Consider the following 129,401-nt stretch of genomic DNA (forward strand, 5'->3'; position numbering starts at 1 on the left):
AAGCTGTTAATGAGCGAGGGAGGGGAAAGGAGGACCAGGGGATGTGTTCCGTGCTCGTTAGAGCATTGCGACAGCTCCTGTACCCACCCTTCCACTCCAGTCTCGCCTGGACGGACTGACTGACAGCTATCTTGGCCATGATGACCATGACCACTGACTGTAATTAGTTATTAGGGGGCTTCAGAGAGGACCCTATAGAGGGCTGTATTACTGTTCCTTAGGTCTGTTATACAGTGCATTTGGAAAGTATTCAGATCCCTTCACATGTTCCTCATTTTGTTACAATACAGCCTTATTCTTATTTTTAAAAGTCCCTCATCAATCTCCACAAAATACCCCACAATGACAAATCAAAAACAGGTTTTTAGAAATTTGGGAAAATGTATTAAATTAAAACAAACTGCAATATCACATTTAGATAAGTATTCAGACCCTTTAGTACTTTTTTGAAGCACCTTTGGCAGTGATTACAGCCTTAAGCCTTCTTGGATACACCTGTATTTGTGGGAGTTTCCCCATTCTTCTTTGCAGATCCTCTCAAGCTCTGCCAGGTTGGATGGGGAGCGTCGCTGCACAGCTATTTTCAGGTCTCTCCAGAGATGTTCAAACGAGTTCAAGTCCGGGCTCTGGCTGGGCCACTCAAGGACATTCAGATACTTGTCCTGAAGCCACTCCTGCGTTCTCTTGGCTTTGTGTTTATGGTCGTTGTCCTGTTGGAAGGTAAACCTTTGCCCAGTCTGAGGTCCTGGGGGCTCTGGAGCAGGTTTTCATCAAGCATCTACCTGTACTTTGCACCGTTTATCTTTCCCTCGATTCGGAATAATCTCTCAGTCCCTACCGCTGAAAAACATCCCCACAGCATGTTGCTGCCACCACCATACTTCACTGTAGGGATGGCATTGGCCAGGTGATGAGTGGTGCCTGGTTTCCTCCAGGCATGGCGCTTGGCATTCAGGTCAAAGAGTTCAATCTTGGTTTCATCAGACCAGAGAATCTTGTTTCTCATGGTCTGAGAGTCCTTTAGGTGCCTTTTGGCAAACTCCAAGCGGACTGTCATTCCCCTTTTTACTTTGGACTGGCTTCCATCTGGCCACTCTACCATAAAGGCCTGATTTGTGGAGTACTGCAGAGATGGTTGTCTTTCTGGAAGGTTCTCCCATCTCCACAGAGGAACTCTGGAGCTCTGTCAGAGTGACCATCAGGTTCTTGGTCACCTCCCTGACCAAGGCCCTTCTTCCCCGATTGCTCAGTTTGGCCGGGCGGCCAGCTCTTGGGAAGAGTCTTGGTGGTTCCAAACTTCTTCCATTTAAGAATGGTGGAGGCCACTGTGTTCTTGGAGACCTTCAGACCAGGCATTTTATGGTACCCTTCCCCAGATCTGTGCCTTGATACAATCCTGTCTCGGGAACTTTACAGATAATTCCTTTGACCTCATGGCTTGGTTTTTGCTCTGGCATGCACTGTCAACTGTGGGACCGATATAGACAGGTGTGTGCCTTTCCAAATCATGTCCAATCAATTGAATTTACCACAGGTGGAATCGAATTAAGTTGTAGAAACATCTCAAGGATGATCTATGGAAACAGGATGCACCTGAGCTCAATTTCGAATCTCATAGCAAAGGGTCTTATCTAAATAACGTATTTCTGTTTTTCTATTTTATACATTTGCAAACATTTCTGAAACCTGTTTTCACTTTGTCATTATGGGGTATTGTGTGTAGATTGATGAGACTTTTTTTTTTTAAATACATTTTAGAATAAGGCTGTAACGTAACAAAATGTGGTAAAAGTGAAGGGGTCTGAATACTTTCCGAATGCACTGTATGATTAAATGTTGTAGAACTGTAGCGCTGTATACTTTCATATAGGAATATGTGTATCTATTTAAAATCTAGAAGTATGAAGTGAAAGAAGTAGTATGTACAGTTTATCACTCTACTTTTCACTCCTTTGGTATGGCAATTCACACAGCCTCCAAAGAGTTGATATAACAGACTTTGATCTCTCCTTCTCTGTCTCTCTTTCTCTCTCCTATTTTCCCCAATGGACCTCTGTATCATCAACCGACCCCCATCCACCCGGAAAAGGCGGAACAGAGATGCATGAAATGAGCTGCCAAATACTCGACTCTTCTCCCGACGGAGTGAAAGCAAGACTTGAACACAGGGGAAAGAAGGGATAAAGTTGAGAGGGAGAGAGGGGAAAAACAGGCCAAGCCATCGGCTGTAATGAATAGCTTGCGACTCCAGTTCACCGCTGATGTGCGAATCTTACAAAAGTCAAATCTGGTCAGCCGTACATAGTTGGACGGCACCAAGCACGACTTAAGCCCCCAAATTACACCCTGGAGGGACTTTACCCTTTACAAGTAAGATGAAAACTGCTCCAAAACAGCCGGCAAACAGCACCTGTGTTACAAATAGGCAGCGGAGGGTAGCTGGGGAGTTGAGCTGGAGATCAGCAATAGTGGGTTTTCCCAACCAGGCTGAATAGCTTGGGGACACAGGGACGGGGACAGGGGACGGAGGAAGGGGGACAGGGGGGTTCTCAGAGACCATCATGGCAATGCTGGGTTTCCTCATTCATTACCTCAGAGGCAGCAGTGTCATGGGAACTGGTACCAGTCACATGTAGTAGAGAACTGCAGAGAGTTACCTAAGCCAGCAGAGGGCAGCAATCCACCCTGCTCCTCCCAGGACTAAGGCCAGGTACAGTACAGTACATGGCCAAATGTATGTGGACACATGCTCGTCGAACATCTTATTCCAAAATCATGGCCATTAATATGGAGTTGGTCCCCCATTTGCTGCTATAACAGACCTCACTCTTCTGGGAAGGCTTTCCGCTAAATGTTGGAACATTGCTGGAACAATCTCAACAAACCATTACTGTATGGACCTCGCTTTGTGCACGGGGTATTCTGAAACTGAAAGGGCCTTTCCCAAACTGTTGCCACAAAGTTGGAAGCACAGAATCATCTAGAATGTCATTGTATGCTATAGTGTTAAGATTTCCCTTCACTGGAAAGGGGCCTAGCCCGAAACATTATTCTTCCTCCACCAAACTTTACATTTGGCACTGTGCGTTCGGGCAAGTAGTGCTCTCTCGCCCAGATTCACTTTTTAAACCCAGATGCGTCCGTCGGAGTGCCAGACGGTGAAGCGTGATTCATCAGTCAAGAGAATGTTTCCACTGCTCCAGACTCCAATGGTAGCGAGCATTACATCACTCCAGCCAACGCTTGACGTTGCACATGGTGATCTTAGGCTTGTGTGCGGCTTCTCGGCCATGAAAACCCATTTCTTAAGTCTCCAGACTAACAGTTATTTTGCTGACGTTGCTTCCAGAGGCAGTTTGGAACTTGGTAGTGAGTGACCTCGGTAGTGAGGACAGATGTTTTTTACACACTGCAGCACTCAGTGGTCCCGTTCTGTGAGCTTGTATGGCCTACTACTTCGTTGCTGAGACGTTGCTGCTCCTAAACGTTTCCACTTCACAATAACAGCCCTTACAGTTGACAATGGCAGCTCTAGCAGGGTAGAAATGTATAAATCTGACTTGTTGGAAAGATGGCATCCTATGATTGTGCCACGTTGAAAGTCATGAGCTCTTTAATACGGGCCATTCTACTGCCAATGTTTGTCTACGGAGATTGCATAGCTGTGTGCTTGATTTTATACACCAGACAGAAACAGGTGTGGCTGAAATAGCCCAATCCTCTAATTTGAAGGGGTGTCCACATACTTTTGGCTATGTAGTGTATGTCCCCATGGGCAATACGGAGAGAACAACATCTACAGTGAATTAGACCAACAGAGAGAAGGAGAGAACAAAATCTACAGTGAATTAGACCAACAGAGAGAAGGAGAGAACAAAATCTACAGTGAATTAGACCAACAGAGAGAAGGAGAGAACAAAATCTACAGTTAATTAGACCAACAGAGAGAAGGAGAGAACAAAATCTACAGTGAATTAGACCAACAGAGAGAAGGAGAGAACAAACTCTACAGTGAATTAGACCAACAGAGAGAAGGAGAGAACAAAATCTACAGTGAATTAGACCAACAGAGAGAAGGAGAGAACAAAATCTACAGTTAATTAGACCAACAGAGAGAAGGAGAGAACAAAATCTACAGTGAATTAGACCAACAGAGAGGAGAGAACAAAATCTACAGTGAATTAGACCAACAGAGAGAAGAGAACAAAATCTACAGTTAATTAGACCAACGGGAAGGAGAGAACAATATCTACAGTTAATTAGACCAACAGAGAGAAGGAGAGAACCAATTCTACAGTTAATTAGACCAACAGAGAGAAGGAGAGAACAAAATCTACAGTGAATTAGACCAACAGAGAGAAGGAGAGAACAAAATCTAGGGGGACCAACAGGGGAAGGGGAAAACTGATTTGAAACATAGAAAACCTGTGTTGTATTGATTTATACATGTAATGACATACGTTACATACTGCGATTTTTTTCTTGTAGGACTGAATAAGTTGGCCTACAAGTTGTTATTATTGTCATTAATATCAAACAGTTCTGTCCCTCCCTTACCATAAGGAAAGAGTTTTGTTGGAGAATGATAGCTTTGCTTAGGTAAACATGTGACTCATGTATGACATGGATAGACTTTGTTGGAAGAAACTTGACATATACTTCCCTCTCTGACTTTCCTTGCTTCAGCCTATTAGACAGTTTCAGCGTTTCTAAATGTTCAGTCAACGACATGAAGCTCTTAGTTCTCCAATCTAAGCTCTGCTGAACTCCAAAGAGAGTTATCTGTGTGCTTTAAGAACATAGATGAGTGTGGCAATGTTACATTTGTCAAAACCCTAATTGGCAACAAGCAAAAAAGACTATTTGTACTTCTTCTGATCATTTTCAAAAAACAACTACTGCAAGTAAAAGGGGTGACATGGTTGACTAAAGAGCTGCATGTGATGAACTGAATTCTCTATACACAGTATTCTGATTGTATTTACTGTTGTGTTATTCAAACTATGTTTGTAGAGATCAAAGTAAGATACATCAAATATAAATCTCAAAGGCATGAAGTCACTCAAACATTGAACTGTCTAATTAGCCAGTAATTCATGTTCTGTTAGATAATTAGGTTGCCCGGGCAACAGGGTTTGGTGGATTTGAATAGAGGCATGATAGGATCTCTGAATAACACAGTAATATGACTATCTCTATCTCTATCAATCAGCTAATGCGGTTTCCATGGAACAGACAAAGAGAATCACATGATAAGAGCAGCAGGAGAAGCTCTCAGCATGTCACACATCAGCTCTAACAAAGGCACCAGCAGCAATTAGATCATATTGAACAATCATCTCACTATGCTCATGTGTTTTTCTGGTGTCTGTGTCAGACAGAAGAAAACAACTAGGTTGAAGTGTAAACATATAGGTAGAAGCTCTGAGCACCGCATGGTGTGTCACCTTCAAACTGCTGGTGCTGGTAGGAGAACAGAGTATCCACAACACAGGACTGGTCAAAGCATCTTCCACTCTCCAGCCACAGTGCTCTCCTGTTGAGATGAGACATTGTAGTGTCCTAGACACACAGATCAGTTTTCCCCCTTTTTTCTTTCTTCATCAGAAGAAACATCAGATAATGGGAATTTTGTTACTGTAGCAAACAGTATGTTTACACTGATTCAATGTCCCAAAGTATTCATATGAACACAGGGTTCTCTAATGGACAATTAGTCGAAGGAAATCTAATTATGCGTAAGGACGTTAAAAAAAAGTAAGTGTATAAGTAATACAAAAGGAACATGTTGGCCATCGTTCTTGCTGTTAGCTTCGAAAGGGTTAGTAAAATATATTTTCAGAGTCTATCTTTAGCCAAATGTTCTGAGAACAGAAACATCATCAGGTTTGAGACAATGTGAACTTCATGCCACCTTGCGACATTTTGTGTTTGTATGTGTGTGTGGCCGTGCATGTGAGAAACAAAGAGAGAGAGAGAGAAAGAGAGAGAGAGAGAGAGAGAGAGAGAGAGAGAGCGAGAGAGTGACCAGAGACCAGAATAGAGAGAGAGCCCAAAGAGTGAAAGTAACACCTACAGTATGTCAGATGTTGTAATTCACTCAGCTATTCGTATGCAAATTCCTACCTGTCCCGAACATGTCCTGGTAGCCAATTGGGGAGGGATAAGGATAGGACAAGGAAGCTGACAGCATAAAATAACCACTGCTGGGGCAGCACCTTGGTGTGTGTGTGGGCTGGAACTTTTTTAAAGTTTTGGGAAGCAAAAGAGTACAGCTTCTAGCACTGAAAATAACACTCCACTCATTTGTGTAGAGAAACACAGCTAGCTACCTCACCTACCTGAAGTCAACTGAGAGGAGAGAGAGAGAGAGAGAGAGAGAGAGACGACACCTCCCATCCTGGTCGGAACCCAGTCCATAGCTCTGGTAGGAAACCATGCTGAGCATTGCTAGGCAACCAGCTTTGCTTCTATGTGTGTTAGTCGCTGTTATACTGACACAATAGCGCAATCAAAACAATGGTTGAAATGGCTAGGCTTAGAAGTGAATTGGTGTTTTGGCTATGCAGACAGTGGGTATTCGAACTGTAACAAAGCAATGTAGGCACAACTTTAGGTGTCTTTCAGACTAGAATGTGATGGTTTGATTCATTTGTCTAACTGTGTGTCAAGCTTTGATTGCCTGTAATGCTCATTGAGCATTAGAAAAAACTGTTACAGTGCCGTACATACAGCGTTAAAGAAGATGACTGAATATACATTAGGCTTTAAATAACTGTGTGGCTTGCATTTGAAGTCCTAAAATAAATGGCATACACTTTTGTTTACAAAGTAAATGTGATCATGGACAAATGTACTCCTCATGGGATCTGTTTTGTTTTGAGATACAAACTGCCCCTTTGAAAGAGAAGTAAAACAAATGTTGGTAAGCTCCTTTTATAATCAAATCCAATTGTAATGGTCACATATACATGGTTAGCAGATGTTATTGCGAATGTAGTGAAATGCTTGTATATCATAGTAATATGTGACAAGGTGCAGTACATCTACACACTAGTGTACTGTAATCACCTCACATGGGTTGTAACTTAAATCCGTTGAGATAAAACTCCACAGAGGGATTCTCCAGAAGCTTCAGTATAGGAAAGTGTGACCTGCCTGCACTTGTTTACTGCTTACCAAAAGTTACATTGGTCAGTGATCATTTGTTTGTCTGTTTACTTCCTTCATCTGTAAGCCTATCATCATGATTGTAGGTAATTATCTATACAATTCGTTTTTTATTTTTTGGGCTGATAAGATGCACAGGTAGTGAATATTGATCAGGGGCAAGTTTCCCAAAAGCTTTGTCTAGCTAACATGGAACTGTATTACTCACTACTGAATAGTTCACACATTGGATCATTAATAAGTTAATCTTGAACAGACCAGGAGATTGTAGTAAATAGAAACTGCTACCTGATGATAGGGACATGCCAAACTAAACGGTCAGGAAATACAATACCTGCAGTCTACGTCCATGAAGACAAGCAGTCTTCAGACTACTCAGACCAGACGGTAGGCAGACAAATAGTAGACAGCACTGAGAGTTAACACAAAGCATGCAGGTGGTGAGACTTGGCATCCTGAGCTGAACCAAAGCCATGGCCTAAACTGCCAAGTGCCACATACCTCTAGTGAAATCTCACTCGGGGATCTTGTTCTTGGGAAACTGCTTTTGTTTAGAATTGAGGAAGACTTGGTATAATTTATGTTTCTCATTCAGCTTGTCACTGTGCCCACATAGGTCATGTACTGTAAAACATGGTGTTGTACAGTTATTTGGTGTCATTGTTTTTATTGGCCATCATAATCCAGCCTTTTCCAGGTAGTGGTCAATAAAGAGAAGCTGAATATAGGTCACAGTATAAAGAGCTGAGTATATTGTTTGTCAAACTGAAGCTGCAGATGAGCACTATGACAACTTTTCCCAGACAGACCATATTTGTTTATAATACGCTCCTACAATATAATAAAGCAGATTACATTGTCACATTAAATATTCAATCCAAAATTAAGATGTTTTCAGATTTCAAAAGTGTGCTGATTTTGAGATGAGCTGTCCCTGGAAGCACCTATCACTGAACAATAATTGATCTCAAATTATACATTTACTATAGATGCTCCAAAAAGTTAGACTCCAGGTAGGCATTCTCTTCCACAAAGTCGAGATAAATGCACTACAGTCTAGACAACAGTAAAACATGTGACCAGGCCATTACAAGTACAGTGCTGCAACAACTCCACCTTGTCATTGGCCTCAGTGCCGACCTGCAATTCTAATGTACTGTATATTTACATATAACATGCAAATATAGTTGTGGTGAAGTATTTTCTCAACAACAGTTAAATGAATGTAGCCATGTTGTTGGCACACTATTAACATTTCACGGGCAGTCCTTTATGGTGGGGTTACGGAGAAGATACAGTGGTTCACCTGCTGTGCACTACAGACGTCTTCCCATAGATATTCAAATAACTAATGATTGATACTATTTATGTTGTATTTACTTTTACAATAACACTTCATTACCAATTCTTTAGAACTTTATTTGAACTTGTTTTTAAACTTTAAACGTGTCATTACAGTCAAAGTTGATCTGATCATGGCATTGGGAAGTGTTTTATTTCTTCATTTATTTCTCCAGTATACAGAACTATAACGGCTATTGTCTACCCTATTGAATAAGCATATTGCATATTGCATACTCGATGAAGCATTCCTTCATATGTATACTATTCATTAATTGGCATTAGCAACTATAATTACCTGAGTATCATTTTTTTACATTTACATTTTAGTCATTTAGCAGACGCTCTTATCCAGAGCGACTTACAGTAGTGAATGCATACATTTCATAATTTTTTTTTTTCTGTGCTGGTCCCCGTGGGAATCGAACCCACAACCCTGGTGTTGCAAACACCATGCTCTACCAACTGAGCTACAGGGAAGGTATCACAGCACTATTAATATGTGTTGACATCCTAAGGGGATGTAGTTCTGAAAAAAAAGGAACTGCACTGTAACCTAATATATTTAAAACATAGACATGTAATTTATAGGAAGAGCTTGTTGTATCTGGGTTGTCAATCATGCATGTCCTGCAGGCGTTTCTGCACTAAATTGTCGAGTTCTCCGGTATTAACACATCATTGTGTGACTGACTCATTTCATTCAACTATCAGAAGAACAAATAGGCCTTTATGTATGCAAAACAGACAGACATACAGATCCATCACTTTGCAAATACACGTTAAGGACGGCGAGCATGTCACCCAATCACTCCCATGCTGTCTTCACACTGACTCTCTTTGTCATCCTGTTTCACATCTGTCAATGTCGTCATATAGAAACATACCCTATCTCAACTCAGATACCCAGATTTGGGAAAGACACAGTTTGTTTGCACCGTGTGTGATTACAATGTAACCTACCAATCATCTTGTTCAGGGTTTTACTCCATACTGAATGTATGTGTCTTCTCCCCAGCTCTGGACCATGGTCCGTCATACCACCTGTATCATGAGCATCCCTTCCACTGCCAGCATTGAGAGCCAGCTGCCGACAACATGGAGCTCCTACCCCTGCTCAGACAGTGAGGACTAGTTTGGTTGCTCAATTCAGTGAATTGCTCTGCTGGTTTAATTATTTACAAATACCTGGGCTAGCCAGAGTTCAAATGTTTTTGTTACACCCCCAACACATTCAAAGTATGAAAAATAACACTTAATCTCTACCTTTACCCCTAACTCCAGTTTCCACAGTGATGCCTGGTTACACCAGTCGCCTGTGGTCCCAGGACTCCCAGCCTCAGTATTGGTCGAAGTATCAGGTGTGGGAGTGGCTGCAGCAGATGCTGGATATGCACCAGATCGACGCTGCCACCATCCCTTTCCAGAACTTTGATGTGGACGGACGTCAGCTGTGCAGCATGACCTACCAGGACTTCACCCGTGCTGCGGGCACCGTGGGGCCTATCCTCTACCACAGCCTCACCGAGCTCAAATGGAGCGGTGGGTTCACACACTGGGCTGTAATGTCCTCTGTTATTGTTATGTTTATCAGAATGAACGCCAGGTCAGGCCATGCATTGTTGAAACATACTGTGATAGATTAGGTCATCAAATGTTGAATGGTAGTATTTCATTTCAGTTAACACTTGAGGCGGTTAGAATACCACAAAAAACAGGAACAGCAAATTGTACCAGCGTAGGAGGATCAAGGATTTAGGAATTCAATATCAAGTTTGATTAACACTAAATAATGAAAGCCCATGTTGTTACTGTACGTGTAATGGTATTGCCCTTAAATGACCCCTTGTTTTTCCATGTCATCCCTACACAGGTCAGTATCCTGGTGTGGAGTTTTCACCGCTGGACGTTATCAAATCAGAGCCAGATGGTAAAAGCACCATAGACAAACACTGGCATGCATGAACACACAGAGTCATGTTCTTCAAGTCATCCCTAAGAAACTCCTCCAGTTATTACATATCTATGCATGTCTCAACTTGTTTGACACTAGTTAATTAATAAATGATGTAAGTTGAAACTAGTCTGTGATTAGACTAAACTCTTCAGATGGGCGGCAGGTAGTCTAAAGGTTAAGAGTGTTGGGCCAGTAACCAAAAGGTTGCTGGTTTGAATCTCCGAGCCTACTGGGTGAAAAATCTGACGATGTGCCCTTGAGCCATAGGCACGTAACTCTAGTTGCTCTGGATAAGAGTGTCTGCTAAAATGTTAAATGAATGTAATGCCTCTTAAGTGTACATGCAAGCTTAATGTGCTCTCCTGTTTTAGTAGATTTCCCTTGCCCATTCACAGAACCTAGCATCTATCCTGCAGGTAGGTACCACATTGGAATGGATAGAATTTTGGAGAAAGGTACAATTTTTAACTAACTTACAGACAGCATCATTTTTTACTTGTTGATATTTCTTTACTTTTTAGATATTTACGATCCCTCGTTTCAATCCCTTGCACCTGTGGCCTCACCCACTCCCTCCAGTCCAGGTAAGAAACAAGACCAAAGATGAGGACTGAAAACCTACAAAACATTATGTAAACACACTAATTGGAACGAGCAGCGATCCAAGGGATGACATCGACCTACAATAGCTTAGTCCCCAAAGAAAATATGACTTCATCGTGGTCCTTTGAAGTTCAATTGCTAGAGCATTGCGCTTGTAACGCCAGGATAGTGAGTTCATTTCCTGGGACCACCCATACGTAAAATGTATGCATGCATGACTGTAAGTCGCTTTGGATAAAAGCGTCTGCTAAATGGCATATATTATTATATTACTGAGCAAACAGAGTGGCAATACAAGGCTATTGAGTAAAGTCCATGAACGTTCAGTGATCATTTTGGGAAAGAGGCAGCTGAGTCTACTCCTTATCACCAAACTACATCACCACAACGTCACTGAGCAAACAATATATGACAATATAACTGAACAAACTCATCCTGTTTATGTTCCCCACACCCATGTAATTGTACAGTGTTGGGCTCCATGGAATTAATCTGAAATGCGTAAGACAGTGGTACAAAGGTTAGGCTAACATGTGTGGATTATTGATGGGGAAAAATCGATTCAATTACATATCGCAATATTATTTATTTGACTCCAAGTATTGATTTGTAAAAAAATAAAAACTATATCTACTGTAGGTAGCAATAGCTAGCGCTAATGGGCTGTACCTCCGCCGTATAGCCGGTATGTTTAATCCTATAACTTCCTCTTCAATGTAATGGCAAAATGTAGATTTCCGCCTAAATAGACACACTCAAAAGTAACTGCTATTCATGTTTAATTACATGATTACGACATGCAAAAACTTGCCATATTTGGAAAGAAGACATCTGGGAGATTGTGAGGAAATGATCAGAAGATAGGTAGGAGTTACACAGTTCAGAATTCACAAGATCAAGCACACACTAAATAAATAAAAAATTAAGTAATCTTTCATTGACAAGCTATAATTGAATTACTGATACTCAGAGCTGGAAACACATCAGATGGCTTCCACAAATTGTGAACAATATCTGAAAAAAATGGGATCGGTAGATCTAACAACTAGAAATGGGCAGATGTTTAAGTAAGTGGTGTCAGGTGTGGTAACGGGACGTTTCCAAGTCTCGGAGCCAGCTAGCAATAGTTCATATTACGCATTAAAGGTTCTAGGCCTTGCTTTGTCCCACCCAGGTCAACTGCATATCCTGGAAAGCGTTTTGCATATCCCAACTCCCCCTGAGAGTGGGGTCACAGCCAGGGTCTGCTATTGTCAAGTGCTACTCTGGAGCACTTAGGGTTAAGTACCTTGCTCAAGGGCATATCGACAGATTATTTCACCTTGGGGATTCAAATTAGTGACCTTTTGGGTACTGGACCAATGCTCTAACCACTCGGCTACCTGCTGCTGTAGGTTAGTTGGTTGGACTACTATGATGCTAGACCAACTTGTGGGTTCGATTGCCACCTTTACCAAATGTATTAAATGTCTTAATTTTTATTTGTTTTAAGCATCTGCTAAATTACCATATCTGTGTATTAAATTTACTTTCAGACACAAATAGATCTCACAGTCGCCCTCATCAGGTCAAAAAACACAGTGAGTAGTATTTACATGAACATCTTCAATACAATCGAATCATATATTTTAATATAAATGCTCAACATTTCGCCAATGCTATAACTGATAGTAGATGGTTCTAATTTCCACCACCTCTGTGTTTTTCCTCAGACCCCCGGGGGACCCACCTGTGGGAGTTCATTAGGGACATTCTGCTGAACCCAGAGCGGAACCCAGGCCTGATCAAGTGGGAGGATCGGACAGAGGGCGTCTTCCGCTTCCTCAAGTCAGAGGCCGTGGCTCAGCTGTGGGGCAAGAAGAAGAACAATAGCAGCATGACCTACGAGAAGCTCAGCCGAGCTATGAGGTAGAGACTGAAAGGATTAGGGTGGTTTCATGTTTATTTCCTGGTTCACATGTTAAGAAGGAAGTCATTTTGCTGTTCCGTTAAGGTCCCTGTTTATATCATTCCAGATATTACTACAAACGGGAAATCCTGGAACGTGTAGATGGACGAAGGCTGGTCTACAAGTTTGGAAGGAATGCACGAGGATGGAGGGAGTCAGAGAAGTGAAAGAGGACACCTCTCCACCATTTTGTGCCTTTTTTTAACCACCATGTGAAGATGTCTATTTATGTTATTTTGTTGGATTTTAATGTGTCGCTGTGATGTTTTACTATATATGTTGTTTCTTTTACAAAGAGGAGCAGAAAGCCTCATTGCAACTCTTGACATTTTTGGGAGTTTCTGTACGATATATTTACATATGGTTAAGAAAGACCATATTTTACATTTGACTGCTTACATTTTCCTGTTCAAAGAGTGATAACTATTTGCACTGAAAGCTATTTTTGATTGAACAGCAAAAAGCATTGACATATGGGGCGGCAGGTAGCCTAGTGGTTAGAGCGTTGGGCCAGTAACCGAAAGGTTGCTAGATTGAATCCCTGAGCTGTCAAGGTACAAATCTGTCGTTCTGCCCCTGACAAGGCAGTAAATCCACTGTTCCTAGGCCGTCATTGTAAATAAGCATGTGTTCTTAACTGACTTGCCTGGTTAACTCAAAAAATTGTAAAACTATAGATGCGTTATTTTAAATATTTCCAGCTTGTTGTACACATTTAAACTGTATAATGTTCTTTCCGAAGTATGTTTGATTGATGTGTTACGCAAGACATCTCCTTTAGTAAATATGAAACTCTTGTCTTCTTTGCATTCATCCTCTTCAAATTTGTTTTAGTTATGAATATGTAACAGATCTCACAATAGAACCACAACTTCCCTATTCATGTCAAGGATAAACAGAGAACTGTTTGGCCCAAACACAATGGCAGCTCAGGATAGTACGATAGAGCACATTCAGATGCAACAATGGGACATGCTGAAATTAGAGGATGTTCTGTGTGTGTTCTTCAAGATCTGATGCTGAGAAATGTCTTCTCATTTTGCCATGTCAACTCGTCTTCACCCATTTACTACGCTATGCTGTAAAAAGAAATGTGTAAATATCATATATGTATTTTAAATAATAAAGGATTTGTGTTTTTGAAATAACAGACGAAAGCCTGCCTGTGTGTCATTATTTGTGTGAGCTAGATGAACATCCCACTGGGCAAAAACTGGTTGAATCAACGTTGATTCCACATCATAAAAACATTTCATAATTCGTATTTTTTTGTTAATTTCACGTTGGATTTACATTAGTTGACAACTCAACCAAATGTTAAAATGTTTCACTGTGAACTGACATCTGTGCCGAGTGGGATGATTATCACACAAATCAGTTGACTGACAACTCTTCCTGTTGAGCTCTTCATGTCAATCTGAACTTTATTGACTGCTATCATGCAAATGTAACAAGAATCCCAGCTGAGTTTTGCTATTTTCTTTTTTTTAATAATCAAGCAGTCTTATCTGACTCAAGTTTTCACTTTTAACTGCCAATTGCATTTTGGGCTGTTTCAATTTTAGCTAGATGGGATCAGTACCCATTTGTCAACAGAGAGCAGGGAACCAGGCCTTCATACAGAGGTGTTGGATGAGACTCAAATCTCTCTCTCTCTCTCGCTCTTTCTTTCTCTCTATGCCTGCCTATGAGAAGCCATACGTTTTAGAGATAGGACATGACATTGCTGTCTTATCCGGTGCATGTCATGGCCGTTCTGCTGACACCTCAGGGTGATGGACAGATGACTCGCCTCTGATGCCCGCTCAGATAAGAAAAGCGACACTCAATGCCCCCCTTTCTCACGCCCTGTGTTCGCAGTCAAATCTCTGTCCATGCCTCCACCCCTGCTCTGTGCAATTCATGTTTTTTAATCCTCCACCTTTACATAACACTGATTGCTGTGTCATTCTTTTGGTGTATTTTTGAAGTCCACAAAATGTACGCATCTTTGAAAATGTTATCAATGTTCACTCTCTCTGCTTTCACACCCACTGTTGTACTACTTTATATAACTGGAGTTTCAGTTTGACATTGGAGCGAGGACTGTATTTTTAAATGTTATGAAAAGGAAATGAAGTAAAGAGGGAAGCAAATGTCTTCATTTCAACATCAACAGCCGAACATCAGGGCTAGCATATCAAACTGGCCAAAACTTCAACATTTCTTCCGATATGATCTGGTCCCAGTTGACAGTTCAAGATATTTTTCATAAGACTTTTTGATAAATTGACATACTGAGATATTATGCAGACGGCTGTTAGTGTCAACGTTTGATTGGACCCCCATGAATAAGGACAATGTAAATTAAGTTTAACAATGCAAACCATTTTATATTAAACCATAACTTGCATCATATAGGTGGAATGTAAACTGAGTTGTTAAATGAACATCAAGTAGAGAAAGCACACCTTATTACTGATTCACCTTGCTCATCCATGAATTCTGAAGTGCTGCACAATGCATATCTGCATGCATACACTATCACATCCTGATAAGCCATCCTGAATGCATACAGTATCACAACTACAGTAGATAAAGAGGTGATATTGATGATTGTATCTGTTTAAATCAGCAACATTACTGGTCTGTGTGAACGGCTGGAATCCGGTCTGATTTTACTGTTGTGTTTGTTGATGTTGCTGCGAGTCTGATACATAGGGAAATGTGTGAATATGGGTCTCAGAGAGATTACTCAGCAGTTAGGCAAATGGTCTAGACTGACATAACCTCTGTTGTGCAAAGAAACTGGAGGCTGATTTCCCTAACCGACTACTGGCCAGTGAATGCAAAGGAGGGAAATAGACAAAGTACCCAGTATAGTTACAGAATATTGGGGTCTGGTAAAAAAGAATCTCCTGGTATGCAGATGTTTTGCTGAGTACGACATGTGCATATGTGCAAGTACTCTATACAGTGAGGGGAAAAAGTATTTGATCCCTTGCTGATTTTGTACATTTGCCCACTGACAAAGAAATTATTAGTCTATAATTTTAATGGTAGGTTTATTTGAACAGTGAGAGACAGAATAACAACAAAAAAATACAGAAAAAAACGCATGTCAAAAATGTTATAAATTGATTTGCATTTTAATGAGGGAAATAAGTATTTGACCACCTCTCAATCAGAAAGATTTCTGGCTCCCAGGGGTCTTTTATACAGGTAACGAGCTGAGATTAGGAGCACACTCTTTAAGGGAGTGCTCCTAATCTCAGTTTGTTACCTGTATAAAAGACACCTGTCCACAGAAGCAATCAATCAATCAGATTACAAACTCTCCACCCTGGCCAAGACCAAAGAGCTCTCCAAGGATGTCAGGGACAAGATTGTAGACCTACACAAGGCTGGAATGGGCTACAAGACCATCGCCAAGCAGCTTGGTGAGAAGGTGACAACAGTTGGTGCGATTATTTGCAAATGGAAGAAACACAAAATAACTGTCAATCTCCCTCGGCCTGGGGCTCCATGCAAGATCTCACCTCGTGGAGTTGCAATGATCATGAGAACGGTGAGGAATCAGCCCAGAACTACACGGGAGGATCTTGTCAATGATCTCAAGGCAGCTGGGACCATAGTCACCAAGAAAACAATTGGTAACACACTACGCCGTGAAGGACTGAAATCCTGCAGCGCCCTCAAGGTCCCCCTGCTCAAGGAAGCACATATACATGATACATGCCCGTCTGAAGTTTGCCAATGAACATCTGAATGATTCAGAGGACAACTGGGTGAAAGTGTTGTGATCAGATGAGACCAAAATGGAGCTCTTTGGCATCAACTCAACTCACTGTTTTTGGAGGAGGAGGAATGCTGCTTATGACCCCAAGAACACCATCCCCACCGTCAAACATTTACATTTTACATTTTAGTCATTTAGCAGACGCTCTTATCCAGAGCGACTTACAGTAGTGAACGCATACATTTCATTTCATGCATTTTTGGGGGGTACTGGCCCCCCGTGGGAATCGAACCCACAACCCTGGCGTTGCACACACCATGCTGGCGTTGCAAACACCATGCTCTACCAACTGAGCCACATAGGTGGAAATATGCTTTGGGGGTGTTTTTCTGCTAAGGGAACAGGATAACTTCACCACATCAAAGGGACAATGGACGGGGCCATGTACCGTCAAATCTTGGGTGAGAACCACCTTCCCTCAGCCAGGGCATTGAAAATGGGTCGTGGATGGGTATTCCAGTATGACAATGACCCAAAACACACGGCCAAGGCAACAAAGGAGTGGCTCAAGAAGAAGCACATTAAGGTCCTGGAGTGGCCTTGCCAGTCTCCAGACCTTAATCCCATAGAAAATCTGTGGAGGGAGCTGAAGGTTTGAGTTGCCAAACGTCAGCCTTGAAACCTTAATGACTTGGAGAAGATCTGCAAAGAGGAGTGGGACAAAATCCCTCCTGAGATGTGTGCAAACCTGGTGGCCAACTACAAGAAACATCTGACCTCTGTGATTGCCAACAAGGGTTTTGCCACCAAGTACTAAGTCATGTTTTGCAGAGGGGTCAAATACTTATTTCCCTCATTAAAATGCAAACCGTTTTATAACATTTTTGACATGCGTTTTTCTGGATTTTTGTTGTTGTTATTCTGTCTCTCACTGTTCAAATAAAACTACCATTAAAATTATAGACTGATCATTTCGTTGTCAGTGGGCAAACGTACAAAATCAGCAGGGGGATCAAATACTTTTTTCCTCACTGTATATTTATGTTTGTGTTCAAGCTACGGTCAAAAAAAAAGTGTATGAGGATCCTGAGTAAGAAAGTGTAGGACATAATGATAGTAAATCTAATGGATCAAGTGTGCAGTTAAAGACACATCTAGGTTTTGAGGTGGCAAAGTGAAAGAGGTTTGAGGAAAGTGTTGGTGAACCGGCCAAACAAGGTCTCCCACGCAAGGTTAAACTCTTGGCACATGGGCACCAACCAACGGCACCTGGCAGACAAACCTGACAAACCTGAACTGGTTGTAATGCATCCTCAAGAGATGCTTATACTCTCAAGAACAAAGGTGAGTGTGCACATACACACTCACATACACGTACATGCCTGTGCATTGTGCTGCATTCATAGGCACTGTAGTGATATTTTGTCCTCATGTCTCGCTCTGAAAGTGTCTGGTTTCAAACCAACATAAAAGCACAATATGACCTAGAAGAAGAACAGACTCAGTTGTCTTAGTCCATGTCACAAAGACATGGTGCAGTAGATGGACTAAGCCTAGGTGGAAATAGCTTGTAACAGATGGCTTTGGCCCAGACTTACTGTCTGGATCCATGTCTGTTTGAGAATCTTGCAATTGTACCCTAATGGGAAACTGAATTTAACAGATTATGGATAATGGAGAGAACAATGCATAATGGCTGTATGGCTGGCTTAGTCTGTCTGAGATATTGTATTTGTGCACTTCAAGTGATCAGTTTCACAGTGGAATGGTATGTTGAAACACCTTTGTGTTCAGGATCAGGAACAACATAGTTTAAAATGGAATGCCAACAAACACATTTTCAGTGATAAAACTGTCACAGGAATACTTTGTTTTAAATCAATGTGAATGCCTTATAAGAGCCTATATCTGGTTAGATTGACTGGATAACTTATCCACATTGTTTCATTGGAGGCTGGGAATCTCCCACAATGGTATAGTACAGTATGTATCAGCTATAACCCATGCAATCCCTGTTCTCTGGCTTTTCATATCTTGTCGCAGTGGAAAGATTATATCCCAATTTGAATGAGCCATGAGGGAGACATTTTATTATTTAAAAGAGAAGACATTAATGCTATCAGATAGATGGTGGATGAAGAACAAGGAAGTGATGAGTGATAACCACAGGCATAAAGACAAACCCAGCAGGCTCTCTGTCTCTGTCCCATTACCTGTTCACTGGAGGTATTGTATTCTCACAGCAGATACCCAATCACAGCTTATCAAAGCCTCTTATCACTCTCAGCCCACACCAACGGGGCCATCGAAGGCATACGGTCCAAGGCACAAGTCGGACATATTCCTTAGTGGACTGTGAATATATCTCACTATGCAAAACACACACTTAAAAAAACAGGTACCATATGACTTCATCTGGAAAGCAGCAATGTGTGTTTGGAAACACTGTTTGTCCTCTACCAGAAGATACACTTGAACTTTTTGTTTTTACCACAGGGTCCTTTGAGAGGGTCCTTTGCGTAGCCAGGGGGATAAAATATGGAAACAACTTTTAAACATGCCAGACTATCCACAACACACCATCCAGACAGGAAAAACTAAACAAAGAAGTATTTGTATTTTATTATGGATCCCCATTAGCTGTCGCCAAGGCAGCAGCTACTCTTCCTGGGGTCCAGCAATATAAAGGCAATTTACATAAAGTTAAAACATTACACGTCACAACACATTATTACACACTACTACAACATATATATAATACAAAATCCATATGCACGTGTGTAGAGTGCGTGTGTTAGCATGTGTGTGTGTATGCGTGTGTCTCTGCCTGTGTATGTGTGTCTCTTCACAGTCCCCGCTGTTCCATAAGGTGTAGTTGTATCTGTGCTTTTTTTTACTGATTTTACTGCTTGTATCTGTTACTTGATGTGGAATAGAGTTCCATGAAGTCATGGCTCTATGTAGTACTGTGCGTTTCTCAGGGTCTGTTTTGGACTTGGGGACTGTGAAGAGACCTCTGGTGGCATGTCTTGTGGGGTATGCATAGGTGTTTGAGCTGTGTGCTAGTCGTTTAAACAGACAGCTCGGTGCATACAACATGTCAATCCTCCTCACAAATACAAGTTGTGAAGATGTCAATCTCTCCTCCACTTTGGGGCAGGAGAGATTGACAGGCATATTTTTAATGTTAGCCCTCTGTGTATATTGAAGGGCCAGCCATACAGCTCCGTTCTTGGACCATTTTAAATTGCCTATGTCCCTCTTTGTGGCACTTGACCATATGACTGGTGTTGTTTGCTTTTCAGAAGTTTGACAGCCACCAACAAAATAATCCGGACAGCTTGTGCCTCCCTGTCCTCAATAGTATCCTGAACAGTATGGCAGGGTCCTAAGGACTGACGTCACCCTTTTTCTACAGGTTGTAAAGATCCGCAAAGAAAAAAATTATATTTGTTGCTCATAACACATCGTCTAACCAGCTCTGCTATGGCAAGTTTAATGGTCAGATTCAAGTATTCTCTCATTTGTGTCTAGCGCTCAAAAACCCTTATTTTCCGTATGTAGGGTTTTCAGCAGTTCAATTAGCCCACTGTTTGCTCCATGTAAACTACACTTCATACTGTGTTTTAACATTTATAAATGTCAATAATCATCACTTTCAAACTGGTTTTAAAAACCTATGCTGATATGCCCCTTCTCTTTCAAATCAGCAAGAATTAGTTTTCAAATAAAAAATATACACTTACTGTAGCAGTTTTGGATGTATCCACAAGCTGCGTGTGCATCCAGTTGACAAACTATACTTCCTCCCAGTTACGCTTACACCCAGGTGTTCAGAGCATGCTAGATAGCTAATTAGCATTATGTCTTCTGTAAACAATTACTTTTTTTCCACCTTTATTTAACCAGGTAGGCTAGTTGAGAACAAGTTCTCATTTACAACTGCGACCTGGCCAAGATAAAGCAAAGCAGTGCGACACAAGCAACAACACAGAGTTACACATGGAATAAACAAGCGTACAGTCAATAACACAATAGGAAAAACAAATCTGTATACAGTGTGTGCAAATGGCATGAGGAGGTAAGGCAATAAATAGGCCATAGTAGCAAGTAAATACAATTTAGCAAATTAGTGATAGAGTGATAGATGTGCAGATGATAATGTGCAAGAAGATATACTGGTGTGCAAAAGAGCAGAAAAGTAAATAAAAACAATATGGGGATGAGGTAGGTAGATTGGGTGGGCTATTTAAAGATGGGCTATGTACAGCTGAAGCGATCGGTTAGCTGCTCGGATAGCTGATGTTTAAAGTTAGTGAGGGAAATATAAGTTTCCAGCTTCAGTGATTTTTGCAATTCATTCCAGTCATTGGCAGCAGAGAACTGGAAGGAAAGGCAGCCAAAGTAGGTGTTGGCTTTGGGGATGACCAGTGAGATATACCAGCTGGAACGTGTGCTACGGGTGGGTGTTGTTATCGTGACCAGCGAGCTGAGATAAGGCGGAGCTTTACCTAGCAAAGACATATAGATTACCTGGGGCCAGAGGGTCTGGCGAGGAATATGTAGCGTGGGCCAGCCGACTAGAGCGTACAGGTCGCAGTAGTGGGTGGTATATGGGGCTTTGGTGACAAAACGGATGGCACTGTGATAGACTGGATCCAATTTTTTGAGTAGAGTGTTGGAGGCTATTTTGTAAATCGCCGAAGTCGAGGATTAGTAGGATAGTCAGTTTTACGAGGGTATGTTTGGCGGCGTGAGTGAAGGAGACTTTGTTGCAAAACAGAAAGCCGATTCTAGATTTCATTTTGGATTGGAGATGTTTAATATAAGTCTGGAAGGAGAGCTTACAGTCTAGCCAGACACCTAGGTATTTGCAGTTGTCCACATATTCTAAGTCAGAACCGTCCAGAGTAGTGATGATAGTCAGGCGGGCGGGTGTGGGCAGTGAACAGTTGAAAAACATATATTTCGTTTTACAAGCGTTTAAGAGCAGTTGGAGGTCACGGAAGGAGTGTTGCATGGCATTGAAGCTCGTGTGGAAGTTTGTTAACACAGTGTCCAAAGAAGTGCCAGATGTATACAGAATGGTGTCATCTGCATAGAGGTGGATCAGGGAATCACCCGCAACAAGAGCGACATCGTTGATATATACAGAGAAAAGAGTCGGCCCGAGAATTGAACCCTGTGGTACCCCCAAAGAAACTGCCAGAGGTCCGGACAACAGGCCCTCCGATTTGACACTGAACTCTGTCTGAAAAGTAGTTGGTGAACCAGGCGAGGCAGTTATTTGAGAAACAAGGCTGTTCAGTCTGCCGATAAGAATACGATGATTGACAGAGTCGAAAGCCTTGCCCAGGTCAATGAAGACGGCTGCACATTACTGTCTTTTATCTATGACGGTTATGATATCGTTTAGTACCTTGAGCGTGCCTGAGGTGCACCCGTGACCAGCTCGGAAACCGGATTGCACAGCGGAGAAGGTACGGTGGGATTCGAAATGGTCAGTGATCTGTTTATTAACTTGGCTTTCGAAGACTTTAGAAAGTCAGGGCAGGATGGATATAGGCCTGTAACAGTTGGGTCTAGAGTGTCACCCCAGATTGTTTAGCCCAGCTGATTTGTATGTGTCCAGGTTTTGCAGCTCTTTCAGACATCTGCTATTTGGATTTGGGTGAAGGAGAAGCTGCGGAGGCTTGGGCCAGTAGTTGCGGTGGGTGCGGAGCTGTTGGCCGGGGTTGGGGTAGCCAGGAGGAAAGCATGGCCAGCCGTAGAGAAATGCTTTTTGAAATTCTTGATTATCGTGGATTTATCGGTTTTGACAGTGTTTCCTAGCCTCAGTGCAGTGGGCAGCTGGGAGGAGGTGCTCTTATTCTCCATGGACTTTACAGTGTCCCAGAACTTTTTTGAGTTTGTGCTACAGGATGCAAATTTCTGTTTGAAAAAGCTAGCCTTTGCTTTCGTAACTGCTTGTGTATATTGGTTCCTGACTTCCCTGAACAGTTGCATATTGCAGGGACTATTCGATGCTATTGCAGTCCGCCACAGGATGTTTTTTGTGCCGGTCGAGGGCAGTCAGTTCTGGAGTGAACCAAGGGCTATATCTGTTCTTAGTTCTACATTTTTTGAAAGGGGCATGCTTATTTAAGATGGTGAGGAAATTACTTTTAAAGAACGACCAGGCATCCTCGACTGACGGGATGAGGTCAATATCCTTCCAGGATACACGGGCCAGGGAGATGCCCGGGCCAGGGCCAGAGAGATGTAACATGGAGATTTGGCCGTGTGGGAACATGAACCCTAAACCTATAAAGGTGTGTAGTAATTTTATATTTTTTATGTTATTATTATTTCTTGCTGATATGAAAGATATATTCCTTATGTTTCCAAAACGTACTGCAAGCAATGTGTGTTAATGTTTAGACTAGCATTGGGGCACCTAACAAAATTTCCCCAGTCAGAACATACTATCTTCAATAGGCGCTAAAGTAGTTCACGTCTCTGAATTGTGTAGCAAGCTAACCAAATTTAGCCAGTCTTTCTGGAAATGGTTGGTCAGAGTTGAAGTGTTGTTCTGCGATCTGTTTCTGACAATACATTCAGAAACCAAATATCAGAAAACAGATATCAAGATTTGCCATTCAGGGTCCACAGACATAGCAAGAAATAGGAATATCTAGCTACTGTATCTACCTCCTCATTCTAGCAACAATGCTAACTAGCTTTAGATTAGCTTAGTCATCTAGCTAGCTATGTAAAAAGGTTTGGTGTAATCACCAAGTAACCACCAAGTCTCAAATAATATATTTAGGCCAACCAAAATAACATGTTCTCAAACAGTGTTCTACTTCTTGGTTTCTAAGTTGACACAGTTCCTGAGTCCTCCATTGCACAACCTCTAGTGCCAAAACCAAAATGACTTTTGGAACTTGGAAGCCCCACCAGTTCAGTTAGAAGTCATTGCTACTTTGCTAGCTAGAGATATATTGGTGATTTCGCTAAATTGGGGTAATTATAATATTTTAAGACATTTTGTAGGATGTAATTAGCAAAAACTCAGAATTCACAATTGTATGTTTGACAAAAACCTAGTTGTCAAGGTGTGCACTACTGGTGGAGAAGTCAGGTGCAGGAGAGCAGAGAGTTGTGAACAGGCGCACACTTTATTAAGGCAGAGGCAAATAAAACAGACAGAGGCCACTGCGTCAACATCTCCAGCCAACGGAAAAGTGCAATGCGCGAAACAGTCACAAAAAAATGAGCAAATGTTGTACAATAAACATCCCTCGTAAAAAGCCACGGACTAACGGGGAAAAACCAGCCTGGTGCGTACACACGAACACATAACAAAAACAATTTCACACAAAGACATGGGGGGGAACAAAGGAATAAATACATGCAGTGTGACTAGGGAATGTAAACCAGGTGTGCAGGGAACAAGACAAAACACATGGAACAATGGAAAAATGGAGCAGCAATGGCTAGAAAGCCGGTGACGTCGACCGCCGAATGCCGCCCGAACAAGGAGAGGAGCCGACTTCGGCGGAAGTCGTGACAGTAGTTGCATTTTGAGTTTCAAAAACGTGTGTTCAATAATCAAAACTGCTCTGGCCAGGTCTGCACTTCCTGTAAAGCTGACGCACATGAAGTATGGCAATTTATATTTAAAGTTTAACATTTTAAAATGTTAAGGTAAATCTGTTTTTATAATGCTAAGCTCTGTTATTGTTTTCCTTTTATATACTGTATATAATAAAGCAAGTAAATATTACATTGAATTTTCTGTTAAAAATACATAGTTACAGTGTACACTGTAGATCCAAGGTGAATAGTAGTTTTTTGGCTATGGAAAGAAATTGAGGCCTTTATCTGTATTACACTGGTTAAGTAGCACCTATAGATTTCGGCACATGGGACTGTATCATCCTTATCACCAGTTGAGGAATCCTTAGTGCTCACTCAGTAGTATAACCCAGATTCCAATGACTACAACAATCAGAATGTCAGAGGATAATCTGAAAATTATTAAGTGCCAGTATTCCAGTCTATATTTCCTGCTCATCACACTAACCACATAGCAGAGAGGGATTTCCCCTGTCTGTTTACCTTGATGCACGTTTTTTTTAATCACATCCTTGTTCACACTGACTTAAGGAAAATGAAAAAAAGTGTTAATTATCTAAATCAACAGAGGCTATTTCCCTCACTTGTGAAACATGCCCAAATCAAATCAAATCAAATGTTATTTGTCACAAGCGCCGAATACCGGTACCGCCGGGTACCGGTACAGTCAATGTGCAGAGGCACCGGTGTCGAGGTAATTGAGGTAATATGTACATGTAGGTAGAGTTATTAAAGTGACTATGCATAGATATTAACAGAGAGTAGCAGCAGCATTCCAGAGGGGGGAGGGGGGACAATGCAAATAGTCTGGGTAGCCATTTGATTAGCTGTTCGGGAGTCTTATGGCTTGGGGGTAGACGCTATTTAGGAGCCTCTTGGACCTAGACTTGGCGCTCCAGTACCGCTTGCCGTGCGGTAGCAGCAGTGGCAGATTTAGGTATAGGAGACATGGGCAGCCGCCCAGGGCGATCGGTTTTCTATAGCTCATTTGCACTTCACGCCAATGATATCATGTCACCGTGTGGGACTGTGGGTCAATTAACCTTGTCGCGGAGTGGGCGCCCTGATTCTAGTTTGTGAGCTAGGCAGGCTACTGCCTGGGAAGGTCTCCCACTCAGAAGTACGAGATGGGGGCACGGGTAGGTTGACCTCAGTGGAAGCCCGAGGTAGGGGGAGCGGGGGAATCAATCAAATAGCGCACCTCTAACTTTGTACAATACTAATGAAATTAGTAAAATCAGTCACACTACAAAATGCTACCAAATAAACCACAATTAATTCATGATACTGTGAATATATAGTTCTACAGACATATTGCTGCATTTTTTTCTGGTTTGTGTGAAATCGTTAAGAATAATATAAAACCAGTCTGCACACCTCCAATGTGTTTTGGTTTAGTCTTGACTCTTGGTTGACAGCGTTGGGGGATGGGTAATGTATTGATGCTCGAGTGCCAAATCAACACAAATTTGTTCCTATTTGTCTGTTACTTTTTTTTGGTCTTATTTTAGTATATATTTTTATATTCATATCGTTTTAAAATGTTATTATTATTTATTTGTGTTGTTCCAAATGTCTGAATAAAAATTACTGTTGGTGCAGAATGGTGCTTTTTTTGGGGGGGGGGCTGAAGGTTATCCCAGGGAGCCATACAAGCTAGAACCGCCGCTGGGTAGCAGAGAACAGTCTGTGATTAGGGTGCCTGGAGTTTTTGACAATTTTTAGGGCCTTCCTCTGACATGGCAGGAAGCTTGGCCCGGGTGATGTACTGGGCCGTACGCATACCCTCTATAGTGCCTTGCGGTTGGAGGCTGAGCAGTGATGCAACCCGTCAGGATGCTCTCAATAGTACTGCTGTAAAACCTTTTGAGGATCTGAAGACCCATGTCAAATGTTTTCAGTCTCCTGAGGGGGAATAGGTTTGTCGTGCCCTCTTCACAACTGTCTTGCTGTGCTTGGACCATGTTAGTTTGTTGGTGATGTGGACGCCAAGGAACTTGAAGCACTCAACCTGCTTGTTGTTGTCCTTGCACCACATGGTCAGGTCTATGACCTCCTCCCTCTAGGCTGTCTCAACGTCGTCGTGTTGTGTTGTGTCATCAGAAAACTTAATGATGGTGTTGGAGTCGTGCCTGGCCTTGCAGTCATGAGTGAACAGGAGGGGACTGAGCACGCACCGCTGAGGGGCCCCCGTATTGAGGATCAGCGTGGCAGATGTGTTGTTACCTACCCTTACCTCCGGGCGGCACGTCAGGAAGTCCAGGATCCAGTTGCAGAGGGAGGTGCTTAGTCCCAGGGTCCTTAGCTTAGTGATGAGCTTTGAGGGCACTATGGTGTTGAACGCTGAGCTGAAGTCAATGAATAGCATCCTTGTGAATGTTGATCTGTTTAAAGTTCTTACTCACATCTCCTGTGGAGAGCGTGATCACACAGTCATCCGAGCAGCTGATGCTCTCATGCATGTTTCAGTGTTGCTTGCCTCGAAGCGAGCACAGAAGTAATTTATCTCGTCTGGTAGGCTCGTATAACTGGGCAGCTCTCGGCTGTGCTTCCCTTGGTAGTCAGTAATAGTTTGCAGGACCTGCCACATCCGACGAGTGTCGGAGCCGGTGTAGTACGATTCGATCTTAGTCCTGTATCGAGGCTTTACCTGTTTGATGGTTAGTCGGAGGGCATAGCGGGATTTCTTAAAAGCTTCCTGGTTAGAGTCCCGCTCCTTGAATGCGGCAGATCTACCCTTTAGCTCAGTGCTAATGTTGCCTGTCATCCATGGCTTCTGGTTGAGGTATGTACGTACAGTCACTGTGGGGATGACGTCCTCAATGCACTTATTGATAAAGCCAGTGACTGATGTGGTGTACTCCTCAATGCCATCAGAAGAATCCCGGAACATATTCCAGTCTGTGCTAGCAAAACAGTCCTGTAGTTTAGCATCTGCTTCATATGATCACTTTTTTATAGACCGAGTCACTGGTGCTTACTGCTTTAATCTTTGCTTGTAAGCATGAATCAGAAGGATATAATTATGTCACTACAGAGTCCCTTGACATGAAGTGTTTGAATTATTCCACCATTAGCATAGTTTAACACCTTTCATTGAATTATAGTTAGATGTACTCCAAATAGTCTTACACCTGAGAATGTGTTTTCCCTTGATGATGATTTGGCTATGTAAGCCTGGGTTTAAACTACTTTCTTTTGGTGTTGGGCCAAATATGTAAATAGGGTTGAATTGTTTTTCACCAAGTCATGCTGTTTTTTAGATTGTACTCTTGTTTGGCACATATGTTCACTTGTTGGGACAACCTGTTCTAAGAGCATTTTATATTATTATGTATGTAAATCCGTACACTCCATTTAGTATGATAGGTTATGTTTACTACTGTTACATACAACAAATGGTTACTTAAGGCAAAAACATAATTAGCGTGGATGGTTTGGTGACTCAAATGTCTAGCAACCCAAAGATTGCCTGTTCTAATCTCATCACGGACAACTTTAGCTAATTAGCAACTTTTCAACGACATTACTTTTTAGCTACTTTGCAAATACTTAGCTAACACTTCCCTTAACCTTAACCCTTCACCTAACTCTAACCTTAACCCTTTAGCTAACCTTTCCCCTAACCTTAACCCTTTAAACTAATTCCTAAACTTAACCCTAACCCTTTAGCTAACCTTTCCCCTATCCTTAACCCTTTAACCTAACTCCTAAACTTAACCCTAAACTTAACCCTAATCCGTAACCCTAACCCCTAGCCCAGCTAACATTAGCAAGCTAGCTAACATTAGCCACCTAGCTAGAATTTGTATAGTTGAGTATCATATGTTTCGCAAATTCGTAACATATTGTCACGTCCTGACCAGTAAAGGGGTTGTTTGTTATTATAGTTTGGTCAGGACGTGGTAGGGGGTGTTTGTTTCATATGGTTTGGGCTATGTTTTTAGGTAGAGGGGTGTTTGGTTTATGTGGTTCGGGGTTTGTTAGTCTATGTTCTATGTTAGTATTTTTCTATGTTCTATCTAGTCTATTGTATTTCTATGTTTAGTTAATTGGGGTTGGACCTTCAATTGGAGGCGGCTGGTTATTGTTGCCTCTGATTTAGGGTCCTATAATTAGGAGTTTGTTTTTCATGGGTTTTTGTGGGAGATTGTGCTGTGTATAGCTTTGTGCCTTACTGGCCTGTTATTCGTCGTTGTGCTTTCGTATACGTGATTGATTTGTGTTTTCCTTCTTCACCAATAAAAAGAAGATGAGTATATATTTTCCCGCTGCATCTTGGTCTTTACCCTACGACAACTATGACACATATTGTACGTTTTTGCACATTCGTAAAATATAATTTGATTTGTAATTCGAAACATATCATACGAAATGGGTAATGGACATCCACAAATTAATACAGTCTCAGATTTACATACAGAATAATGCAAAACGCTCTGAGACCAGGCTGGGTGGGAAGGCAACTGTCTAGTGGAGAAATAATGACATCATAATATAACCACTATATGAAAATATATTGATCCTAAAAATAATATACATTATAGGATATAGCAGGTTTAGAAAAGTAAACCAAAATAATGAAAAAAATTCTGCTGTGGTGGACCTTTTTTCTGTGAAAAATAATTAATTGACATAACATCCTCAGCAGGTTACAGCCAATGATGTATATAAACCCAATGGGCAGGCAGGTAGCCTAGTGGTTGCAGCGCTGGGCCAGTAACCGAAAGGTTGTTAGATCGAATCACTGAGCTCACAATGTAAAAATCTGTTGTTCTGCTCCTGAAAAGACCCACTGTTCCTAGGCTGTCATTGTAAATAAGAATTTGTTCTTAACTGACTTGCCTAGTTAAATTTAAAATATATATAAAAAATTATTGGCTACAAATTCACTACAAAAGAAGACTTGTCCCTTGGAGAAGGACCTCTCCAAGGGAGAACTTTGGCCTTTTTGTTATAAAGAGAGAATTACAACTAAAATATAGAATTATTGATAAGTGTATCTGTCTTGGCACCTGGCTTAATTGATACTCTATAAACAAGTCCATGTAATGGCTTTGTGCTATACATTTAATCTATTTACAATCATGTCAGGTATGAGTTTCTCACCGACGGAGGACGAAAACATGGCGGCCTCCTTACGCCTGGGTCACTATTTGGCCTAATATTTGCAAAGTTTGCTGGACTTCGCATTCGTTTCAGGACAATGTCCAGAACTTCTTTCAATCTCCATATTTATTTGGTAAGCGTTGACACTTCATTTATTTTGCTAGTTGTGGATGACAGCTCAGCACTGCTAGCCAACATTAGCAATGGTAGCTTAACCTCTATTTTATTTTACTTCATCACCCCCAGTTCTTAAAAATATGTTTCAGTCGGAGGTCACTGCATCTATGAGATTATTTATTGAAGTAGCTAATATGGGTTTTATGTTTCATTGGCTTTTCTGAACATTATCAGACACGCTATCGGTTTCCTCCCCCATCTTAGACATACTGTACATTACAGCTGAGCTGTCATGGTTGCGCTTATGTTAGTCATAACAAACAAATCGTTTTTTATTAGCTTTGCTAGCTACAAGTATCCAGCTATATTTAGCGTTTGGGGGTATAGCTAGATAGCAACGCTTAAAGTTAGACTAAATAGTTTCTCTTACTTAGCTAGGGGTTGGAGGTCGACCTGATTGACCAACCTGAAAATCAAGTTGTTTTTTCTGTATACCACTCCGGTCAATCCAGGCAACATTAGCCCACTCTGTTTCTTGAAATTCACATGTCAGTGATACATTGACTTAAGGTTGATCTGGTCTCTCTATTCAAACCACTCATTCCACCTAGATCTTGTTAGATCAGAGGAGTCATGAGGCCAGCTTTTCAGAATGTTTAGCCCCCAACCTCCTAATCCAGATAAAAAGTATCCTGTGTTGTGTTGTATTCTGCTTTTGGGGAAAAAAAGAAACAGAACTGAACAAAATATGTTAATTATGATCCAATGTCAATTGGGAGACATGCTAAGTGCACAGGAACAACATTTAATGGGGTAACATCATTTTAAAAATGAAATTGGGACCTTGGTGATGCAGTACAAGAACGTTTGGATCACTGTCATCATTGCTCACACAGAAAGTGCCCCATGCTCCAATGATTTGGCTATTCACAGAAGTATCCAGCAGAAGGCAGCATCATACCATACCGGAGACTGAGTCAAGGAAATCAAGTCTGTTTTGAATAACATTGGAAAGATCTCAATTGCATACTCCTTGCGTCCTCTCTCCTCATCTCCTTCTCAAAACCCATTGGAGGAGATATCAGAGGGGAGGGACCTCTGGCTTTCTCATTCAATGTGTTTTGAGAAGGAGATGAGGAGAGAGGACACGAGAAGTATGCATTTGAGATCTTCCTTAGGTCTTTCTCATTTGGTCTTTGCTAGAATCCTTGTGTCTTCGACAAACCAGAAGTTTAGCTTTCTGTCCTCGCACTTTTCATCTTTCTTTGAGTCCTTGTGTCTTCTCACTTCCTTTTCAAATCGCATTGGATGAGAAGATCCATGTTATCCAAAGCACTTTGAGCAAGAGGAAGCGAGGAATCCAGGAAAGTTGTTGAGAAAGACACACTGTTGCTGGATGATTTGACATGCTAAAACGGATTCATTGTAGTCATACTTGGGAGTCACAATTGGTCAAACTGTCCAAACAGATGGTTTGTTTCCTGGGGCAAAAAGGTCACTGATACAGTGCCCTCTGTTCTTCAATCTCTATGTTATGAATAGTTCAGTGATGTATGTCTATGATAGGGCATATTTCATGGCATTTTGAAAATAATATAGACCTGAATTCACATAGCCCACTGGATGGCCTACAGGTGTGGAGGTAATGGTGAGCATGATGGGGCCTTTCGCTTCAGTCGTGCATGTTGCCCTGGAAATGCCTAATGTAAAAAAGGAGCTATAGCTATACTCCTTAGGTCATTGAAACTATAAACTAGGGTCTGAAAATGTGGAGAGGATTACCAAAAATGTGCTTGGTAAGATGCTGAAATTAGGATAATCTCACCTCTGATTGAATGCCTGAGCAAAATTACACCCAAAAAGAAAAAAACATAGGCCTAACCAAATTTTGCTACATTTTTTTAAAAATTATTTTTTATTTTACCTTTATTTAACCAGGTAGGCCAGTTGAGAACAAGTTCTCATTTACAACTGCAACCTGGCCAAGATAAAGCAAAGCAGTGCGACAAAAACAATGACACAGAGTTACACATGGGATAAACAAACATACAGTCAATAACACAATAGAAAAAAATCTGTATACAGTGTGTGCAAATGAAGTAAGGAGGTAAGGCAATAAATAGGCCAATAGTGGCGAAGTAATTACAATTTAGCAATTTACACTGGTGTGATATATGGGCAGATGAGGATGTGCAAGTACAAATTCTGGTGTGCAAAAGAGCAGAAAAACAAAAACAAACACAGCGATGAGGTAGGTAGTTGGTTGGATGGTCTATTTACAGATGGGCTGTGTACAGCTGCAGTGATCGGTAAGCTGCTCTGACAGCTGATGCTTAAAGTTAGTGAGGGAGACTTAAGTCTCCAGCTTCAGTGATTTTTGCAATTCGTTCCAGTTATTGGCAGCAGAGAACTGGAACGAAAGGTGGCCAAAAGAGGTGTTGGGTTTGGGGATGACCAGTGAAATATACCTGCTGGAGCGCGTGCTACGGGTGGGTATTGCCATGGTGACCAGTGAGCTGAGATAAGGAGGAGCTATACCTAGCAAAGTCTTACAGATTACCTGGAGCCAGTGGGTTTGGCAACAAATATGTAGCGAGAACCAGCCAACGAGAGTATACAGGTCACAGTGGTAGGTAGTATATGGGGCTTTGGTGACAAAACGGATGGCACTGTGATAGACTGCTTCCAATTTTCTGCGTAGAGTGTTGGAGGCTAATTTGTAAATGACATCGCCAATGTCAAGAATCGGTAGGATAGTCCGTTTTCTCGAGGGTAAGTTTGGCCGCATGAGTGAAGGTGGCTTTGTTGAGAAATAGGAAGCCCAATCTAGATTTAACTTTGGATTGGAGATGCTTAATGTGAGTCTGGAAGGAGAGTTTACAGTCTAGCCAGACACCTAGGTATTTGTAGTTGTCCACATATTCTAAGTCAGAACCGTCCAGAGTAGTGATGCTAGTCGGGGGGCGGATGCGGGCAGCGAACGGTTGAAGAGCATGCATTTCGTTTTACTAGCATTCGTTTTACTGGTGACCAGCTCGGAAACTGGATTGCATAGAGGCAAAGGTACGGTGGGATTCAAAACGGTCGGTGATCTGTTTGTTCACTTGGCTTTCGAAGACTTTAGAAAGGCAGGGCAGGATGGATATAGGTCTGTAACAGTTTTGGTCTAAAGTGTCTGTCCCTTTGATGAGAGAGATGACCGCAGACACTTTCCAATCTTTAGGAACCTCAGACAATACGAAAGAGAGGTTGAACAGACAAGTAATTGGGGTTGCAACAATGGCGGTGGATCATTTTAGGAAGAGAGGGTTCAGATTGTCTAGCCCAGCTGATTTGTAGGGATCCAGATTTTGCAGCTCTTTCAGAACATCAGCTGTCTGGATTTGGGTGTAGGAGAAACGGAGGGGGGGGCTTGGGCCAGTTGCTGCGTGGGGAGCAGAGCTGTTGGCCGGGGTTGGGGTAGCCAGGTGGAAAGCATGGCCAGACGTAGAGAAATGCTTATTGAAATTCTCAATTATCGTGGATTCATCAGTGGTGACAGTGGGAGGAGGTACTCTTATTCTCCATGGACTTTGCAGTGTCCCTAAAGTTTTTGGCATTATTGCTGCAGGATGCAAATTTCTGTTTGAAAAAGCTGAATGTTGAAATTAAAACAGAAAACAAAATTAAAACAGAAACCAGACAAATTCTAATTAAAGTTCATTTGAACTAGTGACCTTTCTGCTGTTTGTCTTTACAATCAATGACTAAAAATCTGTGGATCTGATTATGGTAATAGGGCTTTTATAAGGCTGGAGGAAAAAATATAATCTATGAAAATAATTTCAGTCAATGATGGGGTGGGGGAGGGCAATGTCTTACAGACAGGCCTCGGGTTGAAAGATCCTGACATAGCAGGCTCTCTCGTTCTCGTTCGCTCACACTAACCCCCCTCAACATTGAACACACACATGCACAGCACACACTCAATTGCACATTGGGTTCCACTGCCTGTTCAGATTAAGTGAGCCAGGCTTATGAATGGGGGTTTCAGCAGGCATGCTTTCAGGGCATTGCTGTGCAGTGATGTGCTCATCCAGACCTGAGGTCCTTACACATGACATGCAGAGCAGGAGACCGTCGTACATGAACGGAAAAATAAACACATGGACAACCACACGAGTGACAGAACATATGACACGAGGTTCCCTCTTTTCTCCCACAGCTTTGGCCCACCTCCTTGTATCATTTGGGTCTTGCAGGACATTTCAAATAGACTAGTGCTATCTTCAGGTCTGAATTCCAGTGAGCATAACATTTTAATACTTAAAACTGTAAACTCCTAGGCTTACAGGGGCAAGGAGGTGACTTAGTTGGGAATTATTTTTCTTTGTGCATTTCTCCTCTAACATTTTGTTCCTATTTTTTTCTCCATAGACCATCTGAATACACTGAGGGTACAACACATTAAGAACACCTGCTCTTTCCATGACGTACTGACCAGGTGAATCCACTTGAAAGCTGTGATCCCTTATTGAGGTCACTTGTTAAATCCACTTCAATCAGTGTAGATGAAGGGGCGGAGACAGGTTAAATAATGATTTTCAAGCCTTGAGACATGGATTGTGTGTACGTGCACCATTCAGAGGGTGAATGGGCAAGTCAAAAGATTTGAGTGCTTTTGAACAGGGTATGGTAGTAGGTAGTTTTGTAGCTTGACTAGAGGAAATAATTTCCCGTTTGGCTCTAGTGAAGATCAGTCTGAGTATTATTGCTGCCTGTGGTCTGACCGGTGTTGGTGTGATGTTGTTCTCCTTCTGTCCTCTAGGGGCTGGCCCACTCAAAGTGGAGATGCCTGCTCTCTCTCCCACCATGGAGGAAGGAAACATCGTCAAATGACTGAAGAAAGAAGGTAAGAGAGAGAAAGCCCGCCTGCCTTAATTTGACAGCATTCATAATATACCCCGTTTCTGTATTGCATGTGGACTATAGCACTACATAATATAATCTAGCCTACTATACAAACCCAAAATTGTTGATTTTATATAATCTCCATCCATATACCTTCATCAAGACAGTCATCACCCTGAATGCTTTCTACATTTGAAATGTGAATGTCTGAGTACTTCCATGTCATTTCAGCAAGCAATTTTATTTATTTGACTAGGCAAGTCAGTTAAGAACAAATTCTTATTTACAATTACGGCCTACCCCTGCCAAACCCTAACCGACACTGGGCCAATTTGGCGCCACCCTACGGGACTCCCAATCATGGCCGGTTGTGATACAGCCTGGAATTGAACCGGGGTCTGTAGTGACACCTCTTGCACTGAGACGCAGTGCCTTAGACGGCTACGTCATTCGGGAACTGGTCTTTTCTGTTTTTACTGGTCTTTTCTGTTTTACCATTGAAGACTATTAGAGACCATAACATTTGAAACCATTAGAATTGCTGTAGCCTAATGGTTTGGTTGTTCACCAGGAATGGTCTAACTAATCCAGACCTTTTATGAAGGGAATAAACCACACACAGATGTGTCCTGTATCTGTTTCTTGGACACAGATTAAGCCTAAGAGAATGATGAACAACATAGATTTAATTACATTTTTTAAATTTATTTCAGCTTTATTTAACCAGGTAGGCTTGTTCTCATTTACAACTGCCACCTGGCCAAGATAAAGCAAAGCAGTGCGACACAAACAACAACACAGAGTTACACATGGAATAAACAAACATACAGTCAATAATACAATAGAGAAAGTCTATATAGAGTGTGTGCAAATGAGGTAGGATAAGGGGGGTGAGGCAATAAATAGGCCATAGTGGTGAAATTATTACAGTATGGCAAATTAAACACTGGGGTGATAGATGTGCAGAAGATGAGTGTGGAAGTAGCCGTACTGGGGTGCAAAGGAGCAAAATAAATAACAATATGGTGATGAAGTAGTTGGATGGGCTATTTACAGATTGGCTGTGTACAGGTGCAGTGATCTGTGAGCTGCTCTGACAGCTGGTGCTTAAAGCTAGCGAGGGAGATATGAGTCTATAAGTCTTTTTGCAGTTCGGTCCAGTCATTGGCAGCAGAGAACTGGAAGGAAAGGCGGCCGAAGGAGGAATTGGCTTTGGGGGTGACCAGTGAAATATACCTGCTGGAGCGCGTGCTGCGGGTGGGTGCTGCTATGGTGACCAGTGAGCTGAGATAAGGCAAGGCTTTACCTAGCAATGACTTATAGATGACCTGGAGCCAGTGGGTTTGGTAACGGATATGAAGCGAGGGCCAGGCAACGAGAGCATACAGGTCGCAGTGGTGGGTAGTATATGGGCCTTTGGTGACAAAACAGATGGCACTTACATTTATAAATGACATTTATTTTGATACTTAAGTATATATAAAATCAAATACTTTTAGACTTTTACTCAAGTAGTATTTTACTGGGTGACTTTCACTTGAGTCATTTTCCATTAACTGATTAGGAACCCTACTCGGTCCAAAACAAAGAAATACAAAAACATAGAAAAAGGAACATAGAACTCCCACCCAATGTAACACCCTGGCCTAACCAAAATAAAGAACAAAAAAACCCTCTCTATGGCCAGGGCGTTACACAGATGCTGGCTTGTGGAAATAAAAGGTGTTCCCAGATGGAATGACCTTGTAGAGCACAGCAATTGGTTTTTCATTGCTGTGTGACGTGAGTGTAGGAGCATGTTTATTTCAAGTGGAGTAGGAACCCTTTTCTGCAGCCCTGTGATTTACGGCTGCAACTCTAATCAAGGCCACCTGTCAATAACAGTGAGGAATTAGTTAGAAACCTAAACAGAAACCCTATCCCATCCCCTTGTATTGTAAGTGTCCAATTTGTGTCACCATTTAGCCTAAGCCTATTGCTATTCCAGTCGGGGAGAGGTTAAAGAGGTTGACTGTTTAAACTTTAATATTGCACATCACCGGCTAACCCCTTGGGTCACCTGGTGTTCAATACACACACACAAATCTAATTTCGTTCTCCCGGCTCTCTTTAGCTTCTGAGGTCAACACTCACTCCCACCCCTGCCCACTGCTTCTCTCCTTTCCTCTTCCCTTCACTTCCTCTCTCCCATCCTCCCACTAACCTCTCTCTCTCACTCCCACCATTTTCACTTACTCTCTTCCTAAATGTTGAGGTGATCTTTTACTAAGCAGGCCTTTTGGGCTGAGGTTGGTGTGTCCCTGTATGGATGTGCACCTTCTCTCTCCCTGTGTTATTGTCCTGCCCTGAGGTGACCTTTAATACCCTAGGATCGCCTGTTGAAAATAGAGACTGACTCAATGTGTCCCCTGCCCCATAGGCCCCAACCTCATCTGCCTTCTCTGACCTTTCGTCACTTCACTTTTTTAATTAAAGGGCAATTCCATTCTGAGACTGATTTTTCACTTTAGAATGTTTGCCATGTTTATCAAGCCAATGCTTGATAAGTTAAACAAACCATACAACTATATGCACAAAGGTGACTTTTTACAATTTCCACAGATAATTCTACAAAAAATGTTTTACTTCAACAACAGTGAAGATGCGAAGTTTAGTAACAAAATGACAGTTTGTGCTGTTTTTTCTGTGGAAATTGTTATGTCATTGCAATGTAATCATTATTATACTTTTTTTTACCTGAGCAAGTCAGTTAAGAACAAAATCTTATTTACATTGATGGCCAATTGTGCACCGCCCAATCACGTCCGGTTGTGATATAGCTGGCTTCGAACTAGGGTGTCTGTGGTGACGCGTCTAGCACTGAGATGCAGTGCCTTAGACCGCTGCGCCACTCTGGAGCACTCTTTGGTTTTAGTTTGACATACATTTTAAAATGGAAAATCGGAGTCTCTGCTGCATTCTGTTACCATGGAATTGCCCAAAAGATATTGAATCATCCCTTTCAGGTTGTGGATTTGATTCACCTGCCCTGTAGGAGACATGAGGTGATATTGGGGAAAACATCCACCAGATCCCAACTTCCCTTCTCTTCCTGTACACCCAGTACTGCTGCTGTCCCCCACTCTTTCTCCTGTGTGTCTGTAGGTGTGATGTGCATAATATGGATGTGGTGTAGGGAAGCAGAGCTTCCTAATTGCAGTCTTTTTTCATTGCTAAGCAGATGTTAATGCCTTCTAGAGATGTAGCCTGCTATCAAACATTCCAGGGATCTCGCCTGGTCTTTTCCATTAAATATTGAGCGTGCTGTTCTTTCGATATTTTCCCGAAACATCTGGTTTTTTTAACACCACAAAGTCTGACTAGTTGCTATGGTGCACATTCTGCAGTATGATAGAAACTGACTTATTTAGCATATAGCATAAAGGCATGTGCATTTTGATCATATTGTTAGTCTATATTAGGAAGCAGAGGCAGTGCTTCCTTTCTAACCATAGTTTATTTTTCAATATATATATATATATATATACACTACTCAAAAAAATAAAGGGAACACTTAAACAACACAATGTAACTCCAAGTCAATCACACTTTTGTGAAATCAAACTGTCCACTTAGGAAGCAACACTGATTGACAATACATTTCAAATGCTGTTGTGCAAATGGAATAGACAACAGGTGGAAATTATAGGCAATTAGCAAGACACCCCCAATAAATGAGTGGTTCTGCAGGTGGGGACCAAAGACCACTTCTCAGTTCCTATGCTTCCTGGCTGATGTTTTGGTCACTTTTGAATGCTGGCGGTGCTTTCACTCTAGTGGTAGCATGAGACGGAGTCTACAACCCACACAAGTGGCTCAGGTAGTGCAGCTCATCCAGGATGGCACATCAATGCGAGCTGTGGCAAGAAGGTTTGCTGTGTCTGTCAGCGTAGTGTCCAGAGCATGGAGGCGCTACCAGGAGACAGGCCAGTACATCAGGAGACGTGGAGGAGGCTGTAGGAGGGCAACAACCCAGCAGCAGGACCGTTACCTCCGCCTTTGTGCAAGGAGGAGCAGGAGGAGCACTGCCAGAGCCCTGCAAAATGACCTCCAGCAGGCCACAAATGTGCATGTGTCTAGTCAAACGGTCAGAAACAGACTCCATGAGGGTGGTATGAGGGCCCGACGTCCACAGGTCGGGGTTGTGCTTACAGCCCAACACCGTGCAGGACGTTTGGTATTTGCCAGAGAACACCAAGATTGGCAAATTCGCCACTGGCGCCCTGTGCTCTTCACAGATGAAAGCAGGTTCACACTGAGCACGTGACAGACATGACAGAGTCTGGAGACGCCGTGGAGAACGTTCTGCTGCCTGCAACATCCTCCAGCATGACCGGTTTGGCGGTGGGTCAGTCATGGTGTGGGGTGGCATTTCTTTGGGGGCCGCACAGCCCTCCATGTGCTCGCCAGAGGTAGCCTGACTGCCATTAGGTACCGAGATGAGATCCTCAGACCCCTTGTGAGACCATATGCTGGTGCGGTTGGCCATGGGTTCCTCCTAATGCAAGACAATGCTAGACCTCATGTGGCTGGAGTGTGTCAGCAGTTCCTGCAAGAGGAAGGCATTGATGCTATGGACTGGCCCGCTCGTTCCCCAGACCTGAATCCAATTGAGCACATCTGGGACATCATGTCTCGCTCCATCCACCAACGCCACGTTGCACCACAGACTGTCCAGGAGTTGGCGGATGCTTTAGTCCAGGTCTGGGAGGAGATCCCTCAGGAGACCATCCGCCACCTCATCAGGAGCATGCCCAGACGTTGTAGGGGAGGTCATACAGGCACGTGGAGGCCACACACACTACTGAGCTTCATTTTGACTTGTTTTAAGGACATTACATCAAAGTTGGATCAGCCTGTAGTGTGGTTTTCCACTTTAATTTTGAGTGTGACTCCAAATCCAGACCTCCATGGGTTGATAAATTGGATTTCCATTGATTATTTTTGTGTGATTGTGTTGTCAGCACATTCAACTATGTAAAGAAAAAACTATTTAATAAGATTATTTCTTTCATTCAGATCTAGGATGTGTTGTTTATTTTTTCCATTTATTTTTTTGAGCAGTATATATATATATATATATATATATATGATGTAGCCAGAAATGACCTAATGATCAGGCTGTTACAGCATTCCTTAGAAATTGACTTTCTATACTACGGTCTCTTGCCTATTTTTCATTTATCTTAAATTTCGTATCCCAGTTATTAGCTTAAGTCTTTGATGACAAGTGGTCTGACTGTTGCATGTGTCCTGCAGGTAAGGTGGTGGCAGCTGGCTCTCTGTGAGATCGAGACAGACAAGGCTGTGGTTGCCCTGGAGTCCAACGATGATGGTGTCCTGGCCAAAATACTGGTGAGTGAACAGTGTGGGTGCGTGTGGCAGCTCTTTGGGCTTCCCGCCTCTATAATTGGCAGAACATCACTGATTTACATTTACATTTACATTTACATTTACATTTAAGTCATTTAGCAGACGCTCTTATCCAGAGCGACTTACAAATTGGTGCATTCACCTTATAATATCCAGTGGAACAACCACTTTACAATAGTGCATCTAAATCTTTTAAGGGGGGGTTAGAAGGATTACTTTATCCTATCCCAGGTATTCCTTAAAGAGGTGGGGTTTCAGGTGTCTCCGGAAGGTGGTGATTGACTCCGCTGTCCTGGCGTCGTGAGGGAGCTTGTTCCACCATTGGGGTGCCAGAGCAGTGAACAGTTTTGACTGGGCTGAGCGGGAACTGTGCTTCCTCAGAGGTAGGGAGGTGAGCAGGCCAGAGGTGGATGAACGCAGTGCCCTTGTTTGGGTGTAGGGCCTGATCAGAGCCTGAAGGTACGGAGGTGCCGTTCCCCTCACAGCTCCGTAGGCAAGCACCATGGTCTTGTAGCGGATGCGAGCTTCGACTGGAAGCCAGTGGAGAGAGTGGAGGAGCGGGGTGATGTGGAGAGAACTTGGGAAGGTTGAACACCAGACGGGCTGCGGCGTTCTGGATGAGTTGTAGGGGTTTAATGGCACAGGCAGGGGAGCCCAGCCTACAACGAGTTGCAGTAATCCAGACGGGAGATGACAAGTGCCTGGATTAGGACCTGCGCCGCTTCCTGTGTGAGGCAGGGTCGTACTCTGCGAATGTTGTAGAGCATGAACCTACAGGATCGGGTCACCGCCTTGATGTTAGTGGAGAACGACAGGGTGTTGTATAGGGTCACGCCGAGGCTCTTAGCACTCTGGGAGGAGGACACAAGGGAGTTGTCAACCGTGATGGCGAGATCATGGAACGGGCAGTCCTTCCCGGGAGGAAGAGCAGCTCCGTCTTGCCGAGGTTCAGCTTGAGGTGGTGATCCGTCATCCACACTGATATGTCTGCCAGACATGCAGAGATGCAATTCGCCACCTGGTTGTCAGAAGGGGGAAAGGAGAAGATTAATTGTGTGTCATCTGCATAGCAATGATATGAGAGACCATGTGAGGATATGACAGAGCCAAGTGACTTGGTGTATAGCGAGAATAGGAGTGGTCCTAGAACAGAGCCCTGGGGGACACCAGTGGTGAGAGCACGTGGTGCGGAGACAGATTCTCGCCACGCCACCTGGTAGGAGCGACCTGTCAGGTAGGACGCAATCCAAGCGTGGGCCGCGCCGGAGATGCCCAGCTCGGAGAGGAGGATCTGATGGTTCACAGTATCAAAGGCAGCAGATAGGTCTAGAAGGATGAGAGCAGAGGAGAGAGAGTTAGCTTTAGCAGTGCGGAGAGCCTCCGTGACACAGAGAAGAGCAGTCTCAGTTGAATGCCCAGTCTTGAAACCTGACTGATTAGGATCAAGAAGGTCATTCTGAGAGAGATAGCAAGAGAGCTGGCCAAGGACGGCACGTTCAAGAGTTTTGGAGAGAAAGGAAAGAAGGGATACTGGTCTGTAGTTGTTGACATCGGAGGGATCGAGTGTAGGTTTTTTTCAGAAGGGGTGCAACTCTCGCTCTCTTGAAGACGGAAGGGACGTAGCCAGCGGTCAAGGATGAGTTGATGAGCGAGGTGAGGTAGGGGAGAAGGTCTCCGGAAACGGTCTGGAGAAGAGAGGAGGGGATAGGGTCAAGTGGGCAGGTTGTTGGGCGGCCGGCCGTCACAAGACGCAAAATTTCATCTGGAGAGAGAGGGGAGAAAGAGGTCAAAGCACAGGGTAGGGCAGTGTGAGCAGGACCAGCGGTGTCGTTTGACTTAGCAAACGAGGATCGGATGTCGTCAACCATCCGCAGAGAGGGAGGAGGGGGGAGGGGGAGGAGGATTCAGGAGGGAGGAGAAGGTAGCAAAGAGCTTCCTAGGGTTAGAGGCAGATGCTTGGAGTTTAGAGTGGTAGAAAGTGGCTTTAGCAGCAGAGACAGAAGAGGAAAATGTAGAGAGGAGGGAGTGAAAGGATGCCAGGTCCGCAGGGAGACGAGTTTTCCTCCATTTCCGCTCGGCTGCCCGGAGCCCTGTTCTGTGAGCTCGCAGTGAGTCGTCGAGCCACGGAGCAGGAGGGGAGGACCGAGCCGGCCTGGAGGGTAGGGGACAGAGGAAATCAAAGGATGCAGAGAGGGAGGAGAGGAGGGTTGAGGAGGCAGAGTCAGGAGATAGGTTGGAGAAGGTTTGAGCAGATAGAAGAGATGATAGGATGGAAGAGGAGAGAGTAGCGGGAGAGAGAGAGCGAAGGTTGGGACGGCGCAGTACCATCCGAGTAGGGGCAGAGTGAGAAGTGTTGGATGAGAGCGAGAGGGAAAAGGATACAAGGTAGTGGTCGGAGACTTGGAGGGGAGTTGCAATGAGATTAGTGGAAGAACAGCATCTAGTAAAGATGAGGTCAAGCGTATTGCCTGCCTTGTGAGTAGGGGGGGAAGGTGAGAGGGTGAGGTCAAAAGAGGAGAGGAGTGGAAAGAAGGAGGCAGAGAGGAATGAGTCAAAGGTAGACGTGGGGAGGTTAAAGTCACCCAGAACTGTGAGAGGTGAGCCATCCTCAGGAAAGGAACTTATCAAGGCGTCAAGCTCATTGATGAACTCTCCAAGGGAACCTGGAGGGCGATAAATGATAAGGATGTTAAGCTTGAAAGGGCTGGTAACTGTGACGATGGGTCAGGGGAGAAAGAGAGAATGTCCACTTGGGAGAGATGAGGATTCCAGTGCCACCACCCCGCTGGCTCGATGCTCTAGGGGTATGCGAGAACACGTAGGCAGACGAGGAGAGAGCAGTAGGAGTAGCAGTGTTATCTGTGGTAATCCATGTTTCCGTCAGCGCCAGGAAGTCTAGGGACTGGAGGGTAGCATAGGCTGAGATGAACTCAGCCTTGTTGGCCGCAGACCGGCAGTTCCAGAGGCTGCCGGAGACTTGATGAGGTGTGCTTCATGACAACTCTCTCTCTCTCTCTTACTGTTTCTCTCCCTCTGTTAAAAGCGGAAATATTAATGGTTTTAACAAAAACTGACAGATCAACTGTCTCTCATTAACACTGTGCCACATGTTCGTCCCTCCAAACAGTGTGATGAAAGTCGTTTATCATCTGCTGTCAGATCGATCTGGCAGAGATGGAAAGCACCTTCTATTACATCCTAACAAGAGAGAGGATGTTGATGGGAACTCAGTGTGGTACTGCTATGGCTGGAATACGCTCCCTCCTTTCCTCCATCCTCTTCATTATCAGAGCTAAATGATCCAGCAGCCATAATAACTTATTTGTTGCCCTTTTAAGTGGAACCCAGCATTCATCAACTAGTTAGGTGACCCTGATTATACACACGCACACACCCATGCCTGTCTTAAAGCTGATGTCATTGTCCCCCCCAGTCAGTCATCCGACCAGTGAGTGTCACATCATTCAGAGCAGTATCCTACTGGCAATTAGCAGTGTAAACCAGGCCGCTTAGCACAGCGCAGCATGCCCATATTGTTTTAGCGGTTCAGGTGTTGTCTATGAGTGTACCCTAAATAAAGAGCGGATATGGAGCTGGTCTACTCTACCACATGTATATTGGAATTACTTAGATCTTCCAATAGGATGGACTAGACCAAGTTATCACTAACAGCAGGGGAAGTGATCTCTCTCATGTATGTACTTTCAATTATTATAATTTGTCTCTCCCTCGGTCATGGCTATAAGGGATCAAGCTTTTGTCAATTTAACGCAGATTTGACATTTCGTAGCAGGTTAGAAGAACTTAAGCAGCAGGTTTTTTATTTATTTTTATTTCACTTTTATTTAACCAGGTAGGCCAGTTTTGAACAAGTTCTCATTTACAACTGCGACCTGGCCAAGATAAAGCAAAGTACTGGGACAAAAACAACACAGAGTTACACATGGGAAACAAAAGTACAGTCAACAACACAATAGAAAAGGTCTATGTATAGTGTGCGCAAATGTAGTAAGATTAGGGAGGTAAGGCAATTAATAGGCTATAGTTGTGAAATAATTACAATTTAGCATTAACACTGGAGTGATAGATGTGCAGATGACGATGTGCAACAAGAGATGCAAAAGAGCAACACATTTTTTAGGAGGTTAGGAGAACTTAACCTCTATGGGCTAGGTGGGACGCTAGCGTGCCACCCGTGGTGCACTCCATCAACAGCAGGTGCATTTCAAGAGCGGCAAATTTGAATCCAAATAAATGTCAAAATTCTAATTTTTCTAAAATACAACTATTTTACACCATTTGAAAGATAAACATCTCCTTAATCTAACCACGTTTTACGATTTCAAAAAGGTTTTACGGCGAAAGCATAAATTTAGAGTATGTTAGGACAGTACATTTACAAGAGTTGTGTGTAATGTTTTGTCAAGTCAAAGACAGGGTCACCAAAACCATAAAACCAGCTAAAATGATGCACTAACCTTTTACAATCTCCATCAGATGACACTCCTAGGACATTATGTTAGACAATGCATGCATTTTTAGTTCTATCAAGTTCATATTTATATCCAAAAACAGCGTTTTACTATGGCATTGATGTTGAGGAAATCGTTTCCCTCCAATAACCGGCAGTCAAGTCAGCGTCACAAATTAAATAATTAAAATTAGAAAACATTGGTAAAATATTATATTGTCATTTAAAGAATTATAGATTTACATCTCTTGAACGCAATCAACTTGCCAGATTTAAAAATAACCTTACTGGGAAATCACACTTTGCAATAATCTGAGCACTGCGCCCAGAAAAATACGCGTTGCGATACAGACTAGACGTCATGTTGGGGAGATCTAAAATCGAAAATACTATGTAAATAATCCATTACCTTTGATTCTCTTCATCAGATGTCACTTCCAGGTATCACAGGTCCATAACGAATGTAGTTTTGTTCAAAAAAGCTCATCATTTATGTCCAAAAATCTCCGTCTTGTTAGCACATGATCTAAGCCAGCCGGACTTCTCGTCATGAACGAGGGGAAAAATATATTTACGTTCGTTCAAACATGTCAAACGTTGTATAGCATAAATCATTAGGGCCTTTTTAACCAGAACATGAATAATATTCAAGGTGGACGAATGCATACTCTTTATAACGTATTGGAACGAGGGTACCCAACATGAACTCGCGCGCCAGGTGTCTAATGGGACATCATCGTTCCATGGCTCTTGTTCGGTCAGATCTCCCTCCAGAAGACTCAAAACACTTTGTAAAGGCTGGTGACATCTAGTGGAAGCAATAGGAAGTGCCAAAATATTCCTCAGCCCCTGTGTTTTTCAATGGGATAGGTTTAAAGTCAATACAACACATCAGGTATCCACTTCCTGTCAGAAAATGTCTCAGGGTTTTGCCTGCCAAATGAGTTCTGTTATACTCACAGACACCATTCAAACAGTTTTAGAAACTTTAGAGTGTTTTCTATCCATATATAATAAGTATATGCATATTCTAGTTACTGGGTAGGATTAGTAACCAGATTAAATCGGGTACATTTTTTTATCCAGACGTGCAAATGCTGCCCCCTAGCCCTAACAGGTTAAGCAGCAGATTAGGAGAACTTAAGCAGCAGGTTAGGAGAACTTAAGCAGCAGGTTAGGAAAAGGGTTATCTAAAATTCTCTCGCTCTCGTTGTAGGTCTGTCTTTTTTAGCCCTTGCTCTATTCCTGTATTGCTCATTCTCTCTCACCCTCATTTTGTATTTTTTATTGCTTTATCTTAATCTCCCCATTTCCATGGCAACGGTCTAGGAGTTGGGGGTAGGGGCTTAGGAGGACTGGGAGCTGGCAGAAAGAGAGAGACGCAGTGAATTAGATAAGCCCCCCCAGGCTCAGACAGTATCCAGATCATCACCCCACTCCACTCCTGAAAAACCCACCCATGAACAACACACTCCAGGCCCAACCTCTAGTGGGCGTGTTGGAGAGGAAGCATACCAGTCTCTTGGTGTGTGTGTTTGTGTGTGAGGGATTTGTTTCTTGGTTGTGTGGGGCAGGGACAGTATGGTCTCTCTTTTCTGTAGGTCATATCAGAGATTTGCCCACAGTGAGTGTAGTATGGTGGTCTCTAAGCATGTACCCACTAGGATTCTAATTTAGCAGCCAGTTTAATGTGCAGCCTGTGGGGATAGGACAGGTTATGGGCTAGTCAGGTTGCCTGCAGAGCTCTACTGGGGATATTTATGAGGGTCAGGCCTTGCTGCATCCTTCAACCTAGCTCCTCTGGCTCCACAGGCTAAATATCTGGTGCCTAATTTATAAATATTGTGTGGATACTATTCTAAAATACTACTTTCAAACAGAATTTAGGATGTTTGTAAGTATAGAAAAAGTGTGATATATCGAACAGTCTTACAGGCATCATATGTACACCGGTAGGAGATAACCGACCATAAATGTTCTCAGCATCAGTGCTTGTGTCACGCTCTGACCTAGAGAGCTGTTTTTTTCTGTTTAGTTAGGTCAGGGTGTGATAGAGGGTGGGCATTCTATGTTTGTATTTCTATGTTTTGGCCGGGTATGGTTTCCAATCGGAGGCAGCTGTCTATCGTTGTCTCTGATTGGAAGCCATACTTAGGCAGCCTTTTTTCCTTTAGTTTTTGTGGGAAGTTGTTCTCCGTTTACTTCTATGTTGCCTGATGGAACTGTTTGCTGTCATTTTGTTTCTTTTGTATAAGTGTTGGTTTTTCATTAAAATATATTATGAGCACGCAACACGCTGCGCTTTGGTCTCCTCTATACGACGCCCGTGACAGCTTGTGCACGACCTTGGCGATATGAATTTTGTAAACGCTCCTAATTAACCATATATAGTCAATTATCCTTTTAAAGGCCACGGGGAATATACATTGCCATGAAATAAAACTGCACAACCAAGAAAAGTGAAGAAAACAATATAGTTTTCTGATGCTGAAATAGAGGTGGTGGTGTCAGAGATTGAGTACAACCAAAAGGTTTTATTTGGCTCGCCCAGTTGTGGCTTGACCTGGAAAAATAAAAACATTGCTACGAAGAGAACCATTTGGACAATTCAAGTTGCTTTAGCAATGGCAAATATTATACACTTAAAATGAATAGGCAACACTCACCAATAAGCTATCCATCCTCAACAGCTCCCCTCCCGTAGGCGATAGTCCAACATTGCAGTTCTGCAGAATGAACGAGTCATGCGTGCCACCAAAAATACCTGCACATTAATTAAGAGCGGAAGCCTTTTCTGTTCACATATTTCAACTTGTTTGGGGATGGTACTTTTATGGCGATGTGGGTGCTGTGCTGTCTATTGCTCCGTTCGGATTTGGGACTGATGGAAAAGAAACACCTGTTGATGTTAACCTGTTGTGCGATAGTGTATGAAATTGTATGTTAGTTTGTTTCGATGATGATTGCATCCAAAACATTGGTTTATTGAGGGCTGTGAGACATGTTCACAATGGAAATAAAATACAATCCAAAAACAATTTTAATTATTACTCTCACAATTTCACACATTTTCAAAATAGATTTTCCCGCTCTGCACTTGACAAACAGTTCCCTTATTCCACCACTTGTTGTACGCATGGTATGGCTGTGCATAAAGTTACACACACTCTCAAGCATATTGACAAATCTAGCACTTTGCCACGCATGGTTTACACACAGATTTGTGCCTATGCATGATTGATAAATGAGACCCCAGGAGAAGGGGATGTTACTCATAGAGGAAGTGGGGTACGCACCAACACCGATTACAGAACCACTACCCCACCCTCTACCCTGACCGTATGGCTTCAATTTGAAAATCTGATCATGATGCAATCAATCACACCACTACACACACATACTGGCTAAAACACAACTAGTATTACTGTGAACCTACAATATGCATGAACACACAAAAGGCTGATATGGCACATGTAGCGATCCCCCACACATTGATTGATGGGTGGATGAAGGGCAGGTAGGGGGGGCCTGGATTGAGAGATGGATTGATACTGTGGATAGAATGTATGTCAACGCTTAGCCATCGAGATTACCAGTGGCGAGATGGATAGATGAATAAATGGAGGTAGAAGTGCAAGAAGAAGGAAAGGCTAGATGAAGATATCTGACATGGTCCACAGTGCTTACATGACAACAACCATCATGTAATATATCACTCTCTGCTTCCTCCCTCTATCCCTACACACTTTGTCAGGATACTGTTATTTTAGGATAGATTAATCTAAATTGATTGGACTTGTTGGCTATGACACACATTCATACTACACACACATCACAACTGCTGCTACCAGGCTAGTATTATACTGATCAATTTATACACTTGCCCCCTTCCCCCCCTTCCCCCAATACATTGCCTTTTAGTTTATGTTTTAGTTCATGTTGTATTCTTATTTTTTGTTGTTGCATTGTTGAGAAGGAACATGCAAGTAAGCATTTCTTTGGACGATGTATACCATGCATATCCCGTAAATACGACTAATAAAACTTGAAACTTGATGTCTCAACTGACAACTTCCCTGCACTGTAACTGGCCAAAGCCTAATGGAGCCCATCATTTGAGATATAGCTATAGTGTTGAGTGATCCCAATGATGGTTTCATTGGGCTACTTTTTCCCCTCTTTGATCTGGTGAGAATGTGACCCACAGGGTAAAACAAAAAGGGACAATTTCACAATATAGCCTACAGCTATTCCCTCCCTGTCAGTGTAAGTCATGTGCACATTAGAATTGGCTTTAAAGCTTGGCCCAAAAGGAATGACTAACATTGATTCCCATTAATCCCACCTCCTTTTGATCCTATTACAGCTTTTCCCTCCTGGTTGTCTAATCTTTGTGGCGCCCCAGGTGAGAGACCGAGACAGACGGATCAGTGGCTCAGTGACCAGCCAGTTCCTGTGTACGGTATTGTGTGTACCATTTTAAAGGGTCAATCTGCAGTTGCTACATACATTTTTTAACTAATTAATTAATGTATTCATTGATTCTTGAAGAATATAACTATAAATGCCGAATGTACTTCGTTCAACTGTCTTACCCCAAATAAAAACTTGTTTTACTTTAGTGTTTATAAACAAAGTAAATGCAAACACACTGTTTAGCCTCAAACATGGTTAACCTTTTCACCCGTGAGTTCCAAATATTTCTAATGGTCGCCCCAGTGTGAGTTTCTTTATGCGTGTGATGTCAGAATGCACTCACTGTTCCAAAATGTGATTGTTAGGCAACAGGACAGTTCACCCATGCTGCCCTCAAACCAAGACCAACACTACCTGCTAATTATCTATAGGCTATATTTCAACTTGGAAATTTGAAATGAATTTCAAACAACAGTTTGAATTGAGATGTGCTCCGCCTCCTCATTAATTCACAAAGAAGTAGCCCATTTCACTGTTGCGGACAATTTGTTTGAGGCTTTACTGAATCTGACAAACTTCTCTCATCGATGAGAGCCCATGCACCTGTAACATGCCGTATGTACAATGCCCTCGGAAAATATTCAGACCCCTTTTTCCACATTTTGTTATGTTATTGCCGTATTCTAAAGTAGTATTAAAAACAAAAATGTATCAATCTACACACAATACCCGTAAGGGTTTTAATTATCACCATTATGGCGAGCTATGTACTCAGAATAATTTCCACATTATTTATTACAAGATTTAGTTGAGGTTTAGGTTTAGTGAGTGTTTTGTTACAAATACAATTCTTTTAGTTTTAGAAATATTTAGGGCTAATTTATTCCTTGCCACCCACTCTGAACCTATCTGCAGCTCTTTGTTGAGTGTTGCAGTCATTTCAGTCACTGTAGTAGCTGACGGTATAGTGTTGAGTCATCCAATATATAGAAACTGGCTTTACTCAAAGTCAGTGGCATGTCGTTAGTAAAAATGTAAAAAAGCAAGGGGCCTAAACAGCTATCCTGGGGAATTCCTGATTCTAACTGGATTATATTTGATAGGCAACCATTAAAGAACACCCTCTGTGTTCTGTTAGACAAGTAATTCTTTATCCACATTATAGCAGGGCGGTGTAAAGCCATAACACAGGTTGCCATGGAACGGATGGAATTTGGCTAAATATTTATGACTGTTAAAAACACTTTATATACGCTCTCTGCGATGGTCTTGAACCACAGTTCGTCATTAAATGGGGAATGCGTCAAGGCTGTCCAGCCTCCTATTTACTCTATCTCTGTAGCCTCTAGGGAAAAAAATATGTCAATCCCAAAATACAGTATAAGGCTGGGACGCTCGTCGTAATGAGTAGACCAAGGTGCAGCGTGGTAAGTGCTCATGTTCAATTTATTTATATAAACTCAGAACACTAAATCAAAATAACAAACAACGGAAAAGCGAATGTCACGTTCTGCAGGCTATACTGAGCTGTACAAAAACAAGATCCCACAACTGAAGGTGGAGAAAAGGGCTGCCTAAGTACGATTCCTAATCAGAGACAACGATAGACAGCTGCCTCTGATTAGGAACCACACTCGGCTGAACACAAAGAAATAGAAAACATAGAATGGAACATAGAAAACAACAACCAAGATTGCCCACCCCATATCACACCCTGACCTAACCAAACTAGAGGAAAATAAAAGGTCTCTCTAAGGTCAGGGCGTGATAGTACCCCCCCCCAAAGGTGCGGACTCCCGGCCGCAAACCTGAACCTATAGGGGAGGGTCCGGGTGGGCATCTACTCATGGCGGCGGCCCGGTTAGCATTTTTCCCTCCCTAGATACTATTGTTTCAAAGAACTACAAACAAGTTAAAACTATATCAGGTTGAATTTCGGTAGTCAAAATTAATTTCTTGCCTAGACAATTTTTTGGGGGTTTGCATGCTTCCATTGCCCACGCCATTAGGGTACTAGGAAAATATTCAAAGTTCAGCCTCAAATTTTATATGGAAAGGGAAACGTCCCAGAATTAAGATCGGCCTACACTCCAGCAACCCAAAGGTTTTGGAGGTCTAGGTTTACCCAAATGATATGCTTTGTCTTTAGTGCTCTGCCCAATTAAGAAATGTTTTGATCAAGATAAATATTTATTTTGTTGGAAACAGAGGAAAATATTGTGTCACCATTTACATTGAAAGATGTACTATTTTCTGCCTTATCGCCAAAGTCTTATCATACTCAGTTTGGACCAATCATCGCTCACTCAATACTGACCGGGCACCAAATTGAAAAACGTGGTAATTGGGAAGTCCGATGGCATACCCAAACACAAATATTTAGAAATAACTCCCTACCTTTGGGAGGGAAATATTTTCTTTTTCAGGAATCTATATAAGGAATTCATAAACGTTCAGATATGATGGTTTATTATCCTTTCATGACCTTTTTTTGCAGTTAAGAACCGCTATGCACACTTATGGAGTTCCATGGAGTCAACCACTCCCAGTCCATACCACTTGCTGAGTTGTTAGGCACTCAGAACACAAGTAGAGGTTTTGTATCCAATCTATATGAAAAAACTACTAGAAGCCCTCCATAAACCAATGGGAATAGTAACTGTATGGAATATACTGTAGAGCTTAGACTACCAACAGAATATAGATTGGAAAAGAGTCTGGAACAGTAGCTCAATGTCCCCTAAATATTTGAATCATCAACTAATACACGACAAATACGTTCACAGATTTCTATTCTCTTTACAGACGGACAGCTTTTTCGAGACTGCTCCATAACACCATGGCTGTACTAAATTCTACGGGGACATCAGGTTACGTAAAAGATTATGGGGACTGTAAAATATCTGAACACTATGAAGTTGATACACGTACACCTACACTCAATTTACACTCTTGCTTACATATACGGACGCATACATACACACACACACTTGATCACTCTTCAAAGTATTTGATCCCCTGCTGATTTTAGGGAGTTTGCCCACTGACAAAGAAATGATCAGTCTATAATTTTAATGGTAGTTTTATTTAAACAGTGAAAGACAGAATAAAAACAAAAAATCCAGAAAAAATGCATGTCACCAAGTACTAAGTCATGTTTTGCAGAGTGGTCAAATACTTATTTCCCTCATTAAAATGCAAATCAATTTATAACATTCTTTACATGCGTTTTCAGAATTATTTTGTTGTTATTCTGTCTCTCACTGTTCAAATAAACCTACCATTAAAATTATAGACTGATCATTTCTTCGTCAGTGGGCAAATGTACAAAATCAGCAATGGATCAAATACTTTTTTCCCTCACTGTAGCCAGTTAGAATTGTAATGGCTTAGCAGATTATAAGAAAAGACGATCAGTCTTTATGTGGCTAACTGAAAAGGAATATAACAAACTGTTTACACGAAACTCACTCTACATCCTTAGATGAAGTTGCGATGAAAAAGGAATGGGGTGGTGAAAAAATGTTTCCATCATGGACAAAAGAACTCAGAAGGAGATGGGCAGAGTCAGATTTGGCTCATTAGACTTCATGGTCCAAAACAGGATGATCATACTTCTTTGAAAATATTTATACCAATTTAACAAACTTTGTTTATTGAGGCAACAAACAATCAAATCATTATGGTGGGAGACTATAACACTGTTTAGTACCTTAAGTACCTCAACATGTATTGATGACATCTTTACTAACGCTGCAGATATTTGCTTTAAAGCAGTATCCAAATCCATTGGATGTAGTGATCACAATATAATAGCCATATCTAGACAAACCAAGGTTCCAAAGGCTGGGCCTAATATAGTGTATGAGTGTACAAGAAGTTTTGTTGTTATTCATATGTTGATGATGTAAAAAATATTTGCTGGTCTGTGGTGTGTCATGAGGAGCAACCAGACGCTGCACTTGACGCATTTATGAAACCACTTATTCCAGTTACTAATAAGCACACACCCATTTAGAAAATGACTGTAAAAACGTTAAATCCCCTTGGATTATTGAGTAATTGAACAATTGTATAGTTGAGAGGGATGAGGCAAAAGGTATGGCAATTAATCTTTGGGATAGTCCTGCCCAGAAACTAGAATATGCATATAATTAGTTGATTTGGATAGAAAACACTCTAAAGTTTCTAAAACTGTTTGAATGGTGTCTGTGAGTATAACAGAACTCATATGGCAGGCCAAAACCTGAGAAGATTCCATGCAGGAAGAGCCCTTTCTGACAATTTGTTGACCTTCTGTTACATCTCTATCGAAATTACAGCATCTGTGCTGTAACTTGACACTTTCTAAGGCTTCCATTGGCTCTCTAAAGCTGCCAGAAAGTGGAATGGGGTGTCTGCTGTCTCTGGGCAAAGTATAGGAGCAGAGTTTGTAAGTGGTCAGCCTGGGGACAGTGATACTGGAGATGCGTGGTCACGAGAACTGGCCATGTTTTTCTTTCAGCCTTTGAATGAATACAAGCGCTGCCCGGTTGGAATATTATCGCTATTTTACGAGAAAAATTGCATAAAAATTGATTTTAAACAGCGTTTGACATGGAATATTTGTATTTTTTTTGTCACGAAATGCGCTCGCGCGTTACCCTTCGGATAGTGACCTGAACGCACGAACAAAACGGAGGTATTTGGATATAACTATGGATTATTTGGAACCAAAACAACATTTGTTGTTGAAGTAGAAGTCCTGGGAGTGCATTCTGACGAAGAACAGCAAAGGTAATCCAATTTTTCTAATAGTAATTCTGAGTTTAGGTGACCCTGAAGTTGGCGGATGTCAAAATAGCTAGCCGTGATGGCCGAGCTATGTACTCAGAATATTGCAAAATGTGCTTTCGCCGAAAAGCTATTTTAAAATCGGACATAGCGATTGCATAAAGGAGTTCTGTATCTATAATTCTTAAAATAATTGTTATGTATTTTGTCAACATTTATCATGAGTAACTTAGTAAATTCACCGGAAGTTTTTAGTGGGTATGCTAGTTCTGAACATCACATGCTAATGTAAAAAGCTGTTTTTTGATATAAATATGAACTTGATTGAACAAAACATGCATGTATTGTATAACATAATGTCCTAGGAGTGTCATCTGATGAAGATCATCAAAGGTTAGTGCTGCATTTAGCTGTGGTTTGGGTTTATGTGACATATATGCTAGCTTGGAAAATGGCTGTGTGATTATTTGTGTCTATGTACTCTCCTAACATAATCTAGTGTTTTGCTTTCGCTGTAAAGCCTTTTTGAAATCGGACAATGTGGTTAGATTAACGAGAGTCTTATCTTGAAAATGGTGTAAAATAGTTGATTGTTTGAGAAAATTGAATTTTGGTATTTTAGTTGGTTTTGTATTTTGCGCCGTGCGATGCCATTGGCTGTTATTAGGGGTTCCGCAGGCGGAACGGGGTTCATTGAACCAGATGGCTCATTCATCACAAAGCCCACTGATATTGCAAACTACCTTAATTACTTTGTTATTGGCAAGATAAACAAACTTAGGGATGACATGCCAGCAACAAACGCTGACACTACACATCCAAGTGTATCGGACCAAATTATGAAGGACAAGAATTGTACTTTGAATTCCGTGAAAGTCAGTGTGGAAGAGGTGAAAAGATTGTTGTCTATCACCAATGACGAGCCACCGGGGTCTGACAATCCTGATGGAAAATTACTGAGGATAATAGCAGGCGATATTGCCACTCCTATTTGCCACATCTTCAATTTAAGCCTACTAGAGAGCGTGTGCCCTCAAGCCTGGAGGGAAGCTAAAGTCTAGAATAGTAAAGCCCCCTTTACTGGCTCAAATAGCCGACTAATCAGCCTGTTACCAACCCTTAGTAAACTTCTGTAAAAAATTGTGTTTGACCAGATACGATGCTATTTCACAGTAAACATATTGACAACAGAATAACAGCATGCTTATAAGGAAGGACACTCAACAAGCACAGCACTTACATATTGATAAATATTGATAATATGCATTTCAGTCTCTCCTGGCTGAAAGTGGAGAAGAGATTGACTTCATCATTACTTTTATTTATGAGAAGTATTGACATGTTGAATGCAACGAGCTGTCTGTCTAAACTACTGGCACACAGCTTGGACACCCAGGAATACCCCACAAGACATGCCACAAGAGGTCTCTTCACAGTCCCAAAGTCCAGAACAGACTATGGGAGGCACACGGTACTACATAGAGCCATGACTACATGGAACTATATTCCACATCAAGGAACTGACGCAAGCAGTAACATTTGATTTAAAAAAATAGATTAAAAACATCTTATGGAACAGCAGGGACTGTGAAGCAACACTAACATTGGCACAGACACATGCATACACACACACACACACACACACACACACACACACACACACACACACACACGATAACATACCTACTATACAAACACATGGATTTAGTACTGTAGATATGTGGTAGTGGTGGAGTAGGGGCCTGAGGGCACACAATGTGTTGTGAAATCTGTGAATGTATTGTAACGCTTTTAAAATTGTATTAACTGCTTTCATTTTGCTGGACCCCAGGAAGAGTCCAGCAAAATGATAATAATAATAAATACAAATGGACCGTAAAGGAAATCACTGTACAACTATCATCAGCATGCCCTTAAGGAGATCACAAACATTATGGACAAAAGAGACAAGACTAACAAAGGAAATACACAAACTGAGCCTACAGGCAGATAGCAATAAAAACAGTACTACAGAGATATAAAACAAGTTGGTGGAAAAATGTAATGAACTGGAGGAACTTATTCAAGAACGATCTAATTTAATCTATTATAAAAATAATGTAAACTGGATGGAATATGGAGAAAAATGCATCACATTCTTCCTGAATCTCCAACACAGGAACGCTATCTAAAATAATTTGCAGATACTGCTACTAAAGATGGAGTCATCCATGATTCTCAGAATTAGGAAGCTAAACATTTTAACCCTTGTGTTGTCTTAAGGGTAAAAAATTACCCGCCACTATGTTTTTCAGCAGAGAACAACCTAAATTATATTTTTTCAACTTGAAAGTTGATGATTTTCCGAGAGTGACCCCAACATTAGAAAAAGTGAAACATTGCCTTTGCTCATATTTCCATGAAAGCTGTATACCACCAGGGTACAAAGATTGTCTTAGGGTCATTTTTGATCCGACAGTTATAAATAATTTACACACCACAAAAACCACGAAGACACACACATACAATGAGAAATTGAGATTGTATGCTACTGATTGAACTCAGCCAGCAGCTCCTGAAGAGGAAGATCATCATGGTTGGCACAGTTAGAAAGAACAAGCCTGAGCTCCCCCCGCACGCCACGCAACAAGGGGGGAGAGAGGCCTTTCATCAAAGTTTGTCTTCACCTCCACTCTAGTGTCTTACCTCCCAAAGCGGAACAAGAATGTGGTCCTCCTGAGCACACTGCATGAAACAGCTGAGATCAGTGATCATGAGGACAGGAAGCCAGCCATCATCCTGGACTACAACCACAACAAAGGAGTTGTGCACAACCTGGACAAGGTGATTGGGACTTACAACTGCAGGAGGATGACTGCCCGCTGGCCCCTGGTCATCTTCCATAACATCATTGATGTGTCGTCATACAATGCCTCCTTGATATGGAACACGATCAACCCTACCTGGATGCCTGATAAGCGGAATAAGAGGAGGGTGTTTCTGGAGCAGCTAGGAAAGGCACTTGTAACTTCAGAAATTCAAAGGGAGCACCTCCCCCACACAGCAGCCTCTGCAGCGCTTGTGAAAGCTGTTCAGGGGGCTGAATCTTGTCCTGATCCACCTGAGGCTGCAGCTGGCAAGAGGAGGATATCCCAATTCTGCCCCCCAAATAAGGAATGCAAAACCAATACTATGTGCTGCACATGTGAGAAATACATCTGCAAAGTCCATGCACACACACTTGCATACTGTCCTACATGTGCTAATTAGAGTTAATTGATTTATGTTCTTCACATTTTTTTGTATCTATCTTATTCTTATTTATTGTTGTTGTTTATACACCTTGGGGGAGGGGGCAATGGTTCAAAAAAATGGGAGAAGACTAGTATTTTGTAGTTGAATTCCTCATTGTACAGTATATACGAATATATCACTATGTTGCCAAAAAAGTTCAAGACTTATTCTTTCCCTTCAAATAAATGCATTCAAAACTACTTTATGCACATTTCTGCTACTTTCTTAGGCTACACAAGTGTTATCTCTTGCTAAAAAAATGTATGTTTACACCTATGCAGTACCTTTAGCAATAATAATAATAAACCTCTACTTTAGTAAAGAAAACAATTATGACAGGTGTTATAAAAACGAGTGGTGTCCACTGATTAAATGCAGTCTTTTCTTCATTGTGAAGAGGGAAAACCCAGATATTCACAAAGTTTGTGATGAATGACAGGTTGTTTATTCATGCAAAATAGATTTGGGGTTTAAAATTGAATTAAACTGCTTTATTTTAGGGGTAATCTTTGACCCTTACGACAAGAGCAATGTTAAGACTACACAAGGGTAAAGCAGATGTTTTATTTTCCGTCTCATCCTCACCCTCTGAATAACGATTACAGTAAGGAATACTTTCCAAATTATATATATATATATACACTGCTCAAAAAAAATAAAGGGAACACTTAAACAACACAATGTAACTCCAAGTCAATCACACTTCTGTGAAATCAAACTGTCCACTTAGGAAGCAACACTGATTGACAATAAATTTCACATGCTGTTGTGCAAATGGAATAGACAACAGGTGGAAATTATAGGCAATTAGCAAGACACCCCAATAAAGGAGTGGTTCTGCAGGTGGGGACCACAGACCACTTCTCAGTTCCTATGCTTCCTGGCTGATGTTTTGGTCACTTTCGAATGCTGGCGGTGCTTTCACTCTAGTGGTAGCATGAGACGGAGTCTACAACCCACACAAGTGGCTCAGGTAGTGCAGCTCATCCAGGATGGCACATCAATGCGAGCTGTGGCAAGAAGGTTTGCTGTGTCTGTCAGCGTAGTGTCCAGAGCATGGAGGCGCTACCAGGAGACAGGCCAGTACATCAGGAGACGTGTAGGAGGCCGTAGGAGGGCAACAACCCAGCAGCAGGACCGCTACCTCCGCCTTTGTGCAAGGAGGAGCAGGAGGAGCACTGCCAGAGCCCTGCAAAATGACCTCCAGCAGGCCACAAATGTGCATGTGTCTGCTCAAACGGTCAGAAACAGACTCCATGAGGGTGGTATGAGGGCCCGACGTCCACAGGTGGGGGGTTGTGCTTACAGCCCAACACCGTGCAGGATGTTTAGCATTTGCCAGAGAACACCAAGATTGGCAAATTCGCCACTGGCTCCCTGTGCTCTTCACAGATGAAAGCAGGTTCACACTGAGCACGTGACAGACGTGACAGAGTCTGGAGACGCCGTGGAGAACGTTCTGCTGCCTGCAACATCCTCCAGCATGACTGGTTTGGCGATGGGTCAGTCATGGTGTGGGGTGGCATTTCTTTGGGGGGGGCCGCACAGCCCTCCATGTGCTCGCCAGAGGTAGCCTGACTGCCATTAGGTACCGAGATGAGATCCTCAGACCCCTTGTGAGACCATATGCTGGTGCGGTTGGCCCTGGGTTCCTCCTAATGCAAGACAATGCTAGACCTCATGTGGCTGGAGTGTGTCAGCAGTTCCTGCAAGAGGAAGGCATTGATGCTATGGACTGGCCCGCTCGTTCCCCAGACCTGAATCCAATTGAGCACATCTGGGACATCATGTCTCGCTCCATCCACCAACGCCACGTTGCACCACAGACTGTCCAGGAGTTGGCGGATGCTTTAGTCCAGGTCTGGGAGGAGATCCCTCAGGAGACCATCCGCCACCTCATCAGGAGCATTCCCAGACGTTGTAGGGAGGTCATACAGGCACGTGGAGGCCACACACACTACTGAGCCTCATTTTGACTTGTTTTAAGGACATTACATCAAAGTTGGATCAGCCTGTAGTGTGGTTTTCCACTTTAATTTTGAGTGTGACTCCAAATCCAGACCTCCATGGGTTGATAAATTGGATTTCCATTGATTATTTTTGTGTGATTGTGTTGTCAGCACATTCAACTATGTAAAGAAAAAAGTATTTAATAAGATTATTTCTTTCATTCAGATCTAGGATGTGTTGTTTAAGCGTTCCCTTTATTTTTTTGAGCAGATATATATATATATATATATACATATATATATATATATATATATATATATATATTTTACATATGCACAAAAGGATCAGTGCGAAGGCCAAATAAGAGGAATAACTTTTTGAGGCTTAAAAAGACTTGTTCTGAACATCACATGCTAATGTAAAAAGCTGGTTTTTGATATAAATATGAACTTGATTGAACAAAACATGCATGTATTGTATAACATAATGTCCTAGGAGTGTCATCTGGTGAAGATCATCAAAGGTTAGTGCTGCATTTAGCTGTGGTTTTGGTTTTTGTGACATATATAATTGCTTTGAAAATGGCTGTGTGATTATTTTTGGGAGGGTACTCTCCTGACATAATCTAATGTTTTGCTTTCGTTGTAAAGCCTTTTTGAAATCGGAAAATGTGGTTAGATAAAGGAGAGTCTTGTCTTTAAAATGGTGTAAAATAGTCATATGTTAGAAAAATTGACGTTTTTCTATTTTTGAGGTATTTGTAATTCGCACCACTCTATACCATTGGATATCGGTGAGGCGTTCCGCTAGCGGAACGTCTGTCCCTAACAGGATGACATAGACAAGGGAACTCCACTGCAACCGGGGAAGTTCCCCACTCCAAAATGACCTTTAGTCCACCTTGCTATGGATTTCATAAACATGGTAGAGCGAAAAGAAAGAAAGAAAGAGATACTGCCTGGTAATTGCCTGGTAACTGGTTGATAATTGACAGGTTTATCAGGTGGGTGGAAGCATTTCCCACAACAACTGCGATGCGCGAACAGTTGCAAAATTGCTAGTCAGGGAAATCATACCCAGGTTCGGTGTGCCTAAGTTTTTGTCTGCAGACAATAGTACCCATCTCATAGGAGATGTGGTTGCCCAAGTGGCCATAACGATGGGTGGTGACCAGAAGTTTGTCTCCATCTATCACCTGCGGGATAACGGGATTACAGAGAGGGATAAACAAATGATTAAAGGGGGGCTTCTAAAAGCCTGCCATTCCACAAAAATGAGCTGGGTGGAATGCTTGCCACTTGTCCTCATGAAAATGCGCAGCAGCCTTAACTAAGGTATTGGGTGTACACTTTACGGGATGTTAACAGGACGACCCATGAACACACCAGGTGTTCGACCTATGACTGACCGACAGATAGACATAACTGAGGCACAGTGTAATCACATTGAGTACATGAAAGAACTAACCTCTTGTCAGGTCTCTCCACTCTGCCCACAGGAAAGCAAACAAGGTTCCCCCAGGTAAATACCCTGACGAACTTCCCATAAACGAGACTGGGTGAAACTCAGAGTCCACAAACAAAAATGGAACCAACCACGATGGATTGGTCCGTTCCAGGTAACCATAGTGACACCAACAGCCCTGCGAGTGGCGGAGTGGTCCGGCTGGTATCATCTCTCCCACTGCAAGCACCTCCCAGAGTGGGAGCCATGGATGAGCGACTGGAGGGAGAGCAGGGCCCCGAGAACATCTGAAGGAGAAAGATGGACCGAGCCAAAGGAAAAATGCAGAGTGCCCAGACCAAAAGGCCGGAAAGAAAGATGAAGAAGAAGGCTCTAGCCAACGAGCAGATGAAGGAGTCATCATTTCACACTCACACTCAGGTTCTATAATTAGGAAACATTGTCTACACCGGGTCTGGTGGTTTGTTTTCTCCATCATCCTTTCCATGGGTCTCCTTGTTGTTGAAGCCACGGGACCCCCTGGGGGATCTGAGGAAAACAACAAATGGATACAAATGGTGAGAAAAATTGGAAATCAGACTAAGAGGCCAGGAACCCAGGTTTTAGTGTTTAGAAAGCCTACATCAACCACTGTGCTGTTTGGGAGTCAGGTTGGGCCTATGAGAAGGACGGAGTTTGAATGTGTTTTTTTGTACTTTATGCAGAGAGGTAATGAGAAACAACCTACTAGGCGAAGGGAGACCACAGGACTGTTCTTTTGGAGAAGAACTGAGAGGTTAGCCGGAGAAAATGGGACAGATGTACAGTATATACAGGGTCAGTCATTTCCAGTACCATATTTACAATGTGCGGGGATACTGGAGTAATAAGAGGTAGATTTGAATAGGGGTAAGGTGACTAGGGATCAGGATATATGATAAACAGACTAGCAGCAGCGTATGATGATTGTATGTGAGTGTGTGTGTGTTTGTGTGTAGAGTCCGTATAAATGTATGTGCATATTGTGTGGGTGTGAGCATATTATGAAGTGAGTGTTTGTGTGTGTGTGTTGGGGTGTCTGTGTGTGAGTGTGTAGGGTCCTGTGAGTGTGTGTGTATATTAACAGTACAAAAATAAATATAATCATATATAATTCATGGTTATTTTCTGAAATACATACATAGCCTACTAAAAATGGTGTCCTCATCCACCTCTTGACCTATCGTTCTTCACTGAAATCAGGGAGGTCTTATAATGTGAGTCAGTCGTGTTAAAACGGCATCGTTTCGCTGTCTGGTCCATTTGATGTGCTGCTCAGGTATTTGACTAAATGACTCTGAGTGACTGAATGGCTCAGTAGCTGTCCTTTAACAGACAGATGATGGCAGTGTTGAGCCCCACTGGTGGAGTTTGTGTTTCTCACTCCCTCTGTCTCTCTCTAGTCTTCTCTTCGATGGAGACATCCACACATAACATGACATGCCATAATGTGACAAATAAAAAATAAAATGAAAGTGGCAAGGGGTGTGTGTGTGTATGTATGAATTACAGCCCCCAGCAGCAGCTTCTTAGGCAGCTGTATTAAATAAGTCTATAAATACCTGGTTGTCTAATTGATGTTTATGGAGAGCCTAATATTGGGGAGTGTAATGTGGTCTGTGTGTAGCTTGTATAGAGGAGTCAGGCGCAGGACAGCAGATATGAGTAAATAAACGTAATTTACTCAAAATAGACATGAGCCCACATAACTGACCGTATACATACAAACAATTACTCACAAACAAACATGGGGGAACAGAAGGTTAAATAATGAACAAGTAATTGGGGAATTTAAACCACGTGTGTAAGACAAAGACAAAACAAATGGAAAATGAAAAGTGGATCGGCGATGGCTAGAAGGCTGGTGACATCGACTGCCGAACGCCGCCCGAACAAGGAGAGGGACCGACTTCGCGGAAGTCATGACAGGGAGGGAACATCACTGGGCTTTCCCTCTCCCTCACACCCCAGTCACATGCTTTGTGTGTCACATCAATATTGTGGAAGACTGTGGTTGTACATTTCCTTGTTCACTGCTCAGTATGTGACCCACATAACATCAAGCTCTAATCTGGAGTAGGAAAAGGCACCATAGTCACAGTGGGAATTGAATGGGTTTATTTTGTAGTACAATAGACTAGCTGCATGTATGTCTATTGAGACAGTGATTGTCAGAGGCAGTTTATGATATACTGCGGTGTCGCACTTATCCAATAAAATTAAGATGTATGGATACCTCAGCCTCCACCTTTCCCCATCCTCCACTCTGAGTTATAAGCAGGATAAGCACAATCACTGCCCCACTGCGCCATCTCTGTCCTTCTTGCTCTCTCTGTCTCTCACTCACTCATACACTCAGTGTCAAAAACCTGGCTGCAGTCCTAACCAAACACTCATTACAGCCTGTCAATGTGTAATCATTAGTGGCATGTCGTTCTCCACTGCTGTCTTTAGTGGTCCTCATGTTTATAAATATGTTACAAGGAGAATCATAATAACCCTTTGGGGCATACACGGATAAGATGGCGGCGCTGAGGAGGGCACCCGTCTTGCCGGTTCCTGCTCGACTTTGCTTCTTGGACTGAAAACCCACAGGACGGTAGATCTCCAGGAGGAGGGTAACACCGATGACAAAGAAGAGTAAGGAAAGAGGGAATCCAAGCTAGGCTGAAAAGATTGGCTAAACAGCCTCTTCATAGTATCCTGATGGCTAATGTCTAATCACTGGAAAATAAACTTTGTGAACTCAGAGCAAGGCTTCAATTGATGAAACGGGGCTTATGGACAATACACTCGACTCTGCTTTTCAACCAGACTGCTTCTCCATATTCTGAATGGATTGATCGGTAGCTTGTTGTATGAGTTGGGGGGTGGAGAGGTATGTTTTCTAAAACAATTCCTAGTCAACATTGTTTTCCCCAAGATATCACCAACATGTATCCTGCCCTACAAGAGGATCCAGCGTGTTTGACACAAACATCCATGATCCGTACGAGGCCATCCCTCACCCCACTTTGGCCAATCAGATCAAGTCGCTCTTCCTACTCCCCACCTACAAGCAGCAACTCGATGGAGCCACCAGCGAAGACTCATCCACCCACCTCCTGATTGGCGCAGCGGTCTAAGGTGCCACTACAGCCTCTGGTTCAATCCCAGGCTGTGTCACAGCCAGCCATGACCGGGAGCCCTATAGCACGGCGCATAATTGGCCCAGCGTCGTGAGGGTTTGGCCCGGGGGGATTTCCTTGGCTCATTGTGCTCTAGTGACTCCTTGTGGTGGGCTGGGCGCAAGCAAGCTGTCTTTCGGTCGTCAGTTGAAGGGTGTTTCCTCTGACACAATGGTGCGGCTGGCTTCCGGGTTAAGCTAGCAGTGTGTTAAGAAGCAGCGCAGCTTGCCGGGTCATGTTTCCAAGGACGCATGACTCGACATTCGCCTATCCCGAGCCCGTTGGGGAGTTGCAGCGATGAGACAAGATCTTAACTACCAAATGGATATCACAAAATTGGGGAGAAAAAGAGGGGTAATACAAAAATGTAACAATAAAATGATTTATCCATCAACATTGAGGAATATTCATCGTCAATCACAAGCATTAGGAAATGTGTTGATGATGTTGAAACCACAATAAAAATCCAGATATACCCCAACCAAAAATGGATGAACGGAGAGATCCGTATCATGCTGAGAGCCCATGCTGCATTATTCAATGTCAGCAGAACGAACCCTGATGTATTGGTGGCGCACAACGCATACAAGGCAAGCAGGTACAATCTCCGCAAATCCACTAGGGATGCAAAACGATAATACATACTCAAACTTGAATAGACTTGTGTCGTATATGGCAAGGACTACAGAATATCGATGCAGTGCCCATCGGAGCCCCCCTCCCAGACGAGCATAACACATTTCATGCTCTCATCGAGGCAGACAATACCGATCCATCCAGGAAGAATCTCGCTGCTACGGACGACCAGGTGCTTTCACTCTTCGAGGCTGACGTGAGGAAAACTTTAGAATAAATACTCTCAAAGCAGCCAGCCAAGATGGCGTCCCTGGCCGCATCCTCGGTGTGTGCTGAACGGCTGGGGGCGTCTTCTCGGACATATTCAACCTGTCCCTGTCTCAGGCTGTAGTCCCCACCTGCTATAAGGAGACCACCATTGTCCCAGAGCCCAAGAAAAACAAGGTGACACGCCAAAATGACTATCGCCCTGTCGCGCTCACCTCAGTCATCATGAAGTACTCCAAGAGGCTTGTCAAGGCCCAGATCAAGGGATGCCAGGCACACTGGACCCACTCCAATTTGCCTACCTCTCCAACAGATCCACGAAAGATGCCATTTCTATCGCTATTCACATGGCCTTAACACATCTGTACAAGAAAAACACCTATGTGAGAATGTTGTTCATTGACTACAGTTAAGCATTCAACACTATTGTTCCATCGAAGCTTGACACCAAGCTCAGAGCCCTGGATCTGGACACAACCCTCTGTAACGGGATCCTTAACTTTCTGACGGGAAGACCACAGGCTGTGAACACTGGCAACAACACCTCCTCCACATTGACTCTTAACACAGGGCAACCCCAGGGGTGTGTCGTCATTACTCTGCTGTACTCCCTGTTCACCCACGAGTTGACCGAGAACCCGATGGTCACTCTGACAGAGCTCTAGAGCTCCTCTGTGGAGATGGGAGAATCTTCCAGAAGGACAACCATCTCTGCAGCACTTCATCAATTTAGGCCTTTTGTGGTAGAATGGCCAGACGGAAGCCACTCAGTTAAAGGTACATGACAGCCCGCTTGGAGTTTGCCAAAAGGCACCTAAAGTACTCTCAGACCATGAGAAACAAGATGATCTGGTCTGATGAAACCAAGATTGAACTCTTTGGCCTGAATGCCAAGCGTCACGTCTGGAGGAAACCTGGCATCCTCCCTACTGTGAAGCATGTTGGTGGCAGCATCGTGCTGTGGGGATGTTTTTTAGCAGCAGGGACTGGGAGACTTGTCAGGATTGAGGGAAAGATGAACGTAGCAAAGTACAGAGAGGTCCTTGATGAAAACCTGCTGCAGAGCACTCAGGACCTCAAACTGGGGCCGAAGGTTCACCTTCCAACAGGACCCGATGATCACCAATGGTCACCTTCCAGCAGCTATATCCTTAGTTTCAGTCTCCTAATTATCCTTACACCTCTGAAGATTCTAGCCACTTCCATGCTAGGCAGAAGAACATGTGTTTTATCTCTGAACAGTGAAAAGATTGTTTCTCTACTGACAGTTGGATAAGGGGAACCTTAAGTGGTGTTACCAACACTTAGTGGAGACTAGAGATCCTGACTGCCAATGTGTCACCCCCAAGGAAAAGCCAAGTGTTGACTATGAACATGTTTTTATTTGCAAAATAGATCTCTAATTAAATAAAACATCATAATAAAAGTTTACAAGATAAGCCACGACAAAAAAAAATCACAAACCCCTCCTTACAAAATAAGTTGATGAAATCAGTTCAATAATAAAAAATAAACACAATTGCACTGTATTGCCCCCCCCCCCCCACCCCAAACAGAGTTCAAAAGTAAAACAAATGATAAAATACAACAACGCCCTGGAAATAAAATATATTAAAAGAAGTGTACAACATAAGACATAAGTAAAAGTATTTTAAAAGATTCCCAAGTCCCCTGCAAAAAAATTAACTAAATATTTACAAAAAAAGATATGGGGGATTGGAAATGATACCGACAATAACATTGCTGGAAGCTACAATCCATCTGCAATATTAAAGCTGCTCTTTAATATTGTACTGAGAAAAACATCAACCCTTTGGGCACTTTGGAGGAGGTGGGGCTGAACAAGTCACAGCTGTGGGTTTTCCTCCAAGTCTTATGGTTCAAAACTGTTTGATACTGTGATCTGAACCAACTGACATTCAGCCAGTTACAAGGACTTGTGGTGTGATCTAACGCAGAAACCAACTTCCTGATCAAGTTCTGTGTCACCATGATCAAAAAAGACGGCTCTCCCTGTTGCCAACAGCTGTTGTTGTGCTTTCTGTCTTATTTTTCCTTCCTATCTGGCAAACAGAGCTACGCCCTTTAGCAGGAATGGAAATAGTTGGAGTGTCACGGCCCTGGCCCATCTATTGTGCTAGCCCTATCATTTAGAACTAATCAATATTGACAGAGGAAAAACACCTAGCTGACTATGAGGGAGTGGAGACATCCATGTTGTGCTTTTTGACTCTGTTAGAAAGGGAAATGGATTGCTAGAGAGAGGGAGAGAATCAATGTGCGATATGGGGGGGGGGGGGTTAAGAAACTGTAAGCAATCCATTCCCCCCTCCATTAGTCTTTACCCTTGTTTGTCTTTTGTTGGAACAGAACAGCGGCCAGGGGAAATGAAGTAAATTGAGTAGGCAGTGGGGATCGACGCACAGCGATTTGAAAGGTCTGCCCATGGTCCCTCTGGAAACAGTAATGAATGTTATGTCGAGCTGCGCATCTTTTGAAAACCCTCTCTCTCCTGGGTTGATCTCTTTCCATTCTTCCTATCATTTGGCCTCTCCCTCTTTAGTTCTTCACTTATTCTCCCTTCTTTCTTCTGCCTAGTGTTCTTCTTCCTTTCTCATATTTTGTGCACTCTCTCTTTCTCCTCCTCTCTTCAGTCTTCTTGAGCAGTCAAATCAAATGCAACCTGATGAAGTGATTATTATTTTAAAAGTGTGTCTCTGTCTTCCCACAGATGGAAGAGGGCAGTTGTGCAGTGCATCTGGGGACTCTGATCGCCGTCATGGTGGAGGAAGAGGAGGACTAGAAGACGGTTGAGATCCCTCCCCCTGGGGCAGCCATGCCCATCCAGGCTCCTCCTCCTGCAGCTGCAGCCCCTCCCCCTCCGATGGCCCACTCTGCACCCCCACCCCCTCCCCCCCGGAGTAGCCCCCACAGGACTGTGAGTCTCACCTCCTTCTCTCCTCCACTCGTCCATCCCTCCATGATTAATTTCTTCATCAATTAATCAGAAATTCGAATGGAATTTGTATAGTGCTTTTCACAAATACACAAACATTTGTCACATCAACCTTGGCATGAACCCCTAAAGAGCAAGCAGCTGCCTCATTGGTAACAAAAAAAAAAACTCCAGAGGAACTAGACTAGAGCTGAAGCCTATCCTCTTTTGCCTGGCCAGATAAACTTTCAGAATACATAGCTGCAGTCTTAAGAAACAAAGATTGAAAAACAGACGCGTTTCGGCTCCAATAAAAATTTGTATTAATTATGTAGAGTGCCTTGGTCCTCCTTTCTTTTTGATGAACAATTTACCAAAAAGCACCTTCTGTCTACCAAAACCTACTATTGTGTACCTTAGCAGCACTTCCTTCCTTCTTTTTCTACTTTAGAACCATTTAAATATAATAAATTGGAAGGTTGTGCATGACTATGGTAGATGTAGGAACCAATCTCTCTTTTCAGACTGTCGAGTATTTATCTTGTCAATATGTCAGTGTATTATGTCTGATTGTAACAGTGTGTTATACACTATCACAATGTATGTGGACACCTGCTCGTCGAACATCTCATTCCAAAATCATGGGCATTAATATGGAGTTGGTCTCTCCTACTATAACAGCCTCCACTCTATTGGGAAAGCTTTCCACTAGATGTTTGGAACATTGCTACAGTGATTTGCTTCCATTCAGCCTCAAGCAATATTGAGGTCAGGCACTAATGTTGGGCGATTATGCCTGGTTCGCAGTCCGTGTTACAATTAATCTCAAAGGTATTTGATAGGGTTGAGGTAGGCCTCTGTGCAGGCCAGTCAAGTTCTTCCACACCGATCTCGACAAACCATTTCAGTTTGGACCTCGCTTTGTGCATGGGGGCATTGTCATGCTGAAACAGGAAAGGGCCTTCCCCCAACTTTTGCCACAACGTTGGAAAGACAGAATCATCTACAATGTCATTGAATGCTGTACCCTTAAGATTTCCCTTCACTGGAACTAAGGGGTCTAGCCCGAACCATGAAAAACAGCCCCAGACCATTATTCCCTCCTCCAGTAAACTTTACAGTTGGCACTATGGTTTGAGCAGGTGGTGTTCTCCTGGCATCCGCCAAACTCCGATTTGTCCGTCGAACTGCCAGATGGTGAGGCGTGATTCATCACTCCAGAGAACGCATTTCCACTGCTCCAGAGACCAATGGCGGTGAGCTTTACATCACTTCAGCCAAGGCTTGGCATTGCGCATGGTGATCCAAGGTTTGTGTGCGGCTGCTCAGCCATGGAAACCCGTTTCATGAAGCTCCTGACGAACAGTTCTTGTGCTGACGTTGTTTCCAGAGGCAGTTTGGAACTCGATAGTGAGTGTTGCAACCGAGGACAGACAAATTTTACGCGCTACATGCTTCAGCACTAGGAGGCCCCGTTCTGTGAGCTTACCACTTTGCGGTTGATCCGTTGTTTCTCCTAGAAGTTTCCACTTCACAATAACAGCACTTACAGTTGACCAGGGCAGCTCCAGCAGGGTAGAAAGTTGACGAACTGACTTGTTAGAAAGGTGGCATCCTATGATGGTGCCACATTGAAAGTCGCTGAGCTCATCAAGAAGGCCATTCTCCTGCCAATGTTTGTCTATGGAGATTACTTGACTGTGTGCTCGATTCTATACACCTTTCAGCAACGGGTGTGACTGAAATAGCAGAATTCACTCATTTGAAGGGGTGTCCACATACTTTTGTATATACAGTGTATGTTAAAATGTATTTTGATTATACATTGAATTTGTATGTTTAAGGACTCTTGGAAGATTATTCCAAAATGAGGACTAAAATAGATCCTAATACAATAGAATATTCTCTGACCAATCAGGACATTACGGTGAGACTAACTTTGTGTGTGTCCCTTGGTCCCTGTCTTTCTGTGTATGTGTTTTGTCTTCTCCCACCAGATTGCGGCTGAGCTCGGCAGCCAGACACATCCTGGACACACACGGTCTGGATCCACAGCTGGCCACACCCACTTTACACATGGGTATCGTCACCAAGGAGTCAGTACTGTAGGTAAAAGGGGAAAGCTATGATCCCTTATTGATCTCACTTGTTAAATCTACTTCAATCAGTGTGGATGAAGGGGAGGAGACAGGTTAAAGAAGGACTTTTAAGCCTTCTTAGTGCCAGGTGCACCGGTTTGTATCAAGAACTGCAACGCTGCTGGGTTTTTCATGCTCAACAGTTTCATATGTGTATTAAGAATGGTCCACCACCCAATGGATATGCAGCCAACTTGACAGAACTGTGGGATGCATTGGAGTCATAGGCCAGCATCCCTGCTTTCGACACCTTGTAGAGTCCATGTCCTGACAAAATTAAGGCTGTTCTGAGGGCAAACGGAAGGGAGGAGGGGTGTACTCAATATTAGGAAGGTTTTCCTAATGTTTGTAATATTCAATGTATGTGTTATACAACACTGAACAAGGTCAATGAAAGAGTGCAGATATCTCTGAGGAGGAAATAATGAACTGTCCGATTGAGACAAACATTCATGTCCCAGGATGATAATGATTTTTACTAGGGGTGGTGTTGGGGGATAGAAAGCTGTGCAGTTCAAAGAACTTCCAGGTACAATCAATAAGAGGCCAGATTAAAGCTGATGCTCACCTCAGAAATAAGCACACACATTCTTGGAAAATGCAGAGCTGACAATTTGTTACTTCAGAAAACCAAGAGTGACAGCGTGAATGAAAGGGAGAGAGAAAGAGCGAGCAAGGTATGAAGTTAGTGAGGGAAGTGACAGAATTTGAAAAAGTAAGGGAGTTGCAAGGTGCTTTAACCTGTTGGTGACCTCTTCCCATTCTCATCCTGTTAACGGGATTGATTTTGACAACAGCCAGTGGAAAATCAGAGCGCCAAATTTGAAACAGCTAAGATCTCATAATTCCATTTTCTCAAACAATCAACTATTTTACACCATTTTAAAGATAAACTTCTCCTTAATCTAACCACATTGTCCGATTTCAAAAAGGCTTTACGGCGAAAGCATAAAATTAGATTATGTTATGACATAAACTTCACAAGAAACACCACACAGACATTTTCCAAGCAACTTGATGCATCACAAAAACCCAAAACACAGCTAAATGAAGCACTAACCTTTGACGATCTTCATCAGATGACACTCCTAGGACATTATGTTACACAATACATGTATGTTTTGCTCGATAAAGTTCATATTTATATCCAAAAACAGCATTTTACATTGGCGCGCAATGTTGAGAAATGTTTTCCCTCCAAACCTTCCAATGAATGAGCACAATGAGCACACATAGTATGTAAATTCTCATCGTAAACATTGATCAATATAGAAGTGTTATGCACAGAATTATAGATACACTTCTCCTAAATGTAATCGCTTTGTCAGATTCCAAAAAAGGTTCACGGCGAAAGCACAATTTGCAATAATCTGAGTACAGCCCAGATGACACTAACAACTAGCAAACAGAAACCCGCCATTTTGGAGTCAATAAAACTAAGAAATTACATTATAAATATTCACTTAACTTTGATTATCTTCATCAGAAGGCACTCCCAGGAATCCCAGCTCCACAATAAATGTTTGATAAAGTTCATATTTATTTCCAAATAATCCATTTTGTTTGCGCGTTAGGTTCACTATCCAAATCCACTACGCGCGTGTTTACCTAGTCCAGACGAAAAGTCAAAAAAGTTATACTACATTTTGTAGAAACAGGTCAAACGATGTATAGAATCAATCTTTAGGTTGTTTTTATCATATACCTTGAATAAATTCCAACCAGACCTATCCGTTCTCTTTAGGAGTGAATATGAACTCAGCTCGCTCCCAAGTCATTGCGCGTGACTTGAGCCCATGCCTTATAATGGGACACCAGTTTACCACAGCTGGTATTTCCTTCAAATTCACCATAGAATCTTCAAACACCGTTCTAAAGACTGCTGACATCTAGTGGAAGCTTTAGGAAGTGCAAAATGAACCATAAGTCACTGTATACAGTCAAGGCAATCACTTGAAAGGACTACAAGCACCAGACTTCCCACTTCCTGCTTGACTTTTTCTCAGGTTTTTGCCTGCCGTATGAGTTCTGTTATATTCACAGACACCATTCAAACCGTTTTAGAAACTTCAGAGTGTTTCCTATCCAAATGTACTAATAATATGCATCTTCTAGTTTCTGGGACAGAGTAGTAACCTGTTTAAATTGGGTACGTTTTTCATCCGGCCGTGAAAATACTGCCCCCTAGCCCTAAGAGGTTTTTAACCCTGTTATGTGGGTGGACTCACACAAGAGGAAGCTGTGAAACTGCGCACACACAGACACACACACGTTTCTAATGGCCACCTGCTGTCACGTGGGTCTGATGGAACGTTCTCATTTCCCACCTCATACCCTGCTGGGGAATCTCATTAAGACACAGCTGTCTCCATGGCAACCCAGTCTCTGGAGCTCACTGGTGGCCATAGAAACACAGACGATATGTTTTGGGAGACATGTGTGCGTGTCTGTGTGTTTCCGTGTTTTATTTTGTTTGTTAGTCGTGTTTGTACACGTGTGTCATTTTGTTTGTTAGTCGTGTTTGTACATGTGTGTGTGTGTCTGTGAAAGAGAGAGTGTAAGGAGATACTGTATGAGGAACCACACCCTACGCAGAAAGTTCACCTAGGGTAAAAAATGCAGCAAAGTATTTAGCCTACTTTAGTGAGGAGAGATGACCAGGTAAAGGAAACCTAATCCCTCTCCATGCCAATGTCATGAGTTGGCCTGTGGGTAAGGTTTATGACCCCCCCATAAATACCTTTCTCCCTTCCCTCTCTCTCTGACTCTACTGAAGGACTCTTGAATAGCCTTTGCTAAACATAGAGAGTCTGGGAACATCAAACAAGTGGGGGGAAAGGAACCATATTTCGGTAATAGAACCAGTTGAAAATATGCGTTGGTACTTAATGAATATGATGTCAGTTCGGTTGTCATCTGAGACATTATGACTGATGACAGGACGACATAAACTGTATCTGGGAAAGTCTACACATTCTAGTTATTAGATTCACATGGAATTGTTGTGCAATTTAAATGTTTAAATATGAAACTATTTGTGAAAAGATTAAATGTAATTTTAGCTTCCAAATGAGAGAATTGGGTTTTCATAAGGTTAGAGCCCAGCTCAATCAGTGGCCCGCCCCTGTGAAGAGACATGGGTTATAAACTATGAAACACTCCCTTCTCTCTTTCCACTATATAAGCCCTTGATGAAAATGTAACCTTCTGTTCCGAGGACGATAGGACGACGGTCCATACGTTAAAAAGGACTAACATGTCAACTACAGAACTAAGCCAACCTCAGCGTGAGCTTTGGTTGTGAATGGTATAAACTTGAACTCTTATTCACTAAAGAAGTGAGACATCCTAGCCGTTGAGTTAGCAACAGCAGCTGTAAACGTGGGCTAGGAAAGGACGGACGACGTATCCAGTCTAACACACAATGAAGATACTACAACGTATCCAATTTACCACCAGAGACATTCTTCCGAGGACAGCAAGATCTCTGTTGGCCAACACGGCCAGCATCTATGACCAACCTACCGAAGCGCAGCTCAGAGTAAATATTTATTGCATTTTCCTTTTCCAAATGGGTGGTAATTTAGAATGCATAAGATACTGTATTTACAATAGCACAGCTTCTCCCTTTGTTCCTCAGTCTTCCCGCTCTTTCACTCAAACCCAACCCCCTCCCTTTGTGTAACCAGCCGCCATGTTGGCTCTGTCCACCAGGGACGTTTTCTGGATGACATAATTTGCATTCTGTGTATATGTAATTTTGTGTGGTTAGTTAGAATAATTTGGTAAATAAATAATTAAACCCAATTTTGTATTGCTGATTCAACTTGTTAGCCAGGGTTAGTGAAGATAACCAAGAATTTACAACTTTCAGATGAGACTGAAATAAGGTGACGATTAATATTGACTGCTATTGATGTAAAATATTACTAGGTCTTTAAGAGTTTATTTGGATGATAACAGCTCTATAAACATTATTTTGTGGTGCCCCGACTTTCTAGTTAATTACATTTACATGATTAGCTTAATCAGGAAATAGTAATTACAGAGGATGGATTTTATAGAATAGCATGTCATATTACTTAATCCGGCATAGCCAAAGACACGACACCTACCTTGACATTTGATAGGCTATGTGACATGGTTTCATGTGTCCTTTGTTAAAAACATGCTCGGTTACAGTATATTGGTTATTTTGTCACCCCAATTATGTCGATTCTCTTGACCTCCTAGCCCTGTTTTCTTAGACTTAAAGGATTTTTACATTTATTTTTGCATCATAATTTCAGAAAATGTTGATAATATATCTTCCGCCAGTAGTGGAATGATAGTGTTTCTCAGTATAACATTTCAGTAACAAAAAATATCATTTTTACAGCTGTTTGAAGCTGGTGGACTAAAACCAAAAGTACGTTTTCCCTCGGAATTCAATAAGAGGGATGATCACAGTTGTGTCCACGATGTGTCTGTCTTCACTTGTCTGTCTTCACTACTTCTTAGCTGAAATGCCTGTGAGAAGGACCCGATCACGTGACGGACATTGGTTAATTAGAATTGAGATATCTGAGAGAGCCATGTGAGTGAGAGGTGCTTCGGAGCACGGCAGCAGAAGGGAGTTCTAAATATTATATTCCGCCCAAGGCCATAACGGCCACTTTGGCCGCAGAAGGAATGGATTCTTTAAGCGGGCATTATGGCCACACAAGGGGGATTCCGCCTTGAAATTTGAGGCATAGTGAGAATAATATCAAGTGCTTGTTAAATTGTGAATGAGAGACTGATGAAGATTGTGCAGCCTGCACAAGAAACAAATTAGAGCTCATCCCTTTCATGTGACTTTTTCCAAATCATCATTTGTCGCATCATTCAGCCTTAGAATGTATTAAACATTTTAACATATAGTCCAACGTTTGTATCACAACTAAAGTTGCATAAATAACTCAAAATGAAGCATAGGAAGACCTGTTTCTTTGTTAACCGCTCAACACAGAATAGCCAAATGTGCGCACTTTGGAGAAAATATTCTTTCTATTTTATTCAGCTATGTTCAGTTGTGTTCGTCATACTATAAAATAATAAAACATAATGCCATGGAATTCTAAGCAAATCTTGTCTGCTAAATGAACCAGTGTAGCCCACAGACATATGCCATAGCCATAGCCATATCAGGGCTTAACATAAGGACGACTCCGAGTATGCTATTCTGAAATAGACTATATTTTCTTCATATCATGTTTCTTTAGAACTGTCTAAAATAAAAATAAAATGTATTTATTGTGAAGGTGTAGGCTGTATTAAGTGGATTTATTAGACTTTTTATAATGTAGATGTTCTAGAGGTCTGCATCAGTGGCTTGTAGGCTATGCATGGCATCCATGAGATGCTGGACGTGTTTATGTTAATTAACGATCAATTACCGTGAGACCGGCTGTTATTTGCTTGACAATCACTGGGTGACTAAATGTCATGACCGCATCAGCCCTAGGTGCGTACCACGTGAGTCTTGTCAGCCAGGTTAATTCAGTGATTGACTATACCAATATCCCTCAAACACACCCAATAGAGCAGGGAAGTAATTCAAAACAAACATGCGGACACTCGCACTCTGTTAAGTAACCCTTCAGTGAGTTTTCTATCTAAAATAAACAGATGTTATGTGGAGTGGTGATATGACAGCTCTGACACAAACTCAACTGTGAAATCATTAGTCTCTGTCTCTCTCTCTATTTAATTAAATTCAAAGGGTCTTTATTGGCATGGGAAACATATGTTTATATATGTTTATATATGTCTATATATCAAGTGAAATGTACAATAAACAAAAATTAAATAAACAATCAAAAATGAACAGTAAACAGTACTCTCTGTCTCTTTCTCTCTTTCTCTGTCTCTCTCGCTCTCTCTCCCTTTATCTGTCTGTCGCTCTCTTTCTCTCTGTGTCTTTTCCTCTACTCATTTTCATTTCATGGAGAATAGGAAGGCCCTGTGTTTCTGGAGAACATTGTTTACTATGAAACTCAAGAGAAGGAAGTGTGTGGGGTATAGGTGGGAGAAAAAGGTATTGATAGGCTTTCAAGCTTTCATTCCCCCTGCCATGTTTAACCTTGGAAAACACAAAATATACAATAACAATGACAGGCATGTGGCTGCTCTCTTTTCTCCCCCCTCTCTAAGACTGACAGGTATGGCATGTTCAGAGAACACACATGACTGGGTAGCTGCAGATTGATAAAGCACCACTACCTATCTCTACCATGCTTCACCTCACCTCAGTGGCTTGGAAATGACTATTTATCACTTGCTGGATGTGTTCCAACATAATAAATGGTTAATGGGATTGATTTACACAAGTATGATACATGAATATCGTAGCATGGGCATTATTTTGTAATATCTGTGGTAATGCCCTTTTCCACTGAGGCTGTAAATTAGACTATTGGGTGTTCACCCGCTAATGTCACATTACATAATAGGTTATCATGTCAGGGCATGTTGTTGTATAAGCATTTAGTGGACTTTGTCTTTAAAAAGTGAACCTTTACATTTAGTCTGCCTCAGAGGGATGTGTGTCTAAACCAGCCATATTGTCTTCATACAATAGGGGTATTACAGTCGATTATGTCCCCCGTTGTTAACATCAATACCAAGTTAAAGGCACATCCACCATTTCAGAGTGCTACTGTATGTTTGCCTGCCGGAGGGTAGAGAAATGCTGTAGAGGTTTTTTAATGCTGCTGATTTATAGTGTTTTTATCGGAATGGTTGGTTCAGAAATACAAACATTTGTCCAAGGAAGTCTGTGGTCATAAGTTATTTCAAGGCACGCTGTACATTTATTTTAGGTAGACATTTGATTTATTCTCCACCTGTCCGCAGCATACATTTTCTAGATGTCTTATAGCCCTCTGATAAGTGATGTGAAAACACTAAGCTTTAGTTTTACCACCATCAGCATTACGTTTTATGCCTTTATGTCACGTCCTGACCATAAAAAGCTTTTATTTTCTATGGTAGAGTAGGTCAGGGCGTGACAGGGTTTTGTCTAGTTTATATTTTCTATGTTGTGTGGTTCTAGTTTCTGTTTTTCTATGTTGTTTTTTGGGCGGGGATGATCTCCAATTAGAGGCAGCTGGTCCTCGTTGTGTCTAATTGGGGGTCATATTTAAGTAGTTGTTTTTCCCACCTGGGTTTGTGGGAGATTATATTTTGAGTTAGTTTATGTTGCACCTCTTTGTCACGGTTTGTTTTGTTTATTTGTATTTCTTGCATAGTTTCACAGATAAAATAAAATGTGTAACGATACACACGCTGCGCCTCGGTCTTCATTGAACGACGAACGTGACACTTTACAGTATACCTCAACACAGAATTCCTTTCATAGAATGATAGACCATGGTAGATCTAGTGTTTGAAGTTGAGAGACTCAGATCTTTCTCTCTCTGTGGGGACATGAGGCTTTTCTTCACTGGAAGGAAGAGGTTTTCATGACCATCACTCTGTCCCAGATGGCAGAGTAGTCTGGGGGGGAGTGGTGCATGCGTGTGTCTCTGTCTGTCTGTCTGTCTGTCTGTCTGTCTGTCTGTCTGTCTGTCTGTCTGTCTGTCTGTCTGTCTGTCTGTCTGTCTGTCTGTCTGTCTGTCTGTCTGCCTGTGTACGTCTTTAATATTCCAGTCAACTCCTCGTAGAATTTGAGGCTGTTTTGCCTTCTCTGTCTGTCAGTGGGAGTGTAAATGGCCTGTGTGAAAGCAGATGCCTTGTGTGAGGAAGGATGGATCAGCCAGCCAGTGAGCCGGCTAGCAGCACACAGTAGCCTATCAGTGGATGATGTCATCGCCACACACTGGGGACTCTGGGTTCAGGATTTATGAGCTGATCAATTGATGTTCTCATCACATGGAAAAGACACGTCATATTGCTTTGGGATTTATGGAGAACTGTACCTCAGAGAACTGTACAGAGGAAATGGAGGATATTTGGTAGATGGTACACGGATATTCTGGGGTTATTCTTCAAGTTTTAATGTGAAAATCTCCCTATGCAGCCCTCGTCCCTTTTAAAGAAACTCCACAGGGAGGTAATGACATAGTCAGTGGTGTTAAATCTCATATCTCCTCTTGTTCACTGGCTGGGCTCGCCGTGTTCTCTTAGCCTGAATAGGAGCTGTCATGCGAATTCAGATGCGCATGTATCAGCAGAATGGGTAGGGAGAGAGGAGTGGAAGATAGTGATTTGGCCACCCAAGCAAATTGGCTCAGGTTTTCAGAGGGCATGTAGCTTCCTGTAGCTTACCTAACCTGAAGGAACCGGGCTCTTCTGCCTGTCTGCTTACTCTGCAATTATTAGTAAATGCGTTCGCTCCTGCACATTTGTTTGTGTGTGTCTCTCTCTTATATGTGGTTAGACGATTTCCAACATTCCAACAAGGTCCCCACAAACAATAACCAAGAACAATGAGAGGGAGGGAAGGAGAGAGGGAGGGAAGGAGAGAGGGAGGGAAGGAAGGAGAGAGAAGGAGGGAAGGTGAGAGAGAGGGAGGGAAGGAGAGAAGGAGGGAAAGAGAGAGGGACTACATGGAGAGGAAAAATGAGAGCAGGGTGCGGGGCCCAGCCTTCTCCCTGCTGTATGAACGAGGGCAGCAGGGGCAGCTGGCTCAGACAAAGATGTGGGGTAGGAGGGCCTCAGTGCACTGGTGTGAAACTAGAAACCTCTGAGCAATCACACCTGATACCTGCCTCACCCTCCTTGCCCCACCTCCCGGCCTTGACACACCCTCCCTGAAAGCAAAGATTAGGAATACTGGGGCAGAACGTTCCTACTCTATTTACATCTCTTTTTCCTCATTTTAGTTTCTCTTCCTCCATCTCTCCCCCACCCTTTACTTTCACATTTCCGCACTGCTCTCTTTATAGGAGTGACGGTGTCATTGTTTAGTCTAATTGGCAGTGTCTGGTCATAAAGGTGACAATGTTAATTGTATTTTATTTGATTTGATCATTTAAAATAAATCCAAATGTTGCAGCAGGTTGGTCGTTTCATGTAACCAGTCCCTTTTGAAGCAGAAATTGTGCACCAATATTGAATTTCAAAAGCATTTAAATTTAGTTAAATGAAGTGCCCTTTAATATAGACCACATGGAGAATTCAAGATTACGTTTTTATATGACTAAATACTTGCTAAAGCGCAGGTCAACTTTCATTTTAATATGGTGGAACTATTCCTTTTTTATTTTTATCTAAAGAAGTGTTGATCATCTAACAGTCAAATCATCGTGTACAAGCAGGTGAGCTGGTTCTACTCTTTTTGGCCATTTTCTGGTGTTTTGTGGTGGAGAACTGAGTGGGTTGATCACAACACATAAAACCCTGTTATCCATACAGTGTCTTCAGAAAGTATTCACACCCCTTTACTTTTTCCACATTTTGTTGTGTTACAGCCTGAATTTAAATTTGTTTAAATTTAGATTTTTTTTGACTGGCCTACCCACAATGCCCCATAATGTCAAACTGGAATTATGTTTTTAGAAATGTTTACAAATTAATACAAAATGTAAAGCTGAAATGTCTTGAGTCAATAAGTATTCAACCCATTTTTTATGGCAAGCCTAAATAAGTTCAGGAGTAAAAATGTGCTTAACAAGTCGCATGATAAGTTGTATGGACTCACTCTGTGTTCAATAACAGTGTTGAACATGATTTTTGAACAACTACCTCATCTCTGTACCCCACACATACAATTATCTGAAAGGTCCCTCAGTCGAGCAGTGGATTTCAAGCACAGATTCAACCACAAAGACCAAAGAGGTTTTCCAATGCCTCGCAAAGAAGGGCACCTATTGGTATATGGGTAAAAAAAAGCAGATATTGAATATCCCTTTGAGAACGATGAAGTTATTAATTACATTTTGGATGGTGTATCAATCCACCCATTCACTACAAAGATGGCGTCCTTCCTAACTTAGTTGCCAGAGAGGAGGGAAACTGCTCAGGTATTTTACCATGAGGCCAATGGTGACTTTAAAACAGTTACAGAGTTTAATGGCTGTGATAGGAGAAAATTGAGGATGGATCAACAACATTATAGGTACTCCACAATACTAACCTAATTGACAGAGTGAAAAGAAGGAAGCCTGTACAGAATACAAATATTTGAAATTTGCATCCTGTTTGCAACAAGGCACTAAAGTAGTGCAGCAACAAAAAAAAATGGCTAAGAAATTAACTTTATGTCCTGTGTACAAATTAATACATGTTTGGGGCCAACACACACATCGCTGAGTACCAGTCTTCATATTTTCAAGCATGGTTGTGGCTGCATCATGTTATAGGTATGCTTGTCATCGGCAATGATTAGGATGGGTTTTTTTTTGTTGTTGATCAAAAGACACAGAATACAGCTAAGCACAGGTAAAATCCTAGAGGAAAACCTGGTTCACTCTGCTTTCAACCAGACACCGGGAAATTAATTAATGTTTCAGAAGGACAATAATCTAAAACACTAGGCCAAATCTACACCAGAGTTACCAAGAATACAGTGAATGTTCCTGAGTGGTCGAGTTACAGTTTTGACCGAAATCTGCTTGAAAATCTATGCCAAGACCTGAAAATGGTTGTTTAGAAATGATCAGCAACCAGATTTGACAGAGCTTGAACAATTTTGAAAGGAATAATGGCTCTTGTTCTAAGAGACTTGTATTTGGGGATGTTGAATACTTATCTAATCAAGATATATTCGTTTTTATTTGTTTACTATTTTTACAAATGTTTAAAAAAAAATCCACTTTGACCATAAAGATGGCTGCCAACTTTGAACCTCCATGTCAGGTGCCTTTCTGACAAACCGCATGAATTATGTTTCAGGAACTATTGATGAAACTAATGATAATCAGAGTCAGGTTTTGTTTTCACTCAGTGGTTGTGATTGGTTGTTGGATTGATAAAGATAATAATTTGGAGAGCGATGTGTGGGCGTTGTTGACGTCATTCGTTGCTCATATTTGTTCTGTTGGTTTTTTATTTACCTACATCTGCTAACTTGTTCAGCCTGCTCAGTGTGCCCATGTGATATGCATGCTCTGTTTGTCCGATGAGAGAGTGAATGTATCTGACATCCGATCCTGGCCTCCATTGTGGGGAAGTTTTTGTTTATGATTGGTGAGTGCTTCTCTGCTCATGTCCAATCTCTGTGCTGGTCCTAGGAGTATTTCATAACCTAGAGTTCACACTTTTGCTCTCGACTCCGGTTGCGGTTGAGATACATTTAGATATTAGTGTTTTTCTCCCCCAAAGCCAAACAGGGTCCATATCAATAGGCCCAGTCACTCAGGGAAGGCCAGAGTTGGATGTTTACGCTGGGATAGAAAGTACATCATGTATGCTTTCCTCAGACTTTCAATAACACAACACAGCTAAATAGCTGCTTAGTGCCTAGCTACCTACATACTAGTGTTTCTGTATCTACTGTCATACTGCATACAGGTGTGTGAGAGCAAAGTGAGGGCAGTTTTTATTTCCATTATGAGTGTTTGCGCATATGGATGTTTGGACTGAAAGGGTGTCAGAGGAGTGGCCCAGTGTTCAGTCTTTTCAAAGCCCATGGTCCCAGATCCACCCTCCATGAGTTATACTGTACTCATAGCCTACATTACTTTGGTCTTGTTCAAATTATACTTACTTTGTATTGATCTGTGTAATAGGTGCAAGTGGGGGTGAATGTGTGGGTCTTTTCTATTTTGCCCCATTTGTTAAGTCTATTCTCAACAACCGTGTACCATTCTTTTCCTCTACAGAGATGACCTGAATCTCCTGAAAAAGTTTCCTGATTCCAAGGCAGCTCCAGTTACGGTAGCCCCAGCAATGGCTGCCCCCAGTCCAATGGCCACCCCAGCACTTGCCCAACTCCCCCCATGCAGCAGGCCCATGTACCCCCCTCAATCCATACCTGGCAAGCCTGGAACACCGGTAAGTACACACACACAGCAAACTGCCCTAGCTCACATTTCTAAATCGAGATCTACACAAAGTGCTCTTAGGGCTAGGGCTTGATTTGGGATGGGCAAAAGTCTTCTAAGAAAGTGCATGACTGCCGTGCACCTGAACTCAGTGGAAAACATCATGATGTTAGACGAGCGTGTAAAGGCCAGGGTTAGCTCTTCAAGACTCACTGGTTTGTGAGCAGATAAAGGGAGACAGGGACCACCTCAAGGTTAGTATGACTCACTATGGGCTCCTACCCTCCTTACCCTATACACACACTCTACCTTGCCTTCTCTCAGTGCTGCAATTCACTGAAGATAATCGGCATTACCCACAATTTATCAAGATCTATGATTGGTTGAATTGAGGGCACGTTATCACAGATTCACATAGAAGGTTCACGTTGATTGATTGACTTCTGACTTCACATGACTCACTTGCCTGTAAGTGTTGGAGCCTCTTTCTAGCCTTATGTAACATTTGTATAATGTCCTGTGGGGGAGGAACAGCATATTGCAGTATATAAGTCCTTCAATCAGAAAGCCAAGGTTATGCAAATATTTTCCACATGCCTATCGGTATTTAAATGGTGTGATTTGTGGCTTTCATGTCCTTAATTTCTTCCTGTTTATTCCTATTGTGTCACCTCTTCCCATGTACTGGTAGTAATAAGCATGTTATAGCCAGCCAGTGAGATTGGTGAGTAGACAGTTATTTTGTATTCCAGCAGGGTTTGGAAGAAATACTAGGGAATTAACCAAAACGCAAACAACTAGGCTTCAGATACAAACAAACATTGTATTACCATTCTGCTCCAGAGTGTATGAATAATTGGTCATAGAAGACATTAGTAGTGTCTTAATAGTCCCCCTAAGCCATATGTGTTCTGATAGGTTTGCTATGGAACAGATCCTTATCGTTGTTTGCACAAAGGAGAGTTTACTCACAGCCCCTATGATGCCATGCAAAGTGAGCATGAACGCCAATCGCCTTACTCCTCACGCACAGAGAGAGACCTAGCCATCCGATAGACCGACAGACAGAGACCTGGGGCTTTTGGCTGTGCACGGGGTATCCATACCGAATCGTCTGGTCAGTGTAGACAGTGTAGAGAGCTGAAGACATGGACCTCTGACCGTGTCCTGACCAACTCCTCTAACCTCACTGTAATTTGGAATGTGTGCTATTGACAGCGTTTTCTATGTTCTGGCACCAAGGTCACAGTGTTAACAGGACACCATGTAAAAATGTATTTATTGACTGACTGATTGATTGATAAAGCCCTTTGGTTTGAGACGTGTACGACGTCTGTAAGCCGTGCATAACATTGGTGTTGATAGCCCTCCCTCCCTCCCTCTCGGCTTAACGATGGAGTAACCGTATGTAGACGAGAGCACCCGAAAACTCCGATACAGGCGACTGTCTCAACATGTCTGTTAAAAATATAGAGAAACAGATAAAGAGACGATCGGCTTTGGTCTCCTCAGGTTTATCTCGCTCTCTCTATGAAAGTGCCCTTGCTGCTCAGTGACTGCTGGGACTCCAAATGAGACATCAGTATCACTTCGGTTTCCTTTGACAGATGGCGGGTGAGGAGGCAGAGGGAGGCAGAGAGGCTCCTGTCTCTTGATAAGTCACGCTAGTTGTGTCAGGACGCTGTACGTCGCTCAGAGAGAAAAAGCCCACCTCCAGTGTTAAGATAACACTTTAACCTATTGCTAAGTAGTATGGTGATGGGGGAATTTGTTTTCAATAATCTGATGATGTGAGGGATTATAATACTGTGGTATGATGACTCACACGCACATAGGTTTCTCTGGCCTCTCAGTCTATAACTGCCAAACAACGGCACCTTGACTTTTGCTTTAGTTTTGTTATTTAACATACAGTTGAAGTCGGAAGTTTACATACACTTAGGTTGGAGTCATTAAAACTCATTTTTCAACAACTCCACAAATGTCTTGTTAACAAACTATAGTTTTTGCAAGTCGGTTAGGACATCTATTGTGTGCACGACTGTCACGACTTCTGCTGAAGTTGGTCCCTCTCCTTGTTCGGGTGGCGTTCGGCGGTCGACGTCACCGGTCTTCTAGCCATCGCCACTCCACCTTTCATTTTCCATTTGTTTTGTCTTGTATTCCTGCACACCTGGTTTACATCTCATCATCATTACTATGTGTATTTAGCCCTCTGTTCCCTCCATGTCTGTGTGGGATATTGTTTGTTGTCAAGGTTGGCACGCTTCCGGCTGGTTTGCGCCGGGTTTTGTTTTATACCTGAGCTTTGTGGCAGCCGGTACTTTGTACTTGGGTTTTGTACTTTGTGCTGCCTCAATTGTTCTTTGGGCATTTGTTTTGTGACGCGGTTGCGTTCTGTTCATAGGATTGCCTAAGTAAAGTGCTTTGTCCACTAATCTCTGCTCTCCTGCGCCTGACTTCCATGCACCAGCTACACCCACCATTGACAATGTCAAAAGTAATTTTTCCAACAATTGGTTACAGAGAGATTATTTCACTTATAATTCACTGTATCACAATTCCAGTGGGTCAGAAGTTTACATACACTAAGTTGACTGTGCCTTTAAACAGCTTGGAAAATTCCTGAAAATGATGGCATGGCTTTAGAAGCTTCTGATAGTCTAATTGACATAATTTGAGTCAATTGGAGGTGTACCTGTGGATGTATTTCAAGGCCTACCTTCAAACACAGTGCCTATTTGCTTGACATCATGGGAAAATCAAAAGAACTCAGCCAAGACCTCAGAAAAACATTTGTAGACCTCCACAAGTCTGGTTCATCCTTGGGAGCAATTTCCAAATGCCTGAAGGTACCACGTACTACAAACAATAGTACGCAAGTATAAACACCATGGGACCACGCAGCCGTCATACCGCTCATGCGTGCTGTCTCCTAGAGATGAACGTACTTTGGTGCGAAAAGTGCAAATCAATCCCAGAACAACAGCAAAGGACCTTGTGAAGATGCTGGAGGAAACAGGTACAAAGTATCTATATCCACAGTAGAACGAGTCTTATATCGGCATAACTTGAGAAGCCGCTCAGCAAGGAAGAAGCCACTGCTCCAAAACCTCCACATGCACATGGGGAAAAAAATCGTACATTTTGGAGAAATGTCCTCCGATCAGATGAAACAAAAATAGAACTGTTTGGCCATAATGACCATCGTTATGTTTGGAGGAAGAAGGGAAGAAGGGAAGAACAAGCTGAAGAACACCAATTGAACTGTGAAGCACGGGGGTGGCAGCATCATGTTCTGGGGGTGCTTTGCTGCAGAAGAGACTGGTGCACTTCACAAAATAGATGGCATCACGAGGAAGGAAAATTATGTGCATTTATTGAAGCAACATTTCAAGACATCAGTCAGGAAGTTTTTATTTTATTTTTATTTCACCTTTATTTAACCAGGTAGGCTAGTTGAGAACAAGTTCTCATTTACAACTGTGACCTGGCCAAGATAAAGCAAAGCAGTGTGACACAGACAACATCACAGAGTTACACATGGAGTATACAATAAACAAGCCAATAACACAATAAACAAGTCAATGACACAGTAGCAAAAAAAGAAAGTCTATATACAGTGTATGCAAATGGCATGAGGAGGTAGGCAATAAATAGGCCATAGGAGCAAATAATTACAATTTAGCAGATTAACACTGGAGTGATAAATGAGCATGTGATGATGTGCAAGTAGAAATACTGGTGTGCAAAAGAGCAGAAAAGTAAATAAAATAAAAACAGTATGGGAATGAGGTAGGTAGATTGGGTGGGCAATTTAAAGATAGACTATGTACAGCTGCAGCGATCGGTTAGCAGCTCAGGTAGCTGATGTTTAAAGTTGGTGAGGGAAGTAAAAGTCTCCAGCTGCAGCAATTTTTGCAATACGTTCCAGTCACTGGCAGCAGAGAACTGGAAGGAAAGGCGGCCAAATGAGGTGTTGGCTTTGGGGATGACCCGTGAGATATACCTGCTGGAATGTGTGCAACGGGCGGGTGTTGTTATCGTGACCAGTGAACTGAGATAAGGCAGAGCTTTACCTAGCATAGACTTATAGATGACCTGGAGCCAGTGGGTCTGGCGACGAATAAGAGCAGTTGGAGGCCACGGAAGGAGTGTTGTATGGCATTGAAGCTCGTTTGGAGGTTTGTTAGCACAGTGTCCAAGGAAGGGCCAGAAGTATACAGAATGATGTCGTCTGCGTAGAGGTGGATCAGGGAATCGCCCGCAGCAAGAGCGACATCATTGATATATACAGAGAAAAGAGTCGGACCGAGAATTGAACCCTGTGGTACCCCCATAGAGACTGCCAGAGGTTCGGACAACATGTCCTCCGATTTGACACATTGAACTCTGTCTGCAAAGTAGTTGGTGAACCACGCGAGGCAGTCATTAGAAAAACCAAGGCTATTGAGTCTGCCGATAAGAATACGGTGATTGACAGAGTTGACAGCCTTGGTCAGGTCGATGAAGATGGCTGCACAGTACTGTCTTTTATCGATGGCGGTTATGATATCGTTTAGTACCTTGAGCGTGGCTGAGGTGCACCCATGACCGGCTCGGAAACCGGATTGTACAGCGGAGAAGGTACTGTGTGATTCGAAATCGTCAGTGATCTGTTTATTAACTTGGCTTTCAAAGACTTTAGATAGGCAGGGCAGGATGGAAATAGGTCTGTAACAGTTTGGGTCTAGGGTGTCACCCCCTTTGAAGAGGGGGATGACCGCGGCAGATTTCCAATCTTTAGGGATCTCGGACGATACGAAAGAGAGGTTGAATAGGCTTGTAATAGGGGTTGCAACAATGGCGGCGGATCATTTTAGAAAGGGAGGGTTCAGATTGTCTAGCCCAGCTGATTTGTACGGATCCAGGTTTTGCAAGCTCTTTCAGAACATCTGCTATCTGGATTTGGGTGAAGGAGAAGCTGGGGAGGCTTGGGCGAGTAGCTGCGGGGGGGCGGAGCTGTTGGCTGGTGTTGGAGTAGCAGGAGGAAGGCATGTCCAGCCGTTGAGAAATGCTTCTTTTAATGTTCGATTATCATGGATTTATCGGTGGTGACCGTGTTACCTAGCCTCAGTGCAGTGGGCAGCTGGGAGGAGGTGCTCTTGTTCTCCACGGACTTTACAGTGTCCCAAAACCTTTTGGAGTTAGAGCTACAGGATGCAAATTTCTGCTTGAAAAAGCTAGCCTTTGCTTTCCTGACTGACTGTGTGTATTGGTTCCTGACTTCCCTGAACAGTTGCATATCGCGGGGACTTTTCGATGCTATTGCAGTCCGCCACAGGATGTTTTTGTGCTGGTCAAGGGCAGTCAGGTCTGGAGTGAACCAAGGGCTATATCTGTTCTTAGTTCTGCATTTTTTGAACGGGGCATGCTTATCTAATTACTTTTATAGAATGACCAGGCATCCTAGACTGACGGAATGAGGTAAATATCCTTCCAGGTCGATTAGAAAGGCCTGCTCGCAGAAGTGTTTTAGGGAGCGTTTGACAGTGATGAGGGGTGGTCGTTTGACCACAGACCCATAGCGGATACAGGCAATGACGCAGTGATCGCTGAGATCCTCATTGAAAACAGCAGAGGTGTATTTGGAGGGCAAGTTGGTCAGGATAATGTCTATGAGGGTGCCCATGTTTACAGATTTAGGGTTGTACCTGGTGGGTTCCTTGATGATTTGTGTGAGATTGAGGGCATCTAGCTTAGATTGTAGGACTGCCCGGGTGTTAAGCAAATCCCAGTTTAGGTCACCTAACAGAACGAACTCAGAGGATAGATGGGGGGGGTAATCAATTCAAAAATGGTGTCCAGGGCACAGCTGGGAGCGGAGGGGGGGTCAATAGCTGGCGGCAACAGTGAAAGACTTATTTCTGGAGAGATTCATTTTTAAAATTAGAAGTTCGAACTGTTTGGGTATAGACCTGGAAAGTATGACAGAACTTTGCAGGCCATCTCTGCAGTAGATTGCAACTCCTCCCCCTTTGGCAGCTCTATCTTGACGGAAAAAGTTGTAGTTGGGTATGGAAATCTCTGAATTTTTGGTGGCCTTCCTAAGCCAGGATTCAGACACAGCCAGGACATCAGGGTTGGCGGAGTGTGCTTAAGCAGTTGGTAAAACAAACTTAGGGAGGAGGCTTCTGATGTTGACATGCATGAAGGCTTTTTCAATCACAGAAGTCAACAAATGAGGGTGCCTGGGGACACGCAGGGCCTGGGTTTACCTCCACATCACCCGAGGAAAAGAGGAGGAGTAGGATGAGGGTACAGCTAAAGGCTATCAAAACTGGTCGCCTGGAGCGTTGTGGACAAAGAATAAAAGGAGCAGCTTTCTGGGCGTGGTAGAATAGATTCAGGGCATAATGTGCAGACAGGGTTATGGTGGGGTGCGGGTACAGCGGAGGTAAGCCCAGGCACTCAGTGATGATAAGAGAGGTTGTATCTCTGGACATGCTTGTTATAATGGGTGAGGTCAATGCATGTGTGGGAGGTGGGACAAAGGAGGCATCAGAGGTATGATGAGTGGAACTAGGGGCTCCATTGTAAACTAAAACAATGATAACTAACCTAAACAACAGTATACAAGGCATATTGACATTTGAGAGAGACATACAGCGAGGCATAAAGTAATCACAGGTGTTGATTGGGAGAGCTAGCTAGACAACAACGGGTGAGACAGCAACAGCTGATCAGCTAAAACAACAACAACAGGTAATATGGCGATGACTGGGCAGAGAGGGTCGGTTAACTACACACAGAGCCTGAGTTCGGGGCTGGGGCCGACACATAAACAAAAAAAATAAACAGAATGGAGTACCGTGATTAATGCACAGTCCAGCAGGCATCAGCTATGTGGCCAAGTGATCATAGGGTCCAGGGGGCAGCAACAGATGGAACAGGGAAGCCGCGGAGTAGTCGCTACTACGCTAGCAGGCGTGCGACAATGCGTTTAAAGTTGGTAGCCCGGGGCTAGTAGAAGCATCTGCTCCGACGACCGACGGAGGCAGGTTGAAGGCACAGCGGATGGAGTATTCGTCGGCAGACCAGTCATGGTGGTGCGGCAGGGCGCTGTGTCGACAAAGGATCCAAGCCAGAAAGAGGTATTGTAGTTGTAGTAATTTAGTTTGCTAGCCGGGAGATGCGCCTGGCTCACGGCTAACTGGTGCTAGCTTCGGAGTAGGGGCATTAGCCACTATAGCCACTCGGTAGCAGCGGTGATCCGGAGCCAAGGTCCAGAGCTTACGGCGAGGATCCGGTGGAGTAGTGGGTTCTAGCCGTGTTTGGGTGGAGTCCGGGTAAACAACTGAGTAGGCCGGGAGGTGGGCCTCAGGGATAGCTTCAGTACTAGGTAACTCGGTGGGTGCTAGCTAGCTGTGAAGATCAGGAGTAATGGTCCTGGGATTACGGCAGGAATCCGGCGTTGTAGTGGAGGGACAGTCCGATACTGGTAGGCTAGCGAGTATTATCCAGGCTAAAAAAAGGGCTGGTATCTGTGCAGAAGGTAAAAGCCGCTAGCAGTGGCTAACAATGACTGAATATCTTGTAGCTAATTAGCTGGTTAGCTTCTGATGGCTAGGTGGTTCTTGCTATAAGATCTAAAAATGTTAAATAATAGCGGTTCCGTATCACATTGGGTGAGGCAGGTTACCGGAAGGTATAACTGAATTAAAATGGAAAAGAGACTGAAAATAAAATTGAAATATATACAAAAAAAAGACGAAAAATACAAAAGTACACGAGAGGATGAACAAAACACGTCTGCACTGCTACGCCATCTTGGAATTATGATCTTGGAACCAAGTTAAAGCTTGGTCGCAAATGGGTCTTCCAAATGGACCCCAGGCATACTTCCAAAGTTGTGGCAAAATGGCTTAAGGACAACAAAGTCAAGGTATTGCAGTGCCCTGACCTCTATCCCAATAGAATATTTGTGGGCAGAACTGAAAAAGCGTGTGCGAGCAAGGAGGCCTACAAACCTGACACAGTTACACCAGCTCTGTCAGGAGGAATGGGCCAAAATTCACCCAACTTATTGTGGAAAGCTTGTGGAAGGCTACCCGAAACCTTTGACCCAAGTTAAACAATTTAAAGGCAATGCTACCAAATACTAATTGAGTGTATGTGAACTTCTGACCCACTGGGAATGTGATGAAAGAAATAAAAGCTGAAATAAATCATTCTCTCTATTATTATTCTGATATTTCACATTCTTAAAATAAAGTGGTGATGCTAACTGACCTAAGACAGGGCATTTTTACTAGGATTAAATGTCAGGAATTGTGAAAAACGGAGTTTAAATGTATTTGGCTAAGGTGTATGTAAACTTCCGACTTCAACTGTATTTGTAGTTTTATTTGATAGCTTTGTTTTGTTAAGCCTGATTTGATACCTTTGTTTAGAGTAGTCTAGTGATTATTGGACAATTCTGTATTGTGAAGTGGATAGAAGGCTCCTCCTGTATTCAGACAGAGCCCAGACCCTGGCCAAGCTAAGAGCCAGGCCTGTCCAAACACTCCAAGCAGCAGCCTCATAAAGACAACCCAGACTAGTTGGGGTTGGCCATGGTCAGGCACCCAGCCTGCTTTCCATCCCTGCCTCTTTATCACTGTAATGGGGATAGAAATATCCTGTTTAGTTTCATGACTTTGTTGAGTACTAAATGTTGCATTACTGCAGAAGGGGTTACAGAATGAAAGATTTACACAGGAAATTAGGAAATTACGTCCTGGATTTAGTCATAATGGTCGTTTCAGTAATGTTTATAAAAATGGCACATTTCCTCCTTGTCTTGTTTCCCATATTGTATTTCCAAGACCATTACATTGACTAGTCACAAATAAATGATCCAATATACCACCTTAGAGTTGGTCTCATTTTTAGTTAAGCAACATCGATCACAATCAATCTATCTTTTGTAACTATTTTTTCAATAGCATCGAGAGTACTATAGCTTCAGAGGAAAGTCTAACTTCAGATGAGTGTCTGTAACCTGTAATGGGAGGGAGGGGTGGGGGGGGTTAAATTTCAGGTGAAAGTGAATTTGTCCAGAATGGAGTTATTGATGGAAGCTGAGTCATAAAGTCATCCAGAAACATAAATCTGCACAGTGACCGACTGACATTCTTCAATTTTCTCCTCTGTACTTACACAGAGATCACTGCCTCCAACGTGCAGCGTGTCATTGCCCAGAGGCTAACGCAGTCCAAGACCACCATACCCCATGCCTACGCCACCTTCGACTGTGACCTGGGCGCCATCATGCAGCTCCACAAGGAGATGGCCAAAGGTGAGGCCACAGCACTACTTAATATAACACAGCATAACAGGGCACAACACATAAGAACACTACATAACAGAACACATCAGAACACTACATAACAGAACACAATATAACACATCAGAACACTACACAACATAACACATCAGAACACTACATAACAGAACACAATACAACTCTTCAGAACACAATACAACACATCGGAACACAGCATAACAGAACACAACACATCATAACAGAACACAATACAACACAATATAACACATCAGAACACAGCATAACAGAACACTACATAACAGAACACAACAGGGAACAGCACAACAAAAAAGCTGGTCAAAGATGAAGACTGGCTGTGTTCAAGTACACAGTAGCATTACATGATACAACCCAGCTGAACACTCATGAGACCTATGTGAGCACTGTATAAGACCTGGGTAGGATTTAGCTCGTAGTAGCACAGCATATCGCAATGTAGTATATAACACAGTAGAGAGCGGGAGAAGGAAGTGGGGATGGAGATAGAGAAACTGAATAAGATATGGAGAGAGGAGGGGTAGTTTTTGTTGTTGTGATCGGATGTGAAGTAATTAGGCAGGCCTGGCAGTGTCTAACCCATTCTCTCCTGCCTGTGCTCCTCTCACAGTCTCACCTCTCATCCCATCTCTCCACCAATGAAATTAGCCAAAGCATTTTGCACAACATGTGTTCCATGTCACTTCTGCTGAATGACTGTTCTCAGTGAAGGGTGGTACATGTACTCTCCAAGTAAAGAGAGAGAGGAAACATTGTAAGAATGTCATAACAACCACCCAAGGGTGTTTTTGAAACTTGGACCAGAGCCAGTGCAGAAACCCCTGGAGATGTGAAGGGGTGGCGCAAGGTTCCAAGTTGTTCCTTCTCAGTTTACATGGTCAGGTGAAACTCCTGGTTCTGCTCATTATTCCCTTTGAGAGAATAACACAATGCAAAATCCTCATTCCATCTAAACCTGACAGTTAAACCCCACTTTATTTATATTCTCTTCAAGATGACGTTGACAATGCATTTAATACATTTCCATTTCCTGGGATGATAGAATGAACATGTGAATTAGCCTGATTTGATCAACATTCATACAGCTCTTCAGCCCTGTTTCAGCCCTGTGTGTCTGTGCTGCAGAAGAAACAGAGAGACTGGCCATTCCAGTCCTATTAGCAGCAGGGTTGTGTGTGTGTTAAGGGATTCTCTTTTCATCCGGTTGTTTTCCCTGGCTCTCTTTGTTCAGAAGCACAGTGATTTCACGGTTAGCTTGTTAGTCATCCCGCTAAGAGCATTCATAACCGTTTGGCACTAATAGGCACTCTCATATAGCCCCGTGTTAACGCCATGCCAGGCATTGCCGCCACACCATGGGCACTGTATGGAGAGAGCAGAGAGGGAGCGGTATAGAGGAGAGAAAGAAAGAGAGGGAGGAGAGATGGAGGACAGAGAATTAGAGAGGCGGGAGAGGCAGGACGGAAGGTCAGGGAAGTTGAAGGAGAACAGTAATAGAAAGTTGTGGGTGTTCTCTAAAGGAGTGGTTTTAGATTTTTGGGGTTGTAATTATTCGCACCAAAGAAAAGAAGTGAAAGGCAAAACAGTACAAATAAAAAATGTAAAAACGGTGTGCAAGTGAGGTTGGAAGCCCGAAATGAACTTATATGGGCTTATATGAAACCATATATGAAACCACACCACAATTATAAGTACCAAAAAAAAAAGTATGTGTGGGTTTGTTAAACTGGACATTGTTGTGAGAGAAAGTATGGATGGGTGGGTGGTTGAGTTTATATTGTACTGGGTGGTGGAGTGAAGGGTGTTTGTTCATATAGACATTTTCTCTACCACCCAGCTGCCCCTCACCCAGTACCCCCTGGCCTGTATGATAACACTGCCCTTCAACTGGAGGAGAGAAGAATGGAAAATAAAGTCCACTAGTAACAACAGTAACAGCATAAGGCCTCTCTTGGTCCTAACACACATAATTAGCATGTCTGATTCTCTTACAATGCACATCATCCTATAGCTTGCACACCAGATGTCATCTGCCATGCTTTTTGGAGAAGTTGGTATGGGATACTTTGCTTTGGCGAATAAGAAAGTATTTTTTAAACATCTTTGGGCTGGATGTGTCAATGTGTAGTTCGTACATGCATAACCTGTGAGCAGAATTACTGTCGTACCTCAATTAGCCATGAAATCCCTAGTTTGAAAGCAACTGTATTCTTGAAGCGGTGCCATGGGCCAGCTCCCTAGCAATTTGAGTTCTAGCCAATGAACTTCAGCCCCTCACATTTGAGTGACAGCTAGCAAGAGGCCTGCCCAGTGTTATCCAATGAGGTTGCAGTGGAAACAGCAGAGAGAGAGAGAGAGCAATGACGTAGTGCACATATCTGCACATTCGTGACGTAGTGCGCAATTTTCAGGGACCACTTTTGGCTTGAGTGCTACTTTCAGAACTACGGGCTAAAACATATGCAAAAGTACTGGGGAATCTCTCACACTTACCTGACTAACAGCACTTGAATTATAGATCTGTAGTGTTTGACAGCGGAGATCAAAGTGTCCATCAATGATTTTATCATCAAGGCAGAAGCTGATACACTCAAGGAGTATTAACTACCCTGCCAGTTTCTAACAATGTTCATTTTCAAAATTATATGTTTGATATGCAGTGCATTCGGAAAGTATTCAGACCTGTTGAATTTTTCCACATTTTGTTACGTTATAGCCTTATTCTAAAATGGATTGAAATGTTGTTTTTTCCTCAATCTGCACACAATACCCCATAATGACAAAAAAAACTGTTTTTTAGAAAATGTTGCAAAGTTATAAAAAATACATTTCAAAATTAAATATTTAATTTACTTAAGTATTCAGACCCTTTACTCAGTACCTTTTTGAAGTACATTTGGCAGTGAATACAGCCTCAAGTCTTCTTGGGTATGACATTACAAGCTTGGCACACCTGTATTTGTGGAGTTTCTCCCATTCTTTTCTACAGATCCTCCCAAGCTCTGTCAGGTTGGATGGGGAGCGTCGCTGCACAGTTATTTTCAGGTCTCTCCAGAGATGTTCAATCGGATTCATGTCCGGGCTCTGGCTGGGTCTCTCAAGGACATTCAGAGACTTGTCCCGAAGCCACTACTGCATTGTCTTGGCTGTGTGCTTAGGGTCGTTTTCCTGTTGGAAGGTGAACCTTCGCCCCAGTCTGAGGTCCTGGGCGCTCTGGACCAGGCTTTCATCAAGGATCTCTCTGTACTTTGCTACGTTCATCCTTCCCTCGATCCTGACTAGTCTCCCAGTCCCTGCCATTGAATAAAATCCCCACAGCATGATGCTGCCACCACCATGCTTCACCATTGGGATGGTGCCAAGTTTCTTCCAGACGTGATGCTTGGCTTTCATGCCAAAGAGTCCAATCTTGGTTTCTTTAGACCAGAGAATCTTGTTCCTCATGGTTTGAAAGTTTTTAGGTGCCTTTAGGCTAACTCCAATCGGGCTATCATGTGCTTTTTACTGAGGACTGGCTTCCGTCTGGCCCCTCTACCATAAAGGCTTGATTGGTGGAGTGCAGCAGAGATGGTTGTCCTTCTGGAAGGTTCTCCCATCTCCACAGAGGAACTCTGGAGCTCTGTGAGAGTGACCATCGGGTTCCTGGTCCCCTCCCTGACCAAGGCCCTTCTCCCCCGAATGCTCAGTTTGGCCAGTGGGCCTTGGTGATCAAGAGTCTTGGTGGTTCCAAACTTCTTCCATTTAAGAATGATGGAGGGAGGCTACTGTGTTCATGCAGACCTTCAATGCTGCAGAAATGTTTTGGTACCCTTCCCCAGATCTTGGCCTCGACACAATCCTGTCTCGGAGCTCTATGGACAATTCATTTGACCTCATGGCTTGGTTTTTGCTCTGACATGCACTATCAATTGTGGGACCTTATATTAACAGGTTTGTGCCTTTCCAAATTATGTCCAATCAAATGAATTTACCACAAGTGGACATCAATCAAGTTGTAGAAACCGGATGATTAATGAAAACAGGACGCACCTGAGCTAATTTTCGAGTCTCATAGCAAAGGGTCTGAATACTTATGTAAATAAGGTATTTCTGTTTTTTTATTTTTAATAAATTAGCTAAAATGTATAAAAAACTGTTTTTTCAATTTGTCATTATCGGCTATTGTGTGTAGATTGATGACGAAAATGTTTTATTTAATCCATTTTAGAATAAGGCTGTAATGTAACAAAATGTGGAAGAAGTACTGATTACTTTCCAAATGCACCCTATCTACAGTTGTCCCGTCCTGACCATAGAAAGCAGTTCTTTTTTATGGTAGAGTAAGTCAGGGCATGACAGGGGGGTTTTCTAGTTTAGTTTTTCTATGTTGTTATGTTCTAGTTTTGTATTTCTATGTTGGGTTTTGTTTGGGATGATCTCCAATTAGAGGCAGCTGGTCATCGTTGTCTCTAATTGGAGATCATACTTAAATAGGTGTTTTTTCCACCTGGGGTTGTGGGAGATTGTTTGTGAGTTAGTGTATGTTTCGACTCTGCGTCACGGTTTGTTGTTTTTTCGTTCTTTATTTTATGTGTATGTATTGCATAGTTTCACAGTGAAAATAAAATGTGGAACGACACATACGCTGCACTTAGGTCCGCTCCTTCCTACGACAACCGTGACAACAGTGCCCATAGAAAGTATGCAACCCTTTGCACAAATATCACAGTTTTGCCTCACAGCCTGGAAGGTAAATGTGTTGTTCAGCTTCAGTTTCCTGAGCAACAAAGCCACATCACGTCGCCGTTACAGATCCCCTGAAGCCATTCCTCTACAACCATCCCTGGTTCAAGCACCCCCATGTATATTTATCAACTGACTTTGTCTGGTGGCAGGCTGAGGCACAGAGCCTGAAATTGTGGACAGATCTATAAATAGACACCAATTCCCAGTAAATTCTATCCTGTCTTTCCGCCATTTGATGGGAATTCAGAGGAAATTGGCTGAGTTGTCATCTCTAACCAGACAGGTTTTTTAAATTCCTTTTCTAAATGATTTATGGCGAGGATAGAGAGAGAATGAAAAAATGCATCCTGATCTCGTCTTAGTAGGGAAATGTCTGTAGATTTTCCTTTCTCTGTGTTTTACCTGGGGTTTTCCTTAATAAATTACAATGCCTTATTCCATCCTTTCTCCTGTAGTTCCTTATGTAGGAAAAAGATAACACATGACACTCTCTCCCTCCCCCTCTTTCTCCTTCTCTCCTCTTACCCTCTGAGTGAAGACTGGGAATGTAATCACCAAACAAACTCCCTTGGATTCAGCTGGGTGCCTTGGCTAGGATAAGCTTTGATTTTCAAAATGTGCATTTTGAGTATGAATGTGGCTCCTTTGTGTGACTGACTGTATCCATGGAAACAGAGACAGAGGTGAATAGAAGATGAGACCATGTCTCACCACTTTGTTAGGCCCTGTAGTTCTGCCTTTTTGGTCAGACCACTTGAATCTACTGTAACACTGGGTCATTCACCTTTCACCCTGAACCTCCCTTACTTCTGTGGAAACATTATCATATCTTATCTCTTATCTTATCAATCGTGGGGATAGGACAGGGTATACCGAAATGCTCTGTCCTGTCTTGTGAAGGCCATGGATGGAGTGTCATTTAGTCCCTTTTCCTCTTCCATCCCTCCACTCTCTCTTCCCCTCTGTCCTCTTCTCCTCCTCCTTGAATCTCATCTGCCAAAATCTGTCCTGACCTCTGACCTTTGCCTTTAGGATCTGCCAGAGGTCAACATGACCTGGTCTGGGGAGGGCCCCCAGGCGCTGGACTCCATCAGCACCTCCATCGCTGTGGCGACTGAGAAGGGCCTCCTTACCCCCATCATCACAAACGCTGCTGACAAGGGAGTGCAGGAGATCTCAGCTAACTCCAAGGTAGGGTGGAACCCTACTGATACCTGGGTAGCGTGGAGCTCATAGTTCAGAATCAGAAATACATTCCAGTGAGCTGCTAACTTTCCCGGGCGGAGTGGAATAAAATCATGAAATGTTACAGTATCTGAAATGGAACTAGCTGTCTCCATTATTTAGTGGCAGTTACAAATCACTCAAATTAAAGTTCTATAAAATGAGCGTAGAACGGTAATGTCACCAGCAGCCCCTTAGCCTTGAGACTGTGGCTGAATCCCAAATCACCCTCGACCCTCCATTTGCTCATTCACGCGTGCCTCTACAATATCCACATGTCCCAAAGCTGAGGTTGTGAAAATAATGGAGGGTGTAGGGGCTAATTAGACCTTCCAATAGCCACTTTGACATAGTCCGCTTTGCTGACGGCTTCAGAGTGAAGTCGTATCCCATAATTCACTGCATAATATTTTAGCTTGCACAATTTTATTCACAAAACATTTGCCACCTGTATTTGTTCGTCAGACTTTGAGACTTTGTCACGTCCTGACCAGCATAAGGGGTTGTTTGTTATTGTAGTTTGGTCAGGGAGTGGCAGGGGTGTTTGTTTTATGTGTTTCAGGTTTTTTGGTTAATGTTCTATGTTAGTATATTTCTATGTTCGTTCTAGTTTTTATATTTCTATGTTTAGTTTATTGGGTTGACCTTCAATTGGAGGCAGCTGTTCCTCGTTGCCTCTAATTGAAGGTCCTATTTAGTAGGGGTGTTTTTCTATGGGTTTTTGTGGGTAGTTGTTCCGTATGTGTAGCTGCGTGCCTCACAGGACTGTTTTTCATCGTTGTTTTGTATTAAGTGTTTATTTTGGTTTTCTTCATAATAAAGAAGATGAGTATTCACATTCCCACTGCGCCTTGGTCCCATTTTTACGACGAACGTGACAGACTTGACACATGTAACATTGGAAATTAAATCAAAAACTATTACTGAGGTTTATATCTTGTAAAACGACAGGGGGAATTTTCCCATTTGAATTTCATGCTCATTTTATTATTTAAATGTGGAACATGAATTTCATCATTCAAGTCACAAGTGTGTCCCGAAGTTGATTGGTTTATTTGATCCCTTCACCAGTATTGAAGTCACCCTCAGAGTTTCGTCAGCAACATTTGACAACGGAGGTCCCTCCAATCGAGTTGGTAGGGGCAAGGGGCTGGTTTCAGATTCAGTGTGTAACTGCATTCCTCAGGTGCTTCCTTTGGAAAACTCAGGCTGGGAATGAGTTGCAGTGTGGGGACTCATTCTGAATCACTCTCTAGGTAAACACATTATCAGGGTTGGTGGTGTTTACATTCCTGAACAGGGACCAGAGATTGTTGTGCTGCAGGGTTAAACCACACCATTATCTGCATAATTGTTTGCAGCTCTTAAATTTGCCACCATTGGGCTTTTCATAATGATTTTGGTGATGATGGTGGATTGCTAAAATAACTTAATCAATTGATTGAAACAGTAGATAACCATACTAGTGATGGGGGAGGGGAAATCAATACAGTTACATATCGGCATATTATTTTTGACAATATCGCAATATTATTTTCATGGCCGCTAGTCAGCTGTACCTACACCAAAGCTCACCGTCTTCTTTTTAAATAGTGAGCCAAATTTGTTTTCAGCAATTTAATTTCCATGTTTAATCAAAACTTGTTTTCTCATGACTCGCTTATCCCTCTGTGGCAGTCATATGGTGAGCAATATGTTTGGAACATCGAATCGCAATAAAATCACTGTATCGAATCGCAATACATATTGAAATAATTGTGAGAATCGCAATACATATCCTATCGGCACTTAAGTATCGTGATAATATTGTATCGTGAGGTCCCTGGCAATTCCCAGCCCTAAACCATACTGAATCTAGAGGGAGTATACATGTATGTCTGTACGATATGTCTGTATAATATGACATTATAGACACTGTAGTTCTCTCCATCTCAGCAGTCAGCTATGAACTGAACGTGCCATGATTATGAATAAATAAATGTACCATGCTAGATCATTAAAAGTGATTAATGGAGGGTTATATAGGGGCCGGGAACATAGGCCTCAGCAGCTGGGTACACTCACACACACACACATACGCACACACCAGTGTGCCAGCTTAAGAAATAGAGAATGTGACAATGTAATTCCAATATATTCCCTGCAAAGGACAACGTGTGCTACCGATCTGTGGCCTGCCACAACACATTTATTAAACACATACACACTTGCAGTGCCACACATAGACACGCATGCACAGTGGTCTCCTGTCCGTGTGTTCCCACCCAGAGTCAGAAGCCTGGTTTGAGTTAGGGCAGAATGTAAACCCCTTATCAGCAGCTAATTGAATACAACATGTGGTCTGGAAGGGGCACAGAGTGTTCAGTGGCTACCATGCCTGAACCCACAAAACACATGATTGCTTTTCCTTTCGATGCTGTTATCGCTAATGTCTCCCCATGTATTCTAATGTGTCTCTGGGTCTTTTGACTTACTGTTTTTTTAGATAAAAGCAGTGTCACTGCAATATCTCTAAAGCAAATTTCCATTTGAATGAGCATGACGTGCATGAGTGTTAGATGTATTATTGCACATCTGCTGCAAATTATTTCCTATATTTGGGCCAGGGTTGTCATGTTGGACCATAGAAAATAGAATATTAAGAGAGTATCATACATAGGGTTGTATGACATGCTTCAATGCATAGGGATGTGTGTGTACTGTATGTATTTGTGTATACTTGTGGAGCCTCTGTGTCTCGGAGGTTATATCCGCAGGGCGGGGCGGATCATTAAATATTGTGTGGCCGGGTGGGTGGCGGGTTGAATAAACATAAAAAACAGTACCTTAAAAAAATCCATAAATGTGTCTTTGTTGTTCAATTTATATCTATGTGCTACATTGAGGTTTTTATATCCTTATTTTAGGCTGGTATTAGTGCATAAGCTTAATTAAGCTTCAGGGCCTAATTGTACGCGCACAAAATAGCCTACACGCCAATTGCCAAATTCTTTAGGGAACGGGCAGAAAAAGTTAACTTCGATCCATGGAGGCAAAAATGATTCAGCAAGAGAAAAACTGCAAAATGTAGAGTTCAAAATAATGAAAAGGGAGGGCAAGAAAAGTAATGTTTGGGAAAGATTTGGTGAAGTGCTATAAGGGGATGATAGCAGTTTATGTGTGATGATTGTGAAGCGCAATAAAAATTTGACACAAGATCGGGACTTCAAATAGGCCTATGGCACATAAAGGAACTGTAGAGTCGCCAATACTGTTCAGATGGGTAAATAGAAACTTAAATCTGGACACTGACTGTAGGTCTATAACCTCTCACATAGCTTTAATATTAACTCCTGCAGAATTAAGCATTTCTTGCAGTAAAATTACACACCAAATGTAGGCTACATTTTGACAGGAGTGAAGAAATATGATTTATTTCTTTCAGCATTTTGAGAGAATGCGAATGCACAGTTAGATTCATAAACGCTGATAGTATTTCAACCACATAAAATATGGATCCAAGCCGATCTAAAATCTGATCAGATACTTGTTGGGACATTTTCACAGCTTTCTATTTGACAACTGGTCAAACTGATGTCATTTGGAAATTTTGCACAGAAAAACTTCCAGTTTTTTTCTCCCTGGTTTGCTCCACGAAAGAAGCTGATATGGCAGAGAACTTTACCGATGTCAACTAGACGGAAGCATTTATTCTATTGATTTATGACATTCTGGTGAGACAGGGTTTATTTCGTCTTTTAGGGCAATATATAATAACAGAAGAGAAGCTGCATGAACAATATCAAATTATAGATAAGTTGACTAACAAATAGCCTACCAAAATGTTGGAAATTATAAACAGAAACATATCTAAATCGGCAAATAAATTCCTGCCACCCCCTGTCAAAAAATCTTTCCGCCGTCTCTGACTGTAGTGTACAGAGCATTTTTCTATATTAGCGAGTTTGGGCCAGGTGCAGGTCTCAGATTTTCACTTTATCACCTATAGTCGGGCGGTTGCGAATTGGTTATTAGCAATTAAAGGCGGGTGTGGGTGAACAAACACCTGACCCGTGCACTACTAATGTGTGCATGTGAGGAACATATGGATGATTTGTCACCTCACATGCGCTGGGATGAGAGTCAATAATCCAGAAAACACACACACGCACCTATATAAAGTGCAACAGTGCAGCCTCCAAGCTCCTTATGTAGCATATTGATTTATGCTCTAGTAGCATATTGATTCATGTTGACTATTGAGTGATGGAAGAAAAGGGGTTGTTTAATTGTTTCTAAAGCACCATTACATTAGAGAACTCGTCTTCTCTCTGCTCACTGAGTCATGTCAACTCCCTTACTCCAGCTTGCCAAGCCACAGGCGGAGAAAGCCCACTCAGATCAATACAGAGAGTACACACAAGATCAATTTGGCGAAGCAGCAACTTGGACTGACACACCACTGTATGCAGGAGAGGAAAATATATAGCCTACAATAGTAATAGGGTCTGATGTAGAAGACCCTGGAATTGGAATCAGCGGGGTTAAATATTGATGATGCTGTAGGTCTACATGCATTCAGACAAAGTGGTCAATTTTGTATAAACAATGTTCATTTGTCATTATTCTAGTGCAGTCCCATTCCACCCCATATGGCCTGCTTGGAACCCTCCTAAAGACTAACTTTCAATGATTTTTCTTTAAAAGCAATTGCCCGCACTGTTTCCTCCTGCTCAGCCAATTCGTTTTCATTGTGTTAATGTAAAAGTGTTGCCTTCGGTGGGGTTTGATGAGTTCTGATGAAACTTGGAATATTGATAATTATCAACTATCCTATTGAAATATTGAGTGCTATAGTCTAGGGTCTATATCAGAAGTTAATGGTTATCTGTAGGAGGAATGTATATGGTGGAGGCAATTAAGTTTGGAGTGTATTGAGTAAAGGAAGGGTAATCACGTGGCAGGCACGGATAAGGGTGGAGAGATGTGGTGTGGTGAGGAAGGGGGTCGAGGTTAGGTCAGGTCACATTAAGGGAAAATAAACAGTTTATTGCTCGTATCACTTCACTTCCTGACTAGCAATAAAGATGTAATGTTTAGAGAGAAGGAGGAGACTCCACCCAAATTGGAGTATATATACTACCACTGGTGGAAATATGTTTTTGTCTTACGCAACTGTATAACCCAGTGGGTGAATAAACTCGGTTTGAGCTTGATTAAGCGTCCGTGAGTTTTTTACTTTATTTATTTAGAACCTAACAGGTTCAACACAGTGGGATTGAACTGCACTCTGCTCTAGCTCTGTGTGTGTTGATGCCTGTGTTTATTTAAGTAATGCTAACAGAAGCCCTTGTGTGAAGCATTTGGAGAATGCAGTCTGAACTCTGAGTGAGGGCTGCCTTTGGAGTGTTGACTATGACAGGCTGAAGGGAGGTTATCAACATGACATTATTTCAACATTATCGTTGAACCATGAGGTCCATACTGTATCACTGAGACAGCTAGAAGCGTGACTGATGGATCTGATTGAACCATCACCACCTCTAGACAGTAGATCATTGATTAGCCTATGGCTCACAATGGATCCCTGCCTCTGACTACAGTAGACAACTGACTGACCGCTGATCTGTTTTCTCCAGGCGCTGGCCCAAAATGCTTGGGATGGGAAGCTGCTTCTTCATGAGTACCAGGGAAGCTCATACAGGTAAACACAACACACCTTATTATCTGGGAGCGAGATAATACTACAGTGAGGGAAAAAGTACTTGATCCCCTGCTGATTTTGTAAGTTTGCCCACTGACAAAGAAAGGATCAGTCTATAATTTTAATGGTAGGTTTATTTGAACAGTGAGAGACGAAATAACAACAAAATATCCAGAAAAACGCATGTCAAAAATGTTATAAATTGATTTGCATTTTAATGAGGGAAATAAGTATTTGACCCCCTCTCAATCAGAAAGATTTCTGGATCCCAGGTGTCTTTTATACAGGTAACGAGCTGAGATTAGGAGCACACTCTTAAAGGGAGTGCTCCTAATCTCAGCTTGTTACCTGTATAAAAGACACCTGTCCACAGAAGCAATCAATCAATCAGATTCCAAACTCTCCACCCTGGCCAAGACCAAAGAGCTCTCCAAGGATGTCAGGGACAAGACTGTAGACCTACACAAGGCTGGAATGGGCTACAAGACTATCGCCAAGCAGCTTGGTGAGAAGGTGACAACAGTTGGTGCGATTATTCGCAAATGAAAGAAACACAAAAGTACTGTCAATCTCCCTCGGCCTGGGGCTCCATGCAAGATCTCACCTCGTGGAGTTGCAATGATCAAGAGAACGGCGAGGAATCAGCCCAGAACTACACTGGAGGATCTTGTCAATGATCTCAAGGCAGCTGGGACCATAGTCACCAAGTGTTACGGATACAGGTATCCTGTATGTGTGTTTCTTTTCTCTCCTTCTCCTCCTCACAGGTGACAATCATCACTCCCCAATCAGTCATCAATCAGTCCCCAATCAGAAGACACCTGTTCCTTTTCCCTCAACCTATCACAGCCCCTTTCCCATGGTTTAAAAACCCAGTCAGTTGTTTTCTCCCCAGATCAATCTTTGTGTTCATTCTCTCTCTCTCTCTCTCTCTCTCTCTCTCTCTCTCTCTCTCTCTCTCTCTCTCTCTCTCTCTCTCTCTCTCTCTCTCTCTCTCTCTCTCTCTCTCTCTCTCTCTCTCTCTCTCTCTCTCTCTCTCTCTCTCTCTCTCTCTCTCTCTCTCTATATATATACTATCTTGATCTCTTTTGTTTTTACAACTACATGTCACATTTGTCCGGTAATCCTGTGAGTATTGTTTTGTTGTTTGACTGTTTGTTTGTTTGGTGGGAAAAGGGGGTACTAAGACAAGTCGCCCATGGGCATACATTACCCGTAGGGAATCCTTTGTCTAAGTACCCAAGTTAGAACTGGGCGGACCACCCACTGTATTTTTGGTTAGTTAGCTAACTGTTCTTGAAAGAGGCTAGTCTAGCCTAGGGGTATTTTTGGCTTATTGTTTCTTTGCTTGGGTCCAGTTCAGCCCCTTTTCTCACATCCCTTTACTGTGTGTTTAAAATAAACCTTTTGAGTTTGACGGTAGATTTCAGTTGTCTGTGGTTTTTGGTTCTCACTGTTACTTGTCACGATTATAATTTGCATGATTTATGTTACGGGTCTCGTGTCCATCCCCCCCTAGACCGCTGGGCCAAAGGGATTCGTAACACCAAGAAAACAATTGGTAACACACTACGCCGTGAAGGACTGAAATCCTGCAGCGCCCGCAAGGTCCCCTGCTCAAGAAAGCACATATACATGCCCGTCTGAAGTTTGCCAATGAACATCTGAATGATTCAGAGGACAACTGGGTGAAAGTGGTGTGGTCAGATGAGACCAAAATGGAGCTCTTTGGCATCAACTCAACTCACTGTGTTTGGAGGAGGAGAAATGCTGCCTATGACCCCAAGAACACCATCCCCACCATCAAACATGGAGGTGGAAACATTATGCTTTGGGGGTGTTTTTCTGCTAAGGGGACAGGACAACTTCACCGCATCAAAAGGACGATGGACGGGGCCATGTACCGTCAAATCTTGGGTGAGAACCTCCTTCCCTCAGCCAGGGCATTGAAAATGGGTCGTGGATGGGTATTCCAGTATGACAATGACCCAAAACACACGGCCAAGGCAACAAAGGAGTGGCTCAAGAAGAAGCATATTAAGGTCCTGGAGTGGCCTAGCCAGTCTCCAGACCTTAATCCCATAGAAAATCTGTGGAGGGAGCTGAAGGTTCGAGTTGCCAAACGTCAGCCTCGAAACCTTAATGACTTGGAGAAGATCTGCAAAGAGGAGTGGGACAAAATCCCTCCTAAGATGTGTGCAAACCTGGCGGCCAACTACAAGAAACGTCTGACCTCTGTGATTGCCAACAAGGGTTTTGCCACCAAGTACTAAGTCATGTTTTGCAGAGGGGTCAAGTACTTATTTGCCTCATTAAAATGCAAATCATTTTATAACATTTTTGACATGTGTTTTTCTGGATTTTTTTGTTGTTATTCTGTCTCTCACTGTTCAAGTAAACCTACCTTTAAAATGATAGACTGATCATTTCTTTGTCAGTGGGCAAACGTACAAAATCAGCAGGGGATAAAATACTTTTTCCCTCACTGTAACCCTCAGTCCTTTACACCTGGAATATTATTTTGATAGATATGCTTTGTACAAATGCAGTGGGGACCTGGCTGTGGGATTTCTCTCTTGGCTTGTTAGACGGTGAACTGCTGTTTGACTCAGGTTCTTACTTAGCACTTCAACATAGTCAAACATTTGAATATGCAGACATACAAGTCTACGGTGTGGGAGCAAGGTGTTCTATAGCTGTATCTGGTTCACCACTGACAATCTGCAGCATTTGTACCAGGCGCTAAGCTAATCATTTCTTGAATAGGCCAGTAGGCTACTGGTAGGGAAGCAGTCATTAATGTCCTGCTATTAGTGTTACAACCATTACAGCTAGTCCATATAATATACAGATTCTACATTATCACATGCAGGCATGAAGAGAATATGTGGCCAGACAAGAGCCATCAATTATGTGGCTATCCATTCCAGGGGAGGGCGGGCTGTTTTAACTCATTTGAATTAATTGGGTAATTTTGACATAAATGGGGTTTCTGTGTCAGAGAGGAGGATAATTAATTTCTATAAATGATGCAAGCTCTTTCTATCTCTTCTTGAAGACGTATGCATGCTTCTTCCCTCCCTTTATCCATCCCTTCATCCCCCAGACCTGGCTATGTTATTAACCCACACAGGAAATTGCCTGTGGATGTTATTGCTCACTAAACACAGATATAGGATGGTTCTCTCTCTCTCTCTCTCTCTCTGTGAGTTCACCTCAGGCTGTTGGAAGTCTTTAGTCAATGTCTTTATGTGTCTATTGAGGAAATGTCTCCTGGTATCCTCTTTTGTATTCTCCTTAATTCACCTCACACACAGCCTCTTTGTGTTTTGAGTGCATGCTGTCTTGACTGAATTAGTAACATGGAATAGGTAGTAATAAGGCCCCATTATGTCTGGCTGTAATCTCCCCTTGGTTAATTGTCTGCATGTTTTCCCTGGCTGAGCCAGACTAATGATGCAATGCCCATTGTCTCTTCTCTCTCTCATTCCCCTCCCTCCTTTCCTCTCTCACCACACTCCTTCGTCTTTTTTCTCTCTCGCTTTCCCCCACCGCTTCGTCATTCTCTCTCTCTCTCTCCTCCCCCTATTTATTCCTCCCAATTCCTCTCACAAATTAAAATTAGCTTTATTGGCACAAATGGTGAAATCTCTGTCTCTCTCCTTCCCTTCTTGTCTCTCCCTGACAGTATTTCTAACCTGGGCATGTTTCGCATCAGTGGGTTCAGTGCGGTGATCAACCCTCCGCAGGTGTGTATCCTTGCCGTGGACACCTCCAGGGCTGTGCTCCGTCTGACTGAGGAGACTGGTGCCCTGAGCACCCAGCAGCTGATGAGCGTCACCCTGTCTAGTGACGGGCGCCTAGTGGACAGCGAGCTGGCATCACGCTTCCTGGACAAGTTTTGTGCCAACCTGGAGAGGGCCGCAGCGCATGTCACTAGCCTGAGATGGAGGGATGGAGAAAGGGAAGGAAGGAGAGAGAGAACACTTCCATCATGAAACTTATAGTGTGTTCTGCAAAGGAGCAGCTGTCTTATTTGAACTAAATTGACATTGTCATGGCTAGTTGTGCCATTGGCTTGTACATATATGTTTTATTTTACCTTCATTTAACTAGGCAAGTCAGTTAAGAACAAATTCTTATTTTCAATGACGGCCTGGGAACAGTGGGTTAACTGCCTTGTTCAGGGGCAGAACGACAGATTTTTACCTTGTCAGCTCGATCTTGCAACCTTTCGGTTACTAGTCCAACGCTCTAACCACCAGGCTACCTGCCGCCCCATAGATACAGTAGATATGACTTTTTATGACCTCTGCTATTTCATGATCATCAATGATAAGGCTTTTTGATGGAAGTGCCAATGCTACGACCCATGTCTCAATGAGTTCTTATCCATTCACCTGGACAATGCAAACCGATGCTGATGTATAGACTGTTGTGTTTTGTACATTTCTCTCATGTATTTATTATCGGCCATCGACTGCATTGCGTTTCTCCTGTGTGGCACTTTGAAATTTCCCTCAACATTCTGACTAAAGGCTTTGTTGGGATTGTAGTTTCTGTTAGGTCTCCTGAAGGTTTACGAGGGGAAAAAAATCCACTGAAATCTCTCAAGATTGTCTATATGATATATTCTAATTTACTGTATTTAAAATACTGTATTATAACCACCCCAAGAAAACAGATGTCAAAAATACATATGGATAAAGCAGTAGAATGGCCTTACTAAATAGCTCATTGACGTTCAATGTGCCACCGCCATAGGATGCCACCTTTCCAACAAGTCAGTTTGTCAAGTGTCTGCCCTGTTAGAGTTGCCACAGTCAACTGAAAGTGCTGTTATTGTGAAGTAGAAATGTCTAGGAGCAACCACGGCTCAGCCGAGAAGTTGTAGGCCACACAAGTGCACAGAACGGGACCGCCGAGTTCTGAAGCATGTAGCACGTCTGTCCTCGGTTGCAACACTCACCACCGAGTTCCAAACTGTGACTGGAAGCAACGTCAGCACAAGAACTGCTCATCGGGAGCTTCATGAAATGGGTTTCCATGGCCAAGCAGCCGCACACAAGCCTAAGATCACCATGCACAATGCCAAGCGTCTGCTGGAGTGGTGTAAAGCTCGCCGCCTTTGGACTCTGGAGCAGTGGAAACGCGTTCTCTGGAGTGATGAATCATGCTTCACCATCTGGCAGTCCAAAAGACCAATCTGGATTTGGCGGATGCCAGGAGAACGCTACTTCCCCCAATGCATACTGCCAACTGTAAAGTTTGGTGGAGGTGGAATAATGGTCTGGAGTTGTTTTTCATGGTTCGGGCTAGGCCCCTTAGTACCAGTAAAGGGAAATCTTAATGCTACAGCATACAATGAATGACATTCTAAAGGATTCTAGGCTTCCAACTTTGTGGCAAGTTTGGGGAAGGCCTTGTTTCAGCTTGACAATGTCCCTGTGCACAAAGCGAGGTCCATACAGAAGTGGTTTGTTGAGATCGGTGTAGAAGAACTTGACTGGCCTGCACAAGCCCTGACCTCAACCCCATCGAACACCTTTGGGATGAATTGGAAAGCCGACTGCGAGCCAGGCCTAATCTCCCAACATCAGCGCCTGACCTCACTAATGCTCTTGTGGCTGAATGGAAGCAAGTCCCCGCAGCAATGTTCCGACATTTGGTGGAAAGTCTTCCCAGAAGAGTGGAGGCTGTTGTAACAGCAAAGGGGGGACCAACTCCATATTAATGCCCATGATTTTGCAATGAGACTTTTGGTCATGTAGTGTATGTTTAGAAAAGCTATTTATGTGTCTCAGCACTGGTGGGGCACTGTATCCTAAAAAAAAATACATGTTCTTCTGTAGGTAAGTAGTGTGTTGTGGGATAGGTAGCATGTAAAGAAATGTTGGAGAGTAGGGCCTCTAAGGAAATGAGAGTTCTCATTGGACAAGTCCACCTATGACCTCCTATTTCAATGCATTTGTTATGTTCTGTGTACTGAACAGGTCCCAGTGCCATCCCGCAGGGCATGTGATGTCTCACGTGGGGCTGAGACGAATCAGGAAATGCCTATGATCTCCAATCAGAATTACATAGAGAACCTCTGATGTAATGAAGGTGAGCTCTGTTAGGGCCACAAAGAGCTCTGTTAGGGTTAAGAAAAGGTGTGGGATATTGATAGTGTCATTGGACACACTAGAAGTGTTCCAATTTATATATGTCCTTACTTTCAGGAAATGACTGATTCTATCTACTGTAGATACAGGAAATTCAGACTAGCTATATATTCAATATCTCAGAAAGGGCTATGGTATGCCAAGTGAATGAGAAAAGAACATACAAATGAAACCTGAACTCCACTCATACTATACTGGTTACAATTACCAGGATCCAATTAAGAGTCCCCCCTCCCACAAGGCAACATCAAGGCAAAACCCAGGGTCCCTCCCACTATTTCACCGGTGACAGTGCTGATTTTCATCCCTTAGACTGCATACAACCTGCGGTGAGAGAACATTTTGTTCTTCCTTTGAGGTTGGCTTGAGCCGTTGCTTTGGTAGCAAGGAAAGATGTGTGCATTCTATTTTGAGAGGCAGGGTGAGTGGGGGGAGATAGACGGGCGGGGGTGCAGGGGGCATACAGGCAATTGGCACCCCACAGCTGCTTTCTACAGTGTGCCCACTGTTTTTCCACCCATTTCCACGCACACCCAGCCACTGTCTCCTAGTTACCATGGCGATGGAAGGTGTGAAAAGAGAGAGAGGGACAAACACCCCTGTTATAACCAAGTAGATACAATAGGAGGAAAATACAAATTGTGTTTGTTTTTACGGAATGTCAGCTATTCTGTTCCCACTGTCCCCAACTCACACACAACCCTGAAAATCCATCAACATATTCAGTGGGGTTCGCTTATTATTTCTCATATTGCCGTACCATAGGATCTTTTATGTATACAGCATATGTGTAAGTCATTTTATGAGATATACCTTTGCGTTTTACACAGGAAGCCATATGTTATTACCCTACATCCTCCTACTGTATCTCTTCACCAGCCAAGATAATCTTCCTCATCTCTGCCAATCTTGTTTTACTGAAAATGTAATCCAGTCCATTGTAATGGTCTCATTTTCCCTTCATTGTACTGCCTAGTATGTCGTGTGTATATATGGATACAGGGGAGGTAGCAGCTGCTGCAGGCAGATACGGTAGGTTTGATTCCCCTCTGAGAACCATCGGCCCATAGATTAGATCTGGCCAAAGGCCTGACTCGACAGAACCACAGGAGAAAGGGAGCAGATGTGGAGAGGTCCATCAAAGACAGGCTCACATGCCAGGGGGATTCATGGGGATGGAGGAGAGGGATGAAAGGAGGGAGAAAGGGGGTGGTCTCTGCTCCGGGAGAGGGGTGTACACATCCTTTCACGACTCTAGTTGGGATGCCAGACAGAGAAGGCTAAGACCACAAAACCTTGGCACTAGACAGGTGGAAGCATTGCTATCGTGGATACATTCACACAGCTAATAGTAACTCATGTAGCAATGGTACACAAATCACAACCTTCCTGGTCTATTGACAAACAGCGGGACTGTCTTTTATCTGGGAGTCAGAAAGTGTTCCAGAATGCCAATAGGAATTTCATCCCTGTAAACCCCCCTGGCAGGACAGATTATGACATTTTGCGGCATCCTACCACGGAGTGACATTTCCTTCCTTGAGTGGAGGCTGCAAGTCTCTGTCATTCAGCCCAATCTCATTACCCAGAACGGCTGGAGCCGGGGACCGCTCGCTGCAGAGGAACACATCCAATTGGCTGTTTTAGAAGGACATGGTTTTGATGAAATGAGGGTGGCCAGCATGTTATAGTTACTGGGGTGTATGGCTGGAGGGCACACTCACAGACACACAGCATGGTGAATCACGTGACATCAGTAGTACCACAGGCAGTTGTCATGGAGACAGAAGAGGGCAAATCCTCTAATGGTGTGATGGCTTGTCTATTATAGTAGTGTCCAGATGTCCTTCTGATCCAACTTGAGGGCATTGTGTGTATGTGACCTGGAGTGTCTTGGAGCCTAACAGAATGGACTAACAGAATGGAGAGGTTTGAGTACAGACCCAATGGGGAACATGCAGGTGAGGCAGGCTACTCACTGTGGTGTGGGCAGTGGAGGAGGAAGGTGGGAGGTATTAATTCAAAATTCTGACTGGAGGGAGGGCGAGAGAGAGGGGGACAAACCCTTCACTCTACTCAGTACCACCCTACCCCATCCCTCTCTCCCCTCTGTCTTACTCCTCCTTGCCCCTCACCCATTTAACTTTATCAAGGCAGTGAACCATACATTCATATCTTAAAGGCCCAGTGCAGTCAAAAATGTGATATCCCTGTGTTTTATATACACTCAGTGGCCAGTTTATTAGATACACCCATCTAGCTCCTGGTTGGACACCCCTTTGACTCCAGAACAGCCTGAACTATTTGGGGAATGGATTCTGCAAGGTGTGGCGTTCAAACATTGCTCAATTGGTTTCAAGGCACCTACAGTGTGCCAGGATAACATTCCCCACACAGTTACTGTACATCACCGCCACCAACATCACCGCCATGGAATACTGCTGCTTACGTCAAATCCTGACTCTGCCATTAGCATTACGCTACAGAAACTGGGATTCGTAGGTCCAGGTTTTTCCACCAATTGTCCAGTGTTGGTGATCGTGTGCGCACTAAAGCTGCTGCTTCTTGTTTTTAGTTGATAGGAGTGGAACCCGTAGTGGTTGTCTGCTGCAATATCCTATCCGTGACAGGGACCGAGTTGTGCGTTCCGAGATGCTGTTCTGCACACCACTGTTATACTATGCTGTTATTTGCCTGTTTGTGACCTGCCTGTTAGCTTGCACGATTCGTGCCATTCTCCTTCGACCTCTCATCAACGAGCTGTTTTCATCCACAGGACTGCCACTGACAGGAAGTTTTTGTTTGACGACAATTCTCGATATGATAAGCCCAGGAGGCAGGCCATTTCTGAGATACTGGAACCGGCGCACCTGGCACCAACGATCATACCGGCACCAACGATCATACCATGCTCAAAGTCGCTTAGGTCACTCGTTTTGCACATTCTAACAATCAATCAAACAGTAACTGAATGCTTTAATGTCTGTCTGCCTGCTTTATTTAGCAAGACAAGGCCAAGTGACTCATTGAATGTAGGAGCAAACCATTTTCGTGAACAGACCACTAAGTGTATAATTCCACACCATGAGGTTGGAAAAATACTGTGAAATCATGAGAATTATGATAATGCACTTTTAGTGTAGAAATATCCAGAACCATCTGCCTGTTTTGGTGGCATGGAGTTTTGGCCTGCCTGGTGGTGACATCACAAGGCGGTAAATTAGATAATAGACCAGGGATCATCAACTAGATTCAGCCATGGGCCATTTTTCCTGAGCAGATGGTCAGGGTGCCGGAACATAATTACAAATAATTTGTTACCTTCAAATTGACCACAAGGAGCCCAAACAAATATAATATTTGACTAAAACATAATCATTTCAAAACTTGCTTACACTTGTATACTATCACAAATCACTCTATTATGTGTGGGAATACTTTGGAACAGATTTCCAAAATTAAAATCACGGAGCTGATTTGTTGGTGTTTTTACAGTCTTCTAGGTCACCTCTCCAAAAAATTACTTGGGGGGCCAAATAAAAGTTCCAAATCTCTGTCAATAATAGCTTGTTTTCAGTTTTCCCCTCCCCACTAAGACTACCCCCAGATAGTCATATTGTAGCATTCTTGCTAAAAATATATACTGCTCAAAAAAATAAAGGGAACACTTAAACAACACATCCTAGATCTGAATGAAAGAAATAATCTTATTAAATACTTTTTTCTTTACATAGTTGAATGTGCTGACAACAAAATCACACAAAAATAATCAATGGATATCCAATTTATCAACCCATGGAGGTCTGGATTTGGAGTCACACTCAAAATTAAAGTGGAAAACCACACTAGAGGCTGATCCAACTTTGATGTAATGTCCTTAAAACAAGTCAAAATGAGGCTCAGTAGTGTGTGTGGCATCCACGTGCCTCTATGACCTCCCTACAATGCCTGGGCATGCTCCTGATGAGGTGGCGGATGGTCTCCTGAGGGATCTCCTCCTAGACCTGCACTAGAGCATCCGCCAAGTCCTGGACAGTCTGTGGTGCAACGTGGCGTTGGTGGATGGAGCGAGACATGATGTCCCAGATGTGCTCAATTGGATTCAGGTCTGGGGAACGGGCAGGCCAGTCCATAGCATCAATGCCTTCCTCTTGCAGGAACTGCTGACACACTCCAGCCACATGAGGTCTAGCATTGTCTTGCATTAGGAGGAACCCAGGGCCAACCGCACCAGCATATGGTCTCACAAGGGGTCTGAGGATCTCATCTCGGTACCTAATGGCAGTCAGGCTACCTCTGGTGAGCACATGGAGGGCTGTGCGGCCCCCCCAAAGAAATGCCACCCCACACCATGACTGACCCACTGCCAAACCGGTCATGCTGGAGGATGTTGCAGGCAGCAGAACGTTCTCCACGGCGTCTCCAGACACTGTCACGTCTGTCACGTGCTCAGTGTGAACCTGCTTTCATCTGTGAAGAGCACAGGGTGCCAGTGGCGAATTTGCCAATCTTGGTGTTCTCTGGCAAATGCCAAACGTCCTGCACGGTGTTGGGCTGTAAGCACAACCCCCACCTGTGGACGTTGGGCCCTCATACCACCCTCATGGAGTCTGTTTCTGACCATTTGAGCAGACACATGCACATTTGTGGCCAGCTGGAGGTCATTTTGCAGGGCTCTGGCAGTGCTTCTCCTGCTCCTCCTTGCACAAAGGCGGAGGTAGCGGTCCTGCTGCTGGGTTGTTGCCCTCCTACGGCCTCCTCCACATCTCCTGATGTACTGGCCTGTCTCCTGGTAGTGCCTCCATGCTCTGGACACTACGCTGGCAGACACAGCAAACCTTCTTGCCACAGCTCGCATTGATGTGCCATCCTGGATGAGCTGCACTACCTGAGCCACTTGTGTGGGTTGTAGACTCCGTCTCATGCTACCACTAGAGTGAAAACACCGCCAGCATTCAAAAGTGACCAAAACATCAGCCAGGAAGCATAGGAACTGAGAAGTGGTCTGTGGTCCCCACTTGCAGAACCACTCCTTTATTGGGGGTGTCTTGCTAATTGCCTATAATTTCCACCTGTTGTCTATTCCATTTGCACAACAGCATGTGAAATTTATTGTCAATCAGTGTTGCTTCCTAAGTGGACAGTTTGATTTCACAGAAGTGTGGTTGACTTGGAGTTACATTGTGTTGTTTAAGTGTTCCCTTTATTTTTTGAGCAGTGTATATATATATATATATATATTACCATTTGAATTGAAAACAATCACAGTAAGGTACTTAATTGTTAACCAGAAATGATTTGATATTGAGATAAAAATGGCTGTATTGGACCATTTACAAATCCAGTCCTTTCAGAGGAGGCCCATGCTAGGTTTATATAAACCTCTAATATCAGGGGCCCATGCTAGGTTTTATTAAAACCTATAATATCAGGAGGCCCACGCTAGGTTTATATAAACATATAATATCAGGGGCCCACGCTAGGTTTATATAAACATATAATATCAGGATGCCCACGCTACGTTTATACAAACCTATAATATCAGAGGCCATTAAAACCAGATAACAGGACAGTTCGTTGTCATATTGGCAGGTTTGCTAGCAACAAACTATTTAGGTAGATCCTAGCCTAGTGTTTGATATGCAATCTCCTCGTAATTAATAGTCATTGTTGACGAGTAGGCACATTTTTCAATCTTAAATACCACAGTTCCACAGAAAACATTATGAAAGATCGCATTTATCAGTAAAATAAGTTGTCACATTTCAAATTTGCCAGAGTTGTGTCCATACATTTAGAACTAATCCAACGAGCGATATTGCCTATATTGTTTTTGTTTTCATATTGTTTGATTAGACGTCTTTTGTGGGATGCTCGCTCTGTCTCACACACACACACACACACACACACACACACTCCTCTGGGTGAGCAGGCTTTGTGAATGACCATCAGACTTGGTAAAAGGCCCATTCCCATTCACACTCACGCTCAAGTGTATTTAACCATTGTGGACAGGATTTCCTCTGCCCTCCCCTCGTCCCTCACTACTTCTGCTTCCTTTTATTGAATCACTCATTATGCTGAAAATCTGTCATCTGTCAAAAAAACACTTCCCTTTCTATATTGGTGTGTCCCTTCTTAGTAATTTCTTTAAACAGTCCCCTCAACCATACCATTTCCTTATTCATTGGTAGTGGATGGGAGGGGTTCTGGTTTGGCGGCATTTAAGCGCTATACCACTGCACCTGTGGGCTTACCTGTCATGACTCACTAAGTATGACGAAAGCACATTGTGCCCAAATATTGTTGCGATTGGTTCACCTATGCATCAAGTAGGAGTGTAACAGTGTGTGACTTTCTTTGTCTTCCTCTGAGTATGTACTGTATGACCCAGAGGTGAATGACACCGGGACATTCCAGCTGGTCATACAGTAGACTCACCTGGCTGCCCGAACCGAACCGGTCCCGTCACCCAAACACCAGCCAAGCCCCTCGCTCTCTCTATTTATTGTAGAGCAAAGCCAGGCCTTTTGAAGCAGTCCAGTCATGCTCCCATGATGCTCGGCCCAGTCGGTTCATTCTGGCTCTGACCTTGCTGCGACAACTGAGCAGGGGTGAGGTAGGGGCTGACCTATCCCATTCTCTAAACACACACAGAGGTACACACACACAGAGACAGAGGGCCGCATGTACACACACACACACACACACACACACACACACACACACACACACACACACACACACACACACACACAGAGGTACGCACGTACACACAGAGAGACACATACACACACAGAGACCATTCTGGCTCATGCGTAAACATCACATCATGTTTAAGTGGTTGTAGAGAGAGGTTAACCAATCCCCACAGGAAACTGCACCACTGCAACCAGCATGGTTCCATTTCCTCACTATCGTCCTTAAAGCTCACATCTTAACCAGAAAGAGAAAATACAGATCAAATGATAAGTGTGCTTTGATGGTTTTTAGATATAACAGAATCCGAGCTCTTGATGGTATTTTCTAAAGAGTTGATCTCACTGAGGCTTGTCTAGGTCATGTCCTCCTTACTTATTCCCTCTAATTGATTAACTGATACCCGTTTAATGAGTAGCCTGTTTTAATCACCACAAGGGGTAATATCATCTGCCTATTCACTATTGACAATGTGACAGAGGTATAGTCCACTACTCCAACTCTAACTTACAGTTCATCCTCACCAGAGTCTTTGCCCTCATAGTTTAATGATTGGTGAAACCAGCTTTCTCATCCTCTGCACATATATGGACATCTTGCAATCGTGTCAAGCCACATTCCTCTCAATGCGCTGCTCCAAGGGAAAAAGGCACGTTGCTGGAGTGGAATGCTGACGAAGTGCCATTAGTCGGCCAGGCCGTTACCACAAGCAGTATTGACCACGTGGGTGGGTGTCTGTCTGTTTGTCTGTCTGTCTGTCCGTCTGTCCGTTTGTCTGTCGTCGTCTGTCTGTCCGTCTGTCTGTTCGTCTGTCTGTCTGTCTGTCTGTCTGTCTGTCTCGTCTGTCTGTCTGTCTGTCTGTTCGTTCGTCTGTCTGTCTGTCTGTTCGTCTGTCTGTCTGTCTGTCTGTCTGTTCGTCTGTCTGTCTGTCCGTTCGTCGTCGTCTGTCTGTTTGTCTGTCCGTTCGTCTGTCTGTCTCGTCTGTCTGTCTCGTCTGTTCGTCTGTCTGTTCGTTCGTCTGTCTGTTCGTCTGTCTGTCCGTTCGTCTGTCCGTCTGTCTGTCCGTTCGTCTGTCTGTCCGTCCGTCCGTTCGTTCGTCTGTCCGTCCGCTCGTCTGTCTGTCCGTCTGTCTGTCTGTTCGTCTGTCTGTCTGTCTGTTCGTCTGTCTGTCTCGTCTGTCCGTCTGTCCGTCCGTTCGTCTGTCGTCTGTCTGTCCGTCCGTCTGTTCGTTCGTCTGTCTGTCTGTCCGTCCGTCTGTCTGTCTGTCTGTCTCGTCTGTCTGTTCGTCTGTCTGTCTGTCCGTCTGTCTGTCTGTCTGTCTGTTCGTTCGTTCGTTCGTCTGTCCGTCCGTTCGTCTGTCTGTCTGTTCGTCTGTCTGTCCGTTCGTCTGTCTGTCTGTCCGCTCGTCTGTCTGTTCGTCTGTCCGTCCGTCCGTTCGTCTGTCTGTCTGTTCGTCTGTCCGTCCGTTCGTCGTCGTTCTGTCTGTCCGTCTGTCCGTCTGTTCGTCTGTCTGTTCGTCTGTCCGTCTGTTCGTCTGTCCGTCCGTCCGTTCGTCTGTCCGTCTGTCTGTCTGTCCGTTCGTCTGTCTGTCTGTCCGTCTGTCTGTTCGTCTGTCTGTCCGTCTGTCTGTTCGTCCGTCTGTCTCGTCTGTCTGTCTGTCTGTCTGTTTGTCTGTCTGTCTGTCTGTCTGTCTGTCTGTCTGTCTGTTTGTCTGTCTGTCTGTCTGTCTGTCGGAGCAAACCCATGAGAGTGGTGGAAACTCTTACTGGATGTGTACTGGCTGACTCAGCCACTACATTTTGGGGTTTAGGCTCGCCTGCCACACACCAGTTAACCTCCTGTGCTCCTATTCTACTCATACTTACGTCATGTGGAGAGCCAGAACAGAACCAAGTTGGATTTGTTGGGCTTTTGGTTAAATTATTGAGAATGCTCACAGACAGCTCAATACTTTCTTCTTTGTCTCTGATTGTCTGCTTCTCCCTCCTATATCACTCTCCCTGTTCTCTCTCTCTCTAGTTCTATTGACTGGCTGTCTGTCAACCTGTCTCTCATTATTCCTTAAGGGTTTATATCCCAGACATCAATGAAATGAAATTGACCCCTTTTAGAGAAATATTATCCTCTCAGTCAAAGGCCATGTTCACTCTTGAGCAAGTTCCTGTGTACTTTTGACTAAGATAAACAGGTAAGCACAGGTGAAATGGTTTGCTGTTTGAGCATCTGAAGTATTCCATTGTGCTACACTGTTGACATTTTGTCAGACATTTTTGTTTGTGCTACATTTGGCCATGACAATCACTGTGTGCCTAAGTGCTTTGAAAGACCTTAGTTGACAACAACAAATATGACACAAAAGGCCCAGCGCACCCATGAAGGACAGGACCGTCTTTTCCGTGTGGGTCACTGTTGTCTCCCCACAGAGAGAAACTAGGACAACTATTGTTCTCTGGAGGGTAACTCAACTAGGCTTGGTGGTCTAGAGCTCAGCCTAGCTCGCTCTCCCTCTTTGTCTCTGTTTCTGTCTCTCTCTATCTCCGATACATATTCAACACTACATGCTAGTTTATACAGATTGTATATTTAATCTTCTTCTTTCTTTGTCTTAACTCCAGTCCTGGGAGTCTTTTCATGCATGTAAGTGCACTTTCATTACCTCCAGCTCTTTGGATGAGATCACAAATGAGTGTTTTGTGTGGGCATGTGGGCGTCTCGTTATCTGCTTTTGCTTTGTACCCTGTCATTACCAGAGAAAACAAACAAAAATGTGTTGCCATGCCAACGGCTGAACAGGAAATAACATGTTGAGGAAGTGTGAGGTAAAGTACGATACAGAGAAAGAGGGAGGGGTGGAGACAGATGGAGACTGCTTTAGTCACTGTGGTTCATGCTAGCTCCTCTTTATCCTACAGCACAGTATGCCTCACTCAAGTTGATCCCATCATTAATCACACTTAATTCACTCTCCCACATCATCTTCTTGTGTATTACATCCAGGGGTTGGAACCGGAATTATTTTCCAATCAATATTTTTTTTCATTCCATTCCACTGTTCCACTTGCAAAATAAAGTTCTGAATTGGTTCGAACCCCACAAAAAGTAACGATTGAAATAATTTCTTTCTGTTCCTTTTTAAACCTCTGAAATCGTAATGGTTTTACATTTAGTTCGACATTGAATGACTTCAACAATCAGTGCGGATAGAGCATCTTGCTATGGAGCGGGCAAGCTTTGTTTACATACGTGATGGAAAGACAGGTGTAGGGGTGCAAGATGCAACTGAAATTTTGCAGGTGGGGAGGGAGTGAAAGAGGGTCGAGGAAGAGGCTTGGCTTGATGCAATTGAAGCACTGGGCATCTTGTGATGACATGCATTATCTGATTTATGCCCACAGAATTATACCTACGGAGGAGCGGCTTCTATGGAGGAACTTGGAATGTGTTTGAACTTCAGAGAGTTGGCTTAATGTTGGACCAGAGCAAGCTAGCTAGCTAACAAGCTTGTGTGTGCCGAGCGGCACCAGAATTAAAAACACGTCTTACGTTTTTGTAGTTAGTAAATCCAATGTGAAATGTGATAACTAATAGTATTCTTAACTAGCATTGAAAAAGTAAATCCATTCATCTCAAATTAGAAATATCTTTCCTTATCTTCTGACGATGCTTGTGATGATGCTTGTCAGTAGGCTACAGTAGCCTAAGTTTCCGAAGGGTAGGTGCAGGTAGCCTACATGCACACACACACCAGTGGTGATTCTAGACCATTTCAACTGGGGTGGCCAAGCTGGGGCCAGTTGTACTGTTACGGGGCCAGATACATTAGACGTTATTGTTGTCATATCGTTTTCTTCACTGCATTGCAGGCATTAGCAGACAAAATACCATGTTCATAATCATCATCGTTGCCACTGTCTAATAACGGATGTAAAAAAGAACGATAGCAAAAATGTGTTATGTAAAAATTATTTCATACTCCACATGTAGGGTGGCCACAAGGGGGTCCAAAATTGTTGTCACAGGTGCTTTGTTGCATTTTTTCTGGGACTGGAAAGAAAGCCCAGAACGTAAAATAATGTTATTAACCGATTCCCATACTTTGAAAATAACAGTTCTGTTATAGATCTCCTGTATAGATCTCTTTCCTGCCCAGTTCTGATTCTGACAGTTGAAACATTTTGTTATTTGTTACGGTTTTTGGTTCTGTTCCCTGAACCGGTTCTAACCCCACATTTACAAAAACAATATACAGCACCAGTCAAAAGTTTGGAAAAACCTACTCATTCAAAGGTTTTTCTTTATTTTTACTATTTTCTACATTGTAGAATAATAGTGAAGACATCACAACTCTGAAATAATACATATGGAATCATGTAGTAGCCAAAAAGTCTTAAACAAATCAAAATATATTTCATATTTGAGATTTTTCAACGTAGCAACCCTTTGCCTTGATTACAGCTTTGCACACAGTTGCCATTCTTTCAACCAGTTTCATGAGGTAGTCACCTGGAATGTATTTCAATTAACAGGTGTGCCTTGTTATAAGTTAATTTGTGGAATTTCTTTCCTTAATGTGTTTGAGCCAACCAGTTGTGTTGTGACAAGGTAGGGTGGTATACAGAAGATAGCCCTATCTGGTAAAAGAGCAAGTCCATATTATGGCACGAACAGCTCAAATAAGCTAAAAGAAACAACAGTACATCATTACTTTATGACATGAACTTATATGACACTTATCTCCCTCACTAGCTTTATGCACCAGCTGTCAGAGCAGCTCACAGATCACTGCACCTGTACATAGCCCATCTATAATTTAGCCCAAACAACTACCTCTTCCCCTACTGTATTTATTTTATTTTGCTCCTTTGCACCCCATTATCTCTATTTCTACTTTGCACTTTCTTCTACTACAAATCTACCATTCCAGTGTTTTACTTGCTATATTGTATTTACTTTGCCACCATGGACTTTATTTGCCTTTACCTCCCTTATCTCACCTCATTTGCTCACATTGTACATAGACTTATTTTCTACTGTATTATTGACTGTATATTTGTTTTACTCCATGTGTAACTCTGTGTTGTTGTATGTTGTCGAACTGCTTTGCTTTATCTTGGCCAGGTCGCAATTGTAAATGAGAACTTGTTCTCAACTTGCCTACCTGGTTAAATAAAGGTGAAAAAAAAAAAAAAGGTCAGTCAATCCGGAACTTTGAACGTTTCTTCAAGTGCAGTTGCAAAAACCATCAAGCACTATGATGAAACTGGCTCTCATCAGGACTGCCACAGGAAAGGAAGACCCAGAGTTGCCTCTGCTGCAGAGGATAAGTTCATTCCACAATTGTTTAGAAAAAAGCAGATTTTGGAAAAGGAGTTACCAGCCTCAGATTGAAGCCCAAATAAATGAGTTCAAGTAACAGACACATCTCAACATCAACTGTTCAGAGGAGACTGCGTAAATCAGGCCTTCATGGTCAAATTGCTGCAAACAAACCACTACTAAAGGACACCAATAATAATAAGAGACTTGCTTGGGCCAAGAAACACGAGCAATGGACATTAGACCGGTGGAAATCTGTCCTTTGGTCTGATGAGTCCAAATTTGAGATTTTGGATTCCAACCGAGTCGGTGAACGGATGATCTCCGCATGTGTGGTTCCCACCGTGAAGCATGGACGAGAAGGTGTGATGGTGTGGTGGTGCTTTGCTGGTGACACTGTCGGTGATTGATTTAGAATTCAAGGCACACTTAATCAGCATGGCTACCACAGCATTATGCAGCAATAGGCATTCCCATCTGGTTTGTGCTTTCAATGACCCAAAACACACTTCCAGGCTATGTAAGGGCTATTTGACCAAGAAGGAGAGTGATGGAGTGCTGCATCAGATGACCTGGCCTCCACAATCACCGGACCTCAAACCAATTGAGATGGTTTGGGATGAGTTGGACTGCAGAGTGAAGGAAAAGCAGCCATCAAGTGCTCATATGTGGGAACTCCTTCAATACTGTTGAAAAAGCATTCCTCAGGAAGCTGGTTGAGAGAATGCCAAGAGTGTGCAAACCTGGCCTCCCGAGTGGTGCAGTGGTCTAAGGCACTGCATCGCAGTGCTAGCTGTGCCACTAGAGATTCTGGGTTTGAGTCCAGGCTCTGTGACAGCCGGCCTAGACCGGGAGACCTATGGGGTGGCGCACAATTGGCCCAGCGTCGTCCGGGTTAGGGGAGGGTTTGGCCGGCAGGGTTGTCCTTGTTCCATCGCGCACTAAGGACTCCCGTGGCAGGCCAGGTGCAGTGCACTCTGACACAGTCTCCAGGTGCATGGTGTTTCCTCCTACACATTGGTGCAGCTGGCTGCCGGGTAAAGTGGGCATTGTGTCAAGAAGCAGTGTGGCCTGTTTGGGTTGTGTTTCATAGGACGCACGGCTCTCGACCTTCACTTCACCTGGGAGTTGCATACGGGAGTTGCAGCGATGAGACAAGACTGTAACTGCCAATTGGATACAACGAAATTGGGGAGAAAACAGGGTAAAAATAATAAAAATAATAGAGTGTGCAAAACTGTCATCAAGGCAAAGGGTGGCTACTTTTAAGAATATAAAATATAAAACATATTTTGATTTGTTAAATGGTTTTTTGATTACTACATGATTTCATATGTGTTATTTCATAGTTTTGATGTCTACAATGGAAAAAAATAGTAAAAATAGGTGGGTCCAAACATTTGACTGGTACTATATATTTGACCCTTATTTTACCAGGTAAGTTGACTGAGAACACATTTTTGTGTACATCAATGACATGGGGAATAGTTACAAGGGAGAGGAGGGAGATGAATGAGCCAATTGGAAGCTTGGGATGATTAGGTGGACATGATGGTATAAGGGCAAGATTGGGAATTTAGCCAGGACACAGGGGTTAACACCCCTACTCTTACAATAAGTGCCTGAAAAGATTTGGCATGGGTCCTCAGACCCTTAAAGTTTTACAGCTGCACCATCGAGAGCATCCTGGCTGGTTGCATTCGTACGGCCCAGTACATCGCTGGCGCCAAGCGTCAAGCCTTACAAGACCTCTATACCAGGCGGCGAAGAGGAACGCCCTAAAATTGCAAAAAACTCCAGCCACCTTACACATATACTGTTCCCTCTGCTACCGCACGGCAAGCGGTATGGAGTTCCAAGACTAGGTACAAAAGGCTTCTATAACAGCTTCTACCCCAAAGCCACAAGACTGCTGAACAGCTAATCAAATGGCTACCCGGACTCTTTGCATTGAACCCCTCCCCATTTGTTTACGCGGCAGCTACTCGCTGTTTATTATCTATGCATAGTCACTTTACCCCTACCTACATGTACATATTACCTCAATTACCTCAACTAGCCTATATCCCTGTGTAACCGATGTGAAATGGCTAGTTAGTTAGCGGTGGTGCGCGCTAATAGCGTTTCAATCAGTGACGTCACTCGCTCTGAGACTTGAAGTAGGGTTTCCCCTTGCGTTGCAAGGGCCGCGGCTTTTGTGACGCGAAGGGTAACGATGCTTCGTGGGTGTCAGTTGTTGATGTGTGCAAGAGCCCCTGGTTCGAGCCCGGGTTGGGGCGAAGAGAGGGACGGAACCTACACTGTTACACCTGCACATTGACTCGGTACCGGTACCCCGGTATATAGCCTCGTTATTGTTATTTTATTGTTGCTCTTTTATTTGTTACTTTAATATATTAGTAATATTTTTATTAACAATTTTTTAACTGCATTGTTGGTTAAGGGCTTGTAAGTAAGCATTTCATGATAAATCAAATAAAAATTGGTCACATACACATGTATATCAGATGTTATTGTGGGTGTAGCGAAATGCTTGTGTTTCTAGCTCCAACAGTGCAGTAATATCTAACAAGGATTATCTAGCAATTTCACAACAATACACACAAATCTAAACTAAAGGAATGGAATTAAGAATATATAAATATTTGGATGAGCAACGTCGGAGCAGCATACACTAAAATACAGTTGAATAGAATACAGTATATACATATGAGATGAGTAAATCATTATTAAAGTGACTAGTGTTCCATTATTAAAGTGGCTAGTGATTTCAAGTCTATATATAAGGTGCTAGTGATGACTTTAACGGTCTCATGGCCTTGAGATAGAAGCTGTTTATCAGTCTCTCGGTCCCAGCTTTTATGCACCTGTACGCCTTCTGGATGAAAGCGGTGAACAGGCAGTGGCTTAGGTGATTGTTGTTCTTGATGATATTTTTGGCCTTCCTGTGACATCGGGTGCTGTAGGGGTCCTGGACATCAGGTAGTTTGGCCCCTTTGATGCGTTGGGCAGACCGCACCACCCTCTGGAGACAGCTGCGGTTGCGGGCGGAGCAATTGCAGTACCAGGCGGTGATGCAGCCCGACAGGACGCTCTCATCTGTAAAAGTTTGTGAGGGTTTTTGGTGTTAAGCCAAATTTCTTCAGTCTCCTGATGTTGAAGAGGTGCTGTTGTGCCTTCTTCTCCACACTGTCTGTGTGGGTGGACCATTTCAATTTGTCTGTGATGTGTACACCGAGGAACTTGAAGTTTTCCACCTTCTCCACTACTGTCCCGTTGATGTGGATAGAGGGATGCTCCCTCTGCTGTTTCCTGAAGTCCACGATAATCTCCTTTGTTTAGTTGAAGTTGAGTGAGAGGTTGTTTTCCTGACACCACACTCTGAGTGCCCTCACCTCCTCCTTGTAGGCTGTCTTGTCGTTGTTGGTAATCAAGCCTACTACTGTTGTGTTGTCTGCAAACTTGATGATTGAGTTGGAGGCGTGCATGGCCACGCAGTCATGGGTGAACAGGGAGTACAGGAGGGGGTTGAGCACGACCCTTGTGGAGTTCCAGTGTTGGGGATCAGTGAAGTGGAGATCTGATTTCCTACCTTCACCACCTGGGGAGGTCCGTAAGGAAGTCCAGGACCCAGTTGCACAGGGCGGAGTTCAGACCCAGGGCTCCGAACTTGATGATGAGCTTGGAGGGTACGATGGTGTTGAATGCTGAGCAATTCCCGGATGCTGGAGTGAGTGGTCGTGCTGCACCTCGCTCCGCGGGTAATATTACATTTCATTACATTACATTGGAACGATTTGATTAGTGTATTGTTAGCTAGCTACATAGTTGTATCTGCTGTCTGTATCAAGGATAAAGGTGTAGCTCTGAGGAACTAACAAGGTTAGCTAGCCAGTTATATTCGTTCGTTCGCGCCGTTTTTGAAACGGCGTCAACACCATAACACCACAGCCACTGCTAGCTAGCCAACTTTACCAATTAGCAGTACTGTAGAAACTATATACATTACAATGGAACGATTTGACTATTGTAATGTTAGCTAGCTACATAGTTGTCTTTGTAACAAGATAAAGGCGTAGTACAGAGTAACTATCAAGGTTAGCTAGCCAGCTACATTTTCTAACATAGTCTACAACGCGCCCACTGCTAGCTAGCTAACCCTACCAGCTAGCTGTATCATTTTTAGTCAATAAGATTTTTGCAGGACTGACTTTGTGTTAGCTAGCCAACGTTTAATTACTTCTGCGTTATGAACTAGACACGGACACGAATGATCCATTGGTAGCTTGTTGTTACCAAGTATTGGTGCTAACCATGTGTTTATAGGATGCTAGCATGCTAGTTAGCTAGTTAGCTACGGCATCATAGGATACGGTGCACTAGGTGGGTTTTCACGGAAGAATACTGTATCAAGTTATCTAGCGGAATAAATTAAATTTGAGCCTATTCCTGGAAACATTGAACCACTGTAGTTTACATCAATTTTAATTTCTAGTGGTAGCTAGAAAAGTTATATTTTAGCGTTTTAGTGTTTCAGTGAATTGTTAGTTGTTTAGTTAATTTTCATGCCAATCTCCTTTGCATTAGTGTAGCCTCTCCTGTAGCATATCAACTATGTGTCGGTCTATCCCTGTTCTCTCATCTCTGGACAGGCCATACAAACGCTTCACATCGCGTGGTCGCTGCCACTCTAACCTGGTGGTCCCAGCGCGCACGACCCACATGGAATTCCAGGTCTCTGGCAGCCTCTGAACTGCCGGTCTGGGGCCAACAAGGCAGAGTTCATCTCAGCCTATGCTACCCTCCAGTCCCTCGACTTCTTGGCGCTGACGGAAACATGGATTACCACAGAAAACACTGCTACTCCTACTGCTCTCTCCTCGTCTGACCATGTGTTCTCGCACACCCCGAGAGCATCTGGTCAGCGGGGTGGTGGCACTGGAATCCTCATCTCTCCCAAGTGGACATTCTCTCTTTCTCCCCTGACCCATCTGTCTATCTCCTCATTTGAATTCCATGCTGTCACAATCACTAGCCCATTCAAGCTTAACATCCTTACCATTTATCGCCCTCCAGGATCCCTTGGAGAGTTCATCAATGAGCTTGATGCCTTGATAAGTTCCTTTCCTGAGGATGGCTCACCCCTCACAGTTCTGGGTGACTTTAACCTCCCTATGTCTACATTTGACTCATTTCTCTCTGCCTCCTTCTTTCCACTCCTCTCCTCTTTTGACCTCACCCTCTCACCGTCCCCCCCTACTCACAAGGCAGGCAATACGCTTGACCTCATCTTCACTAGATGCTGTTCTTCTACTAATCTCACTGCAACTCCCGTCGAAGTCTCCGATCACTACCTTGTATCATTTTCCCTCTCGCTCTCCTCCAACACTACTCACACTGCCCCTACTCAGATGGTATTGCGCCGTCGCAACCTTCGCTCTCTCTCTCCTGCTACTCTCTCCTCTTCCATCCTATCATCTCTTCCCTCTGCTCCAGCCTTCTCCAACCAATCTCCTGATTCTGCCTCCTCAACCCTCCTCTCCTCCCTTTCTGCATCCTTTGACTCTTTATGTCCCCTATCCTCCCGACCAGCTCGGTCCTCCCCTCCTGCTCCGTGGCTTGACGATTCATTGCGAGCTCACAGAATAGGGCTCCGGGCAGCCGAGCGGAAATGGAGGAAAACTAGCCTCCCTGCGGACCTGGCATCTTTTCACTCCCTCCTCTCTAGATTTTCCTCCTCTGTTTCTGCTGCTAAAGCCACTTTCTACCACTCCAACTTCCAAGCATCTGCCTCTAACCCACGCCGAGCGGAAATGGAGGAAAACTAGCCTCCCTGCGGACCTGGCATCTTTTCACTCCCTCCTCTCTACATTTTCCTCCTCTGTTTCTGCTGCTAAAGCCACTTTCAACCACTCCAACTTCCAGGCATCTGCCTCTAACCCTAGGAAGCTCTTTGCCACCTTCTCCTCCCTCCTGAATCCTCCTCCCCCTCCCCCCTCCTCCCTCTATGCGGATGACTTCGTCAACCATTTTGAAAAGAAGGTTGACGACATCCGATCCTCATTTGTTAAGTCAAACAACACCGCTGGTCCTGCTCACATTGCCCTACCCTATGCTTTGACCTCTTTCTCCCCTCTCTCTCCAGATGAAATCTTGCGTCTTGTGACGGCCGGCCACCAAAAAACCTGCCCGCTTGACCCTATCCCCTCCTCTCTTCTCCAGACCATTTCCGGAGACCTTCTCCCTTACCTCACCTCACTCATCAACTCATCCTTGACAGCTGGCTACGTCCCTTCCGTCTTCAAGAGATCGAGAGTTGCACCCCTTCTCAAAAAACCTACACTCGATCCCTCCGATGTCAACAACTACAGACCAGTATCCCTTCTTTCTTTTCTCTCCAAAACTCTTGAACGTGCCGTCCTTGGCCAGCTCTCCTGCTATCTCTCTCAGAATGACCTTCTCGATCCAAATCAGTCAGGTTTCAAGGCTGGTCATTCAACTGAGACTGCTCTTCTCTGTGTCACGGAGGCTCTCCGCACTGCTAAAGCTAACTCTCTCTCCTCTGCTCTCATCCTTCTAGACCTATCTGCTGCCTTTGATACTGTGAACCATCAGATCCTCCTCTCCACCCTCTCCGAGTTGGGTATCTCCGGCGCGGCTCACTCTTGGATTGCGTCCTACCTGACACGTCGCTCCTACCAGGTGGCGTGGCGAGAATCCGTCTCCGCACCACGTGCTCTCACCACTGGTGTCCCCCAGGGCTCAGTTCTAGGCCCTCTCCTATTCTCGCTATACACCAAATCACTTGGCTCTGTCATATCCTCACATGGTCTCTCCTATCATTGCTACGCAGACGACACACAATTAATCTTCTCCTTTACCCCTTCTGATAACCAGGTGGCGAATCGCATCTCTGCATGTCTGGCAGACATATCAGTGTGGATGACGGATCACCACCTCAAGCTGAACCTCGGCAAGACGGAGCTGCTCTTCCTCCCGGGGAAGGACTGCCCTTTCCATGATCTCGCCATCACGGTGGACAACTCCATTGTGTCTTCCTCCCAGAGTGCTAAGAGCCTCGGCGTGACCCTGGACAACACCCTGTTGTTCTCCGCTAACATCAAGTCGGTGACCCGATCCTGTAGGTTCATGCTATACAACATTCGCAGAGTACGACCCTGCCTTACACAGGAAGTGGCGCAGGTCCTAATCCAGGCACTTGTCATCTCCCGTCTGGATTACTGCAACTTGCTGTTGGCGGGGCTCCCTGCCTGTGCCATTAATCCCCTACAACTCATCCAGAATGCCGCAACCCGTCTGGTGTTCAACCTTCCCAAGTTCTCTCATGTCACCCCGCTCCTCCGCACACTCCACTGGCTTCCAGTTGAAGCTCGCATCTGCTACAAGACCATGGTGCTTGCCTACGGAGCTGTGAGGGGAACGGCACCTCCGTACCTTCAGGCTCTGATCAGGCCCTACACCCAAACAAGGGCACTGCGTTCATCCACCTCTGGCCTGCTGGCCCCCCTACCTCTGCGGAAGCACAGTTCCCACTCAGCCCAGTCAAAACTGTTCGCTGCCCTGGCACCCCAATGGTGGAACAAGCTCCCTCACGACGCCAGGACAGCAGAGTCAATCACCACCTTCCGTAGACACTTGAAACCCCACCTCTTTAAGGAATACCTGGGATAGGATATAGTAATCCTTCTAACCCCCCCCCCCAAAAAAAAAAATAGATATAGATGTACTGTTGTAAAGTGGTTGTTCCACTGGATATCATAAGGTGAATGCACCAATTTGTAAGTCGCTCTGGATAAGAGCGTCTGCTAAATGACGTAAATGTAAATGTAAATGTCTATAGTCAATGAACAGCATTCTTACATAGGTATTCCTCTTGTCCAGATGGAATAGGGCAGTGTGCAATGCGATGGTGATTGCATCATCTGTGGATCTATTGGGGCGGTAAGCAAATTGAAGTGGGTATAGAGTGTCAGGTAAGGTGGAGGTGATATGATCCTGGACTAGTCTCTCAAAGTCCTTCATGATGACAGAAGTGAGTGTTACGGGGCAATAGTCATTTAGGTCAGTTACCTTTGCTTTCTTGGGTACAGGAACAATGGTGGACATCTTGAAGCAGGTGGGGACAGCCTTGCGAAGGTTAACACGTTTAAATGTCTTACGCACGTCGGCCACAGAGAAGGAGAACCCACAGCCCTTGGTAGCTGGCCGCATTGGTGGCACTGTGTTATCCTCAAATCGGGTGAAAAAAATGTGTTTAGCTTATCCAGAAGCAAGACGTCATTGTCCACGACGTGGCTGGTTTTCCCTTTGTAGTCCGTGATTGTCTGTAAGACCCTGCCACATACCTCTTGTGTCTGAGCCGTTGAATTGCAACTCCACTTTGTCGCTGTACTGACGTTTTGCCTGTTTGTTTGCCTTATGGAGGGAATAACTACAGTTTGTATTCGGCCATATTCCCAGTCACCTTGCCATGGTTAAATGCAGTGGTTCGCACTTTCAGTTTTGCGCGAATGCTGTCATCTATCCACGGTTTCTGGTCAGGGTAGGTTTTAATAGTCACAGTGGGTACAACATCTCCTATACACTTCCTGATAAACTCAGTCACAATATCCAGGTATACATCGATGTTATTCTCAGAGTATACCCAGAACATATCCCAGTACGCGTGATCAAAACAATCTTGAAGCATGGATTACGATTGTTCAGACCAGAGTTGAATAGTCTGTAGCACGTGTACTTCCTGCTTCTGTTTCTGCCTATAGGAAGGGAGGAGCAAAATGGAGTCGTGATCAGATTTGCCGAAGGGAGTGAGGAGGAGAGCCTTGTAGGCATTTCGAAAAGCTGAGAAGCATTGGTCCAATGTTTTCTCAGATCGAGTGCTACAGTCAATGTCTTGGTAGAATTTCAGTTGTGTTTCCTCAGATTAGCTTTGTTAAAATCCACGG

General features: G+C 43.2%; 1 protein-coding gene and 1 pseudogene across 2 annotated transcripts; both read left to right on the plus strand.

Moving 5' to 3' along the window:
- Positions 1-6,159: 6,159 nt before the first annotated feature.
- Positions 6,160-14,171, plus strand: LOC106561307 (ets homologous factor). Of its 2 annotated transcripts, none has more exons than XM_014125119.2 (9): positions 6,160-6,427; positions 9,530-9,635; positions 9,796-10,053; positions 10,385-10,441; positions 10,840-10,884; positions 10,990-11,052; positions 12,607-12,651; positions 12,784-12,979; positions 13,087-14,171. In XM_014125119.2, the coding sequence occupies exons 2-9, from the start codon at positions 9,539-9,541 to the stop codon at positions 13,184-13,186; spliced, it is 861 nt and encodes a 286-aa protein (XP_013980594.1). In that variant the 5' UTR covers positions 6,160-6,427; positions 9,530-9,538; the 3' UTR covers positions 13,187-14,171. The 2 variants fall into 2 exon arrangements, with proteins under 2 accessions (XP_013980594.1, XP_013980595.1); XM_014125120.2 differs by having other exon boundaries at positions 10,843-10,884.
- Positions 14,172-17,985: 3,814 nt separating this feature from the next.
- Positions 17,986-69,321, plus strand: LOC106561339 (pyruvate dehydrogenase protein X component, mitochondrial-like; annotated as a pseudogene).
- Positions 69,322-129,401: the final 60,080 nt, after the last annotated feature.

Source organism: Salmo salar, chromosome ssa17 (assembly GCF_905237065.1).
Source record: "Salmo salar chromosome ssa17, Ssal_v3.1, whole genome shotgun sequence".
NCBI lineage: Eukaryota > Metazoa > Chordata > Actinopteri > Salmoniformes > Salmonidae > Salmo > Salmo salar.

Coding starts and splice junctions, on each gene's coding strand:
- LOC106561307 (XM_014125119.2), top strand. CDS start 9,539: ATGGTCCGTCATACCACCTGTATCATGAGCATCCCTTCCACTGCCAGC. Junction 10,442..10,839: donor TATCAAATCAGAGCCAGATG/GTAAAAGCACCA, acceptor CTCCTGTTTTAG/TAGATTTCCCTTGCCCATTC. Junction 11,053..12,606: donor ACCCACTCCCTCCAGTCCAG/GTAAGAAACAAG, acceptor ATTTACTTTCAG/ACACAAATAGATCTCACAGT.